Here is a 128,719-nt window from a genome sequence, read left to right as displayed (position 1 = left end):
TTTTGTTTTGTTTTGTTTTGTTTTGTTTTGTTTTGTTTTGTTTTGTTTTGTATTGAGACAGTTTCTCTGTGTAGTCCTGGCTGATTTGGAACTCAAAATGTAGACCAGGCTGGCCTGGGACTCACAGAGATCCACCTGCCTCTGCCTCCCTGGTGCTGGGATCACAGGCATTCGCCACCATGCCCGGCCAGTTTTAAAAAGCGGTTTGCTTGTGTGTTTGCTTTGGCAGCGCTGGAGTTTGAAGACGGGGTTCCGGTATGCCAGGCAAGTGCTGTGCCACTCAAGCTATAACTGAAGAAAAGCAGCCTAAGCTTTGGACTCATCTTCCCGGCACTGAGTGGCACTGGAGAGCGAACAGTACCCAGTCCAGAGCAAGACTGACTCAAGGTACCAAGTGCATCACAGAGTTAGGGCCGAGGGGTGAAACTCAGCCTCAAAGCTCGTCCTTCGACGCCCTTCGCACGCGCAAGGCTCCTGAACCCATCACTGACACGGGAAAAAAATGAAAAGATTAACCAGTTCCATGGTTTAACAGGATACAGGGGCACCGGGAGAGGGAAAGGATCGCACGAGGGAAAATTTTCAGCCCAGATCCAGGTGACGGAAGGCAGCCAGAGCGTCAGCCAGAAAGAGCAGCAAGTACAAAGGCCCGGAAGCAGAAAGTTGTGTCTGAGCTGGCAGAAACTGGGAGGCAGCAAGAGTGATTTGGGGAACAAGTGGGAGGCAGATGGTGAAAGCATTGCCTGCAGCCCCATGTACATGACTCAGATAAAAAGCCATCTTCTAGCCACCACGAAGAAGTTGGGGTAGGGGCCACACCCTGAGATCCTGGATGGGAGGGGGGTTTGGGAGGGTCAGGTGAGGTGAAGTCCAAAGAGGCCAGTATGACAAGAAAAGTAATTATAACAACCAGCTCCTCTGTCCTGCAGAGAAGCTGGGCCAGTCACGGAGAGCCTCATAAAGCTCCCCGTTTGCCTTAACATCCACTGTATCCCCGAGAGTTAAAAGACTGACTCCTTTACACTGTGCAGCGGTAGGCTAAAGCCCGGAGATGGGGCAGAAGGAAAGCGGGAACAGAACAACATCTGGAGGGTGAGGTGGGAAGCCCAGGGGAACAGCACCCCAGAGCTGAATGGGAGAAGCCCATTTGTGCAGAGCTAGAGCAACCTGGGCCCCAGTCACCTTATGGGGACAATCCCTTCCCTGACCCTTAGGTAGACTGGAAGTGGGATCTAGCCTGACTCAAAGGAATAGCACAAGTTATCAGAAGGAGACAGGAGTCATGTCATGCCCAAGGCCTTGTGGCAGAGCTGGGGGCGTCTGGGTTAGCAACAGCAGCCACTCTTCTGGAAGACGGCCCCCTGCCTCCTCATTGGCTGCTTGCTCTTCTCCCATGAACCCCATGCCTAGCCATGCCTCCAGCATGTGTCTGGTTTAAACAACACCAGCTTCCACCAGGAACCTGGAAGGCCTTGGATGCTTTCCCAGGCTACTGCAACAATTTAATCACTCTGTATCCCTTGCTGTAGCTGCTGGGGTCCCAACTGGCCACGTGGTGTTGATACATGAACTGAGGCCCTGCCTGGTGGGGCTGGAACATTCCCAGCCAAAGAAGGGCTCTCAGGTCCCAACTGACTCAAGGTCACCTAAACCTTAGTCTCTGAGCTAGCAAGCTGGCTCAGAGGGTAAAGGCCCTTACCACCAAGACTGGTTAAACCTGAGTTCCGTGCCCATAATCCACATGGTAGAAAAACTCCTTCCCACAAGTTCTCCTCCGCCCTCCACGGGCATGGGTGCACAGTCAATCAACGAGGATTGTTTTGGCATTTCAGCCCTCTGGTCCTTCTGAGGGGTACAGCATGTGTTAGGGTGCTTGGGTTCCCATTCACGGCCTCAAAATCAGCCAGCCAAACACAGCCGAAACTTGTGGTAACATCTGTCTGTGCTTAACTTTTGTATAACTTGTTTTAAAAGCAACCTCCTTTGGGGGCTGGAGAGATGGCTCACAGTTAACCGCCTAGGCTGCTCTTGCAGAGGACCAGCTTTGATTCCTAGCATCCATGACAACTCACAGATGTCTATAACTCCAGTCCAGAGAACCCATGCCCTCTTCTGGCTGTCTTGGAACTCACTATGCAGACCAAGTTGGCCTTGAACTCACAGAGTTCTGCTTGTCTCTGTCTACCAAGAGTTGGGATTAAAGGCCTGTGCCACCATGCCCAGCAATAAAAACAACTGTATTAAAAAAAATGAAGGTTAAGGCTGTCTTATCAATCCAATCAGAGTCCTGTGAGGAGGCACCCTGATTGTGTGACCTTAAGAGGTCACTCAAATTCTCTGTGCCTCAATTTCCACACTTTCAAAATAGAGTTATTAAGGGTACCTACCTCCACCTGGCGTGGTGGTGCACGCCTTTAATCCCAGCACTCAGGAGGCAGGCAGATCGCTGTGAGTTCAAGGCCAGCCTGGGCTACAAAGAGTCCAGGACAGCCAAGACTACACAGAGAGAAGAAAGAAAGGAAAGAAAGGAAAGAAAGAAAGAAAGAAAGAAAGAAAGAAAGAAAGAAAGAAAGAAAGAAAGAAAGAAGGAAAGAAAGAAGGAAAGAAAGAAGGAAAGAAAGAAGGAAAGGAAAGAAGGAAAGAAGGAAAGAAGGAAAGAAAGAAAGAAAGAAAGAAAGAAAGAAAGAAAGAAAGAAAGAAAGAAAGAAACCCACCTCACAGGGTTGTAAGATGAAAATAGTGGGTGGGACCTGTCACAAAGTACCACCAAATAAGTTCACAGAGTAAGAGTGGGAAGACTTGGGGGGAGGGGTGGGATGGGCTCCCCCCCCCCTCCAGCTTCAGGAGCCTCTCCTCTGACCCCGGCCAGTCCCAGCTGACACCTCCCCCCCCACACTCAGCACCCCCACCCACCCCTGCCCTCCTGACCCAAGTCTGATCATCCCCCACGTGCTCCTGGCCTCTATTACCCTCGCCTGTTCCAGTCCGGCCCTTGACTTAATTCCCACACGGAGGTGAGGGAGGTGGGTTCATCGGGCCCCACCCACAGAGGCAAGATCAAAGCTCTGCAGAGGAGGTTGGTGGCAAGACCCTTCTGTCCGCCTTCACACGGGGGGGGGGGGGGCTGAAAGAGGATGGGCTCCCGCCCCTCCCCCTCCCAGCACCTCAAGGCATTATCTCCAGGCAGCAGCAGCAGCAAGAGCCTCCCAGTATCTCTCTGATCCCCCAGATTTCCGGTTCCCCAAAGACAACTCAGGATGTGGGGAAGGAGGGGAGGAGGGGCAGGGAGAGGAGGAAGAGACAAGCGAGAAAGAGAGAGACAGAGACAGAGAGACAGAGACAGAGACAGAGAATGACCACTACCAAGGGAGCAGTGACAGATACACAAGAGAGAAAATGCTTCCAAGACAGAAGCAGACAGACAGAAACAAAAGCAAAACATACAAGAGACAACAGGTGAGGTAAATACACCGCTGTGGGAGGTATCAAACGTTCATGATTGCCAGTTACGGTGGTTGACTTTAACTGCAGCACTAGGGGCAGTGACAGGCAGATCTCTAGGTGTTCAAGGCCAGCCTGGTCAACAGAGAGAGCGTTTCAAGCCAGGCAAGGGTACATAATGAGACCTTGTCTCAAAAAACTAACAACAGAAAGTTCAAAGTCATCCTCAAGGACATAGTGAAGTCGAGGACCAGACTACATTAGACTGTCTTAAAGAGAGTCAGAAAGGTGACACACATTCAAAGGGAAACAGAGGCAGAGGCGGGGACCTCGAGAACGAGACAAAACCGAAAGCAGTCTGTAGGAGAGGGAGAGACGAGGCCTTGGGGTGTGGGGTGTTGCAGGGACCCAGAAACAGAGAGAAAATTAGTAAGCTTGTGAGCCTGGTGGGAGAGGGTGAGAAATACTTAGCACCTACCAAGGCATGCAAGGAGGAGGGGCAGCCCCAGGCTCAGCAGGAGGGCAGAGGGAGGACTCCGCCAGGTTATTTCTCAGGGCACTCGGGGCCCCATGAGCCCCCCAGGGTCCCCACCCGACAGCTCACACGGCTGTGTCCTAAAGAAGCCCGAGACACCCGTGAGAAGTCAGGTCCTGGGACAACGCAGAGGGATTCCGGGAGCCACTCCGAAGCCCCAGCCAACAACAGTGTGGCGGGTGGGAGAGGGGAGAGTCAAAGCAAGACTGGCCCTAAACTATTCCTGCCTAAGCCCGGCTGAGCCTGACCAACTGTCCTCTCCGAGCCTCAGTTTACCCACTGGCCAAACAGCAGCATAGAGCAGCCACCTGAACAGAATATATGTAAAGCGCGGGGCGCTGCACACGGCACGTGCAGGTGCCTGAAGCCGGGCCCCGTGCTGCACCCGCTCCCACAGCATCCTGCCTTTGTGAGTCAGGACGCTTTCATTTACAAACGGCAGACACGCAGCTGAAGCCCATCGACACCAAAGAAGGGTGCTGGAGAGCCATGTCTTGTAGCAGGGACCTCATGGGTGGGCCTGACCCCTTCCCAGGGTGGGGAAGGCCTGGGTGGGGTTCTCAGAAAGCTGCCTCCCTCGCCTCCCCAGGCTGCCCGATCCTTGCTGAAGTTCCAGGCCTGTGGACTGTTGAGAGTCTCAGGGAGAAAGCGTGTCTTTCCACGTGGAGGGAATTAGCTTGCCGTGTTTTCTCCCTTGCCGACATCTGACAGGACACAGCTCCCCTTCCTCTATCTTGAGGAAGTAAACTGCGATTCTGCTAGTAACTGTGGGTGGCCCACGCCTGTGATCCCAGCACTCTGGGAGGCAGAGGCAGGAGGATCTCTGTGAGTTCGAGGGCAGCCTGGTCTACAAAGTGAGCCCAGGACAGCTCAAACAAAACAAAACAAAAAAACAATAAGGTGGAGTTAGCTGTGTCACTTTTAAGAAAATCATCCTGGGCCTGTGCCGTTGTCTAAAGAACATGGGCAAGCCTGGGCTGGTCAGGGCATGGGTTCTATCGGCCAGTGATTGGCTCAGGGGAGTCACGTGTCCCAGGATAGCCCAATCAGAATAATTTCAATGCTTTTGCTGGAGAGGCTGGGGCTCTCTTGCAGGGGATCCTGGAAGGATGTGGTCCTCAGAGCAGCCATCACATGACCACACAGGGAAAAGCTGTGTGAAAAAGGATCAACAGCAAAGAAAGAACTAAGAGCCGGGGAGATGGCTGAGTGGGTGAATTGCTTGCTGTAAACATGAAGGCCTGACTTCAGATTCCACACATATGTAAAAACCCAGGTACTGTGCCGAACTGGTGACTTCTGGAAGAGAAGTTATACACACACACACTCCCAAGGCCCTCACAGGCCCGGGGCCAGCGCCCGCTGCGGTTTCTGGCCCTCATCACGCACTCTCAGTTGACTGCCCTTCCTGTCCAGTGTCATGTGCCCGCCTCCCCTCCGGTGTGTTCTGAGAGCAGCTCTCCCGGGGACCCTTATCCCAGGACCCTCCTCTCAAATTGGCCTCTGAGAAAAGAAGATCCAGAGAGCCATCCCACCTGTAGCTTTTAGAAGCCAAAAGCTTTCTTGCTGTCTCGAGACTGGAGGGAACAAAGCCACACTCCTACTGAAGCCAAAACACATGAGGAGAAACTCTTGTTGACTCAAGGAAGTGCCTTAACGCCCCCAACCTCCCCAATAATCCCCAGCTCTCCCTGTGCCTCCCAACCACAGCCAACCCGTCACTGTGGTACCTGGATTATGTAGCCGTTTCTCTGCTGGCCCCCAGCCCCCCCGTGACCCCCCCCCCCCCCACCTCTAGGCCATCTGCCTCTGCTTCTAGCCTCCACAACAACGAACGCAGAGACACTTGCTAAAGCACAGACTTGGCCATGGCATCCATGGTCTCAGAATGAAGCTTGCTCGTGCCTTCTTCAGTATCATAACATGGCATTTCTTTAGTTCTTCAAGCTTCCCTCAGGCTTTAGTGTAGGCTGCTCCTAAAGCCTGGAGTGTCTCGGGCACAAACCAACCAGTGACACTCGCAGGGCAAAACACACTCCATGCCCCCCCCCCGTCCCTTCCCGAGTCTTGATCTTGTTTTTGTTTTGTGTTTGATCACTTGTTTTGTCTGTTTTTACACAGGGTCTCGCTAGGTAGCCCTGGGCTGACCTGGGACTTGCTGTGTAGACCAGGCTGGCCTTGAACTCACAGGGCTCTGCCTGCCTCGCCTCCCCAGTGCTGGGGTTAAAGGCATGTAACTGCCATGCCGGGGCTGTTGATCTCGATTACTATGAAATCGCCTAGATCTGAAAACACTTCAAGAAGAGCCATCAAACTCTCGTGGGACCCTCCCCCACTACGGTGTTTTGGGGGGCAGTGCTGGGGACTGGCCTCAGGACTCCCCCCCCCGCACAAGCGCTCTGCCTCTGACGACCCTGGGCCAAAACCGCACGGTCCACTGAGGCCTTTGTTGAACTCCAATCTCATTTTCCCCCTCCACCCAAGGTTCCACTGTCCACTACACACCGTGTCCCTGAGCGACACGGTGTGTGACAGAGAACAGCCCTAATCCAAACACCCAAAACCCGAGATACTCCCAAATAAAAGTGGAAAACCCACTTTGCCCTCACGAGGGGTGTTTCAATCAAATTCGGGTGCATTCAAAACAATGTCTAAAGCTGTCCCTGGGCCATGTCGATAGGGTACATATGAAACACAAGAATTCCATGTCTACATTTGGATCCCCTTCCCCAAATAGCCAAACATTCCAAATTAAAAAAAAAAAAAAATCATCCAAGCAGAGGCAGGTGGATCTCTAAGAGTTCAGGGCCAGCCTGATCTACATACTGAGTTCCGGGGGGACAATGGCTAACCGATGAGCCCTTGTCTAAACAGACAAATCCAAGGGAGCATGGAACTCCTGGCAAGGGACCCACAACCCGTTGCACATTTTTAACTGCCTACACACAGATCCCTTCGCCGCCCGGATGCATGAATGTTCTGTCGGCGATGCCCTCCTGCTGATGGGCCTGACTCACCCTGATGCTGGCATCCCACCAGCATCCCACCCCTTCACCAGCAGTGGGTCCCTTGGCTGCATTCTGCCATGGCCACAGCAACACTGCCTCGCACAGCCTGTGCCTGTACATCCACTGAGTTGGCGGAAGTCCTACTCAGCAAACCCCAGTGAGCAAAGGGCCTGCCTGTAAGAGAAGTTCTGGCTTCCTAGCATGTTAGGGAAATATGCTTTTGTTTTTAATCCCAAGTGTGGGATTTTAGTTGGGCTGGCGTTTGTCCACACCTGTTGATTATCACGTGTGGAGCATGCTCTTTGTTTGCCAGCTGGTAACGGCCTTCCACGTGCAGCATGGAGAGGGGCGTGGCCTAGGACTCAGAGAGTAAACATATGAGGGCCAAGAAGGAGACGCATTCTGGGTGGCGTTATGGGTTGGCATGTGGCATGGGGCAGTTCGGAGAGCCCAGAGATGGTGTGGCAGTTTAGAGCAGACGAACAGAGAGACGCTTCGGGGCGCAGCGGTGTGGAGCCTGCTAGCTGCAGCTGCGGTTGATGGAGATTGGCAGAGAGCCCTAAAAGAGCCCTTGACCCTCGCTAGCCGGGAGAAGTGAAGGGGTCTGGGTCCTCTCTGCCCACTAACCTTTTCTCTCTCCTGCCTAAGGCCGGGGGGCTGGGAGGTAGAGGCCAAATCAAAAAGAAGTTCAGAGAAAGACTGCTACGGTTGGCATTCTGCTACCTCTGCCTATCTTCAGCTTCACCGCTAGACTGTCCGACAAGGGGGCTCTGCCGGTCTGCCTTTTGCTAGCAAAGTGCTGTTGGTTCCTCTGCCTATTCCCCGGCCACAACAACCCAAAATAAAAGGAGTTAAGCCCATCAACTTCTGCCAAGCCTTCCCAGACCCTCACCTCTTCAGTCTGCTGCAGCTGAGTATCTGAGGGGCCCCCTGTCCCCCACTGCTGGCATTTTGCAAAATAAACAGAACAAAGAGGCTACCAAGCAGCCTGGTAGTGTGCCGGAGGCCCAGATCTGATCATAGATGCACCTTTCTGGCTGTGCATCTTTGAGCAAGTTAACCTCACTTTTCTGAGCCTCTTCCCTGAACCTCCAAAACGCAGACACTAGCCATAACAGTCGACAGGGAAGCCACAGAGACTAAATGAGATCATGGGATACAGCGGGTACCCTGGAGCTTAGATCACTTCTGCAGCCAGAGAGAACCACCGGTCACACAACAGACACTCCAAGCCAAGCCAGCGGCTGCATGCTGTGATTTACTGGCCCACATGACCCGGAAGTTGCAGAGGTCATCTTACTCACAAGCAGTTAGATTCAGGAAAACATCCATGTCTAAGCCACCCTTCTCCTTCCCTGTGGCTTCATTCATTGGCAGCCCATGCAGACGGGGCCTTCAGAACTACAACTTCCAGCCCAGTTAGAGCCAGGATGAAAAGGGGTCTCCTGGGAAGACCCCAGGCTGACCCCACTGCCCTGTGGGCCACAGCTGCAACACATCTGCCAAATCTGCAACCTCAACCATCATGCAATGCAGGAAGGGACCAGCTCGTGTCCCTGGACAGAGGGCTGGGTTGGTGCTTCTAAACCCGCACAGAACTGGGACAAGAGAGGATCCTGAAGGAGACGAGAGAAAACAGGCAAGGAAGTCAGGTGAGGTAAACAAGCCCTCACTAAGCCGTAACACTTCCACACCTACTAAGCTGACACTTCCGTAAGAGCCACAGGTCTGTCACCACAGCCATGCTGCGGCTTAATGGCTGCACCTGGACGGAAGTTGCCTTAGCCACTTTGGTGGGGGCTAAGATAGCTTCCCACTATGTGTACTGGGCTAGCTTTGAACTCCTGGGCTCTAGGAATCCTTCCACGTCAACCCCCAGAACAGCTGAGATTAACTGGTTTATACCACCTTGCCTGACTTGTTCAGACCAGCTCAGTATTTCACGGAGAACCACGAAAAAGGCAAGAACCAAGAGACCTACTGAGGCCATCAAGACCAGCCTTTTGTTTTTCGAGTACAGAAAAAGAGTCATCAACATGGGGTCTTCTGCTGACACACACTCCCCACCCAGAGGTGTCCCGTACCCTGCTCTGCCATCTGTCGCAATGAGCAGCTGCACTTTGATGAACTACTTTTGGGGAGATACATCCTGAGCCCCAGAAAGGCCAGGCTGGGTCATAGGCCTCACTCAGAACATGGCTGTGTCCAAGTGATTGTCTACTGTCACTTACAATATTTGACAAAGACTGCTGAGAGGGTGGTGGGACCCTGTAGAGGAGGAGACCCACAAACAGAGCTGTCCAGACACTTTGACTGCAGACTGCGCGCGCACACACGCGCACACACACCCACACACACGTCATGTATGTCATGTATGTCCACACTCACAAACATCCCATTGAGAAAAAGGTAGTCCCTCAAACCAACACGGCCTACACCCAGCCTTCGGGGACCTCAAAACCAACAGGGCTGCTGGCAGCTCTGCATTATGATACACACCTGCAATCCCAGCACTCAGGAGGCAGAGGATGATCACCCACAGGTTCAAGGCCAGCCTGATCGACATAGCAAGACCCTGTCCCAATTAAACAAAAACCAAAACCAAACCAAACCAAAAAACAAAAGGAAGACTTTGGGCCATATGACCTTTATTCCATGACAGAGTCAGGCTGGAATTAGATTCATTCTCAGGCTTTACCAGAAGGTGAGGAATACTGGGGACCCAGACTGGACCCCAAAGTGACAATAAGTTATGGGAGATTCTCAGACTGTTGGCAAGGCAGAGGTCAAGTGGGACTCCCTTAGAGACACTCCCAGCTGCTGAGTTCAGCCCTCCCAGCAAGTCCAGTTCCAGGACAGACCAGCTGCAGCTGAAACACAGCAGAGCGGGGGGAGAGAGTCAGGAACTCATGAAACCAACTGGAAATCCAGAGCCACAAAGTATGTGCCTAACCGTTGGGGGTGGCCAGGAAGGGCGTCCTGCAACAGGGTCCAAGGCAGGAGTGGGACCAGAGGCCACTCACCAGGCTCTCGGTTAACCTCCTACAGATTCTCATAATCGGGAGCTTCCTCTCCGCCCACCCCCTCCTCTTCATCAGCCACCTCCTGGGAGTTCACAGTATCTGGGAGGGAAAGGCAGAGGGGACACTGGTGTTCAGCCTGCAGGCTGTCTGCTCAGGGTGGCCCGCCCGCCTCTGTCCCCTCACACCTCAGTACACACCCAGCTCAGCCCTGGTCACCGGCTGCAGCTCCTCGCACACGTTCACATACTCCCGGCTCCCGTCTGTGGGGACAGATCAGGAGGGACAGTCATGTGAAGGGCAGGCCAGGGAGAGGATGGAGAGAGGCTAGGGGCCATTCTCGGGATGCAGTCACCTACCCAGAGACGCCTCTGCACTCTCCTCACTCTCGAGGACGTTCACGTAATCTTCACCCGACTCCACTGTAGGAACGCCATTGCAGTGCATTTACTAGAAGATACTCAGCCAGGCGCTGGTTCCCACAAGCCCCCTGACTCAGACATCCAGGTCTCCAAAACACAGTCCCCCGACACACACACAATACAGAAAGAGTGTTCATGAAAAGCCAGGGGAGCAGCCTGGGCAAGGGCCATGGAGGTGGACGGAGATCCACTGGACCAGTGCCACTGGGAAATGGAACAGCGACAGTACAGGACTCTGGCAGTGCGGCTGGGGAGCAGGGATCAAAGGAGCTCAGAGTACAGAGAGCTTGGTCCAGATGGCATCCTCTCTTCATCAGACCTGTCTGGCATCTCAATATTACCAGCCATTACCTACACCACACCTGCCCAGGCCCATGGACAACATTCACAGTGTTACATGGCCTTTTGCTTTCTGGTTTCTGTACGACTATGTAGACCCGCTGGGCTTTGGAGTCAGATATCCTGGTTCAAATCCCAGCTCCAGCGCTAAACAGCTATGTAACCTCAGATAAGTTACCTACACACGCTATGCCTCAGTTTCCTCATCTGTAGAATGAAGTTCATAACAGGGCCTGCCTCAAAGGACTACCGTGAGGATTAAAACAGTAAATTATAAAATAGAGCCTTCTAGACACTATGTATCTGTTAATAAACCCTGAGCCAGGTTGTGGTTCCAGAAGCCTGCGGCAGGAGGTAATTTAGGTTTAGGGCCAGCCTAGTCTACAGAGTGAGTTCCAAGACAGCCAGGGCTACAAAGAGAGATCCTGTCTTGAAAAAAAAAATTTAGAAAAGAAAAAGCTAAACAAACAAACAAACAAACAAAAAAAACCAAATGGAAGAAAAGAGAAGACATTTGTAATCCCACACTCAGAGGCAGAGGCAACTGGAGCTCTAGGAATTAAAGGCCAGACAAATCTACAAGACCAAGTTCCAGGGCAGCCATGGCTACAAAGTAAGATTCTGTCTCAAACAAAGCAAAATAAAAACCCCACAAAACCCAAACAGCCAGGCACTGGGGCTCACGCCTGTAATCCCAGCACGGAGGCAGAGGCAGGTGGATCTCTGTGAGTTCCACACTGTCTAGAAAGTGAATCCAGGACAACTAAGACAGCACAGAGAAACCCGGTCTCAAAACAAACAAACAACAACAAAAACAGTTCCAGAGTATATAATAGTTTACAGTAAATACAGAAGGTTGGAATTTCCTGAATTAAACTTTAAAATACTCCAAAATCCCAAACCTTTTCAGTATTGACGTGATGCCACAAATGGAAAATTCCACACAATGGAATTTTGGTTTCATGCAAAAGATTAATTAAAATGTGTATAAAACTACCTTCAAGGCTGAGCATGGTGACACACACCTTTAACCCGAGCACCCAGGAGGCAGAGACAGGCAGATCTCGATGAGTTCAAGGCTACCCTGGTCTAGATATCAAGTTCAGGACAGCCTATATAATGAGGCCCTGTCTCAAGAAAACAAAATAAGCTGGGAGCAGTGGCTTACGCCTGTGATCTCAGCACTTGGGGAGGGAGAGGCAGGTGAAGCTCTGTGAGTTCGAGCCCAGCCTGGTCTACAAAGCAAGTCCAGGACAGTCAAGGATACACAGAGAAACCTGTCTCTAAAAAACCAAACCAAACCAAAACCTACTTTCAGACTATACATATATATAACATAAATAAATTAATTCCATGTTTAACCTTCAGTTTCATCCCCAAGAGAATTCGTTATATATTTATAAATATCCCCAAATCTGTATTTAGGAGTTTCAGGTAAGGGATACTCATGCTATATAGAGAGAAGAAGGTAGAAAGCCGAAGATCACCAGACTCTGAGGCAAGATCAAGGAAGGAGACTAGGGAGGAAAGAGATCAAAGCAGAGAAAAGCAGCCCAAGAGAAACAAAGACCACATGGTAAGCAAAAGAAATCTTCAGTGAGAGAGTGTGTGTGAGAGACAGAGACATAAAGAGACACACAGAGAAAAACAACCTCTAATCAAAGTTCATACAGAAAGTCTGACATGGTGGCACACGCCTTTGATCCCAGTGCTCTGGGAGGCAGAGGCAGGCAGATTGCTGTGAGTTCATGGCCAGCCTGGTCTACAAAGGACAGCCAAAGCTAGAGAGAGAAAACTTGTCTGAAACAAAACAAAACAAAAAAGGAAAAGTTCTTACAGATACTGCTTCCAAGAAACAAGAACAGGATACTATACAAAAAGTACACTGAGAAGTCAAAAAAAAAAAAAAAAAAAAAAAGCTTTCAGATCAGAAAAATATTTTTTTTCTTTTCTTTTTGTTGATGGCAGTGCTGTTTTGGTTTTTGAGACAGGTTCTTACCATGTAGCCCAGGCTAGCCTCAAACTCAACCCTCCTGTCACAGCCTCCTGATGCTAGGATTATAGACATATGCCCTCACATCCATCCAAGATATGAAACTTCAATGGAAGGGTTAGAGAAGAGTCAGGAAATTTCTTAATGGGACAGGAAGGAAAGGTGAAAAGAAAAGTAAGCTAATCGGAAGTGAGGAGCAGGAAGTCCAATTTCTGAAGGAGGAAATGGAAGGTTGGCGATCGTTACAGAAAGGAGAGGGAAGAGAGGAGTAGCCGCCGGCACATGGCGGAAGGAGGTGTACAGAAACCCTGACTCACTGGAGAAGGCGCTGTCTCGGAATCCAGGGTTGCTGGGCACAGGGGCAGAGGGCGCTGTGGGAATGGTGGCGGGGGTGCTGTCCGGAAGCACCTCTCTGGAAGGAAAGGGTGAGGAGCTGAGACAGGGTACCCACCTTCCATCCCCACCTCCGACCTCCCACCTCCCCACTCACAGGTAGCCCTCGTTGGGACAGTCCTCCTCCTCCTCATCTTCATTCACATTCTCACAGGCCGGCCCTGGGAGAGATGGGACGTCAACCTGACCTGGGACGGGCACAGCCTCCCCACCCCACCCAGCCCTCCAGACCCTACACCCACCCTGGTTCTCGTAGCTCGCCACACTGTTGGCTTCAAAGAGAGAGGGAAAGGAAGGCCGAGTCAGCTCCGGTTGCACACCCACCCCTCGGCCCTCCAGCCCTCCACACCCTTACCGTCATCCGAATCCTGCCGGGAAGATGGCATCCGATGGCAGCCCCCAAGGGGCTGTGGGGATCTCCTGGAGGTCAGAGGTCAGGGATTATGTCTGGGTAGGACTCTGGGGGCAAGAGGGGTTACAACAGGAATCCCTGTGTGTGTGCTCCCGTGTGTGTGTGTGTGTGTGTGTGTGTGTGTGTGTGTGTGTGTGTGTATGGTGTGCGAGTGTGTCTCATCCTAGAAGGCGAGGAGGCACAGTGGAGCGGAGGAAGAAAGTTGAGGCATACTCACGGAATGGGGAGCAGGTCTGGCTGCCTCAGGGGTGGGAAGGAAGTAACAGGAGGGTAGGAAGCAGCAGGTGTGCGGAGGACGGTTAATTCTGAGGACACAATGCAAAGCTTCAGGGAATGACCGCCAACATCCCCCCACCCTCGTCAAGGCCTCTAAGGACAAACGTACCCCTAAAAACCATGCCGCAGGGGCTCCCACTTCCCTCCAGCCCAGCCCAGGTAATAGCCCTGCGGACAGCTAAGAGTGGACAGGACAAAGGCATGCTTTCAAGAACCCTCAAGGAAGGCCGAGGACACTGCACTCACGAGGTGGCTTCATGAGGATGCTCCTCGGGGACAAACTGGCAGGAAAGAGACACCGTGGGTTCAGGACCAAGAGGGCCCCTGCCCCAAGCCCTTCATCCGAACAAAGGGGAGACACACGGGGACCTGGGACTGCACACTCACCTCTCTGTGGAAGCGCTGTCATAGGAGGCTGGAGGAGAGAGGGCCGGTGAGGATCAGGGCGAGCCAGCAGGAAAGACTCTCAGAGCTTCCCCAGGCCTCCAACCCCCGGCAGGACTGAGACAGGGATAGACAGACAGAAGATCCAGGAGCCGATACAAGAGCCGAGGACAGCTTGAGGCTCCGGTGCAGCACCCAGCAGCCCAAAGCTCCCCACTTACCCGGCAGCTCTCGGCAGCGCACACACAGGGCAGCCAGGAGCGTGACCAAGAAGGGCAGCAGCAGGAGGCCCAGCCCCACGGGGCTCAGAGTGTCTGCTTCCATCTGCAGAGCACCTGCCCCGGGCCCCGCTGGCTGCAGCCCCTCTAGGCAGAGTGGCAGCAGGGCTGTGGGACCGAGAGGGCCCCAGTCTGGGATCAGGAGGCAGGCAGCTGAGTTCTTCTTGAGGCTCAATGGCCACGCTCCCTTGCTGGACTGTTGAGATCTGTGTCGGCTGGGGAAGACGCTGGTCCCCGAGCCTGAGTTGGGGCCTGCGTCCCAGCTACCAGCTGCGCGGTGATCCCTTGTGCCCAGCTGTACCTGCCCCTCTCTCGCTCCCCGCCTGCCTCTCCTTCTCACCACCCTCGTGCGACAGGAAGCTGTGGTGAGGGCAGGAAATCATCAGGCTCCTCAGCGGGCTGCGCCTGCCCCCTGCCCACTCACCCCCACCCAGTGGAGGGAAGGGGGAGGAGGCAGAGGGACTGTGCGAAGGAAGGCTCTGAGGCGGCGGGATGAGGTAACCCCTCCACTGGGACCAGGCCAGCTGTGGCCTCCCCATCCCTGGCTGGGTGAACGCCAGGGCCCTTGCAGAGCAGGGCAGCGCTGCCCCAGCTCCCCAGGCTTGTTGGAGAGTGACTTCCAGGGACCCACAGTGAGTCACGGTCATACCAAGCCAGCTCACTCAAGAGCAGCCCTCCTTCCCGATCGCCCTGCCCAGAAGTCAGGAACGTGCCCACAGGGTGACCCGAGAGCCCCTGGTTATCCTGAGGCCACACACATTCCCTGAAGCCAGCAGCACCCATAGAGAGACAAGCAGTCAGTTGGAGTCTGCTTACAAATTTTATTCCATTACAAATAGCACCAAACCCCTCGGGCTGCCCTAGTGCAGAGGACACCCCCCATTTCTGGACCCCAATCTCTTCCTTGGGCTGCCCATGTAGTGTCTGGGAACTGGGACATACCCCAGGGCCTCTTCCTTGGACCTGGGCCTGGTGAAGGCTTCTGCCCGGGCACCGGCTGGGGTAGGCCCAGGACCAGCCATGACGAATCTGTGGCTAGGCGAGCAACAGCTCTTCAGATGAGCACGCTGGACACAGGGACCCGGGTAGAACGGCCTCGCTGAGGCACGACAATCCGCTCATCTGAGGGCCCTGTCTCATGCAACAGACCTGCAAGGAAGGGACAGGAGCCAAGGTCAGTTAGAGAAGAGCCAGCAGGGAACAGAGGACAGAGAGGTGGAAGGGCACAGACGAAGCAGCAGCAGGAGCCCTCGGGGCTGCGTACAGACAGAAAGCCCAATCCACTCTGAGACAGACTCGGAGCTCAGTGGATGGGCCTGGGAAGCTGGTGCGCTTGACCCTGGCAGGTGGCAGGTGGCTAGTGGCATGCGGGTGGGCTGGTCTGGGTGAGGGAGAAGTATGGACTAAGAGATGTGGGCCAACAGATGGACAGACAGGAGTTCTGTGAAGGGGGTCCCACAGTGGCCCTCACTGACCCTGCACGTGGAGTTGGGCCCTCCGGCGGTCATTCTCAATAAACATGGCGGTGCCCAGGAAGGCCGCACCACCCAGTGCCCCAACAAAAGCACAGAGCATGAGTGAGAACTGCAGGGCCCGGAACTCAGACAAGAAGGAAGGTGGCCAGCTCCGTCGGAGGCGGTCGGAGATCTGCAGAGAGAGGAGTCAAGAGACCCAGGGATGGGGAGCCCTGAACACCAAGAAAAGGAACAATGGAGTCTAGAAAGGGGAGCGTCTGTGCTACAGGGGGAGACCCGCAGCCTAATGGGTAACCTCCAACCAACTTCCTTCCCACCCCCCCAGAGGACCCAAGGGGAGAGGCACCACAAGTGGGTGGCTATTGCCCAGCTGGGCCAGACTATCCCACCCACCCAGGCTCAAGCCACCAGCTACCAGCCAGCAGCCAGGGCAGGAGTACCAGCTCCCCACTACCGCCCATCCCAGCCAGGAAAAGCACTTACCAGCCCGATGAGGTAAGGGCTCCCTGCGTCACCCAGCAAATGAGACAGCACTATCTGGAAGGCCTCAGCAGTGGAACGGCGAGTTGGAATCACCACGTACTGGGGGGAGAGGGGAACTTAGAAGGGTTCTCAGTAGGACTGCCCAGAGAAACCAAGGCCAAAGCCCACTGTAGGCCCAAGATAAATTTGTCACTGAGGCTAAGGGCAAGCAGACATGAGACAGGCCGGGCCCAGAGGCCCCTCTGGGGCTGGAATTCACCTGGGGCTAAGGTTTGAAAGGGAAAGGCCAGAATTCAGATCAAATCAAATACCACCTCCTGACTCCCTGCTCCCGCCAGCCTCTGGACTAACCTGTATCTGCCCAGCTACTCACCAACAGGATGTCTGCCACAATGGCCCAGTTCATGGACAACAGGGTCTCCCCGATAAAGATAAAAATCTGGGCGGCAGAAGTGGGAGAGAATCACATGACTAGGCTCGTCCATTAACTGAGCCCCCACCATGCCCCATGAGGCAGGGGCTAGCCTCAGTCTGGCTTTACACCCGAGGGAACAGCAAGGACACGTGGCTTTGCCAGCATCACCCAGCTGGGGAGGCCCAGAGCTGAGGTCTGAAAGGAGGCGTTCCACCTTCAGCCTGCACTGAGCCACTCTGCTGGCTGACCCCACACACGGAACTGGCTGCTGGCAGTCATCCTCAATGGACATGGAGGTACCCAGGAAGGCCGTACCACCCCTCCTGCCCCCGTGCAAAGATACCCACCAGACCCTTGGCACCCTACTCACATAGGTGGCCACGATGCTACCCCGGGCACAGGCCAGGGACAGGAAGAGGAAAGGTGCGGAGCCCAGGAGGCCGGCTGCACAGACCAACGGGTCGGCGCGAGGGTTGAAGCGGCGGAGGCGGCGGCTGATCTCCACACCCAGGCCCACACCCAGGACTCCAGTCAGGCAGGTGATGAGTCCAAAGATGAGACTAGGAGTGGGGGAGGAGCATGGGAGCTATTCCTTCTGCGAGGCCCTCCGACCTAGAGGGGCTAGTCCATCCCAACTGCCCTCACACCCAAATCCATCCGGCACAGAACCCCAGTGCCCATAGGTTAGCTCATCACGTGGTTCTTAGACCAGAAACCAAGACTCCAAGAGCGGAGGTGGTTGGTAGAGTCGGAATTGGAACTCTCCTGGCCCAAATCTGAATTCCCCTCAGGCCTCCCCGGCCCTACCCCCACCATGCAGTCACCCCGTCCAGCCCCTCACAAGTACCTGTCAGAAGAAGAGCAGGAGTCTCCAGGGAGACAGGGCAGAGTCTCTCCCAGCACAACACGGGAGCGCAGCAGGAACGCCGGTGCCCAGAGAGCCAGGGAGCCCGTGACGAAGGCCACAGCAGTGAAGCCAAGGGAAGACAGGACGAAACTAGGGCTGCAGACATTGGGAGGAAGTCAGACCCCACGGACATGCCCTCTTCCCCCTCCCTGGCTTATTCTGATGTCAGGACTCGGGTGTGATCTGTGCCCGTATCTCTGGCCCTAAATATGGCCTCCTGGCAGGACAGAAAACATGGCCTGTTTAGGACTCCAGCCCCGGCTGAGGCCTCAGATGTGAAAGGGGTGAACTCACTTTCGTGCCAACGCCTTCAGATCTGCCCACCATGAGGTGGGGCTCAGGGGCGGTGAGCCTGAGTGGCGCTCCACAGCTCCTCTTGGGGGCTCTTGGACCACCAGGAACAGCAGCAGGACAGCTAGCACCCCGAGACCTGGTGTGACCTGGAGAAAGAGCGAGCCTTGGAGCATAGGGAATACTGAACCTCTCGGGCAAGCAGGAGTGAGCTAGGGCTAGCTCCCAAGGTCTAAGCACCTCACAGGTGCTGGTTCAGAGACGCTGGGGCTGACGCCTGGGAAGGCTTGCTACTGGGGGCACTCCGTTTTAACAAGCCTGTCATTGCTTCTTTTTTTGGTAACAGCACCTTGATTTTGTTTCAGGGACCCCAAACGTAAATTTCTCTCACTTCAATGTGGTGCAAACTGGAGCTAAGACCTAACCAAAAGGACTGCTGAGTCTCCCGCCTTCCGTAACTGATTACATAACAGGCATGGGACCTAGGATCATCCAATCAGGTATCATCTCATGACTACTGTTCAAGGATCCGAGTTGCTCGGTTGAAAGGTGACCTCTGGGGACTCCCAAAAAGCAGGAGAATAAAGTTACCATGGGAGAAAGGAGAGCTACAACAAAAATGAGCAGACCCAGTGACGGCATGGGGGTCCTGGGTCACCTGCCATTAGGAAAATGAATTCTGTCCCTTTCTGGGACTTGACTTTACAGTGGGTTCCTGTCATCTACAAGCAAAACCTTTGGCTCCTTACTGAGGAGCAGGCTCGCTGCAGCCTCAGTGGAGTGAGCACTGCCATAAAAAGGGAGTATGTTGGGCTAGCGAGCTGGTCTAGTGGGTGAAGGGTCTCGCTGCCCAGCCTGACAACCCGAGTCCAATCTCCAGATCCCTCGGGTGAAGAAGTTGACCTCTGACTCCCAGACTCAGGCAGGCAGGTAGGTAGGTACGTACACTCTGCCCCACTTTTTAAGGCTTATTTATTATTTATATAGTGTTCTACCTGCAGCTACACCTGCACGACAGAAGAGGGCACCAGATCTCACTAGAGATGGTTGTGAGCCGCCATGTTTATGGTCACTGGCAATTGAACTCAGGACTTTTTTTTTTTTTTTTAAAGAGTCTTAAGAAAGAGAGTATCTGAAGGTCAGAGAGGGAGATCAGTAAGGATGTGGCTGACTCCCCACACTATGACCAGACTCACCCGCAAAGCCCAGTGCCAGTCTCCAGCCACATCCTTCACTTTGGAGCCGGCAATGTAACCTAGGCCGCTGTGGGAAGGAAAGGCGAGGGGAGAAGAGGGCACCTGTTGGTCAGCCATCTGCCTTACCAAGCCCTCGCCCCACAGCAGGCCCACAGCCTACTCACCTGCCCACGGGAATGGCGAAGTAGAAGACGCTGAGCATCCGACTCCGCCGGTCTGCCACGAAGAGGTCGGCGATCAGAGTGGGCGCAATGGTGGAGTAACTGGCCTCCCCGACCCCCACCAGGCCCCGGGTCAGGAGGAGCAGCCAGAAACGCTGGGAAAGGAGACACGGGGGAGGTGGCACCCCACCCTGGAGCCAGCCTCCCAGGAGACTCTCCAGCTAGTGCTGGAGAGACGGCGGGGATGGTGAGAGAGGCCTGGGTTTAGAATCACACAGACCTGGCTGGAATCCTGGCTCCACTGACTAGCTGTGACTTTGAGAAAATAACTTAACCTTTCTGAGCCTCACTTTCCTCATCTGCAAAAGGGGAACAACAACAGCTTGGTCACAATGACACTGAGAGGACTTTGCACTCAGGAGGTGTAAAATAAACCTACTTTTCCCTCCCACCTAAGACACCTCCAGTGGTGAAAAATGACCTTAGCTGGGGGATTATCTGCTTACCAAAGACACCTGGAGCGGAGGCCAGGGTACATGGCACTAGGGTCTGGGGCTGAGGGTAACACACAGGGGAAGGTCTCAACAGCCGGGGAAGTGGGGGGGGGGGGACGGTAGCGTGTGTGGCATCATGTGTTTTTTTTTTTTTTCGGAAGGGAGAAGTGGGTCATTGTGTCAGAGGCTCCCTGGAGATCCGCAAGACGAGCCATGTGAAGCAACCAGGAGAACACTTCTGTCCACACAGCCAGCAGGGTGGCAGAGCAGCACTTGAGGGTGAGCTGAGGAAGCACAGCCAAGCGACAGCTGACCCCGGCTGCTCTCTCACCCACACTAGCACCAGGCTTAGGAGGAAGCCCAGCGCCAGGAAGGGAGATGATGGCGGCCATATGCACAGAGATGGGTGGCGAAGAAAGACCAGTGTGTTCAGTGGGAGAGGAGTTAGGGGATGAGAGAAATGGCGAGTGGAGGGAAGCTGGAGAAGAAAGCCAACCAGGATGGAGTAGGCAGGCTAACTCAGGCGATGAGAGTGAAATGGCACAGAGCAAGGAAACTACGGAGGGCCCTCCACACTCAGTCCAAAATGACTTCACAGAGCAACGGCAAATATTGATGGGGAGTGGGGAAGAAAGGGCAGGGCCTCACCTCTTTGGGGATGAAAGATGACCCCAGTGTCACCAGGGACCAGAAGGCAATGCCCCCGCACATGAGGTACTTTCGATTGTACCTGTCACCCAGGTAGCCAAACACTGGAGCCAACACCATGTAACTGGAAATGAACACTGGGGGGAAACAGAGAGTCACAGCCCAGTCCAGGTCCCTCCACATCCCCCCCCCCCCATACCCCCTACCCCTCCTCCAGCTAGGGATCAGGGAAGAGAAATTCCTAAACAGAGATTCCCCACCCTCCTCTTCAGTGATGTCATACCATCCCCATCCCAAACCTATAGCCTATCAGGGCCAGAGCGATGAACCACGGTCATGTTCACAACTTTCTCTCAAAACGTCTTTTATAGAATGGATCATACAGCTGAGCTCCCTCCCTTCTACCCAGCCCGAAACAAAATCTACATCACCCCCCACCCACCCACCATGTCCTATCAAATCCAGCCCCTTACTCTTTTCCTCTCTCCATTCTTCACGCACCCTCATGGCAACGGCCAATACCTCGTTACGGTTCAACACCCAACTGTCCCCTCTACCTGGAACTCAACCCCTTCAAGCTCCAACTCAGACATTTAACCAGATTAACAAACACCCTATGCTTGTTTTCTTTTCTTTCTGGGGAGGAGGAAGGAGAGAAAGCCTCATTATGTGTACGCAGACTGCCCTGAACTCACAGTGCTCCGCCAGCCTTTGCCTCCCGAGTGCCGAGACTGAAGAAGCGTGCCAGCACCTGGCTCTACACTGTCTTTTACATGACACTTTTCCACCTAAAAGTTATCTCATTTGTCAGCTCCTCTGGGGGCCATGTCTCTGAGTGTCTCGTTTAATCCACAACTAGCACAAAACAAGTGCTCAAGTCACATGTACCGAATAAAAAAAGAATAAATGAAACTGTCTGGAAAGATTTGCTTCTCTAATGAAATACCAGCTTGAACTACAACCTGCTTCGGATTTCTCCACACTTAAAATGCCTCCAGTTCCTCATTGGCTTGGAGTAGGGAAACCAAACACTTCAAGACCTGGTATTGCCGTTCACCCATCTGCTTATGTGGCCCTGGGCAAATCTTAACGCTTCTCAAAGTCTGAGGTTCACTTATAAAAACACAAGCAGTTCTGTGCTCTCCCCATCCACAGCTGAGAAAACAACTTTTCTTCAGCTGATGGAAGGATACGGGGGGGGCAAGAATGCCTCGCCAAGGTCCTATTGGGGCTCCTACCATTCCTAGGGTGCACTGCTAGGGCCTGGCACATAGTAGGTTCTCAGAATAAAAAGGAAGGAAATAAAGACTTTCCCCCACAGCGGCCCCAAGTACTCCTGCCATTATTTCCAGGTGCCTACTAATGCCACACTGGACATTCACACCAGTCCATTTTAGAATCCGCCCATTTTATCACCAGCTTCCTTCCAAAGACCAGACAGGTGAGGCTCAGAGAGGTTGTTACCTAACGTCATACAGTAAGCAGCTGGCCCTCTCTGTAAGTGTTCCGTCCCAACTCAACTGGACAGCCCTAGAGCAGTCAGGATCATCACCTCCATGAGCTCTGGCCAACAAGGCCGCAGCGGTTAAACCTGCATGTGTGTAAGCCCAGTGGAGGCCGCAAAGCGCGAGTGGATGTGTGCGCAGGGGCCGCCCCACTCACCAGTCTGGATGAGGCCAGAACTACCGTCCCCAATGTTGAAGAATTGCTCGATGTCGGGAAGAACGCCTGGAAAGGAAAACAACCTCCGGATGAGCGCGGGGAGGCGGCCCCGTCCTGGGGAACTGCTCCCTCGCCCCCGTCCCTCCTTCGGGAGGGCAGCGCCTACCAGCCACGGTGAAGCGGTCCATGTAGTTGAGGAGGTTGATGTAGCATAGCACCGCCACGATGAGGATCGAGCGGCTCTGAGATAGCCCAGTGATGCGCTGCAGCCCCTCAGGATCCGGGACCTCTGGCTCCCCGGACTTAGGATGCCCCAAGGGCCCCGGCAGCCCCGGATGGCCAGGCGCCGGCCCGTCATCTGGGTCGTCCGCTTGGCTGAGGAACGGCGCCGTGTCCGACCCGGCCATGGTCCCGCCCACGCTCCGGTGCCACCTCCGACCGGAGGAGGGTGGAGGAGAGGCGGCGAGGAGGGTTGCCCACGGTCGGCTAGGAGCGTGCTCCGAGGCACAGAGCACGAAGGGTCAAAGCCGCGGACCTCGTCATTCCCTCCGGCTCCGACGGAGGAGAGGACGCGTGCGGCGCAGGCGACGTCGGGGACAGGAGCGGGGAGACGGGGACCCCTTCCTCACGCTGACACACTCCTCACCCCGGGAAGGAGCGCGCCACACTCGCCGTCGCTCAGTCCCGGCGCAGCATCGCGGCCGCCACCATGTTGCCCCACAGCGGGTCATGTGACACCAGAGCCCTATCGCACAAAGTCACCCGGTGCAGGCTTTGAGCACGTGACGCGCCGCCGACTACGGAAGCCTCCGGGGCTTCTCGGGCTCGTGCGCCCAGCTGGGCACCATGGCAACCCGACGCTCGTTCCTACCTCCACCAGCAGCCTCCGGGGGGGCCTCGCAAACTGGTGAAGTCGAGCGCCGGGGGTGGAAGGCCCAGTTATCCGATGTCACGTCCTCACGCGAGGTAGTGGATCTCGGAGGTTGGGAATTAACACATCTCTGCAGATGCTAGTGAGCAGGTTCCTCTATTTTTCTGTGACTGGCGGAGAGCTTCATTGCTCAGTAATTGCTGGATGAATAACCGTGGGAAAAAAAAAAAAAAAAACTTTTTCCCCCCCAACCGTGAGCTGTCACTGTGGACACTTGAGAGTCCTACGGAGTCGGGGGTGTCAGTGAATGCCCACGGCTCAGGAGGCGGAGGCAAGCGGATCTTTGCAACTTCGAGGACAGTCTGGCTTGCATAGCGAGTGCCAGCTCAGCCGGGCTACACGCAGAGTGAGACCCTGGCTCAAACAAAAAGATCCCTGTGGATTAGCTATGGCCACAACGAGTTTTCCTCCAGCCAACCAAGACTGGAATCCTCGCGCCCTCTGCTGTCTCTCCTGTAGAACAGGCAGGGGCTCAGAACCAATGAACCGCAACGTGAAGAACCAAGAATAAGAACCCTATACAAAAACCAGGCGGTGATGGCATAGTGCCCCTAATCTTAACATTAGAGAGGCAGGGGCAGGCAGATTTTTGAGTTCGAGGCCAGCCTGGGTCTGTAAAGTGAGTTCCTTGACAAACCAGGTCTACAAAAAAGGTAACCCTGTCTCAAAAACTAACAAACAAGCTGGGCGTAACCCCAGCACTCAGGAAGCAGAGGCAGGAGGATCACTGTGAGTTCAAGGCCAAACTGGTCTACAGAGCGAGATCCAGGACAGCCATGGCTACACAGAGAAACCCTGTCTCGAAAAACTAAAAACAACAAATAATACAAAACAAACAAAACCCAGTTCCACGGCTGTGGTAAAGTAAGCCTTTTAGCTCAGCACTCAAGGCAGAAGTTCTTTTTTTGTTTGTTTTGGTTTGTTTGTTTTTACTTATTTTTCTTCCTTTTATTTTCTTCCAAATATTCTTTGTGTAACAGCTCTGACTGTTCTGGAACTAACTTTTTGTTGTTATTGTTTTTCAAGACAGATTTTCTCTGCAGAGCTCTGGCTGTCCTGGAACTCTGTAGACCAGGCTGGCCTCGAACTCAGTTTTTAGACCAGGGTAGCCACAAACTCACCGAGATCTGCCTGTCTCCCGTTCACACCTCTGTAGTGCTGGTACTAAAGTTGTGTGGCACCCCCTCTGGCACTTGTTTTTCTGAACACAAATTACTGTAATTCTATGAAAATACTGCTTTGTGATCCCACTTCCAGAACGGAGGATGTAATTAATTGATACCATATTTGCCTAGCATGCCTGAAACTCTGCAATCCCCCAGCACCTCATTTGCCAGGCCAGTGGCAGATGGTAGAGGGAGGAAGATTGGAAGTTCACAGTGGTCCTTGATACATGGCAATAGTTAAGTTTAAGGTGATCTTTGGGTACATAAAACCCAGTCTCAAAAACATTACAAATAATTAAAAATAAAGATTCTCTCTCAGAGGGAGGAGCACCAAGGAGGAAGAGGTAGACAAAAGTTTGAGGGTTTGAGACCGAGCTATATTGAGAGTCCTAAGCCAGCCTGGACTAGATGGTGATGAGAGAGATAAAAGCTCAAAAATACGTAAGGACTGGCAAGAGGCCTCGGAGGATAAAATACTTGCTGCCAACGCTGACAACCTGAGTTCCATCCCTAAGACTCAAACGATAGAAGGGAACTGACTGCCACAACTGTCCTCTGCATCACACATATGCCATGACACGCAGGCAAACTAAAAACCTAACAAAGGGTTAAAATTTAAAACCACCGTTAGATGAAGGAAGCTGGACTGCATGACTCAATTCGTAGAAAAAATCTAGTGGCTGGGTACACACCTATAGTTCCGGGAGCTCAGGAGGTTGAGGTAAGGGGATCACTCGAACCCAGGAGTTGGAAGCTGTCTGGACTATCTAACAAGTCTCATCTCAAAAAATAAAATAAAATAAAATAAAAATCAGTATTAAAATTGAGTTGGAATTCGAGAAGAGCTGACAATCGGTGGCAGAGAGGGGGTGAGAGGGAAGCAGTGTTAGCAGGCAGGACATGGGATGGAGAGGGACCGAAGGCGCTGGCCTGAGAACAAACGGAAGACAGAAGCTGGTTAGAAGCTAGCTGGGCCACATATCAAAACTCCATCGAGGTGTGGGGAGCAGTTGTGGAGTAGACCGAGGAAGGTGAAGTTTACGGGGTGGGGCCCAGCCTGTGCTTACGGTTGGACCATAGCGCAGTGGTAGAACACCTGCCCAGCCTAAATGAGGGCCTGGTTTCCATCCTCAGCACAAAAACAGGGCGGGGGGGTGACACATTCACTGAAAGGGGTGGCAGTGGGGTTCTTTGAGACATGAAATGTATTCCTTTAATAAGCTTTGGGGAGGCAGTGACTGGTGAGATCATGAACATTGGGGCTGGACATTGTTGAAAACAGCAAGATCTTGTTTGCCAAGCACTTACAGACTGATGGGAAAACAGGAAACAGACAATCAAATAGAAGTAGAGGAAGGTAGAGCCTTGTTTAATGCTAAGGTGGGACATGAAAATGATGTCACCAGCTCTGCAAGAGCTTTTAGGGAGAACTAACCTCCGAATTAGGAGGAGGTTGGGGAGACTGGAGATTGCAAAGGTACATAAGAGAAGGCAAAATAGCTGGTGTGTGCCACACATCTACAATCCCAGCACCTGGGAGGCTGAGGCACAAAGATCTTGAGTCAGAAAATAGCTTGAGCTACATAGAAAACCACTACCCAACAGAGTGAAGCATCCCAGGCTCCTCAGAGCCTCAGGAGGTCCAGAGTCTCGCTGTTGCAATCACATGCTCCAGTGCATACACACATTTTGCTTTATGAGTGTGTGTGTGTCTACGCTTGGTGCCCTCAGAGGTCTGGAAAGGGTGTGTGGGATCTGCTGGAACTGAAATTAGCAGGTGGTTGTAAGCTACCATGTGAGTGCTGGGAACCAACCCTGGGTCCTCTCTGCAAGAGTGATGAGTGTTCTTAACCACTGAGTAGTCACTCAGGTGCTCCTACCCACTTCTCCCCCCCCCCCCCCCCCCCCCCCTCTTTTTTTTTTTTTTTTTTTGAGATGGGGCAGTCTCTCACAATGTCACTCTGGCTGGCCTGGAACTTAATATTTAACAGGCTGGCCTTGAACTCACAGAGACTCCCCCTGCGTCTGCCTCCTGAGTGCCAAGATTGAGGGTGTGTGCCACCCTATCGTGTTGCAGGCTATCTGATCGAATGTGAGCCTCAAAAGTGTATACTGTAAAACCCTGCTTCCTGTGTGGTGTGGTTGAGCCCTATCACACACCTTTAATCCAAGAACTTTCTGTTTATTGTAAACAGGTGATAATGCTGTGGTTCACCCAACCCTAACACACATCTTTAATCTTAGAGCTTTCTGTACACAGGTTAATAAAGTGAACCCTAGGTCAAGAGATCAGAGCAAGAAGCCAGCTGACAGGGATTAAAGAGTAGGAGAGACTTTGAGTTGAGGGGTATTTAAGACAGCGTGGAGAAGAAGAAAGGACTTTTTGGCTTTTGCTCTTGAGCTCGTTGGCTTTAGCTCTCTGGCCTTTGAGCTTTTGGAGCTTTGACCTAGCAAGCCTTTGGCCTTGGGTTTTTTGGCCTTTTCCTCCTGGGCTGTCATTTGAGCTAGTGAATTTTGGGCTTTTTCTTCTGAGATGTGAACTGAGAAGGAAGGTCAGCTGGGTGCTTTCTCTGCCTCTCTGAGCTAGCAAGTTTTCACCCCAGCATCTGGCTCCTGAGTCTTCATTGGTAAAATCACACAGTTGGGATTTTCCTTTTTTATAACAGTATCTGGCCCTTCATTTAAAAACAAATGATTTATTCGTGTGTATGTCTGTGCACCCACATGTGCACAAATGCCTGGGGGGCTGGAAGAGGACACTGGATCCCCTGGGTTGAGTTTCAGGCAGTTGTGAGCTGCCTGATGAGTGTGCTGAGAGCTGCACTCTGTTCCTTTACAAGAGCAGCAAGTGCCGTTCGCTGCTGAGCCAGCTCCGAGGCGTTTTACCTGGCTCCCAGGACACTGCGTGCACACTCAAGTGTACCAGTCTCAAGAGTTCCGAGTCTCACTTAGGTCAAGTCCACTTGTATCTAAATCTGGCTCTGCAGTGGGTGAACTGTGGGGATTAGCAGGTTTAATCTCATTAAGCTTTAGTTTTTCTGTAAAAGTTCTGCTTCCTGGGGTTGCCCTGAGAAATGAGATCATGGGAAGTGCCACAACTGGCCTGTGACACGTTCATAAGTGTTTCAAAGGAAGTCTTTGTTAAGTACAAGGAGAAACTGGAGGAAAACTGGACCTTCTAGCACTTGCTAAGGGGTCAGAGGTCCAGCCACATGGCTAAGCAACCCCACAGAACTCAAGAAGCTAGGGATTGACCCTGAAGCCAGGCAAGCACACCACCGCGGAGCTCTGCCTTCAGCCCAGTGTTTTGTTTTGTCTTTGAGACAGAGTTTCAGAATGCCGGCCAGGCTGGTCTTGAACTCACTCTAGCCCAAGCAGGCCTTGAGCCTTCAAATACTGCCTCAGCCTACTGAGTAACAATATATATATATATATGATATCTTGGTAGGTAGCCCTGGCTAGCCTCAAATTCACAAACCTCCTCCCTCCCAACTGTTGGGATTACAGGCAAGGTAATCTCATGCCCAAGTTTCCTTAATAATTTTGATCTATGGTTAGTTGAGTCTGTGGCCGTTTCATAGACTCAAAAAAGCTGGTTCTAGTGTCTTCATTCAGAGTGTCTCTGTACTGTTAAAAGCCATGGGTTTTGCTAGCCAAGGACAAGAAAGAATGGGTGTTTGGGAATATCTAATGGTCTCTGTCACAAGAACTTCATCTTGGATCACATAAGAGCCACAAAGACAGAAATCATCAAGTGCTCCTAAGGAAAAGGCATCTCCCTTTATTTAGTTGAGATTGAATATGTATTAGTATGTTCAGATTCAATATGGCCATACAAGAGCTGAAAAACCTGGAAGCTATACCACATCATAGGTTATTTAAACATTACAAAATTCAAAGGAATGACATTCTCTCACACACACACATAAAAAAAAAATAACTTGACATACTTTCATGAAAATCAGACTACATATTATTAATGGTTTTAGTAGACAATGCTTAGAAAACTGGCTCGTTATAATCAAAAATAAAATAAAACTTGCTCTCCTACACAAAGGTGCATTTCAGATGGTTTATAAGTGACATACGATAGTCGGTAACCAGCACAGCCCAGCAGCAACCAGTGAGAACCACGGTGGAGGGCGCAGAATGGTTTACCCACACCAGGGAAGACCAGTTACAACTCCAGTTTCATTTAGTGATCTCAATATGAGAAAGAAAAAAGCAAAAAACAAAAAAACAAAAGAACAAACAAACAAAAAAAACTATCACGCTAACAAGAAAATTATTTTCTTAATCTAGTTTAGAAATCCAAAGGTATCAATCCTGAGATTCCCCACTGAAGCCCCTCCCATTCTGGAAGTTCTTTCTCATTTTCCCTTAAAAAAAAAAAAAAAACTGTCTAAAAACAGCAAACTGTCTACATTAAAATTAAGAATGTCTGTTTGGTGAAAATCCCCCTGGACACAAAAAGTGCTATTTTTGTAGGTTATTTGCAATTGCCCAGAACACAAGCAACTCCTCAAGGAAAAGAAACACCTACAAAAGGAAGCCCCACAAGACAAGAGGAGCTAACAATGACAAACCAGAGGGTGGATATGCATAAGAAATGGAGATAGGATATTAAGATGTGTGGTGCTTTTACATGTGGACCGCTAAAATCAGAAAATCCAACAGCATCAAATGCTGGTAAAGAGAAGCAAAAAAGAGAAGCCCCAAGAAAGGCCAGTCCACATTCTGAAGAAAACCCTGGAAAAAGCAGAAAGATGAACCTGTATAATCAACAGTGTCACCCTGAACAAGTAGGCCAGAGAAGTACGTCTCCTGGCCCAGAGAGACACATAAAAAGATGTTTGCCATGGCCTCGAATATGGTTCCAAGGAGCTGGAGACTCAGGCATCTCCCACTTAAGGTAATGTGTGAGAAAACCCATCTAATGCCACAGTGTGGCACCCACAGCGGATCAGAGCAGCAACGGATCCAGAAGCTGCTAACCTGGCTAGATCATCACTCACACTGAGCGAAGACAGAATGTGTATTGCACAATACCGTGTCTATACAGTACAATCACACGCATTCAGATAGTTATAAGGACAGTCATATTCAAAGGACAAATATCCCAAGAGGGTGCTAACGGGAGAGAGAGCGCATGAGGGAGGGAGGACCCAACACTAGAGTAGATTCCAAACTCAACAGCTGCATGTGCTCTAACGTGCTACATGTACACTCCAGGAAGTGTGTAGCAGACACTGGCTAGAGCCCTGGAAGAGGGGATGCCAAGGCTGAAGACACAACTGTCGTCAGCCTGTAAAGATCACCCACTTTTCCACCTACTCCTCAGCGTCAGTATATATGTCATCACTTTTATATTTTATATTTTCCTGCAATCAGGGAATGTTCCTCAAGTTGCATTCTCAGGCCCCAGATGAGAATTAATGTCATTGTTGGTCTCCAACTGTGGCATAAATCTGAGGCCTGGGCACCTAAATGCAATGGTCATTTAGTTCAAAACACTCAATATATGCAGTTTCACAGAACAGATATTTGATGAAGTGAAGGGCTAGTGAACGTGAAATGCTAGGGAAGCCAGTATCCCTTCTCTGTGTCCCATGGGCTGCCAAGTACAGCACAAACATACAGCCACGGCCACACAACTACCAGCCAATTGCTTGAGACTATGGTTAACAAAACAGGCCAAAGGTCATGTCTTGGTTTTGCCTCAACTTCATACATCCTTAGCATGTGCACAGTCCAGGGTTCAATCCCCAGCACCAGAAATAAATAAATAAACAAGTTCTAGTTTCATTTCTGTTAGCCCTTATGGGGCAAAAATAATAATAGTAAAAGCGGGAGCTATTATCCCCAAGTCTTGGCTCTGCATCCAAACAGAGGGAGGAAGCTTCAGCCCCACACTTCGATGAGATCTCCGGATTCCATGCCCAGATCAGCTGGCAGCTCCTTGCCGGAAAGCTTTGTCCCATCAAAGAAGAAGGAGAGCTTGTGTCCAGAGAGTCCCATGGCTTCCTCATAGTGTGACATAAGGACCTTAAGAGGAGAGTCCTGCATAGATACAACAACAGGTGTAAAATGTGCAAGGCAGGCTGGGAGAACCTACAGGAACAGAGAATGTGGGACAGTGGCCAAGGGTGCAGTGCCGTGATCACACACTTTCAAGTCTAATGTGCTAAGTTCGTTCCCCAGTACCAAAACAAAAAGGTTAACTTTCAACCAAACATGCTGCACATGCCTGAAATGACAGTACTTGTGGGGTGGAGGCAGAAAGATTACAAGTTTCAGACCAGTTTGGGCTATATAGTGAGACTCAAGCCAACCTGGCTACACAGTGAGCTTCAGGCCAGACTGGGCCATAAAGTGACTGATTCCCGGGCCACTCTAAGCTACGTAAGGAGACCCTTTCTAAAAATTAAGCAAAATAAACAAAACAAAAGGACATGAAACAAGACAAGGGCACATCAGGAGATTGAAAATCCTGGAGGGGAAGGCAGGCTCCTCTCTGGGAACTAGTCGCTGGTTCCCTGGAAATTGTAGCATGGGGGCCACGGAGGATGGGAGCCCAGGGGGCAGGCTACAAGATAAACAGGCTCTCTAAGCCTCAGGAACAGATGCATGGATAAAGTGAACAGAGATTCTTGTTCTTTTTTTTCGAGACAGGGTTTCTCTGTGTAGCCTTGGCTGCCCTGGACTCACTTTGAAGACTCCGTTGGACTCACTCTCAGAGATCCACTTGCTTCTGCCTTCCTGAGCGCTGGGGTTACAGGCGTGCGCCACCACGCCCAGCTCGTGAACACAGACGCTGAAGTAAGTTGTTATGACTTAGAAAGGTGCTCTGGGTTGAACTGTGTGCCCCAAAGACACTTTGTTGTGTACGTGTAAATGTGGTCTTTCTGGATTTAGGGCATATGATCATGGTAAGATGTGCTCACACCACATTCAGATGGCTGTCTTCACAAGGGAAGACAGAGACACCAGGAGTACCAAGGAACTCTCACTGCCACCAAAGCTACAAGGAGAGAAGACTCGATTTCTGTTCTTCTAAGCCTCTCAGTTGTAGTAGAATCCTTCCTTGCTCTTCAGAGAAGATATATTCAGGACATTCAGCTGCTGCCTCAAGTCAAGTCAAGGTGTGCACTATGCACAGTGCACGCCTCCGATGGTTTAAGTTGGGCAGTACAATGGGGCAGTGAGCTAACTCCGAAGGTAAAGGCGCCTGCTGGAGCATGAGGCCCCGACTGCAGTCCTTAGAGCTCGCTTGGCGGAAGCAGAGAACAGATCCCCTCCAGTTGCCCTCTGACCAGCATACATACTCTATGGCATGTGTGCACAAAGACACGCGTGATAACTGTCATTATTACCAATCAAGGGCTCTTCCCAGTTAATGGGAAGAGGGCAGGATACGGGAAACGGAGCTGGCGTGGCCTGCGTGAAAATGGCCCCCACAGGCTCACAGGGAGCTGCTGTTAGCATACAGGCTCTATCACCAGCCTGCTCTCGGGGACTTAGCAGCTGCTTATGGCATGACCCCACCACCCACCCCAGCTGCTGCAGCTGCCATCACCAGGTGTGCCAGGTGTGTGCTGGTTCAAAAGAACCCACCCAATACCCCAGCTCTGTTTCCGTGCCCCGCCCCTCTCCCCCTCTGCCCTCATGGCTCTGTTCCCCTTCTCCAGGTCCTCACTCCTCTTCCCTCCCCCAACAAACCTCTTTTACACCAGATCTGTTGCATGGCCTAATTTTTCAGGGCCACTCCTTGGGTCAGCCAACCAAAGGAACTTCCCCCATGCCACATGCTATTTCATAACAGTGGCACTATTTGAAAGGATTAGGACATGTGGCTTTGTTAGAATAAGTGTGACCTTGTTGGAAGGGAATCACTGGGGTGGCCCAAGCCAGGCTCAGTATCAGTCTCTCTTCCTACTGCTTCACGATCTGGACATAGACCTCTCACCTACCTCTCTAGCACCTTGTAGGCCCCACATGTGGCCATGATGATAACAGAGTAAAAAACGTCTGAACTGTAAGCCAGCCCCAATTAAATGTTTTGCTTCATAAGAGTTAATGTGGTCATGGTGTCTCTTCACAGCAATAGAATACTAACTAACATAGACGCACAGGGTCGCTAGCAGAAATGGGACGGAAGCTATAGCAATATGCATTGAATGAGAATGGCCCCATAGGTTCTGGTATTTGAATACTTGATCCCCAGGTGTTAGCATTTTTGGGGGAAGGTTAGGAAGTATGGTCTTGTTGGGGGAAAGCAAGTCATTGGAAGAGGCTTTTGGAGTTAAAAAAAAAAAAAAAAATCCTGTCCTTTAGGTGTTTCCTGCTTGTGGTTAGCAAGGGGAGCTCTCAGTGGCTGTTCTAGCAGCACTGCAGGCTGCCTCCACTCAGCCATCATGGACTCTGACCTCTGGAACCATAGCCCCAAAAATCTGCATCCTTCTGGTGTTGTATCATAGCAACAAAAGAGTAACTAAAATAGAACCCGAACAATATTCTTTCTCTCCATGACTAGGCTGGGTAGGCACCCAGAAACAGAGGCGCATTTGCAGGGTCAGAGCTAGGAGGAGTCCATGCCCTGACAACTGACCAACTGCCGGAAGACTGGCAAAGGAAGGGGGAGGGGCACAGACAGCACTTTACTTACAGGAGACAGTGAGATCTCCAGCATCTGGTGTTTCTCTTTCCCCTGTACCCGGAGCTGGAGCTGCTGGGATGCCTCTGTAGCCTCTGAAGAATTTGCTAGCACCACACAATCTGCGAAAAGCAGGATTGAGATACTCGGCGGCTGGAGTGCTGGGCGCAGAACCTGCCTCTGAAACTTGCCCTTTATCCCTGCTACCACCACCCATGGCAAAGCTTCCTCGAGGCCCCTCTTCCTTGCCTTTCACTCACCAATGATGTCAGCCACTCCAAGCTTTAAGGTCCTAGGGGTGGCAGTAGGGGACAGTTCTGTCTCACCAAAGAGCAAAAGAATCCTGGTTGGGGACACCCCAAGATGATTGGCCATATGATCCACAACATTCTGAAGGGGCTCCGACTAGAAGACAAACAAAGGAATCTCCCAGCCTTGAAATTCCACACCCTACCCTGAGCCGCCACCTCACACACAAGTTTCTGGCCTGGGCTACTTGCTGAACTCTTCAGTTGTGAAATTCACCATATTTACCTGGCAAGCAGTAGTCCTGGCAAGTAGCACAGAGAAATTAAACAGCTGAGGCTGAAGAGATGGTTCAGTCAGTAAAGAGCTTGGCATGCAAGCAAGAGGACCTGACTTTGGCTCTCCAGCAGCCCATGAAAAGCTAGGAGTGACAGGTAGCACCTGCCATCCTCCTGCTGAGGAGGTGGAGTAAGAGCCGCATCAGTGAGCTCCAGGTTTAAGAAGAGGCCATCTCAGCTGGGCATGGTGGCACACACCTGTGATCCCAGCACTTGGGGAGGCAGAGGCAAGGGATCTCTGTGAGTTCCAGGCCAGCCTGATCTACAAAATGAGTCCAGGACAGCCAAGGCTACACAGAGAAACCCTATCTCGAAACCCTCCCCCACCAAAAAAACAAAGAAGAGGCCGTCTCAAAAAACGAAGGTAGACAGCAGCTGAGGAAGACAGCAGACATGATGCTCTGGCCTCCACAAGCATACGCATGCACACCCTATGCACACTGCACATACCCACGTGCACTCAGGCTGTGTCCCACAGGAACACATCCGCGAAGACAACACGCGACCAAGCCAATAAATAAGCTATAAACAAACAAACAAACAAACAAACACAGTCATGGATTTGCAGATTAGGAGGTGAAAAGGGCAGTAAAAGGGTTGGAGCCCCATATTCACTTCAGACACTGCTACCATTTTTTTTTTCCTTAAAGTCAGAAATCTGGGCCTTTGAGGAAATCTCCCATTACAAAGTTTGGTAAACTCAGTCTTTTCTTTCAGTGCTAGAGATGGGACTCACATATGCCATGCCAAGTTCTCTGGCACTGAGGCACAAGGCCAAACACTCTCCATGTTAGAAGTACTCTATAGAGCAGAGAAGCAGCACTGGCGCGACCACAAGCTGCCAGCGTGCAAGCATGAGCTTGGCTGCCCGTCCCTGCAAGGCCTGTGCTCATGAAGGCACACTCCCATAGCCGCCTCAACTGATCATCCTGCACAAATATCAACCTCTGACAGGAAGCGGGGGAAACTCAGGGTTACTGTATGCTATCTGGTTTGTCCAAGGCAGTAAGAGCATAAAACGGAAGCATGGGGCCCTGGAAGGAGAGAGGCAGAAGGCTCAGCCTAGAGAAGGATTCCTAAAAAGACAAAAAGCTTCAGGTGCTGGAGAGATGACTCAGCGGTTGAGAGCACTCGCTGCTCTTCCAAAGGACCTGATTTTGGTTACCAGCACTCAGTTGTGAGCCAGGCAGCTCACAACTGCTGTAACCCTAGCTCCTAGGAATTCAATGCCTGTTTTCACAGGGATTTACACTCATGTGCACATGCCTAAATGTAGACACACACCTAGACATAATTTGGGGGGGAGGGGTGTTTTTTGAGACAAGGTTTCTTTGTGTAGCTTTGGCTGTCCTGGAACTAATAGTTCTATAAACCAGGCTGGCCTCAAACTCCCTGAAATTCACCTGCCTCTGTGCTGGGATTAAAAACATGCACACCACCACTAAGCAACACCTAGACATAATTAAAAAATAAATCTTAAAAAAAAAAAAAGCCTCATAACGCTACCACGTATTTCTGTGTGTGTGTTTTTTCAAACAGGGTATAGCTATGAAGTCCGTGCTGGTTTCAAATTCTAGATTTTCATGCCTCCCCTCCCAAGTGCTGAGATTACAGTAAGTGCCAACCATCACATCTGACCTGAAGCTAAGTAACCTTGGGTAAAGCTGGCCAAAGAGACAATGAGGAAAACGAGAGACATCGTGAACAAGTGCAGAGGCATGGAGAGACGAAAGAGTGGTGGGTAAACCAGAGAGCAGGACGTGAAAGAAGCTGGGTCCCTCCCACTAGCATCCCACCATTTCAATACCTGTCTCTCCAAGGGAAGACATCGATCCTGCCCCTGCAGGCCACAGCACTCACCATCCTGACAGGCAACCTGACTACGTCAGCCCGGCACCGGATCTTGAGCGTAAAAAGTCGAGAGCTCTGTGGCAAGACAGGCCCCTCCAGCAGGACCACCTCGTCATCTACGTTCTGAAGGGCTGGACTCCGGTGCTGCTTGGGGCTCAGGCAGGAGCGCAGATCCTGGAGACGCTTGTTCACTTCCCTGGGTACAAAAAAGAACATGGGGACAACTGGGGCTGAAGAACCTCTCAAATTGCCCTTCTCCACCGCAGCCAAGGTTCCCAACCCCAACACCTTAACTTCTGGAGTGCCTCGGTATGCTTTCTGCTTTTGTTCCTCGATGAAGGTCGGGGCAAAGGAGAGATGTCCTGGTCCCTACAGAAAAAGAGAAGGGCAGGATGGCAGCAAAGGAGTGATTCTAGTACATGCTTCCCTTTCTGAGCTGGGGACCTCCAGAACCCAAGAGTGAAGGATCAAGAGGAAAACGTTCGGTAGCATCACTTTATTCGAAGACATACGTAGTAAGGGACATTGTTTTTATACTTACATGACCCAAAAATGAGCAATGGAAACAACTCACTTCGGATTAAATCACTTTCTAGGAAAATATCAATTATCCAACAGACACCAGGCACTTACACCAGGTACTGATTCTCAAGTAGTGGGACTAGCCCCATTCTACAGAGAAGCAGAGTGGACAGGGACAGCTGATGGAGTCTGAGCCATAGCCCATATTTCCACTGCCATTCCGAAGGACTGTCTAGAAGGCCCTGTATCAGCCTTTAGGACGAGCCATCTCCTCTACATCTGAGCCTCACTTCCATCCCTTCACCCTAGCCTTTTGGGAGCCACCCAAAAGCTCTGCTTTCTCAGCTTATCTTTGCAATACCCCTTCCTGCTCCCAGGGCCTTAATGCCCCAGCCTCACTCACGGAAACTCTTCCATTTTCTTCTCTTCTTTCTCGTGCTTATTCCTCAGCTTCTTCTTCCAGGGAGAACCTGTAGGTAGGGCATCCTCAGGGGGAGGACTGTCAGAATCTGTCATATCTGCCTCTACGGGCAGAGGAGAGAAAGGAAACGGTTAGCTAAGAGATGGCTGGAGAAGAAACGAGTCAAAGGCTTTAGGAAGGGCTGGACGAGGCCAGGTGTGATGGCACATGCAAATCTCAGTATTGGGGAGGCTGAGGCAGAGGTCAGGGGTTAGAGGCCAGCATGGACCACAGAGACTCTGGGTTTTTATTTTTTTGAGCTTCGTTCTAAAAGTGGGCAGACAAGAGGTGGGGTGTAGTTCAGTGATAGGGCACATGTCTAGCACCCAGAGGCCCTGAATTCAATCTCCACCAACAAAAGGGGGCAGGAGACGCATGCTAAAAAACAAAAAAAACCTTAGGAGGCACACACAGCAGCTTGAACGTATGTATACACATGTATAAGTGCATGTCTGAGTATGTATGTGTATATGCATGGACCAGAAGTCAGCTTCAAGTGTCATTCCTCAGGTGCCATGCATCTTGTTTTTGAGATGGTCCTTCACTGGCCTGTGGCTAGTTGATTAGACCAAGCTGGCCAGCAGGCCCCAGAAATCTGCCTGTTTCCAGCTCCCCAGTGCTCAGCTTTTTCCTACCTGGGTTTTGGGGCTCAAAATTAGGTCTTTAGGCTTGCACAGTAAGCACTTCACTAACTGAGCCAACACCCCAAGCCCCTGTGTAGTACTCTTCAATATTAGACAAGAATTTGAGGGGTGTTTTTTTAAAATTGTTTACTTATTTACTATGCTAAAAAAAAAAAAAAAAAAACACAAGCATCTGTGTGAGAAGAATGAAGCACATGGAGGTCAGAGAACAACTTTTAGGAGTTGGCTCTTAGACCAGACCCAGTGGCTCACTCCTGCAGTCCCAGCCCTCAGGGTGGCAGAGGCAGGCAGATCTCTGTTAGTTTGAGGCCAGCCTAATCTACAAAGAGAGTCCAAGACAGCCAAGGCTACACGGAGAAATTCTGCCTCAGAAAAAAAAAAAAAAAAAAGACTTATTTATTGGAAGGCAGGCACGGTGGCGCATGCCTGTAATTGGAAGCAGAGGCAGCAGATCTCTGTGAGTTCGAAGTCAGCCTGGTCTACATTGACAGTCCAGGACAGCCAAGGCTACACAGAGAAACCATGTCTGGGAAAACCAAAAATTAATTAATTAAAAAATGGAAAAACCAACAACAACAAAAATTTATTTATTGGAAGAGAGCAATGTTCATGCCATAGCACATGTGTTAGGGTGAGAGGACAACTTTTTCCAGCAGCACCCTCCTGTACCCAATGCGAGTGGCGGCGCTGCAGATGTGCGCCACCCAGTCTGCCTGTGTGGGTGTCTGGCCATCAGGCTTATGGGGCAAGTGCTCCTACCCACTGAGCCATTTCCCCAACACCACAATTCTACACTTTTAAAAACACCCTCCAGAGATAATCTGCAATACTGGGTTTGAACATCAAGGATACCGCTGTCTTTCATGTTACACTTCTACATTCCAGGTGCTATCCCTAAACCATGTACATGGCAAATAAAACACAGTCGCTTTAATTCTCACCAAAAGTCCTTCAATAGGTTCACTACTACCCACATTTTCCTGATGAGGAAAACTTGCCAAGGTCACACAGTTACGAAGGATTCAAACACAGCCACGTGACTTCTGAGCCTGTTCTTAGTTGGCCTACCACACTCCCTCACTGAATAGGAAGAAGTCTTGGTTTCAGATCTCTGAAAACTAGTTACTCTCCTGTTACTGGCTTTGACTCTTAGTCCCTGGCCTTTAAAGGGGTTTGCAAATTAGCCTATTAGTAGGAAAAAATAGAGAATGGGCAGATAAAATTCAAAGAGCAGTCTCCGGGCTCCAGTGTTCCCAAGGAATGGAACACTGTCGAATTGCTGACACTGGGCCTCAGCATTCCTTTCACCTCTATTATGATAACATAATCAGGATGGCTAGGGGAAGAACCTCAAAGCCCATACACGAACATATTCTTATGCCTCTTAGGCTCTAAAGTGGGGAGGCGGTGGACATGGCTAAGTGGGTTCCTGGGCCTTCTGATAAATGAGCCAGCTCCTTTCTGGACAGAACTTTTCCCTAGGTCAGATGCCGGAGTTCCTTCCTCCAATCCCAGTTAGAATCAGGGATGTGTGTCAATAGGACAGCACCTGATCACCATTCTCCAGACCCTAGCTTCCACTGAAGCACTGAGAAACGGAGAGAGAAGAGGACCCTGACCGCTGGGATGTAAACGCTATCAAGTCTCAGAGAAGCCAGTGCTGGACACTCCCTTCAGGCCCTCCCTTACCATCTTCAGGCTCTGAGGGGCAAAGTTTCAAGAGGGATGAATTATCTGGGATGAGGTTGAGGCTGCTCTGTACCTACAAAGACAAAAGGGGGAGAGAAGGTGGGTCTCACATCCTGCCAACTCCACTCGAGATGGGAATGGTTCTTCTCTCGATTCTAGTTATTGTCTTTTCTAAGGACTCCAACCTCTGAAAGGCATTTATCATGGCTTCCTCACCATCCAAAATGATGCAGTACCTTCCTCCCACCCCGTTCACCTAAAGCTCTGTGAGGATGCAGGCTGTTAGCCCTTCTTAACCCCTTTGCTAGCCCCAGCCATCTGGTTCACCAGAATACCTAAGGGCCCTGGGTTCCTGGAAACCCCCGAGTCCTTTCTGAATCCCCACGGACCCTCCCATCCCACCCCCTCTAAATATTCAACTCTCTGGCTTCCTCCAACCTAAAAACCCAGCATGCCCCGAAGACCAGTCCCAGGCAGGTCCTTCCTGATCGTCCCTGGTGCCTAGTCCCTCAGCCTCCCTCCGCCTGAAGACTACAGTCCCGGAACTCCGCACTTCCAGCACTCCCTCAACACCCCTCGCTGGGGACCCGGCTGCACCTTCCCGGAGTACACAGGAACCACCGGCGCCTCGCCGGGATCCAGCAGCCGTCGCCGCCGCCGCCGTCGGACCAACACGCGCGGGGCTCTCTCAGGCCCCTCGTCCGCCCCTTCACTGTCACTGTCGCTGTCCCGCCCCGCTGCGGCCGGGACGGAGGGGCAGGCGGCCGGCACCTCTACCGGGTCCCCGACGACTTCCAGGACCTCCTCATCGCTGTCACTGACCAAGTCCACAAGCACTGTGTCTGGAATGGGCCGAGACGGAAAGTGCGGAGCGCAAGGACGCCGGCCACGGGCGACCCGGGCTCTCCGAGAGCCTCGGCCGGCGCCACGACCGCGGGACCTCGCCCCCCGCCTTCTCCCCGGTTCCGCCATCTCTCACACAGCTAACCACACACCGGCCTCTACAGCGTCGCCAAGCCCCCACACCAGAGACTCTACCTTTCATTGGACGAACAGCCTGTCAGTCAGCACCTCTTTCCGCCCACATGCTCTGGATCCGCCTGTCCACCTTTTCATTGGTCGATTCACCCGTTTATCACCCACCGTCCACTAAAACAATGGCGCCAAAGATTCCAATCCCTTTGGTGCAATCAAAGAAGGTTTCGATTCTGTTCAGTTCACCCATTGGCTAAACCTCCCCCTAAGCCAGCCTTACCCGGGACCCGCCCATTGGAAAAATCCGTCTTTCTGGTTGGTGGAAGACTGAGGCACCCTGGGAATTGTAGTCCTCGTACTCGGAAGTGCCGGGTGGGCGGAACATTAGAAGCTGAGGACTTTAGCTTTGTCTCCTCAACCTCTGTGCGGCAGGCGTTCCATCCAACATTTACCACTTTCATACACGTCACCGCGGACATCCTCTACAAACACAGTGTCGACACAGCATGTAGCATAGCACAGCGCGACTTAGAAACCCTTTTTAGCTTATGCCAAAGAACCCCTTTTGATGTAGCATTTCAGCCTGTTAGGTGGGATAATGATGTAGTCTCTTCCGTAATTGTTTCCGGCTGACGTTAGGATGTTGTTATGGGGCCCGGGAAGGCTGAAATACTAGTCAAAGGCTGGACAATGGAGCAATTATCAGAAGCAGGTGATTAGCAGGTGATAAGCTGAAAGACAGGAAGCAATCACATTGACTGGACTGGTTTCTATCCGCATTCAGGAAGTCCAGAGCTCTACAGTTTGCAGCCAGCAGGTGATCCCTGGATGGAGTCTGTCAGACAAGTGAAAAATCTGCTGAGACAAATATAGACTAGGGACAATATAGTCATTGGGGAAGGTGAAGAACCCCAAGACCAGGGTAAATTTTCCATTTTTAGGAATAGGTAGGTGTACTTATCTGGAGTCCATTTGACTTGTAGCAGGTGGATCTAAGACATATTCTGAAGCTTACAAGAATCTTTGTAGGTTTACAAACGGAGACAAACTGGCTTGGGAAACAATTTAAAATCTGATCAATGTTAAAGTTATAAACAGTCTTAAAATAACAGTACCTTAAATCATTTATCATCATTAAAGTTTTTATATTTTTTAACTTTTATAGTTTGTATTGAGACCTCCAAATATTTTCCTCATGACTCCTTTAATCTTATTTTTCAACCTTAAAACACCTTCCTCTAACCTTCATAACTTTCATTTACCAACTTTAAAAATACCTTTTCTTAGAAGCTTTCCTTTACAACTTGCATTTACCAATCTTAAAGCATTTTCTTAGACCTTCAGACATTTAACTCCTTTAATTTTCAGAACTTGCACTTATCAATCTCAAAACGTCTTTCTCTAACCTTCATAACTTTAAAATACCTTTATAAAACATCTTCTTAAATCTTTAGACTTAAAAAAATTAAAAAAAAATCTTTGCTGGAGAGATGGCTCAGAGGTTACGACCACTGGCTGCTCTGTCAGAGGTCCTGAGTTCAATTCCCAGCACCCACATGGTGGCTCACGACTATCTATAATGAGATCTGGTGCCCTCATCTGGAGTGCAGGTGTACATGTAGATAGAGCATTGTATATATAATAAATCTTTAAAAAAAATCTTTAGACTTTATATATAAATTTTATATTTTCTGAGAAGGCTGTTGAAGCTTTGGTTTCTGCTATTACACTGATCCTGAAACCTATCAGAGACTTGAGGAGGGTAAATTAAAGTCTCATCTAATGGCCCCTATAGTGATTAAAATTACAAAGGCATACCCAGTATCTAGACAGCCTTTCCATTAAGGCTCCGGTCATTTGGATGGCTCTATTGGAGATACAGGTTCCAGGGCAGCATCAATCTTCAGCTGCCAGGCCCAGCAAATCTGGAAGACTCTCCTGTGAAGGAGGAATTTGGGAGAGACTGACCTCACCTTGTCTTAGGTAGCGTGGGACAATCAACTCTCCAGGTCCACAGCTCAAGCTGGGCCCCAGCAGCAGGTGAGGCATTAAGGCAGTCTTGTCCAGTGGTTAGCATAACCATAATCCAGGCGGAGTCCTTTGTGCCCTGAGAAGCAGGCCTCATCAGTTGATTTTTCTGCTCCATGCCCAAGAGATTAGGAGGCATTAATTTGAGTTGAATGACCAAATCGTTACAGGGGGTTACAAGTCCCCAGTCCATGCCATTTTACACCAGACCACCATCTGTCAGTGTATCCAGAAGGCTATTATGATGGTATATCACATTTAGAACGCAATTGGCATTAATCACTTGTCTTCAATTCAAAACAATGTCACGTTCCTACGACATATGTGTTTATTTGATGTATCTCCTATGACAATAGGCATTTGTACTCAGTAATGCCAAACTGATAATTGACATGCAATAAGCTTAACAGCATTATTTTTTTATATCACCACTTTATATCCTTTTCTTGGGATATCTTCTCTTAATAATCCATCTTTTTTTTTCTATAGGTGTTTCTCTTGTCCAGTGGTCTCTGGATTCCTTAGTTGGATGCTTTTCTTCTCCTGGAAAGATAAAAGCAAAACCCTGTCCCAACCCTAACTCCAGGTCCTTTCATTGACTGAAAGAATATATATTTCCTAGAGCAAAATGCTTTTTGGCAACAGAAAAAGCATCGTGTTTCAAGTTGAAATTAATTTTTTTGAAGTGTGAAACTAAATAACCTTAGTATGTGGATAAATATGCCTATATTTCCCTTTCTCTTTATATAAATTTAGGATTGATATGTATTTAATCTTTTAGATCATTAAGGACATTACTATTTATTGTTAAGCAAAAACCTATATAATACCTTTAAGGAAAAAAAATGTGTCATTCTGAATTTCAGATTGTCATTTGCAAAAGACCTTTCCTCATCAGCAGGGGTCCTACTCTGTGTAGACCAGGTTGGTCTAGAATTCATAGATATCCAATCCACCTGTCTCTGCCTATATGAGATCATAGGCATTTGTTATCACCACCCTATTCAAATATTTCACCTCAATTCCAAATCATTGTAACTCTTTAATTTAGAAAGCAACAAATCTGAACTGTAGTGACACTCCGAATTTACTTACAACCTTAAAAAAAAAAAAAAAAAAAAAAAACAAAACAAAAAAAAACTCCTATGTTTTAGTAACACCAAACAATAAAAATATCCTTTCTATTTTAAGTAGCTATTCAGTTACTAACATAACCTGCTCTGCACTCTCCAAGGCAGCAAGGATCAGAAAGTGTCCGAGTCTGTCCTTTTTTTTTTTTTTTTTTTTTTTGAGATGTGTAGCCTTGGCTGTTCTGGACTTGCTTCGTAGACCAAGCTGGCCTCGAAGTCACAGAGATCTACCTGCCTCTGCCTCCCTGAGTGCTGGGGTTATAGGCATTCGCCACCATGCCTGGCTCATCTGGGAACCGCGTGTAAGACCTGTTATGTGTTATGCACAATAGATGATTTCTATTTCTAATTGCTTATTGTAGTTGAATGAATAATGAAGTTAATTTTGAATCATCTAGACTGTTTCACAACTTTTATACGTCAAACAAACCTTTCTGCCTATTGAGAATCAACAATTATATTAAAGAGATTCAGGAAAATCTAATATAGCATAAGAATGGCATACAACTGAGTTTTTAATTGAATCATAAGCGCTCTGAGCCACTTTACTTATTTTTCCTGACTTATAAGATGCCTTTCCTGACTTATTTGCATCAGTATAGAATGTAGGAGCTCCAGAAATCGATGTCCCTCTTACTAAATGAAGAGAGTCCAATTCTTTTTATAAGCTGAAGTCTCTTTGGGGTGGGGGGAGGAAATTTGTTGTTGATTTCTCTCAAAGAATTATTACAAGTTCTTTGTCAGTGTTTATTTCCTGCCCATAATGAGGCAATTTCAGCATTGTTGTAAGTTATTGTAAAAGATACAATAATTTCTGCCGGGTCTATTCCTGATAATTGACGAAGTTTCATTTTTCCTTTCAGAATCAGTTCAGAAAACTTTTTTATATAGGTTTTAAATTTCTGTTCTGTTTGTGTGCTGAAAATATCCATTCTAAGATACTATCTTTTCTCTGTATAAGAACTTCTGTGGGAGAATGAGTAGAAGGCAAAATAACTAAAATGTAACCAAGCTTTGGAGCCAAGTGATACACACATGCATTCTGTCATTTCTTTTCTATCACAACCAATTTTTTTTTTTCTGTGTATCCCTGGCTGTCCTGGACTCGCTTTTTAGACCAGGTTGGCCCCAAACTCACAGAGATCCACCTGTCTCTGCCTCCTGAGTGCTGGGATTAAAGGCATGAGCCTCCATGCCTGACTCCATAGCCGATTTGTTTTGTTTGTAAAGATGTATTAATTATTTATACAGCATTCTGCTGCACACCAGATCTCACTATAGGTGGTTGTGAGCCACCATCTGGTTGCTGGGAACTGAACTCAGAACCTTTGGAAGAACAGCCAGTGCTCTCAACCTCTGAGCCATCTCTCCAACCCCAGAGCATTTTTTTTTTTTTAATCAGCCTCAGCTGATAATGGTTTTTGGACTGTTTAAGTTCTTATCATTTTGGGAAGTCTGAAATAAATTACTTAGCTCTTGAGTAATTAATCCAATTGTGGGCCGTAGCCAGTTAATATCTTCTAGAAAATTTAGAAAACCATCAAGAGTTTGTAATGGACATCTCCTGACTTGTACTTTCTATGGTTGAATTTTCTATAAATCTACCTTATATCCCAGATAACGGATAGAAGCTCTATCCACCCCACGGCAGTGACAAGCCCTCCCCAACTCAAAAGCAGCCAATGCTCCAATTGACTCAGCCCTGGCCAGGATCAAAGACACACAGCCACCAGCAGGAGGGGCTATTTTCCTGGGGTCTAACAAAGAAAGGCAAGGTCTTCCAGCTCAACTCAGCAGCCAAGCTAGACTAAATGCCCCCGTACAGACCAAAACGTGCCACCTGGCAGCTGAGTGTACCTCTGTGACATGTTTTGCGGTGACAGTTTAGAAAAATGCAGATGTAGCTCTGAAAAACCATCCCCCATAGAAGAAACTTACCTCTGTAAAAGAAACGCACATTAGGATTGTCAACCGTAAGGCTAATCAGTGGCACACGCTCCCAGCACAAGGGAGGCTGAGGCAGAAGGATCATGAGTTCAAGACCAACCTAGGCTAAACAGCAAGACTATGTCAAAATGGAGGTGGCAGAGGAGGAAGGGAATGAAGGAAATGGGGTAGGAAAGACAGAAAACAAAGTAAACATGAGATGTGAAACAAAAGCATTCCTTCGGGATCTCACATGGCTCGCCTCTACTTACCACAAGTCATTCAGAGGGTTCTTGCAGAGGACCTGGGTTGAGTTCCCAGCAGCCATATGGAGGCTCATCTGTACATCTGCAGCTTCAATTCCAGGGGATCTGAAGCTCTCTTCTGGCCTCCACAGGCACTGATAAACATGCAGGTAAAACACCAATACACTTAAAACAAAAATAAATAAAACTTTTTTTATAAGGGAAAAAATGTTCCTCTATTCTGAGAGTTTGATAAATAAGATCTCTAGAAAGCTGACGAATTCACAAGGAAAAAAATCGTTTTATTTATGTGCATGCACGTGACAGTCATACCAAAAAAGTGGTGGGTCCCAAGTTGGGTAGAGCATGCTTTTCAATTCTGCACACAGGAGACAGAGGCAAGCAGATCTCTATGAGTTCAAGGACAGCCTGGTCTACATAGTGAGTTCCAGGACAGTCAAGGCTACATAGAGGGAGCCGGTTTCAAACAACAACAAAAGAAACCTTAAAAAAAAAAAAGTGGTAGGGACTAATGATTAAAGTTTACATATTATCCTGGGCTACAGAGAAAACAGGAGTCTGCCCCCCACTCTTTGTGACCTGCCCCCACTCCAAAGAAAGCAAAAGGAAAAAAACCACGACTCTACCCTGTGCCACCCCTATCCTCACTGGAGCACGGTCAAACTTCCAGCCCCTTAAAGAAAACGCAGTCTTTCCCACCCCACACCCCCACCAGAAGCCATCAGCGGTGGAGAGCTACACCTCAGCATCCTTAGCATAATTTTAAGCGTTCTCTTCGATGGTTTCCTGTCTGCGCTGTTACTTTTTTTTTTTTTTTTTGGGGGGGGGGGGTTGTGGTAGGGGTTATCAGCAAAGGCGTCTGTGGCCCTGCTTCTCAGCTGCAGTCATCCATGGTACAGCAAAAGTAGCCTCCTCGCCCTTTACAGTCAGCAGGAGCACATATTGTGGACTCACGCGTGGTTTCTGGTGACGGCACGGACCACGGACATCCACATGGTCTCCAGTGTCGGCAGGTGCCACAGACCTCAGCATGGTCCCTGGTGTCGGCATGACCCTCTGCTGCAACACAGGCCGCAGGCACCCGTAGAGCCTTTGGTGGCAGCACAGGCCAAGGACATCAAAATGGCTTCCGGGGTAACATGGGTCGAGGAAACCGATATGGTCCCTGGCAACAGCCCATCCCAGGGACATCAACGTGGCCTCAGGTAGCAGCACAGACGGGGACATGCTTACACCTGCATGACCTTCAGTGGTAACAGGGGCCACGAACATCAGCCTGGACCCGGGGGGCTGCACAGGCCACTCACGCCTATCAACATAGGCCAAGGGACTTCTATTCAAGATGGAAGCCTAAGGGAATTTTGGAGACTTGTACCCTTAAACGTGCATACATTATGCCAATTTAACATTCTCTTCACTGATCTTGAAGTCTGGGAATGGAACCCCAAGTTTCACCCATGCTAAACGTGTACTAGAACACTAAGTCACACCCCCAGCCAATTTTTCCCCCCAAATAACTGATCTCAAAAGTAAGCAGAATCTTCATGATGCCAGAAATAAGAAAATCAAAGCTGCTGGGGGCTGAAGAGATGACTCTGCCCTGACCTCTCTTCCAGATGACCCCGGTTCAATTCCCAGCACCCACATGGCAGCTCACAACTGTCTGCGCCTCCAAGATCTGACACCCTCACACAGACACACGTGCAGACAAAACACCAATGCACATAAAATAAAAAAAAATCTGTTTTTAAGAGGAAATCAAAGCCACCTATTTGGTGAATGAATGTGTGGTCAAGCAGCTCACAAGGACTGCGGAAGTCCCTAGGGCTGAAGTTTGAATGTCTGCCTGGGGACAGAGGTCAAGGCTGAGAAAGAACTGCCTCTTTCCTGGACACAGACAATGGAGAAAAATTCTTCCCAGAGCCCTGGCATTTGACATGAGGGTAAAAGCCACCATGCAGGAAGAGGCTCAGCTCACAGTGTTTGCTAACACAGAGGAGGCCCTGATCCCCCCCGCACCCAGCACCAGGTAACCAGGTGCCGCACACACCTCTAATCCCACAACTCAGGAGGTAACAGCAGGAAGATCAGAGGCTCAAGGTCATCCTAGGCTATAGAGACAGTCTGGCTATAGGAAGCCAGACTAGTATACATGAGAACCTGTTTCAAAAAAAAAAAAAAAAAAAAAAAAGATAAATTACAATTTCTAGTAATTTGGAGAAATTACTAGTAAACTGGAGAAATCACTCAGCAGTTAAAAATACTTATAGCTCTTACCGAGGACCTGGGTTCTGTTCCCAGAACCCACAAAAAGACTCACAACCATCTGAAACCCCAGTTCCAGGGCATCTGATGTCCTCTTCTGACCTCTGTGGGCCTCAGGGACATACACGGTGCACATATATGCAGGCAAACACTCACACACAAAAATGCATATAAAAGAGAACACTGAAAAGAGTTTGTTTTTAATGTAGTCAGCTTCACAGAGAGCTTTGAAATTTCTTTCGTAAGAAAGACTGGTCTCAGAGACTGGAAAGATGACACAGTGGTTAGGAGCTCTGGCTGCTCTTCTAAAGAGCCCAGGTTCAATTCCCAACAGCCATGTGGCAGCTCATAACCACCTGAGACTCCAGTCCCGGGGTTTCCAACATCTTCTTCTGGCCTCCTCAGGCACCAGGCTGGCGTGTGGTGCACAGACCTACATGCAGGCAAAACACTCATACATGTAAGATGATAAAAATCTTTACCCTTTTTTAAAGAAAAAAAAAAAAAGACTAGGTTTCAGATGCCAGTTTGAGTTCCAGAAGGTCACTGGAGCTGGGAACAGTGGTGACAGGGAGAACAAGACCAAAGGAAGACATCAGTGACCAATGCCATCTCACAGATGGCATGGAGCTTGCCCATGACAGTTTCCGGGGCTGAAGACTTTGCTCTGAAAGCCTTTGCGGTTGTGGTTTGTGTAAAGACGAGGCTCCATTTACATCAAGTGGAGAGACGGGACGACCACACGCTCAGATTTGAGCTGCGTTGGTGCGAGCCCTGTGTGTCTGATTGGCTTCTCTGGTGGTTAGTTCCCCTTCTATGGTATTGTGTCAGAAGGGAAAAGCCTGAGCTATAGATAGAGCACAGGCCAAATGTACCCAGAGCCCAACACGTAACCTCCAGCACCACACAGAACACAGATAAAGAACCAGAAAGAAGAACATCAGGGTTAAATGTGAACAGAGAATGAATGGCCCCACCACCTAAGAACTAGACAAGTCTTGGCCTGTTCTCTATCTTCTCTGCCCGCCTCAGTCTCTTCGTCCATGAAGCTGTCATAGTATCAGTATGCTTAGAGAGATTGTTGTGAAGAGAATATGAGTCAATAAACATAATCCGACAAATAACGGGGCAAATATATTCAAATCCTTCTCCTCCTACACTCTCACTAAGCTACAATCAACACAGACCTGTATGATCCCAAAAAGGTATGGGGATTCGCCCCCACCAACAAGTGATTAATTTTTCTGGTACACCTTTGATCTAGCTGAGTACGACAATGTCTGCTCGGAGAAATTAGAAGCCACTAGATGAGGGCAGCAGTCCCAAGGCCGGCCCTGCTGCAGACCCGAGGCTGTTCTACCAGATGGCCTTAACCCCCTGCCCCAGCTCCCTGCCTCAACCTGGTAAATCCTAAGACTATCTCCCCATAGCTCATCACGCCCAGGCTTTTGAGAAACTGATACAAAGCAGGGTTTCCGCAAAGCCTCTTCCCAGGCTCAATTCATTTTTGAAAGCTTCCACACGCTCAGCCATCCAGGAGTTCTGCAAGCCTGTCCTCTCTTTCCTGCTTTTGTCTCCAAAGTCCAAGCTGGCCTGGAATCTATGCTCCTCTCGATTCGTCCCTCCAGATTTATATACAGGCATGATTGACTACTTCAGTGGCCACCTGTTGACCTTTCAGTTGCCCTCCCCTTTCTGGAGGCTGGACAGGCTGAAATTCCCAACCTCTCATCCTACCCGACCTCTCTGGTGACCATCCCCATCCCTAGAGCTGCCTCAGTGCTGCCAACCACCAGGCAACTTACTGGCGTGACATGTGAGCTCTCACATACACATCACTGCAGAGAGGCTACGAGTTCCAGACACCCAGCGCCAGGAAGTACAAATGAAAAGCAAACATATATTTCAGGAAGTTCTCCGTAGCATGTGTGGGGTCCAAGTACCAATTAAAAAAAAAAAAAAAAAAAAAAAAAAAAAAAGGACAAACACCATAGCATTCAATTTGTAGTTCCAACATTCGTGAGTCAGGGGGCATCACTTGATCCTGTCATTTTAAGGCCGAGATGGACACATGGGTTTTTTTTTTGTCAAGTTGACACGGAGAGTCACTTGGGAAGGGGGATTCTCAGTTGAGAAGACGTGTCCATCAGGTTGGTCTGTGGAACGTTTTCTTGATTGATGACTGTGAGAGGCCCAGCCCCACCATCAGCTGTGCCACCCCTGGGCGGGAGATTCTGACGGTAAAGAAAACAAGCTGAGCGAGTCCCGGAGAGGAAGACCGTAAGCAACACTCCTCCACGGCTTGTACATCAGTTCCCGCCTCCAGATCCTGCCCTGACTTCCCTGACGATGGACTCCGTACAGGCTGTGGGGTGAAAGAAACCCTCTCCTCCCAAGTTGCTTTTGGTCATGACGGTTTATCAGAGCCGTAGGAACCCTAACTGAGGTACATATCAAAACTCCGTCTCAAAAACTCACATATACGCACATTTCAGTTCTACACATACATTTACTTTGATAAGTACTGGCATACTCAAGAAGCTGTGACCTTACTGTGCAAATGACATGGCTCATAGACGTTAACACTTAGACTAGAGAAGACAGTAAATCCCTGTCACTGTCTCTCCCTCGTGGGACTCCACAGGATAGTGGATGGACGTATCCCATCATTGGATGTTAGCTGGCTAAATGCCAGGCCATGGGGAAGCTAGGGCCAGGCTGTAATCAGACTGCGGCTCTCCTTCCTCTGGGTGATTCGGGACTGGATCCAACCCCATCTCTCCTTCCCCTTCCACACAAGGGCATGCTTCAGAGAAATGGAGTGGCTCACTGAGTTTATTTGGGAAAAGCAAAAGGGTGGGAAGGGAGCTTCACTTGTGCACATGTGTGTGTGTCCACAAACACACATGTGAACACATGTTTGTGTTCACATATACACATCCTAAACAGGGTCATTTCAGTGACTGACACCATCCGTCTGGGATCTCCAGATTTGAGTCAGATGTGGTTCTTGGGGCCTGAGGAAGCCCAGGCTATGTAGAAAAAAAAAAAAAAACACACAAACCAGGATGGGAAGGAGTCTAAGCCCCATCCAGCAGGCCCTGGAAGCCCTTTCCCTTTGTCTTCCCAGGAGCCATCGCTGCCCTACCATCCTTGTTTATCTCCCTCTCCCTCCCCTCTCCCAGGGGCAGCGCCCAGCTCACCTAGTCACTTGGGAGTCACCTGGTACCCCAAGTCTCCATGTGGCCCTCTCCTCCCCATGCTGGTTCTAGATCATCAGACTTATCCATGTTCTCATAGGAGTCTGCATCTGGATAAGAGAAAAGGAAAAGTCTAAATAGGATGGGAAGGAAGCTTTGGAGGAGGGGGTGTCCGGAGGACAGCTCGGAACAGTGCAAGAGCACCCACCTTCCTCGTGACTGGGACCTGAGCGAATTGATCGGAGCTGAGGAGCTGCATATAGGATCCCTCTCATATCCTCATAGGACTGGGACCCTGTTTAGGCAGAGGATGCAAAATGAGAGACCCAGAAACCCTGCTGGGGCTTGGGGAAGGGAAGCACTGCCTGCCACAGGAGGGGAGCGAGGCAAGAAGAAGCAGACACTGCCTGTGTCAAGCTAGGAATGATTTGCTCAGCGTCAAGATCCTACTCAGTTGTAAGATGGCCAAGGCAAAAGGAAGGGTGAAGAACAGAATTGGGAGGAGTCAAAGTCAAGGTCATAAGGTATTATACAGACAGCTGGAGACAAGGTTAAGTCTGCATTAGACTGGGGTGAGATCGAGGTCAAACTCCAGGTGGAAATACATTGGGTTCAATGTTTTTGTTTGTTGGTTGAGTATTTTTGTTTGTTCGTTTGTTTCATTTTTGTTACAAGGCTTCAGCCTAGGCTGGCCTGGAATTCACTAAGCACCCCAGGCTAACCTCAAGCCCATGGCCTTAGCTTCCTCCCTTAGCCTCACACAAGCTGGCATTCTAGGCATGAACAACTATGTCAGGCCCATATGCGTCAATATTGGTGTTCAAGGTTACAGATGGTAGAAACACTGGGAAAACAGGACTGGGGGGGGGGGCAGAGTTGGAATTAGGAATCAAATCTAAGAACAAGGGTAAGCTTGGATCAGAGATAGAATTATATCAGCCGAAATTGACCAAAGAAGAGTGATGCTAGGCACCCCTCACCAAGTGAGGATGCTTCCCGGCTAGGGTCCCACGCAGACCCCTGGGGGCTCAGGAAGTCTGGAACAAGAAGAGAGATGTCACTTCTTCCCCAGGTCCCCAGCCTCTTCCAAGAATGACCGCCCACAGCCATACACACGCATACACACCCATTGTCCTGCCAGCTGGTTGGACCAGCTCCTCATCTGCATTTTCATAAGACTGGGCTGTGGAAGAGAGAGCTCAGGAGCTGCTCCCTCATGGTAGGAGCTCTGCAGCGCCAAGCAGGCTTTCCTGGCCACCAGCCCCACGAGGACCCCACATTACCACTGGAGAAGGAATCTTCTTCCTCTGGACCTACGGGTTCATCCTCAGGGTCCTCGTAGCCATCTGGTGGAGAAAGAGAGGCATCTCTCACACAGGTCCACAGCCCACAGCTGGGGGAGTGCTGGGACCAGGGGGAGTGGGGCCTCACCCTGGGAAAGCTGGTCCTGCTCAAGGTTGGAATCATTCTCGTAGAGCTCGGAGCCCCCCTCACTGTCCGGCTCTTCATAGGCCTCCCCTTCTTCTTCCAGCCCTGAGTATGGGACCAGGGTGGGGAACTGAGTGACCTCTCTCCTCCTCCTCACCCCCGGCCCTCTAATCCTACCACAAGCTGTTCCAACACTCTCAAAGTGAGGAACAACCCTTCAATTCGACCTGTTTCATGACTCTGGGCTCCAGTGTCCTGGACTTCAATGCGTGGATTTCCATAGGACCCAGGGCCGCTCCCCTGGCCAGCAGCCCAACGCTGAGCCTGAGCTGGTGAAAAGAGCGTTTTAAGAGGGTCATCAGAGACAGGGCGGGAAGGAGACAACGCTTTAGGCTCTGCAGGGAGCCACTGTGTGCCTGGGTAACTGGCCTTGAACCTTGGGGAGGGGGCCCAAATCTGGGCCTTGGCCTCCAGTTCTAGGACAAGGTTGTGCTCTGATCAAGGACCGGGGGCTGGACTTGGCTGATCTGATGGGACTCAGCACTGGGCTCCACTCTCAGGAGACTGAAGAAATGAGGACAATGCATAACTGGCCAGCACTGGAGGGAAGGGTCTGGGTTGAAGGCCCCTTGAGGGGTATGATTCCTCACCCTGTCCAGAGGTGGATGTAGGAAGGGAGAGCACATTCCCATACTGGTTCTGGGTCCCATTTCCTGAGGGAGGCGTCACTTTGAAGAATCTGGAGGAAGAGAAGGTCGTTGCACCCTGAAGCTAAATCCTGTCGGGATTCTCAGTTCCAGTCTGTTCTGGAGGTTAACTGTGGAGGGGTGCCCTCCCGATGAGTTTGGGACCTTGCCAAGGAAGGTCATTTTGAAGGTAGCCTCTGAACTTGGGCAGTATTTCAGCCAACAGAGATGGCACGGAGGCCCTCGGGACAGAAGAGAGTAAAGCTTGTGGCAAAGGGCCCTTGCTACTTCACCTCCTGGCAGGATCAGTCATGCGCTTTCTTTTCCTCTTCAGGTTAAGGGCTGGTGAGATTTAAAAGGATCAATCAGGGGAGGGATTGCCTGGCAGGAGGGGAATTTGGGGGACACAGGGAAGGTCACGTGGGTCAAGAGAGGAGATGGCTTTACAATACCAGGGGTCCTGGCAGGCTTGAGAGGCATTAAAGAAGGAAGGGTGGGGCTGTGGGACATGTCAGATTGGCCAGGGCAGGCTTATTCTGAGAAAGATGGGGTAGAATTTGGGCAAACTCAGGGACATGACTCACCTCTTTGAATATAGAGAAAAGCCACCAGAGGAGCCAGACAGAAGATGAGATATACTAAAGCCACAACTGGGACCATCCATCCACCAGTCTCCAACATCCAGAGCCACACTGCTATGAGGAAGGTGCTATTATGAGGCAAGGACCCCACAATACCTTTCGCTCCCCAACCCAAGGGAGGTATGGCCAAGAGACCAGAGCAAGACACAGACTTAAGGTCTTAATCTCTGCAGAAGGCTCTTGTCTCTTCCACCGAGGAAGAACTGTTGTTCCCAGGAGGACAAAGGACTGTGCCACCGGGCCTGGCACAGAGTACAAGGCACTAACAAAGCACACACAGACCATGAGCTTTATCCAAGCAATGTGAGGATTGGGGGAAGGTTAATGCCGCTGTTAAGGACACCCGTGGTTAAAATGCAGGACACAGGTGAGTCTACCAAGTTAGAGCTGGGATCCAGCGTATCCCACGGGTGACCAAGTCTGGAGTGGACGTTGAGGTGGCGTTAAAAGGTCATGGTCAGGATAGCATGGTAGGATTGTATTAAGGAGACATCCTAGCAGGACACTGTGACCAGTTTGATGGATGGAGTGAGGAAAAAGAAGAAAGTCAGGCTCCTGACTCGGGCAAGTGGATCCACATATGTCCTTCTGGGTGCTCCGTTTGTGCAAAGCCAGAAGAGTGTATATGAGAAACATGTTGAGTTTGACTTTCTGTACTGAGCCTGAGATATCCATGGGCTATCAAATGCCAATTCTAGGAGATGGCTGGATATGGGGAGTAAAGAGCCCAGGGTAGGTACAAAGGTAACCTAGGAGCCATGGGAGTAAAAGATAGCAAATGAGAAGAGGGTATAAATAGGAGTGAGTACAAGGCCCTGGGCTCCAACAGTGAGAGACTGGGGAGGGAAAAGCTACCAAAGCTCACGGGAGGAGACCCAAAAAGACTAGTTTTCAGAAGCAACGAGCAAGGAGTTGGAGTTAGTATTCGGTTTACAAATTGGAGTTTGGATGAGGCATGAAGCTGATCCTGGTGGCAGTTTGAAGGCTGGCTTGGAACTTGTACTCATTGCCTTAGCCTTGCAAGTTCTAGGGTTACAGTTGTGCACCACCAGGCCTAGTCTCTCTGTCTGTCTTTCTACTTGTCTGTCTGTCTGTACATACATACACACACACAGTGCTAAGGGTGGAAACCAGAGCCTCTACATGCTTAGCCTTAGCACACACTCTACCACAGAACCACACCCCTAACCCTTCCAGTTCTCCCAGTAGCACCACACAGATTTCCAGAATTGAGAGAAACCCTACCTGACCTTGCAATGACCTTCACATGCCACTCCTTGGTCAGGCCTCTTTGGCGACAATAATAGGTACCTTCATCTAAAGCTGTGGCCTGGGGAAATGACAGAAGAGGCCCCCAAACCCACATCTCCCTGACTGGGTGCTCTCCCCCAAGGCTCAGGCTCGGTAATGAAATGTTAGACTTCTTGGGATGCACATGGTTCCAGGAGATAGAGCCTCCAGCCACTGGGACGGGCGGTATCCCACAGGACAGCCAAAGTGTGGAGCCAGGGGCCGTACTGAGATCTAAAGCAGGGAAAGAAGAGGTAAGGAAAATACAATCCACGGGGTCTCCCCAACCCTCCAGCTCCCACCTCCACCCCTATCTTTGGGCCCCCTTCCCAGCATCCCATAGCACTGTCCCTTACCTTGGTTGATTAGACTCTGATTCAGACTGACCTTCCGTGCACATTCAGGCACTTTGCCCCTACCCTCAGGATGGTCTTTAGCCCACACATACAGCTGAGAACCAGAAGCAGGTCTATGACTCCCTGAGGACTTGTTCCCCAAGCTACAGTCCAGGTCCTCTAAGTCTGAAGCATTCCACCGGAACAGCTCCCCTGGGAAGAGACCCCACGTGAGACACAGATCATGAGGCGGAGATACAGAGACCTAGAAAAGCAGCAGAGCCAGGAATTCAGGGAGAAAGCAACTAGGACCGACGGAAGTGTGAGACAGACGCACAGGGTAGCTCAGAGCAGTTACCAAGCCATAGGGGCCAGCTATCTAGAGCTAACTCCATCCTCTTCAGCCGCTGTAGCCCCACCAGACCAAAGAACTTCCTCTGTCAATGGAGAGTCCCTCTTTCCAACCAACCCCCACCACCCAGCTCTGCCGGGCACTCACCACTGTCCTTCACGTTCACTGTCCAGGCAGGCTGCCAGGTGCCCTTGAAAGGGGGATTCTTCTGGCACAGGTAGAAGCCCCCCATATGGTCTGAGACATTGGTAATCACTAGCATGATGTCCAAGGGCCCCACATACAACCCCAGGCCTGGAGACCCCACGCTCAGCTCCAAGAAGGGTGTTGACTGGTTCCCTCGATACCAGGTCAGCTTCTCGGAAGAGACAGACGAGGAGTTCGGGAGGCACGGCAGATTAACATTCTCTCCCTCTGTGGGGAGAGGAAGACGGTAGCCCCAGTCCCAATTCCCTCTTCATAACCAAAGGTCCCCAGAAGTCCACCATATGGGAAGCCTTGAGGGCCTTTCTGACCCTTCCGAAACCCTCTCAGAGGTTTACAAATAAGAAAATGGAGGCTCAAAATAAGGCCAGTTACTCAAACCAGAACCCAGGCTTCCAAGCCTAGCTTCTTCCCCTCAGACATTCAGACATACCTACTATCTCCACCTGGATCGGCTCCTCCGGGGGTGTGCCTCCTACGAAGGTAAGGAAGAGGAGGGAGGAGAAGCAGAGAAGAGATGGCATGGTAGCCAGGCTCCCCGGGGCACCCAGCTGCTGTGTGGCCGCGCAGAGGATGCTGGGGCAAGCCGGAGCCTGGTGGTCAATGAACCATGGGTGTCTGCTGGGGTGGTAGCAGTCTCCCTATAGAGGAAAGGGGTGGTCACACCTTAGGCTTCCTTTTGCAGGCACTCTTCCAAATCTACCACAGTCCCCTCCCTGTCACCGTGCACTTAGCCCAAATAAATGACCTTATGTGTGGTTCAGCATGGCAGTCCCACCGGCAAGGTTACCATTTTCACCACTGGACACACGGTGCTTTCCACATAATGGTACCTGGTAAATATTTGTCAAATGAGCGGATACAGATTTAGAGACTCCTTTCCCTTCCCTTCTTCAGAAAGCCAGGCTCTGACTCTACTTCATACTTCTGTTTCCCAAGTGGTGGGATTAAAGGCATATGCCTGACTCCCATATTTTTCTCTATCATGTAGGGATAGAATTAAGATTTTATATAGGATCTAGTGATCCAGGCCTATAATTTCAGCTACTTGAGAGGATAACAAAGGTCAAGGCCAGCTTGGTCTACAGAGTGAGCTCAAAGCAAATCAAAAGTTCTTAGGGAGTCCCTCTCTGAAAATTAAAAAAAAAAACAAAAAACAAAAAACGAAAAAACCCACAAATTTTTAAAAGACTGAGGACAAGCCTGTAGTCCCAGCATTCGGGAGGCAGAGGCAGGCAGATTTCTGTGTGTCTGAGGCCAGCCTGGTCTACAAATTAAGTCCAGGACAGTCAAGGCTACACAGAGAAACCCTGTCTTTAAAAACAAAACAAAACGAAAGTCCAGGACAAGCCAGGCATTGTGGCGCACGCCTTTAATCCCAGCACTCGGGAGGCAGAGGCAGGTGGATCTCTGTGAGTTCAAGACCAGCCTGATCTGCAAAATGAGTTCAGGAGAGCCAGGGGTACACAGGGAAACGCTGTCTCAAAAAAACAAAAACAAACAAACAAAAAGTCAAGGATATATTTCAGTGATGAAGTATATACAAGGCCCTAGATCTCTGTCTCTGTCTCTCTCTCTCTCTCTCTCTCTCTCTCACACACACACACACACACACACACACACACACACACACAAACTGGGTTTCATTCCAGCCTGGGCTACAAAGCAAGACCCTACCTCAAAAAAACAAAAGCCAAAACAGATATAGTGGCGCACACCTTTGATCCCAGCAACAGGGAGGCAGCTGCAGGCAAACGTCTGTGAGTTTCAGGCCAGCCAGGGCTGTATAGTGAGACTCTGCCTCAATCCCCCTCAAAAAAAAAAAGAGAATTGTGAGCTTGGTATGTAATATAGCCCACTGGTGAACACTTACTGGAAGTCCCGGAGTTCCAGCACAAGAAAAAAAAAAAAAGTGTGGTGTGTGTGTGTGTGAAAGAGAGAGAGAGAGAGAGTGCCTTTCGCTGATGACAGCACTCAAAGGAAAGACTAGAGACCCAAGAGACTTGCTTTCTCAGTTGAGTCCCAAGCCTATCTCTACTGGGCTGTGACTTCCTGTTTGCCCCAAGCAAACCTCAGGGGACACCACAGGTGGCGGGCCCTCACTTCCCTTGATTGAGCTGAGGGGCCAGGGAGGGCGAATGAGACTTGGGAAGCAGATGCTTTTAATAGTGGGCAGTGCCCGGCAGTGTTTCCCCCTTCTAAGAACCAGCTAAAACCAACTCCAGCCCATGTTGGGAGAAAATTACACATTTCCCAGCCATTCCTCCACCTCACGAATTGAGCCTGTCTCTCAGGGCCTTTGTACATGCTGCTTTTCCACTTGGCTGGCTCCTTTCATCATTTAGCCCTCCGTTCAAATGTTACTTCCTCAGAAAGGGCCTACCCAGAACTCCCAGGTACTTCACATCCTTGTTTTATTTCCTTTCTAGCATTTGCACCAGTTTTAAATTGCACTTGGTGTTAGTTAATCTCCTTATTTAGATCTTGAGTCAGGATGCGGACAGTTCACTCCTCTTCTAATATCACTGGGAATTGAACCCACAACCTTGAGGGAGTGCTGTGAGGGAGAGAGGATCCACAGCCCTGGGCTGCCCATGCTAAGAGATCTTTGCTGTCCACAGATGCACTCTGGCTTAGCCAGGGCTTAGAAACTACTTATTGACTAGAGGAAGAAAAGAAGTTCGGAAGAATAAAGGAAATCTTTCCTCGAGGTGGACAGACGTCTTGCCTCAAAGCCTGGAGACCTGAATTCAGTCCTCAGGATCTTGTGTAAAAATGCCAGGCATGATCTGAGGAGACGGCTTAGTGGGTAAGGGGCTCACTGCACAAGTGTGAAGGCCAGAGTTTAGTCTCTACAGCCTTTAGAAATGCCAGCTAGCCTGCCTGTAACCCCAGCCTTCTCAGAATAGGCTGACCAACGAGACTAGCCTAACTGGTGAGCTCTGGGTTTGATTGAAAGACCCTGACTCAGTGAGTAAGGTGGACAAGTGTGTGTGTGGGGGGGATGATTCTGACATCTGGGAAAGTCCAGAGTGAACATGACCCTGAGCTGGGCCATGTGAGAAGAGGGAGGGAAGAGCCAGGAGACCAAGAGGCCAAAAGGGTAAAAGATGAAAAGGAGCGAAGAGTAAGGAAGAGCAGCTGGGAGAAGGTCAGTCCAGCCCTGGGGCTGGAGTATTGAGAGGATGGGGCGGAGTATGCCAGCCACAGCCTGTAATTGGCAGGAACTGGGGGATGCTGGGAGAACCTGGCCACCAGGTCCGCTTTGAGATGTTAAATACACACCTCAGCCTTCTGTCTTAGGCTTGAGACCTAACATCCCAGCACGTCTGTTGATAATAAATGATAAAGGGTATAAAATCTCTTCTGTGACTACTTCCTGCTGACTTTGAAGTGTCGTTGGGAACCAAGAAAGCTGAAATGCTGGCCAACGCTGGGAGAGAGCGAGGAGTTCGGTGTGTTTCACTTGCCGTCCGGGTTACGTGACACCGTCTGGGGCAGACCAGGCCTCACTGACAGTCTCTGCTGCTGGACGAGCCGGAGCTCACTGCTTTGGAGCTATCTGGCCTTCGGAATCTGAGGGAGCTCCTGCGGCTGGCGGGTTGCTGAAGCAGTCTGCAGGTGATTTGAAATTGCTGGGACAGATAGATGAAAGACAGAAAGCGAAGTTACAGAGTTTAAGGGAGAATTATCTTAGGTGTGCATTAGAAACTTCCAGGCCCAGGGTCCTGGTCTTTGGGAGAGGGGGGTCCCAATACCAGGGAGAGATCCCACCCTCAAGAACAGGTCGAATAGGCAGGTGAGGAAACAGGCTATTGATTGACAGTGCTTATCTAGAATCCATTTGTACCCAGTAATTTTTTTAAGGGGCTGGAGAGATGGCTCAGAGGTTAAGAGCACCGTCTGCTCTTCCAGAGGTCCTGAGTTCAATTCCCAGCAACCACACGGTCGCTCACAACCATCTATAGTGAGATCTGGTGCCCTCTTCTGGCACGCAGCCATACATGCGGGCAGAACACTGTACATAATAAGTAAATGAGATATTTTTAAAAAATAATAACTTTTTAAGTTTACAAAAAGAGATAACAGTTTTAAATATGTTAGTATTACCACTGTTTGTAATTTTTATATTGAAATCCACATTGTAGAAAGAGCAGGAGACTCATGCCTTTGAGTCATAGCAAAAGTTTTGGGGACGCAAAAAGGATTTCAGAGTGTGGGCAAGATAAACTATCTTTCTCAGCTGCAGACCTAGTAACTCTAGGAAAGTGAGGCCTGACGCCTAATTTTTACCTAGGAAGAGAAGTCAGCTGTAACGGTGGGGAGGGGCTGGTATGCTGTTAAAACTACAGTGGATTGCTCGGCACGGTGGCATATGCCTTTAATCCTGACATAGAGGCAGACAAATCTCTGTAGGTCCTAGGCTAGCCTGGCCTACAAAGTGAGTCAAAGACAGGCAAAGCTACACAGAGAAACGTGAATGGAAAAACAAACAAACAAACCTACAGTGGATATCATCAGAGATCTGAGAAGGATAGATTACAGCGGGAGACACAATTCGAACGGCCCATGCATCATTTAAAATGACGGACTTACGCCTGGGGGCAGTGGCTGGTCTTTGGCTGCCATACAGGACAGCATTTGGTTTTCAGCTGCCACATATAGTACAGTGGGCTGCCAGGCCCAGAAACTCTGATTTTCCTGTAGAGGCGGAACATGTGGGACTGACCTTACTTTGACCAGGCAAAGGAGGGCATTCGACCCGAAAGTGTCCACAATTTGTGTAGAGAGCCCTGGTGGCGGTTTTGCCCAATGGTTAGTGTCACCATGCTTCAGGTGAAGTGGTCATGCTCCATCTGTCTTCTTTAAGGACTTTTAGGTTCCCACCAGGAGCTGGCATTTCTGGTTATCATGGAAAGCCTTTTTATTAAACATATTAAATACCACATTCAGCAGATCTCTGAAGAGTTTGAGGACCATTAAGTACACCTGATCCACACAAACTTTGTTCTTCGTTCCTTGCCTTAAACATACACAGGAGGCTAAACAAAGCCTGTCACTAAACGAATTATAGAACAGTTTACAGGCGGTAGCTATCATAAGATTAGAATTTTACAGCTCTATCCCTATTAAGTTTGAGCCTTAAAATTTTGAGTTGAAATTTTAATTGAGGGGCTGGAGAGATGGCTCAGCAGTTAAGAGCACTGGCTGCTCTTCCAGAGGTCATGAGTTCACCCCAGCAACCACATGGTAGCTTACAATCATCTATCGTGAGATCTGGTGCCCTCTTCTGGGGTGCAGGCACACATGCAGGTAGAACACTGTATACATAATAAATAAATAAATGTTAAAAAAAAGAAGAAAAATTTAATTGAAGATAAACTCTAATGCAGTAAACTTCAAACCATAAATACAGTCCATAGAAAGACTGGTAACATCCTTTTATGGTGTAGCATTACAGACTACCACAGGTTCTTCTATGACTCAGTTTATCTAAATAGCTGAAGCTTAACAAAGTTAGCAAAGACAAAGAGGCTAGACAAATACTACTGTGAACCTGAGTAGACCTTATTTATCAAACAAACACATGTCGTTCCTTATTTAGATTTTCCAGAAGTCTGGCGTTGGACATAGTTGGCAAAGACATAAGTAGTTAGATATATAGCTCTAAGTTAATTTTTGTTAATCTGAGTATATCTTTATAACCTTAGGAATTTATCATCACATAAAAATCCATCCTAACCCAAGATATTTTGGAGATCTATTGTTGCTTTCTTAATCTAAAAAAAAGAGACATGATGACAGGAGGAGAGCTCAGCAGGACTGAGAAATTTTATAGGTGCTGCCTTAGTTGGTTTATATCATGTGGTCCTCTTAATCAAGATGATGGTGAAGTCACATGGCATGCACCCCTTAATCTTAGTAAAAATGGCTGCCTGTAGTTGTAGAATATCTATTATTTTAGTGGACCTATTTTTTTTTTTTCTTTTTTTGGTTCTTCAAGACAGGGTTTCTCTATCGCCTTGGCTGTCCTGGACTCGCTTTGTAGACCAGGCTGGCCTCGAACTCATAGAGATCTGCCTGCCTCTGCCTCACTGAGTGCTGGGATTACAGGCATGCACCACCATACCTGGCTAGTAGATCTATTTTTTAAATCAAAATTATATATACAACATATTGTAACCAAGAGTTGAATCATATATGTAGTAAGTTGTAGCAAATTAAGATTACTTATATATAAGTTTTTAACTATAACTCTTTTGTTAAGTTTTAAGCCAAAATTTGTTACAAATTTTATAGATTTTTTTTTAAACATACAAATCCTGAGACAGAGTTTACAGCAGTCTTTTTTTTTTTTTTTTTTTTTTTTTGGTGGGATTGTTTGAGATAGGATTTCTCTGTGTAGCCTTGCCTGTTCTGGACTGGCTTTGTAGACCAGGTTGGCCTCAAACTCACAGAGATCCATGTTGTGCCTCTGTCTTCCCAAGTGCTGGGATTACAGGCTGTGCCACCACACCCAGTTTACAGCATAGTTTTAAGAGAGTTTTTTGAAAACAGAGCACAGAGAAATTTTAAAATTAAAAATCTTGAAAGATTTTTAAGAGTGGGAAGTAGGGGGCTGGAGAGATGGCTCAGAGGTTAAGAGCACTGGCTGCTCTTCCAGAGGTCCTGAGTTTAATTCCTGGTGACCACATGGTGGCTCAATCTATAATGAGATCTGGTGCCCTCTTCTGGCCTGCAGCTGTACATGCAGGCAGATTACTGTATACATAATAAATCTTAAAAAAAAAAAAAAGTGGGCAGTAGAAAAACCTTAGAGACAAGAGACTTTTGGAAGTGTAGAGCAAACCAAGTTTGGATAAAAAAAATGTTTGGGGATCATTTGTTTTTACCAGAGCAGAAATGGTTACCTCATGAGAGAATTTGAAATTGAGTTGGCCATTGATCTGTTTTGAGGCCAAGCTGTTTGTAATCTGGGAAGAAGAGAGAGAAAGGAAGAGACAGCCCAGAAGCTGTGGGAGGAGAGGCCTAGGAGAGCATAAGGAAAAGACAGACCAGGCAGCCCCAGGGGGTAGAGAAAACTTTAGGAGGGAGCCCCAGAACAGAAGCTGCAGGCAGGAGCTGAGATTGTTTAGTGGGACATCAGGCAGGACCGAAGTTTCAAGGGGGAGATGAAAGAAAGCTAGGTAAGCTGAGGTGCATAAAGTGACAACAGTTTACTTAGGGGAACCCCCAAGCAGAATGGAAACTTGTCAACGAGAAACATTGCAAATCAGAGAGGAAAGATGGTCCGTGTCCTTGTTGTTGGAGCCCAGTGGGGGCAAAGAGAGCTTCCTCACACCCGTTGTGGCTTTTGTAGCAAATAGTAGAAAAAGCAGGCAGCTCGAGGAGACACTTATCCAGTAGAGAGAGAGAGCCACGTGAGCATAGAAGCCCTAGAAGCCAGAGAGATTGAGAGAGAAGGAGAGGTGGGCTCTAGAATTTGGAATGAGGCCAAAAATGGTGGGTGGCAAAAGCCAGCAGAAACAAATGTTCCATACGGACCTTAGAAGAGTCAGACCAGCAGCCTGGTTCAGAGCAGCTGAGCCCCTTGGAAATAAAGTCATTTATATCATTCCCGGGTTTCAGCACCAGATGAATGAAAAAAAAAAAAAGAAATAAAATGGAATGACACGACCTAGGTATGATGGAGAACGTTTATTGCAGATTTGAGGGAGAGCATAGCCAGAGGCAGAGGCACTTGTGAGACTCTAGAGCGGACATGACCCTGATCCAAGCCATGTGAGGAGAGGGGAGGGAGAGGGGGGAAGCATCTGAGAGGGCAAAATAGCCACTATAGCCAAAATGGCTGGATTATACAGGAAGAGATGCTGGTGGATTGTTCAGGTTAGGAAGTGTGCTATGCCAGCCGTACCCTGGAACAGGTAGAGACTAAGGGACGTTGGGAGAACCTGATGGCCAGGTCCACTTTGATGTATTAAATAGGCACCTTAGATCTAGCAGTACCTACACATGAAAAGGGCCATACACAAATACATGCATAACACACACATACACACTAAGCCTTTCTCAGGGTGAGCTTTTAAGCACAAAAACTGTGTTCTGGGTTGACATACCTCAGTTAACAAGAAAAAAAATGGCCCCAAACCAAGGGTTAGAATCTTTAGAGACTTTCCCAGAGCCATGGACCTTGATGGATTAGGCCTTATTTTCATTTTTAGCAGGTGGGGCTGTTAAGCATGCTGAGTTTTACAGCCTGGGGCCCGGTATACTATGATGTCTTTAATGCCTAAAATTCTTTTTTCTGTCTCTTTTTCCTTTTTTTTTTTTTTTTTTTTAAGATTTATTATTTATACAGTATTCTGCCTGCATGTGTGCCTGCACGCCAGAAGAGGGCACCAGATCTTATTACGGATGGTTATAAGCCACCAGCTCCAAATTGAACTTGAACACATCGATCCTCTTACATGTCTACCAAGTGCTTAGATTGTAGGAATAAGCCAACAGATCTTGCACTGGTTTTTGTTTGGTTGGTTTTTCTCTGATTTTGTTTGTTTTGGCTCGGTTGGGCTTTAGGACAGAGTCTTACTAGTCTTACCAGTCTAACTCAGGCTGGCCCTCAAACTTCTAAGGTTCTTGATGAACCTTAGAATCTTGATCCTCCTGCCATCATCTTCCACTGCTGGGATTACAGGCATGAGCTCCTAAGCTTTGGGGTTTGAGAAGGGAGCTATTTTTGAGGCAGGGTCTTGTTTTGGAACCCAGGCTGTACCAGAACTTCCGATTCTCCTGCCTCTGCTTTCCCATACCACCGAATTTGCTGACATATTTGCTTTTTTAAAAAATGAATGGTTTTGTTTGTTTTTTGAGAAAGTGACTCACTATGTAGCTCTGCCTGGTCTGGAACACTCTTAATAGAGACCAGGCTATCCTGGAACTCAAGAGAAATCTTCCTGCCTCTGTCTCCCAGTATTTAGACTAGAGGGACATCTGCCGTATCTGGCTTTTATGTGGGCGCTGAGGCTGTGATCTCAGGTCCTCTTGCTTTCACAGCATGTGCTCTTACTCACTGGCCCACCTCCCCAATCTCCTGTTTGGCTTTCTTAGAAACTGCCATGCCCTTTCCCCTGGAAAGGCTGAACCATTTCACACTCCCACCACCTGGACTCTGCATCTTCAGCAGCATTTGGTGTCCCTCCTTCCTCCTGAGAGGTGTGTGGTGATGTCTCTCTGAGGCTTAATTTGCGTTTCTGTAATAGCTAATGATAAAAAAAATAAGTCCCTTTTCGTGAGAATATTTACCACCAATATTTTCGGTGAACAGTCTGTCCTTTGCACACTTTCAAAGGAGATTGCTCTGAGCCAGGATGAGACTTGATCTGAGGGTTGGGAAGATCACTTACGTAGATGAACAATGGTCTGTCTTTCGCACATTTTCAAATTAGCCCACTTTAAGCCAGGAAGTGATGAGACTTGATTCATGCCTTGGGAAGATCACTTCAACTACATTTAAAGGGGCTAATGTGACAGGGCAAGCCTGAACAGGGGTTCCTCTATCACGTATGCTTGCTAAGGCCATTTCAGGTTTAACTAGAAATTGATCTCCTTGATGGAAGACCTGTGGAAAATTACCCAACACTATTCTAGGAACCTGAGATCGAGATGCCTCAGCTAACTTAGCTTCAGTTGAACTGCCCACTTGTTCAAACCCCTCTAGCTAACTGCTTATCTCAGCTTCTGTTAAACCAATTGTTCGTGCAAAACCTACCCCCTGCCCTGCAGCTGCAAATCAGGACAACAGGATGTGGGTTTTTTTTTCTGTTTGTTTGTTTTTTTCCTATTTAGGATCCAGTTGTATTTGACCATTTAAATTAGTAAAACAGAATTTTCCAAACAGAAAGAATCCAAATGGAAAGAGGGATGAGGAACTCTCTTAGACTTAAATGTAAGTACTGGAAGAAAGGATCTTAAAACCATTTCCTACTAATAAGTAGTAAGGCTTTGTTTGTAACCAGTTATCAAAATTGACCCAATAGTAATAAAATACAAATAAAACTTTCTTTCCAACAGAGTTGAGGCTGTTCATTTGGAAAAAGCTAGACCAAGTCAAACTTATGCGGCAATGACTCTGTCCTGTTTCGCCGGACAAGCACATTTCATCAACTGTTAAAAAGCTTTGACAGGTAATTGTGATTCTAAGTGAGTAATGGATGTTATGCCACTGCAGAAATAGGGTTTTAAAAAGAATGGCATCCCTTTATGACAGGGACACCACATCCCTAACGTCTTCAAAGGTCCAAGATGGCCCCCAGAACAGGTCCCAGAGTCTTGTTTAATCAAGTCCATGCATTATTGCTAAGAGTCACCGAGGGTCAAAGCTCTGTCCACTATCTCCCATGGGGCCATCCAGAAAGGCATCTGCTGTTTAGCTCTTGGCTGTGATGAAGGGTATTGATAGCCCAAACTCCAGCCCTGTGGAAAGCTACTTGCATTTTTATGGCCTCCATGTTCTTCCTCTTCATCAGAGGAGTCTGCAACGTAAGCTACTAAGCCAAATCCCTTCTCTGCTGTTTTCATCTTGGCTGGATAATCATGGCTTCCTGATAAGGACCCAGACCCATTTCTTTCATCAGACTGTTTTTATTCCAGTCACTGGAAAGGCGGGTGGAGGCATCAACTGCCTGTCCCTCTCTCGCTCTTTGCCTTGCCGGCTTCGACAGGATGTGGTTTTTACCTTTAAAAGACCCTTGCTCTAAATGCTGGGAGCTACTTGGGTCCTGATTACCTGGGTGAAGTTCCAACCAGCTGAAATAAAGACTTTCAATTGACTATAGACTGTGTCTGGGTGAAGCCCACCAGTAGACACACAGGGGAAAATGAGGGAGAGTTATCTTGCTACCTCAGGAAGTGATGGGTCCTACGACTGGGTGTAGCGCTAGAGAAATGAGGAACGCATCCTGATATAACTACATTGGCGTTAGCTCACAGGACTTCCAAGGAGGCCACACAGAATCAAGGACTCCCAGGTTAAAGCGCCCTTTATGGAAAACCGGTTTGGAGGCAGGAGAAGCCAGGCTCTGTACTTGAAATGCCGTGACCCTCCAAAGCGAGAGGTCATACATAATGAGAGATTGACCCAGACCCGGGCTGAAAGATTTCCGGCGCTGGGAGCGGAGAAAGGGATTTGCAGGTAGCCCTAAGATGGGGGGTGTGGGGTGTGGAGACACGCAGCTTTCGCACCTCTGCCACTGACTACGCCCGGCTTCAGAACGCCGACCCAGCCCTGGCCCGCGGGGCGGAGGTGCTGGGAGGGCTCGCTTCTCTGTAAGGCGAGCCGGGCTCCGGCGGAAGGGCGGCCGGGCGGAGGGAAGGGAGGAGGCCGCGCGCTGCGTCCTCCAGGGCCGAGGCTCGGCGTTCCAGGAGGTGGAAGACTTGCTGGCACCGGGGAAGACGGCGGCAGAGCCGGAGCCCTCGGCGCTTCCAGGGAGCCCGGGAGCTCGGGAGAGAGAAAGGGCGGGACGCAGAGTCCGCGTCCGCTCCAAAGCCTTCGGCGTCTCTCGATCACAACAACCCCCCAATTCCTGCGGCCCCTGCAGACCCGATCCGGAAACAGCCGAGCGGATCCGGAAACAGCCGAGCGGACCCGGAAGCGAGAGTGCCATCACCAGCGAGTGCGGGAATCCGCCGTTTGGGCTGAGACGATGGCAGCGGCGGCGCCGGCACCCCTAGGTGAGGACTGGCGGCACCGGCGGCCAGTGGTCGGTGCGTGAGGGCGTCGCCGTGCACGTGGGGAGCGGGGGGCTGGGGGGCGGAGCCGAATGCCGGGCAGCGCGCCAGCGCGGAGGCTCGGGAAGGGGGCGGGGCACAGCGCCCGCTGCGGTGGGCGTGGCCCGAGGGTTGGTAAGGTAAGGGGCGGGGCGAAAGAAGGGGCGGGGCCACTGGGAGGGATTGGACAGTCGTGCCAAGGACGCTTGGTGAGACGAGAAGGGGCAGGGCCAGGTGTGGGATGAAGCCAGTGCCGATGGAGTCTGGGGCTGGGTTATAGGAGTGCTGGGTAGCCTGAGGTGTTAGGTGAACCATGGGAAGAAAGGTTGGTCCCTTTCCCTCCGCAGCGCTGGATCCTCAGCCCCAGGAGGAGCAAAATGATGCATCGGAGTCCAGTGAGCTCTGCCGGCTTCGTGCTGAACTGGCCGGGGCACTGGCAGAAATGGAAACCATGAAGGCTGTAGCGGAGGTGAGCGAGAGCACCAAGGCGGAGGCTGTGGCTGCAGTGCAGAGACAGTGCCAAGAGGAGGTGGCCTCCCTGCAGGCCATCCTGAAAGGTGAGGAACCCGCCCCTACACACCCACCTTCCACATCGTCAGCCTCCATCCCTCCAGCAGGGAATGCAGGAGGAGAAAGGCTTCAAGTGAGCTTCGACAGAGAGAAGTCTGTGTCCCGGAACTAGAGTCCCTCTTTCTGTTTTGCAGAGAAACACAAGTGTTGTCAGCAACTTTTGTCAGTCACAGCCAAGTGTAGCACTCGTCTTTACCCATTCCCTCACAGTTGTCATTTCTCGTCTTTGCTGGTGTCAGATCAGCCCTGAATATGAGCCAGAAACTTCTCATTTCCCTGAACCAGACTTATTTTCGTCTGGACTTGATTTAGGACTCTAAACTCAGCCTGTTCTCTCAGACCTTGGTTCTGTGGTTTCCTTCCTTCTCCTGCTCTGTCTCATGGCCCCTGTGGATTGGTAGACACCAGCCTTCTTGGGCCTAGGTCCTCCGCCTTTTCCTTTTTCCTGCCCTTCTCCTCTGGGCAGAGGTCAGAGTGTCTAAGGATAGCAGACCTGCCCTTACTGTGTCCTGGCATTAGTTATTACTATGACCAGCTCTATTGGACTACTGCCCCTCCCCTCTCAGATCTCCTTCTATGGTTTGCTCTTGACCTTGGCTTCCATAAACTGCCTAAAATGCTCTTCTCGCCCTACCAGGCATGGAGCTTATTCTGTAATCCCAGCTCTAGAGGTTGGAGATTGACATGTCACCAGCAGCTTGCTGGCCAGCCAGTCTAGCCAAAATAGAGAGCTCCAAAGTCAATGAGATACCCCACCTCAAAAATAAGGTAGAGTGCAAATAAGGAAACCTGATATTGACCTCTGGCACATGGAAGCGTGCACGCGCAAAAGAAAACCGTCTATTGTAAGTTAGAACAATGGCTGCTCTTTAACACTTAGGGTATGCCAGACAGGGAGCTATGTTTTCTAAAAAGTAAGCTTTTTTTCTTTCTTTTGAAACAAGGCCTGGCCTGGCCCCATACTCTGTGTGTAAACAACTTCAACTACTACTGCTACTTCTTTTTAGTTAGGGGTGTGTGTGTGTGTGAGAGAGAGAGAGAGAGAGAGAGAGAGAGAGAGACAGACGGGGATCATGTCTTACATGCCATGGTACACATGTTGGGCCAGAGGATAGCTTTATGGATTCAGTTCTTTCTTTCCACCTGTATATGGGTTCCGGAGATTGAACCGGGGTCATCAGGCTTTCACGACAAGCCCCTTTAACCACCTAACCATCTTGATGGCCTTAAACTAGTGATCTTCCACCTCAAGCATTAAGGCATGCACGAGCACTCATGGCTCTATGCTACCCTGGGAGTCTAACCCAGCGCTTTGTGTATGCCAGGGAAGCACTCTACCAGCTGAGCTGCGTCCCCAGCCCTGCTCTGGTTTTTGTTTTTGCTGGAAGGCTCTTGCACTATAACTGAAGCTAACCTGGAATTCATTTTATAGTCCAGATGGTCTCGAACTCAAGGTAACTCCCCTGCGTCAGCCTCCCAGGTAGTAGGGTTATGGGTAGGAGCTACCATCCTTTTAATCTTCTTATCAAACTCTTTCGGGTAGGAGTTGTTATCTGCCTGTGTACAGAAAAAGCACAGAAACACAGACAGGTTGGCCCGCGTAGCAGCAGATTTGAACCCAGGCAGTCTGGCAACTTCTGTATCTAATACTAGTACATGTTAAGGTAACACACTGAGCACAGGTGGCTCACGCCTATAACCCCAGCACTCAGGGAGGCTGAGGCAGGCAGATCACCGTGAGTTCAGGACAGCCAAAGCTAGAGAAACTCCGTCTCAAAAAACCAAAACAAACAAACAAAAAGATAAAGCTAATGCGCTGGGGCCAGTGAGATACACTGATGGCCACAGCAGAAACCAGAGAACCAAGCCCTGAAAGTTACCCTCTAGCCTCCACATGCATGACTTGGCATGAGATCACATACACGAAGAAATAAGATTCAAAATAAATAAATGAAGTGGGCATGGCAGTGCATTCCTTTAGTCCCAGTACTTGGGAGGTAGAGGCAGGGAGATATCTCTTGAGTTCCGGGCCAGCCTCATCTATATAGTGAACTTCAGGCCAGCCAGGGCTACACAGTCAGACTTTTGTCTCAAAAAGATAAACATCTATTGGCCAGGCATGGTAGTGTACAACCTATGACCCCAGCATTCAGGGGGCAGAGGCTCTCAAGTTCCAGACCTGTTTAAAAAAAAATGAGTAAGTAAAGGAGAAAATACAAACAAAATGTGAATGTCCACTTAGCATCACTTCCACCTGTCACCAGTCTGCTGTTGCTTAGCTTCCAGACCTCTCGGCGTGGCCTTCAGAGCCTTAGGAGCCACGCATTGTCGCCTTTCCCAGCCTTCCCTGCATCCTTTGTGCATCTTTATAATTGGGCTTTTCTGATGTGCCCACGTGCCCAGACACAGCAGCCCCTGCTAACCGTGTCGTCCCCTCTTTATCTCCCAGCGCCCCGTCCTGGCCAGGCCCACGGAGCACCACCATTCCTCCTCTGGGATCCATAGTTGAGGAGTAGGCCTTCGCAGCCCACATTCTTACTGTTGTCTCGGCTAGATGTTCCCCGAGCTGTGCATGCCGGTGGTGGGCCTGTCTGATCAACTGCTGTATCTGCAGGGCCCAGAGTTAATATTTAGCACCGTCATCAAGTAGTGAGCAGGCCAGACACATTAATAGGAGCAGCATTGGTTTTGCTAGTAACTGGGCAGTTCTGCAGATCAGATTTTTTCCAGGGTTTTTTTTTTTTGTATGTGTTTGTACTAGCGTGCGTGTGTGTGTGTGTGTGTGTGTGTGTGTGTCTGTGTGTCTGTGTGTCGCACGCGCGCGCGACATATCCTCACTCATGCCTATATATGTGTGCTTTCCTGTGCACTTCCACATGAAAGCTGGAGGCCAGTGTCATGTGCCTTCCTCAGTTGCTCTCTACTTAGTTTTTTTTGTTTACTTACTTATTTTTGAGGCAGGCTCTCTTTCTCAATCAGTAGCTCACCGTTCAACTAGGCTGACTGTCCAGCAAGCCTGTCTCTGCCTCCTCACTCCTGGGATCACAGGCACATGCTGTTGTGCATGTTTTTTAACTCATATTTGTACTTTACGTGTATGGCTGTCTTACCTGAATGTGTGTCTGTGCATGTATGCCTGGACCACTTGTGTGTAGTGCCTGCAGAGGCCACAAAAGGGTATTGGATCTTTTGGAACTGAGTTACAGATGTTTGTGAGTAGCAATGTATGTGCCGGGAATTGAACCCAAATTCTCCAGAAAAGCAGCCACTGAGCTTTTTTTTTTTTTTTTTTTTTTTTAACGTGGATACCTGGGATTTGAACTCAGGACCTCATGCTTACAAGGTAAGCACTTTGCCATCTGAGCCATCTCCCAACCCTACATTTGTGACATTTTTAGCTGAGTTTGGTTTGGTTTATTTGACACCAGGTCGCACCGTGTAGCTTCGGCTAGCCTCAGTCTTGTAATCCTCCCACCTCAGCCTCTCAAGCACTGAAATTACAGCCTCCCATAATTTGTTTTGTTTTGTTCTGAGGCAGGGTCTTTCTACATAGCCCTGGATATGCTGAAGCTGACTCACAGAGATCCTTCTGCCTCTGCCTCCTGAGTGCTGGAATTAAAGGTGTATGCCACCATGCCCGGCTCGCTGCTACCATAATTGATTCTTCAGTTGTACAGTTTCCCCCTGAAGTCACATAGAAAGTGACTAGAGAGATGGCTCAGTGGTCAAGAGCACTGGCTGCTCTTACAGAGGACCTGGGTTCAGTTTCCAGCACCCACATAGCAGCTCACAACTGTCTGTAACTCCAAGATCAAGCACTCTCTGACAGACATACATGTAGACAAAACATCAGTGCACATAAAATAAAAATAAATAATTTTTTTAAAGTGACTACTGCCATTAGAATTCCATCCTGTGGGGGGTGGGGAAGGACGACAGGACAGGACAGTGGCACACACCTTTAATCACAGCGTTAGCAAGACACCTGTAATGGCAGCGTTAGGGGAGCAGAGGCAGCCTGGTCTACAGAGCAAGTATCAGGACAGCAAGGCCTATACATCGAAACCCTGTCTCACTTAAAAACAAACAAAATCCAGCTCATACTGTAATCAGTGCCTGCGGTCTCTGTCACAGGCTGTGGAAGCAGGGCCTTGAACTGTTATCTGACACGGCTTAGGATCCAGGTCCTGTTTTAGCCACAAAATCAAATAGAATATCACACTGTGTTTGAGGAAGGGAGGTGGGCATTTGGGGATCCTAGATACCACCCATCAACCAGCTGTTGGCCATTTGGAAATTGTCAGTGACCGGTCTGCTCAACTTGGCTATCTTACAAAGCATTGTTTAGTCAGCTCTCCCGTTCCCTTTGGCCTCAGGCTGTGTCTCAGGATATTCAGTCTGTCCTTAGCTTCTGGCATGCTGAGGCTAATCACCATAATGATCAATTTCTTTGTCCAGTTACCTCCTAGCAACGCAGAGGACTCACATTGGAGCGAATGTACATGTTATGAATGATCTAAAAGGAATGCTCTCAATTTTCTTTTCTGCACATACCAGAACAATCTCCTATTAAGTGGCTTTTCAGCTCGGGTTTTAGGGGATCTTAGTCTCTTTTGTGTTCGCTATGCTGGGATGGCGATGGATTCTGGTTTTACTCTTGGCCCCTGTGCTATATTGCTTCCTCTGTTTTTAACTGATAACAAGGACAGTGGTGGCTCACACCTTTAATCCCAGCATTCAGGATGCAGAGGCTTCGGTTCTCTCAGTTCTGGGCCAGCCTGGTCTACAGAGCAAGTTTCAGGACAGCCAAGGCCACACAGAGGAAAACACATAAACAAATTAAAAAACAAAACAAGGATTTATACGTTCATGGTTTTAGTAAAAATTACCTGGGAGCCAGTTCCTCGGTTGGAATATATCTGACCAACACATTGTCCAGTTGGTCCTTGCTGTGTGCCAGATGTTTGACCCCTCCCGTCTGTCATCTTCATCCTGAGACACCCATAGTCACATACTCCCTTCTGCCGCCGAGAACACTAACGCACAGAGGTGCTGAGGTCCTGCCAGGCGCCATTTCTGCCCGGCTCACCACGGTAACTGCTGCAGTTTATCACCTTGGAGAGGGCAGGCACCAAGCACCCACCCTTCCTGCCCACAGACTCCATCAGCAGCTACGAGACCCAGATCGCGGCCCTGAAACAGGAGCGGCAGCAGCAGCAGCAGGACTCTGAGGAGAAGGCACGAGAACTGGGCCACCTCAAGCAGCTGCTGGCCCGGGCCCACCCCTTGGACTCATTGGAGAAGCAAATGGAAAAGGTTGGGGTGGCCTTCCCTCCCCCTGGGGTTTGGAATCATAGTGGTTATTGCTGTCCCATCACCTGCCATTGAACATCCTTGCTCGAGGTGACTAAGCTTACTTACTTCTAGAAACAAGGTCAGTTGTGCAGAGGAAGGGAATTAATAACCCTTTTTGTGCTAGGCATAGTGCTGAATGCTCAGCAGTGTGAACTGCTCTTGTTCTCAGTCCCTATGGTATAATGCCTCCTTTACCATCATCAGTAACAATAAGAAACTGGGTATGGGGGTGAGTTGGTAGTCCCAGCTATTTGGGAGGCTGAGGCAGGAGGATAGCTTGAGCCCAGGGCTTCAAGACAGTCTGGATAACATAGTAAGACCCTGAGTGTTTGTGTCTGTCTCTCTGCCCCTTTCCTCCCCATCCCCATTGAGACAAGATCTTGCTATGTAACCCAGGCTGGCCTTGAACTTGCTGAAGGCTGCCTGCTTCAGCTTCTGAGTGCTGGGATTTATAGGAGGGCACATCCGTAGTCAGCTAGAAACCTGGAAGAGTGTGTGTTTGTGTGTGTGTACACGCATGAAAGTATTTTTTTTTCATGTGTGCTAGGCAAGCACTCTAACTATATTTTTAAAATTATTTTTTAATACCCGCACATGATGACACATACCTATAATCCTGCACTGGAGAAGCTGGGAAAAGAGCTGAGTTTGAGGCTAGCCTAAGGGGACATAGTAACACCTCCATCTCAAAGAAAATAAAAATAATTAAATTCTTGGGCGTGTATATTTCCACATGCTCTGTCTTTTTTTTTTTTTTTAAAAAAAAAAAAAGATTTATTTATTATTTATACAATATCCTGCCTGCACACCAGATCTCACAGTAGATGGTTGGGAGCCACCATGTGGTTGCTGGGAATTGAAGTCAGGACCTTTAGAAAGAACAGCCAGTGTTCTTAACCTCTGAGCCATCTCTCCAGCCTGTATGCTCTGTCTTATGATCAGTATATGTTCTTGCCTTATCTGATCTTCACAGAAGCTCTGTGAGGTAGCTATTCAGTTAGAACCCGAGGAAACAAGAGCGAGAGTAAAACTGCTGCTTATGAAAACAAATATCAAACAGGAGCCCAGGTCGAGCGCTTTAGTTCAGTTGCCAGAATGCTTGCTTAGCATGTATGAAGCCCTGGGTTTATTCCCAGCACTACATAAAACTGGGCATGGGTACTGCTAGCATTGTGGAGGGAGGAGGATCAGAAACCCAAGTTCAAGGCAAGCTTGGGATGTGAGACCCTACTTCAAAAATCCAGACAGCAAAACCAGGGCCCAGGAAAGAAAGGCTTTGACTGGCAGCTTCCACTAAAAGTTGCCATCTGCATCCACGCCTCCTCGGGGCAGAGGACGGGGTGTATGTAGCTCAGTGGCAGCATCCGGGACAGCAGAGGAGCTTCAGGTTTAGCTGTGCTGTGTATTTTGCATGTGGGTAGAGTGTGAGTTGAGTTGACACCGTTTGTCTGAGGAGACTTTGGGGGATGTAAGAGGTTGTAATGGAGTGAGTTGAGAAAGGTGGTAACAGATGGAGCATGACTAGCACTTGTTGCCTGGAGCACGTGGCAACAGGACAGGACTTTTTTACTGACCCCACGAGGATCCCAGGCTTGAAAGGAGACAGTCAAGAAATGGTCGGCTTTACGCTTGGGACGGGAGAACAGGAAGGCATGTCAGTTAAGATGAGGTTTAGCAGATGGGCACAATATTGCACGCCTGTAACCCCAGTACTCAGGGAGACATAGGCAGGTGGATCTCTGTGAGTTTGAGGCCAGCCTGGTCTACAAAGTGAGTCCAGGACAGACAGGGCTACACAGAGAAACCCTGTCTTGAAAAACAAAGGAAAAAGGAAGAAAAAAAAAAAAAGAACCCCATCCCACCAGGCTCACGAGGACTCAGAGAAGCTGCGTGAGATTGTGTTACCCATGGAGCAGGAGATTGCAGAGCTTAAGGTGAAGCTCCTGAGGGCGGAAGAGCTGATCCAAGAGATCCAGGTAAGGGGTGGCCAGGGGTGCTGAGGGAGGGAAGAAGGGAGAGAGGGAGAGAGGGGTTCCCAGGACACTGCCCCCCCCCCCCCCCCCGGCCTCTTACCTGCAACTTTCCCTAGAGACGACCAAGGCAGCCTGCCTCCCTGCATGGCTCCTCGGAGCTGCTTCCACTGTCAAGGAACCCCTCACCCCCGCTGGAACCCTTGGAGGAGCCAAGCGGAGACGCAGGCCCAGCCGCCGAGGCCTTTGCCCACAACTGTGATGACAGTGCCTCCATCTCTTCCTTCTCCCTCGGTGGGGGGGCCAGCAGCGCGTCCCTACGAGGCCCCCAGGGCCTCAGCCCTGAGCAGGAAGAGACAGCTTCTCTGGTGTCTACTGGCACTCTGGTCCCTGAGGGCATCTACCTACCCCCTCCTGGGTACCAGCTTGTTCCCGATAGCCAATGGGAGCAGCTGCAGGTAGAGGTGAGTGGACTGGGCCGGGGCCTGTGCACATTCCTGCCTCCTTGGATATGAATGGGACTGCGCTACAGCTATGGTGGGAGGCCAGTGGGAGAGAAAGTTGCCCTCCCCGCAAAGGAAGTTGGGCATAGCATGCACAGAGATGCTGCATAAGATAATGTTATGGTGGAAAAGGTCCAGAACAAAACTGAAAAGGGAGTGGCTCTGCTAGGGCTCAGGCCTATCTAAGACCCTGAATTCAGTCCCCGGCACTGGGGGCAGGGAGGAGGTGGGAGAGAAAAAAAAATTGCAACTAGCCCAGAAGATGGCAGCAGAGATGCCCTCTCTGCTTTGGAGGAGCCCCAGGACCTACCGAGGGGTGGCCGGGGAAGGGAAGAGTAGGCATGTCCCCTGCCAGCAGGGCTGAAAGGTAATCCTGAGGCCTGGGTCCGGCAGGGGCGGCAGCTGCAGAAGGACCTGGAGAGTGTCAGCCGGGAGCGGGACGAGCTGCAGGAGGGGCTTCGACGGAGCAACGAGGACTGCGCCAAGCAGGTGAGTTCAGCCTCATCGCTTCCTCCTCCCCACCCCCCAGTCCGCTGGCCACCCGCTGCCCGGCAGCGGCTTCACCCTCTGTCCTCCTCAGATGCAGGTGCTCCTGGCCCAGGTCCAGAACTCAGAGCAGCTGCTTCGAACGCTGCAAGGAACCGTGAGCCAGGCCCAAGAGCGTGTGCAGCTGCAGATGGTGAGTGCTGGGCCTGGGGTAAGAGGAAGGGGCAGGACTGGTTGGGGTCCCGGAGAGCCCCCACCATCCAGCTGCCCTCAGTAGCTGAGTAAAGATTTTCAGGGTGGCCTGACTGTGGTTAGAGCTCTGTAATCTTGAACTAACCCCACAACCTTGGAGTGGACTCCTTACCAACTTGGGAGCTGACGTGGGGGGACAAGGGTAGGCCTAGGCTGTAGAATCAGAAGAACTGAAAGCAAATCAACACTGATCAGCTCCACCCAGAGGTGTGTGAGGTCCCCGGGGGTCAGATAGTCTGATTTTAAAGAGAAGCCAGAGATTTGGAAGTGTGTATATTGCCTGCCAGTTTTAAAATTGGCAGTTACTTTAGCACTTAAAAAGCGTGTTTCAGGGGCTAGCAGGCTGGCTCAAGTGGGTAAAAGCACTTGCCACAAAGCCTGCTGGCCCGATTTCGATCTCCAGGACCTGTGGAATGAGAGAACTGACTTATCAAGTTGAACTCTGACCTCCACACATGCTTATGTGTGCACATTCTAAGTCAGGCGTGAGCCCAGCACACGGGAGCTTGAGATGAGAGAATCATGAGTTTGGGGTTAACCTGGACTATAGCCAGATGTACAGACATAGTACAGACATACTACACAAAACACACACACACACACACCCAATATTGCATGGGCCCCCCCACATATATACACACATAACGTAATAAAAATAAATTTTAAAAACACATTGCAGAGCTGTGCTTGCCTGGCATGCATAGAGCCCTGGGCTTAATCGCCAGCACCATGTCAATTGGCCAGGAACAGTGGCACGTGCATGTAATCCCGGCAGTCAGGAGGGAGAGGCAGAAGGGCCTGGAGAAAGCGCTCAGTGGTTAAGAACATTTTCAGTCTTCCAGAAGACCCAGGTCTAGTTCCCAGTGCCTTCGTGATGGCTCACATCTATCTGTAAAGGACATCCAGTGCGCTCTTGTGGCCTCCTCAGGCACCAGGGCACACGTGGTATACATACCACAAGCAGGCAGACGTCCATATTCATACTCACAAATTTTATTTATGTAAGTATTTATTTATTTTTGGTTTCTCGAGACGGTTTCTCTGTATGATAGCGCCCTGGCTGTCCTGGACTCACTTTATAGACCAGGCTGGCCTCAAACTCACAGAGATTTTCCTGCCTCTGCCTGGTCCCATGCTCATAAACTTAAAAAGGAAGAGGAGGAAGAAGAGGAAGAGAAGAAGAGGAAGAAGAAAAAGAGGAGGAGGAGGAGGAGGAGAAGTAGTAGTTGCTGCTGTTGTTTAAAGTCATCCTTGACTACCAGGAAGTTTAAGGCCAGCCTGGGCTTAAAGAAACAAAACAAAACAAAAGATGGGTCGCAGCCAGATGTAGCACACACCTGTCCCAGCACTCGGAGGGGAGAAAAGGCTCACCAGTTCAGGTCAACCTTGGCCACTTTGACTCAAAGCGGGGGTGGGGGTACAGCTGGAGAGACGGCTCAGTGGCTAAAAGCACTGGCTGCTCTTTTCACAGGACCCGGGTTCAGTTCTCAGTGACCCTGTGGCAGCTCAGAACCATCTGTAACTGCAGTTCCAAGAGTTCTGGCTTCCACGGGAACCAGGCACACATGTGGTACATGGATGTACATACATAGATGTAGGCAAACACTCATGAACATGAAATAAATCTTTTTAAAAAATATTCCAGCTGGGTGCAGTGGCGCACGCCTGTAAACCCAGCACTCAGGAGGCAGAGGCAGGTGGGGCTCTGTGATTCCGAGGCCAAACTGGTCCACAGAGTGAGTTCCAGAACAGCCAGGGCTACACAGAGAAACCCGTCTGGAGTTGGGGGGTTGGGGAGAAGGTCCTCTTCTCAGCAGGTCAGGAGGACATCCAGGGCTTTCTAGTGTCCGTCTAGCCGTGGGACTCTGGGCTTAGCCTCAGGAACTAGAGACATTCGTCCTTCTAACTGCCTTGTGCTTTGGTTTGTCCCCAGGCAGAACTAGCCACTTCTCACAAGTGCCTGCACCATGAGGTCAAAAGACTAAATGAAGAAAATCAAGGGCTCCGGGCTGAGCAGCTGCCATCCTCTGCTCTCCACGGCCCAGAGCAGCGGGAGGACGAGGACGAGGCACTGCCAAACTCCACACAGGTAAATGGCACCAGAAGCCTAGTGTCAACAAGGCTTGTCTGTAGCTGTCTCCTCTCCAAGGAGACCTGAGGGCAGACCCTGGCTCTCGTGTATCAGCTGTGGCTAAGACTTATTTCCTTCATCTGATAAATGGAACCATACACTTCCAAGGGTTGGCACAAAGAGGAAGAATTGAAAAGCGCTGGCCACACGTGAAGGGAACGGTGACTATGCTTGACATTTTTGCCGCAGCCCTTGCCTCCCTCGCTGGGTTTAACTGCCATCCATACTAAACAAGCACTGGGCCACTGAACAATACTTTGAGCCCTTGATTTTTTTTGAGACAGGCTGGCCTCCTGAGTGTGGGGACCAAAGGTAGGTCCCGCTCACCACACCAGCGTGCTGTTTGCTGTTTTTAAGCGATATTGGGTCCTTAAGACTGCATGCCTGAGAGTCTTTTTGAACCTGCCCTCCTTGATGGTCTTAATCTATAAATAATTTGTTCTAGCAGGTCACCTAGCTCCTCTCTCTGCCCTGAAGGTTACCGCTGACATCCACTTCCGTACGGTGTGACCCTGTCATCTTCCATTTCTCACTTTCCTAAATTCTTATTTGTTTGTTTGGTTGGTTTGGTTTCTTTGAGATGGTCTCCTATAGTCCAAGCTTGCTTGGGATTCCTTGGATAGTCAAAGATGTCTTCTGATTGACCTGCTTCCATCTCGCCTCAGTTTGCTCGTTGCTTTGGTGTGGATTGTTTTGTTTTTTGTTTTTTCAAGACAGAGTTTCTCTGTGTAGCCCTGCCTGTCTTGATGTGTACTCTGTAGACCAGAATGGCCTTGATATCAGAGAACCGCCTGCCGCTGCGTCCCAAGAGCTAGGATTAGAAGTGTCCACCAGCACCGCCTGGCCCTGTCCTCAGTTTTCACAGTGCTAGAGATCAAACTTGGGCCCTTATTCATGCTAGGCAAGCACTCTGTCAACTGAGCCACATCCCTAGCCTTCCCTGCTCCTTTTTAATTGTAGTTCTCATTATGTACATAATGGAGAGTTTAACTTGAGTTGTTTGGAAACTTACAAGGGTTCTGGAACTTTCTGCACTTATTCTTGAAAGTAAGTCCTCCATATAGTCATAGTCTCCCATTCCTTCATCCCCATATCACTCTGCCGCTTGCTTAGCTCTCTGTGGCATTTGGCTTTTCTGTTTTAACTCTATCCTCCCTCCCTTTCCACTTTTCTCACTGTCCACCTGGCCAGTGGCCCCTGCCCTCCTCTTCTGCCCTGTGCCTGGCAGGCCCCCCCGTGTCTCTTACAGGAGCTGCATCAGCTGATACGGCACACCCGGCAACAGGCGAGGGCCAGGCAACAGGCCCAGGAGCATGAGGCTGAGCGCCTGCGCATTGAAATTGTGAAACTGCGGGAGGCACTAGAGGAGGAGACAGCCGCCAAGGCCAGCCTGGAGGGACAGCTGAGGGTACAGCGAGAAGAGACAGGTAAGGGAAGAAGAGCGAGGCCCCACAGGGCCCCCTGTGTTGGGTGTGGGCACCAGGAGGAGGCACAGGGGAGACCCAGCTGTGACCTCTCTGTCTTACTCCCGCAGATATTCTAGAGGGTGAGTAGGGGTCAGCACCTTGTGGAGGGCTACAGCAGCGGGGCTGGGACCGTGTGGACCTGACTTCCAGTCCCCTTGCACCTTGACTTCCCAGCATCCCTGTGCAGCCTGAGAATAGAGACAGAGCGGGTCCAGCAAGAGCAACGCAAGGTGAGTGGCACCCAGTGGCTTGGCTTGGGTAATACAGCCGTGCGGTGACGGCCCCCCTCACTCCCTGCCTGTCTCCCTCAGGACCAGGTGGCAGGGAGCCCTACAGCGGCCACCTGGCTCCAGCCAGAGGAGGCCAGAGTCCGGTGGTATTGAAGGGCCACCAGTGTGGGTCATCCCATGGCTGTGGCCACCCACCCTCTCATCTAGCCTAAGTGAGTCAGGCCCCAGCTCCACATCTTATCCCCACAGGCCCAGCTCACAGACCTCCTCTCTGAACAGAGGGCCAAGGCACTTCGGCTGCAGGCTGAGCTGGAGACCAGTGAGCAGGTGCAGAGGGATTTCGTACGACTGTCCCAGGCCCTGCAGGTATGACCCGGCCTTTCGTACCAAGCTCGAACGGCTCTGGGTGACTTGTCCCGGGCCTCACAGGGACAGTCCCTAATTAGGAGAGCTCCTTTGTCTGTGCCTGGCATGTCTCCCCCCCACCCCCACCCATGAGCTATTCCTCAAAAACATGGAAGATCTCTTGCACACCTCTCCTGCATGACAGCTTCATGCTGTCAGCCCCACCAATGGCCAGCCACACCCAGACTTTCCCAGGCCCAACTCCTCCTGGGACCCATTCCTTCCCTTGACCCCATCCGAACACAGACTGCCTCTGTGGAGCTGACCCCCACGGGGCTGGTTGGTCAGGCAGGGGCTGTTTCCTCGCCAGGGTTTTCCATATCTCCTACCCAACCACACAGGTACGCCTGGAGCGGATTCGCCAAGCAGAGACCCTGGAGCAAGTGCATAGCATCCTGGACGAGGCACCCCTCAGGGACATCAGGGACATTAAGGACTCTTGAGAGGCTAGGCAAGCTTTCCCAGTGGGAAAGCTGCCCCTTTCTGTACCAGAACTGTGAGGCATGGACTGCAGGTCTCAGAATGGTGCCCACCCACTCCAAACCTGGATGGTGGTGTCCTTAGGGCCAAACTTCCACCTAGGGTGGCTGGGCCTGCTCCAGGGATGATCCCTGGACGAGGGTCCCAGCCTTCTTCCGGAACCAAAGTGCAGGCTGAGCCCTGTAGCTTTCAGGCTGCCACGCTGCCTCATGGATGCAGCCCTCCCACCCTGCCACCTCAGGCTAATGACCAGTCCTGCTCTGTGGCATATCCAGCTTATGGCTAGAAGCTGTTGGATTCAGCGGGCTCCTCACACATAGGCCCTGGGACACAGAGCTGCTTTCTGGACTGTATGACACTAAAATATTTGTCCATAGGTGCCCGAAATAGGTCCCAAAGATAGATGGAGGCAAGGCCAGACTTTTCTGTCATTTATTTTCAATAAATAAGCAGCTCAGCTCAGTCAGTCGCCTTGTCCCTGCAAGCCCCGTGAGGTTGGGAGGGAGATTTACAAGGTTCAGAGGGAGAGCAGAGGATGGAGGGGCGGGGAACTTTGTTTATAAACAGAATTGGGGGAGAAGGGTCTGTGCTTCAGCTCTGGCTGAAGATGCGTTGCTATTAGGGTGGGGAAGACAGGGCGAAAGGGCTGGTTACTTCCTTCTTTCGTCTTCTGGATCTGGAAGGAGAAAGGCAGGGGATGAAGCAGGCGGGCACAGGAGGGGAAGCCGCATCTGCTGTGCATCTCCAGCACACTCACCTGAGGGGCCTCGGGCCTCCTTCCCTACTCACCTGTGGTGTGCCTGACCCCAGCCCGCCCCCAGCCACCGCTCCCAGCCACCAGCAGCAGAGGCAGCTAGCGCGACGCAGCGCAGCCCAGCGGACCAGAAGGCCAGGATGCAGCCTCACAGCTGCCAGTGCCCACAGTAGTGGCACGGCCCTCATGTGGAAAGCGGGCAGTGGCAACAGCAGCAGCGGCTCCAGGAAGAGCTGCGAGCGCAAGTGACCGCAGGAGTGCGCGTGGGCTGGTGGGCGAGCGGCAGGGCACAGCAGCTAGGGCAAGGTGGGTAGGGAAATACCTGTGACACGGTTCAAAGACATGGAGGAGGGGGGGCGGTTATCCTATGGCCAGAGAGGACAGAGAGAGGCCGTTATCAAAGGGAAGTAGGCCCTCAGGGCCATAGGGCTGAGCGGATTGGGGCAGAGTCCCACCAGTCATAGCTGGAGTGGGGACAGGGCTTGGGCTGCCCTCCCTGGGGACACTGGTCCTGCCAGGGCCAAAAAGAACTCACCCACCTACAAAGGAAGAGGGGAGCGAGTTGTGACGCGCGCGTTCGCGGCGCAGAGGGCAGGGGCTCCACTCAGCACTGGGTACAAGGGGAAAGGGGCGTCGCTTACCCTCCAGATAGTTCCGAGCAATGAACTTGAGAAGCTCGTCTAGCCCGATGACTGGAAGTGAGATCTTGAGGACCATGAGCCACTGGGTGAAGTCCAGGGCCCGGAGCTTAAAGATCATCTGGGGGGTGGGGACAGCAGCCATCAGGAAAGACAAGTGTTTTCTCAGGAGGAAGAGTGTTCCCCAGGGTGCCATGAACTACCCTCCTCCCTGAGCACCCTGTGGCCTCAGGCTCTGCATGGGCTCCCCGGGGTGGGGGGGGGGAGGGAGTGGCTCACCGGCAGGGGGTCAACATAGAGGATGAGGAAGTGGAGGGACATGGACAGGCAGATGGAACCCAGCAGCCAGATGTTCACCCAGGGCGGCATCCGCAACAGGGACTGGTTCTCAGACAGGCTGTGGCAAAGGCCCGGCAGGTGGAGGGACAGGGATACAGAGAAAGATGTGGTGAGGCCGAGTGGGCAGAGAAGAGATGTGGGGGCTGAGGGGGGGGCCAAGAAAACAGACTCAAGAAGAAGGCACATCAGGGCCTACCCACGTGGACAGGACCTACCTGTTGAGAGCATTGCACATCTCAATGGTCACCAACACAGACAAGGCCATGGTCATGGGCTCAGGGGCCTCAAAGACCTCACAGTCCAGGCCACCAAAGTCAGGGTTGTGCTCGGTGCACTGCATGAAATGAGTCTACAAAGGAAGAGATGGGACGCCTGAGAATCACAGAAGCCTTCAAGACACCCTCCCAGTGCCCACCCCTCCATCCTCCTCCTCCCTACCAGCTGGTGGTAGCTGACATGAGGCCCATCCTCTGCATACAAGAACCACCAGGCAGCTGCTCCCACAGTGGCTGCACCCACATAGCCTGTGGTGGGAAGAGAGGTGCTGGGGTCAGGGCTGAGGAGACAAGGGGTATCAGGAGGGCTTACACAGCTGGAGACAGCTGCCTAAGGAAGAGGAATTGGGAGAAACTGGTATCATATCAGGGACAAGGTCAGCCCCAAGGGCTGGGAAGGGTTGTTGAGTCCGTTGCTCACCCCCAATTGCCATGTAGCGGAAAAAGAGCCAGCCGCTGATCAGGGGCTCCTTGGGACTCCTTGGGGGACGGTCCATGATATCCAGGTCCGGTGGGTTGAAGCCCAGGGCAGTAGCAGGGAGTCCATCGGTCACCAAGTTCACCCATAGCAGCTGCACAGGGATCAGGGCCTCAGGCAGCCCCAAGGCTGCTGTCAGGAAGATACTGCCAGAGGAAGGAGGCCACACATGAATCTTGTTCCAATCACGCCCCCTCAGGCTTGTTTCTTTCTGGATGCCCACCCTGGCTGCTCACCAGACCACCTCGCCCACATTGGAGGAAATGAGGTAGCGGATAAACTGCTTCATGTTGTTGTAGATGGCACGGCCCTCCTCCACGGCAGCCACAATAGTGGAGAAGTTATCATCAGCCAATACCATCTCGGAGGCTGTCTTAGCCACAGCAGTACCAGATCCCATGGCAATGCCAATCTCAGCCTTCTTCAGGGCAGGGGCATCATTGACACCATCCCCTGTCTGAGGGTGGAAGGAGAAAGTGAGAAACTCCAAAATCAAGCCTCCTATACTTCCCCTCCCCAGACTCCATGCGGAAACTGCCCTGCCCCTATGCAGGTCAGCGGGGCCTTCGGGCTTGCGTGGGGACACTCAGAGCCCAGGCGCAGGCAGCCCTCTGGGAAGTCTCACCATGGCTGTGATCTCATCATAGGACTGCAGGTACTCCACAATCTTGGACTTGTGGGAGGGCTCCACACGGGCGAAGCAGCAAGCGCGTCTGCAGGCCTCCCGCTGCTCGGCCAGGGGCAGGTCATCGAACTCACGGCCGGTGTAGGCCCGGTCTGCCACCTCCTCATTCTCCGAGAAGATGCCGATCCGTCGGCAGATGGCAATGGCTGTGCCCTTGTTGTCCCCAGTGATCATGATGACTCGGATGCCAGCGTCGCGGCACAGCTGGATGGAGCCGGTGACCTCCTTGCGGGGCGGATCCAGCATGCCGACCACACCGACAAACGTCAGGTCCATCTGGGGAGACAGTAGAGGGCCGACAGCTCAGGGAAGGGCCGGGGGCAACAAGGAGGACGTTCGGAGGGGCGTGGGCAGTAATGTCAGGGAAGCTGGGGCCCGCTGCCTTGGGGCCTGTGTTAGACATTAGAGGGACCTTGGAAGCACGGGGCCAGGAGACATTTCTCACTCCTTATAAGCCCGCATATCCTGGCAGTGCCGAGGCCTGACGCAAAAAGGAGAGCTGAGTTAGAAGGTGGAAGGAGGCAGAGGCAGGCGGAGCTCTGTGAGTTCAAGGCCAGCCTGGTATACAAGTCGAGTTCCAGGACAGCCAGAGCTGTTACACAGAGAAACCCTGTCTCAAAAAAACAAACAAACAAACAACAACAACAAAAAAACCCCAAAATACATACATACATATATTGATAGATAGATACATAAATAGATACTTGAATATAGAAATACATAGGCAGATAGAGAGATGATAGATAAAAAGGAGAGCTGAAACAGTGTGGTGGGTGCACCTGTGTTGCAGCACTCGGAGGTAGAGAAGATCATGAGTTGGAGTTCAGGGCCAGCCCTGGCTACATTACAAGACCCTGTCTCAACAACAACTACTATAACAACAACAAAAAGAAAAAGAGGAAGGAAAGAAGGAAGGAAGGGAGGGAGGGAGGGAGGGAGGGAGGGAGGGAAGAGAAAACCATGTGTTAGCATGGTTGTGTCTCCTTTTTGCAGAGCGTCACTAGCCCATCGCTCTGAGCCCATCCTGCTACCTGGCAGGCCATAATCTCCTCTATAAATGCAGGCAGTCGGCTGTTCAGAGTCCACAAGTGGGAAGCCAATGTCAGGAAGTACATCAGTTGCCTCAAAACAAGCTCAGACACTTCATTGGGTGACAGTGATTCCCTTCTGGTGCACAGCGTCCTCTGTGCACAGAGCACAGTTAGTGTAGACGGTGGCAGCAGGAGCCGCTGGGGCTGCGGGAGCCGCTGGCTGGGGCAGCGCACCAGCGCATCCCGTTAAGACAGTCCCTGACCTGGGTTCCAGCCCCAGCACCACACACAAGGGCAGCACTGGACTAAACCATCCTGTCTTCTTTCCTCGGCTTTTGTTTCTCTGCTTGTTTTTGAAACAGGGTCTTTCTTGTGTAGTTGAGGCTGGCCTAGCTCGGTCTCCCGAGGGCAGAGATACCGTATCTAGCTGGGATGGATGTTTCATGTCACAGCTTACAGCCTTTTGATCTGGGGACCCATAGGACATGGCCATTGAGCTGACACAGTAGAGAATGACAAGCATGGGAGCAGACAAGGGGGAGCCTCTGGGAAAGCTGCCTCAACACCATTCCTAGGCCAAGCAGGGGCCTTCGCTGGCTCACCTCATACTCCATGAACTTGGCTGAGTCATCCAGAACCATCTCCTCCCGTTTGGGGGGGGTGTCCCGGGTGGCCAGAGCCAGGCAGCGCAGGGTGTCCCGGCCAGTGCCCCACTCCTTAATCACTGACATGATCTTTTCCTTCACGGGACCCGTCAACGGCACCCGGGTCGTGCCAACACGCACATAGTTACAGCGGTCAATGACCCCCTCGGGGGCACCCTGGAAAACCAGAACAGCATTCAGAGACCCTTGCCTGCCTTCGGGGGCTCAGAGGATAGGCATAGGAAAGGCCCCCGGTGTTAGGGAGAGAAGGCTTCTGACCTTGACAAACATCTTGTTGCCTACAGCAGCCCGTGAGGACTTAGCTGGAGAACAGTAGACAGACATGGACTTTCTGTCTCGGGAAAATTCCAGGGTGAATTCCTTCTTCATTAGTTGGCGGATCACCTGGGAGGTAGAGACCAGATCCCTTTAAGACAGTCCCAAAGGATATAGACGTCAGAGTAGCCCCTGTGCTGGGGTTCAGCCTACCGCAAAGCCTGTTACCCACAGGACAAGGGCAGAAATCCAGGCTGGGGCTCACCAACCTGACAGTGGGCTCTCTGACGTTCATTTTTATAGTTCTGAGGGTAGAGCTCACGGCTCACACATGCTAGGCAAGTGCTCTACCACTAAGCCATACCCAAAGTTCAACTGTCCAGTTGAAAGTACAACACAAACAGTGGCCTGCTGCCCAACAGAACATCCAGTGACCAAAGAAATACACTGTCTGCACTGTCCAATACAGTGCCAGTGGGGAATGTAGGCAGTTTGACCAAGCCTATATATATAGGCTTTTTTGAGACAGGGTCTCTCTTTAGAGTCGTGGAGGGCCTGGAACTCCCAGAGCTCTACCTGTGTCTGCTTCTGGAGTGCCGGGATTACAGGAGTGCACTACCATGCCCAGCGACCAAGACTCAGCTTTGAAATAGTAGAGGTTGGTGTTGAGCTTACGGCAATTCTCCTGCCTCTGCTTGCCAGGCACCTCTATTTAATTTGAATTGATTTGCGTAAAAATAACACGAGCGTTCTTAGACAGTGCAGGCCTAGTACCTAGCACACAGTGAAAAACACAAATGAGAGCCAAGGCCAAACATGGTCAAGCATGATTTACACCTATAATCCCAGCATTTGCAGACTAAAGCTGGAGTAGTGCGGTGCGTTCAAGACCAGTCCAGGCTGTGCAGCAAGGCTTTATCTCAAAACAGAACAAAATGAAAAATATAATGGGAGCCTTTATTTACCAACTACATCACAGATGGGACTAAGGCAGCAACTCAGTGGTAAAGCACCAACCGAGCATGTGAGAGGCTTGGGGCTCAGTCCCAGTGTTATAACAAACGGATAGATAAGCAAATCTTCCATAACATCAAATAAAAATAACAAATGCCATGGAAGCATTTGCCTAGCAGGCATGAAGCCTCAATCTCAATCCTTAACACTAAAAAAAGTTTCACTTTTTTCTAATATTAAATAAAGCAAAGATGGTGCAGTGGGAAAAGCATTTACCATCCAAGCTGATGACCGTACAAGCCTGAGTTTGATACCACGGTGAAACAGAAGAACAGATCCCAAAAGTTCTCACACCACAGAGCTACACACCATACACCCTCACTGCACACAAACAAACAACAGAGCAGCACTGTGTATCTTGCACATACAAGAAAGGAACAATTTAAAGAATTGATAAAAAAAAATTTTTTTGAAGGAAATAAGCCGAACAGTGGTGGTGCACACCTTTAATTCCAGCGCTCAGGAGGCAGAGGCAGGCGGATCTCGGAGTTCAAGGCCAACCTGGTCTACAGAGCAAGTTCCAAGGCAGCCAGGGCTACATAGAGAAACCCTGTCTTGAAAAACCAGAAAAAGGAAAAGGAAAAAAAAAATTTGCTTAGCGCATGTAGGTTTCTGGGTTCCATTTCCTAGTGCCAATGATGAAGTATAGAGAGAGATGGAGAAAAGCCAACCAGAGTGGCGTGCACTGTTGATGCCAACTCTCAGGCTTGTCAAGAAAGACAGATGTAGCTTGCATGACACTCAGAGACTAGCAAGTGTTCACAGCGAGAGCCCAGCGAGTGGCCGCATGGGCCTTGTCCCCTGGACCTTCCCTTGTGGGATCAATGACTGCACAGCCCACACCCCGCACCAAGACCTGAGAGCTGATGGAGACCAAAGCGCTGTGGCTAAGGTCAGGGCCAACCCAGCAGGCAGCACCGTGGCTTCTGTCCAGTTCAGCCCAACCTTGGGTCACAAGAAGAGGAAGTGACCTCCCAGCGTATTGTGGTCAGACAGCAGAAGTCACATTAGCATGGAGAAAAGGGGTTTCACCAGAGCCCAGCCCAGCCTGGCTTGGAAAAGCTGTGGGTGGAGCCAATGCCAACCCAGTTGGGGTCCCAGTACAGACACAAGGCTTTGTCTGTCTGGGTCGGCCCTGGTCTTGGGGATAGGCCTGTGGAGGGTGTCCCAACTCACCGAGTTGCAGGCATTAGCCCGTTCCACTTTAGAGAGGTTCCTGACTTCTGTGTTGAACACATTCATCTTCTCCACCAAGGTGGTGAGGGCGGTCTCTGTGGCCTCGCCCACCTTCTCATAGACACCTTTGGTCTGAAAGGGACAGAGGAGGAAGAGGAAGTGTGTGCCTAGAATCCCTGGCACACACCCAACATGCACATCTTCATCTAGATGGGACAAGAAAGAGCCAACCACTTCCTTCTTCCATTTCTGTTTGCTTCCTAAGATCAGAAGCACAGACTCTGAGCCACAGGAATGGAAGGGATGGATGGGGAGTGGGGGTTACCTCATTAAAGTCCAAGGAGGAGTCATTGCAGAGGGCACAGATGGTGGCCAGCTCCACCAGCCCATCATATTGCCCTGCTCGGATTGGCTTATCATTCTTCAAGCTGGCGGCCAGGTGGAGAGGAAGGCAGGAGAGAAACGGTGGAGAACAGAGCATGAGAGGCAGAGAGCCCAGAGAAGCAGACAGGCATCGGGAAGGAGAGGAGATGGCAGTGAACTTGGAGATGGAGGGTTGGGTGAGAGAGAACAAGGTTGGGAGAGAAGGAAGCTAACAGGAGACCCCGGGGGAGGGAGGTGGGCTGTGCACACAGTATGAAGACTTACACCTCTCCCTCGGGGGCGTAGGTGGAGCCAGTGATGGAGAACTCGTTCAGCAAGCAGACATCGCCATCCACCTTGTCAATGATGAACATCTGCGGAGAGGAAGGGCCACACACTGAGACCCACATCCCCAGCCCGAACTTCAGGCACTTCCCCCCATTCCTGTCTCCTTGACCCTCTCTGTACTGCTCCCCGTCATTCCCCGTTTTGTAGTAATTCTTCATGTTCTTTGTCAGTGGCCTTAAAAGCCGGTTGCTGAGTCAGGCAGTGGTGGCGGGTGCCTTTAATCCCAGCACTTGGGAGGCAAAAGCAGGTAGATTTCTGAGTTCTCGGCCAGCCTGGTCTACCCAGTGAGTTTCCGGACGGCCAGGGATACACAGAGAAACTTACCTCAACAAAACACAACAAAACCAAAAACCACGACAAAAACCCAAAATATAGTTCCTGGGGTCTAAGCTAGGCCTTATTCAGGGCAGTCCACAGATGTGTACAATAGGGTGTTGTGAGGACTGGGGCCAAGTGCTCCTGTGAGCAGCGCCTCCATTTACGGCTCCGGCCATGGTGCCGGAGCTTCCTGCAGGAAGAGCTAAAAGTGTGGCTTGTTTTGCTATAACATTGGTCCTTACTTCACTGTTGTTTGTTTTGTTTTGTGGGTTTTTCCCCCCCTTTGGTGTTTTTTTTTTGGTGGGACTTTTTTTTTTTTTTTTTTTTGAGACAGGGTTTGTTTCTGTGTAGCTCTGGCTGACCTGAAATTTACACAGTAGCCAGACTGGCCTCCAACTCAGAGATATCCACCTGCCTCTGCCTCAGGAGTGCTGGGATTAAAGACATGTACCACCACCACTGAGCAACCTTAAATCTTTTTTCATTTTGTTTTTTTGTTTTTGTTTTTGTTTTTGTTTTTACAAGACAGGTTCTTAATTCATTTTTGTAGAAATGAATGTCTATAGAAAAGCCATTTTTACATCAAAGGCACAATATTCCACCAAACTCAATTTAGGGCATGGGAGAGGGCATCAGCAGATAACAGCTAAAAGCGCCCTTGAAGGCAAGCAGATCAGTATAGGCCTGCAATCCCAGCTCTTGGGAGATGGAGGCAGGAGAATCAGGAGTTCAATGCCGGCCTGGGCTACATGAGACCCTGTCTTGGGAAAGTGGGAGGGGATATTCTTCAAAAAGTCAAATCTTTTTTTTTTTTTTTTCTAATGCGTAACATTTCCTCCATTTACGAATAAAATCAATGGGTCGCATCAGTATCAGCATCACCCGAGATTCTGGGTTCAGTGGGGTAGCATAGACCCAGGCCCAGCTATCGGGGGTCAGAAATGGATCACTTGAGGCCAACGGTTCAAGACAAGCCTGGAAAAGTCCTGACCAAAACCAACCCACCAAACAAACAAACAAACAAACGAATGAATGAATGAAATAAAAAAACCTCTAAACCAAGGCTGTGGCTTTGCAGGACAGGACCGTGGCTGCCTGTCGACCACGCCACCCCTGCTCCCCAGGGCACCTCACACGCGTCGGCTCTCGCACCAGCAACCACTGCCAGAGCTTAGTTAGAATAAAGAAGCAAATGTTGCTGAATTGCGTTTGCTTCAAAAAATATTCTGGTAGCTGCATTTCAGTCACTAGCATACTTTGTAATCTTATCTATTTTTCTGTTTTTAAAAGAAAATACTGGCGTGGTGTGGTGGGACATGCATTTAGTCCCAGCACTCAGGAGGCAGGGAAGCTATGAGTTCGAGGCCAGCCCGGTCTATATAGCACGTTTCAGGCCAGTCAGGGCTACATAAAGAGGCCTGGGTGGGGGCAAGGGGAGACTGACTGGCTGACTAGAGGCTCAGCAGGTAAAGACACACCAAGCCTGATGATCTGAATTCAATTCCCAAAACTTACATGGTGAAAGGAGAGAATGAGCACATACACACTCGCTCTAAAATAAATAAGTAAAAATCAAAATAAAATAAGCAAATAAAAATAAGGACTGGGCAGTGGACACCTTCAATCTCATCCCTTGGAAGGCAGAGGCAGGCAGATCTCTGAGTTGAGGCCAGCTTGGTCTACAGAGTAAGTTCTAGGACAGCCAGGGCTACACAGAAAACCTCTGTCCTGAAACCCCCTCCCAAATAACAATCATCACTTTTAAGTTTTTTTTTAAAGAAATGCTGTTCAGGACTTGGACGGCCAGGCTTGCTGGCCTGGCTTGCTGGCCCTATCGTGAAGTGCCCTGAGGGCACTGGTTCCATAGACAGAAGCTACAGAGCCATACATACTTGGGTTTGAACTCAATTCAATTCTACTGCCTTTTTTTTTTTTTTTTTTTTTTTTTTGAGATAAAAATGTCACTGCTGCCAGGCGGGCCTTGAACCCCTCAGCGGAAGTGATCCTTGCACCCCAACCTCCCAAGTAGTTGACTCCAGAGATGTGAGGCGAGGTCTAGCCGGCCTCACATTCACAATGCTTCCGCGTTCGCCTCCTGAGTGCAGGATTTCAGGCATGCACTACTCTGCCTGGCCCTGCTACTTCTTCTCCCTGGGTTGCTTTGGTCATGGCATTTACCACAGCCACAGAAAGCCGGCCAGTAGACAGCTTTCCCCCATGGTCCCTGCCTCTGTGCTGGAGAGTTCCTTCCATCCCTCCCTCTCCTCAACGACAGTCTGTGATTGGAACATGTAAGCCAAATAAACCCTTTCCTCCCCAAGTTGGTTTTAGAGTTTTATGAAAGAAACAGAAAGCAAACAAATACGGCTCTTCCCTTGAGCTAAGGGCCCTTAATCTACCCTTGAGCGCTTCCCAGGCCTCCATGAAGCCACTAGTACACAGAAGCCCATCTGGAGACGCCTCATGTCACCCCCAAGGTGGGCTCCGATCTGGCATTGCTCCCTGTGCTTTTCCTGACCTTGCAAACCGACATCTGGTTGGTGGTGAGGGTCCCTGTTTTGTCAGAACAGATGACAGAAGTACAGCCCAGGGTCTCCACAGAGGGCAAGCTCCTCACGATGGCATTCTTCTTTGCCATCCGGCGGGTACCCAAGGCCAAGCAGGTGGTGATGACAGCGGGAAGCCCTATGGGGATGGAGGTGGTGTGAGCGAACAAACCAGGAGAGGGAGACCTAGTGTGGTTGCTACATAACAGCCACAAAAGCCATCAGGTCCTTCGTGGGACCCGTCATTGTTACTGGATCTGGAAATAGTCTGATAAAATAGCAGATAAAACAAGCAATGGCTGTCTTACCCTCTGGAATGGCTGCCACAGCCAAGGCCACAGCAATCTTGAAGTAGTAAATGGCTCCCCGGAACCAGGAGCCCCCATGGACAGGGTCGTTGAAGTGACCGATGTTGATAAGCCAGACAGCCACACAGATGAGAGAGATGACCTTGGACAGCTGCTCCCCAAACTCATCAAGCTTCTGCTGCAGCGGGGTCTTGTCCTGCTCGGTGGCAGCCATTTGGTCTCGAATCTTGCCAATCTCAGTACTCACACCGGTGGTGGCTACGATGCCCACGGCCTTGCCGGCTGCAATGTTGGTGCCCTGGGAAGGTGAGGAAGGGGTAGGGTCAGGCAAGAGGTTCCTCCTCATGCCACAAGCTTCCTTGGCCATGCTTCCCTCCTACACCCAGGTCCTCTGGCTGGGTGTGTGACTGCTTACTGAGAAGAGCATGTTCTTCTTGTCCTGGTTGACGGCTCGGGGGTCAGGGACAGGTTCCGTGTGCTTGATGACAGACACAGACTCTCCTGTGGAGAAAGGCCATAAGAGTTTTCCGGTGATGTCCTGTCCCTCCCCCTAACATTCTGACCCCTCCTAATCATCAAGCAAGCCCCCGGCAGAGGTCTTGCCTCCGGAGGAAGGTGCCTGGGGCAAGTAGAAAGTGCATTGCCTTTAGAATTACAAGACACCAAGCAAGCCTGATGTGTGACTCTGATAGCTTGACGCCCATTTGCTCCCCATGCCCTGGTGGAAACCAAATAAGCCAGTGGGTGCGGAGCATCCGTGTAGCGCACAGCACGTTCCTAAGAGACAGAAGTCCCCACTATCAGTGTGGCCTCCCCACCAAGGCAGGGGCTCAGGTCCTCCTGCTGTGCGCCCAGTGTGCACTGGTTCCCTCCCAGAGTTTAAAGTGTATCCAGAGTCCACACTCTATCCCCAGATGACAGCTTTATGGGATGTTGGAGAAGACAGGACAGTTTGTGGCCAGTCCTATAGGCGTCAGGCAAAGGCTGTATGGGAAACAGTCACAAACATCCTCTGCCATGACCCTTGTGAAAGGATGAAGGCCAAGCCACTCCGACAATGCTACCTCAGAACCAGAGGTCCTGCTGTGGGATGCCCTCCTTCCTCCACCCAAGACCTGTTCTCTGTGTGTCTACCTAGCTCCTCCCTCAGCACGACTTCCCATCTGAGCCAGCCTACCTGTCAAGATGGACTGGTCGACCCGGAGGGTGGTGGATTTGATGGAAAGGATGCGGATGTCTGCAGGGACTTTGTCCCCAACTGCGGAGAGAGGAGCAAGTTCAGCTGGGAATGGACTTTACTTTCTTCCCGCTCTCTGCCTACCTCATCATCAGCCTTCAGATCCTATAGCACCCAGCCCTGCCTTTCAGAGGTGCACCAATTTCCCACCACACTCTATCCCCACCGCACTGAATGCTGCCCCCTGAATGCTTCTCTGCCCTCCTGCTTTGAGACTGTCATGGGGAGCTCACAGAATTTCTGCCGTGTAGTGTGTGCCCATTAAATGTATTCTCAACAACTGAAAGGAGAATTAGGGACAGGCCAGCTAACACTGAGAAAGAGAAACAAGGGGAAGGCAAAGAAGGAAATGTGATGATGTAACTCAGAGAAAAGAGGATGACTTGGAGGATTAGAGAGTGAGGCTGGTGCTCAGAAAATCCAGGCCAGGCAGGAGTGAAAGTGGAGCGTGAGGCTGCAAAGAGTACACAGAGTGAAGTGTGAGGGAGGATTCACCACTGCTGCTCGGGGCCTCACAGAGGGCAAGTGGGAAGCCAGACTGTGAAAGCACCTTGGGAGGAACAGAGGGGACGCTCTGCCAGGCCAGAGACCTTTTGAGGGACACACACACACACACACACACACACACACACACACACACACACCTCCTCAGGTCTCTGTCTAATGCCACCTTGGTCCCATGAGTGGAACTGGGGCAAAGTTCATTTTGCTTTCCTTTCTCTTGGTTTCTGAGGTCCCCCCTCCAGTGCCAGAGGAAGCAGGAGGAGGGAGGAGGTCAGCAATGGAGTCAGAGAGACACCCTTGTCACTGAAGCCCAGGTGGTATTTATAGACATTCATGGCACCGACCCCAAACTGTCACCACAGCAGGACTGCCCTGTAATGGAGCTAAGGGGTCTTTAGCCCACCAGCTTTCCATCCTATGCTTCTCCTGGTGGTGGCACCGTGTAGAGGGAGACATGGTGTGAGGGACGGAAACTTGGAAATACACTAATTCACCAAGCTAGGGACCTAGAGAGGTAGAAAGTCCTGCTCAGGGCAAATATAAAAAGCGCTGAAGGGGGCAGAATCCTAGTAATCTTAGCTACCCAGTCACACCCCTCCCTGAGCCGGCATTAAGTGTCCCTGAGGGGGCAGGGCCCTCCTTGAGCGCCCTCCTCATAGGTCCTGTGCTCCTCGCTGGGAGAAGCCTAGGAGTTACCCTTACATGGTGGTGCTGGTTGTCATACTCCCCCTCCCCTGCTCCCACCCCGCTCCCTTCTGCTCTCATTCCTTCCCCCTCTGAGAGGCCTCAAGGACACCGAGGGGTCAAGACTGAAAGCTGACCACTGGTGGGTGGAAGGAGAGGGGAGCCAGGCCCGGGAAGGGGTGGAGATGGGGCCATTGGCAGGGACTGGCTTCCACCTGTTGCTTGCAAGTGTTGGCTGAGAGGAGGGGGGCGGGGGTCTGTCTGCTGCCTCGGGGACAGGACTAGCTGTTCCTATTGAGACTCTAGTGGGGAGGGGTGCAGTGGCCTGAATGTCCCGGAGTGACCCCTGAGGAGTCCGGGAAGGAGACGCAAAGACGCCGCCATCCTCACAGAGAGCAGGATCAGGGCTGACGGGCCCCCTGCTCTCTTCTTGGCCTCAGACCCAAGGTCTGCCCTCCTGGACCATCAAGACCAGCACTTACCAGCCACCTCCACAATGTCCCCAGGAACGATGTCCCGAGCCTTGATCCTTTGCACTGACTTTCGGTCAGCCCGATAGACCTTCCCCATCTCAGGTTCATATTCTTTCAGGGCCTCGATGGCGTTCTCTGCATTCCGTTCCTGAGGAAGGGATAAAACAAGAGCAGAGTCTGAGAGAGGGTCCTGGAACAGCAGAAGGCAGTCTGGGTACATGCAGGAAGGGTGAGAGACGTAGAGATGGACAAAGAGGGGCCGGAATCCTAGTAGAAATAGAGACACTGCAGAAAAGACTGGCTTATGTAGTTCCAGCGGCCACAAGAGCTGGACAGAACCCCACATCACAGCAGGGCTGTGACTGTTGTAGAAAATGTCACCAGCGGCTAAAGACAAGTGAAAGGAGTTTGGGCCAAGAAGAAAAATAAAATTTAAAGAAAAACAAAAACCAGAAAGCAAGGGACAAGAAAAGTAAAGTGCTGATTTCAGCGGAAGAAGGAAATCAACTAGTTTACTGAGTGCCTACTATGTGCTATGAACTTTCATGTTCTTTTTTCAGTTGCATCAAGCCCGAGGAACACAGTTACACGTCCTGTTCTTTGCTTTTTCTTTCTTTTAAAACAACAAACAAACAAACAAATCCGAGAGCTCACTATGTAGCCCTGTCTGGCCTGGAACTCTATAGACTAGGTGGGCCTCAGACTCCCAGAGATCTGCCAGCCTCTGCCTCTGAAACTGTGGGACTAAAGGTGTGTCTCCTCATCTGACTTGGTCCCCTTTCCTTTCCTTTGTCTTTAAAGTGGGATTATAAGTGTGTGCCAATCTGCCTAGCTTTTTTTTTTTAAGACAGAATTTTGTATTGGAGTCCAGGCTAGCCCGGAACTGCAGCGTCTCCTGGCTCTGCCTCCGGAGAATTATAGGTCTGTGCCGCTATACTGAGCTCACTATTCCTATTTCAGAGGTGAGGAAACAGGCTTAGGGACATGAAAAACTTCCTCAGGGTCACACAGTAAGCAAATGAGTTTTTTCAGTGCTTTCTATTACTCCAGATCATTCCCAACCTGGAGAAGAGGACCAGAGGAGTGGGCAAGGCTAGAGGAAATGATGCGGAAGGAGGATATGGAAGGAAGTGTTGAGACATGAGCGGGAGGAGGGGGTCAAAACTAACCTGCCAAACCCCCACGATGGCGTTGGCAATGAGGATCAAGAGAATGACAAAAGGTTCCACAAAGGCAGTGACGGTTTCTTCGCCTTCCTCAAACCAGGCCAGCACCTGAGAGCGGAAGAGGGAGTAACAGGTGGTAACAGAGCCCCCAGGTGACAAAAGAAAGGAATCAGAAGGCTTTTGAAGACCACTGCAGGGGTCAGACGGGAGCTAAGGGGCCGTGGAGCCCTGCAACCCCACATTTAGGTGAGGTTCCTCGTACCACCGAGGGGCTTCAAGCACGCATACCCAGCTATCCTTGTGATGCCGTGTAAACAGGCAGCGCAGGCACACACACTTGGGGATTAACTGGGAATGCTTTCAGGTTTCCCTGACCAAATCGTTTGGCTTGTAAGCCAACCTCTGGGACACCCAGGGTCAACAACCCTTACAGCCACATCCATCTCCCAGGGACCTCAGCCCAATAGGAAAATCCCTATGGTCCTCGAAGGGCTCAGCCCACCCACAGCCCGCCCTTACCACCAAGCCACGGAAGCTCCAATTTCATGAGAGAACAGGAGGGAGGTAGGGTTACAGGCCTCCTGCACCCACCCCACCCCAGCTGTTGCCACTGCCAGGCAGCAGCCACAGGCAAATGTCAAGGAGCAAATCTGAGGAGAGAGAAGGGAGGCTCTGCCAGCTTAGGCCCAGGAGTGCACGGGGCCGCCATCGATTTTGTTTTGTTTTTTTTTTTTTTTTTATCTTCTTAGGTCTTATTTTCCAGCTAAGATGCTAAAGAAATTCAGACATGCAAGATGGATTGCTGGGAAGGAGGGTGACAAGGAGCCAGCAGCAAGGGGCTGTGAACATTGGAGATATACCAAGGGGATGGGGTAGTCTAAGGCTCTGAGGGAACTGGAGACGCCATCAAGAGGTAAGGATGAACCAGGCTGGAACAGCAAAGTAGGCACCGAGCACCAGCCCTGGCAGAAGTAGGATGTGGTACCGCAGAGGGATGGGGTGTGGACGATTGTGAGGGCTGGAGGGCCCACTGGCAGTTACCCTTGTACCAACGCTTCCCTACTTCTCTAAGGGAGTCAGTCTTTTGGTCAGTCAGCATCACAAGCTGGAGAGGGCAGGGCAGGACTGGGGAGGCTGGGAGAAGTAGTGGCCCCGAGTGGACACTGCAGCCCACACTGAAGCCTGGAGCCTTGCACCTCGAGGGTAACCCGAGCCCTTGAAGCTGGGAGGGTGGCTTCGCTTCAGTGTTTTGGCTGAGAACATTTTCGGGGCTTAAAATAAACCCTCTCTGCAGGGGAGGAAGCAAATCAGCAGCCCACCCCCGGCTCCAGCATGGAAAATAGGGTGCTCAGGGCTTGGGCGAGGGCAGTCAGGTTGGTAGGAGCCACAGGCAGATCACAAGCCCCACATGATAACTTCGGATAGCACTTACGAAGGAAATGCAGGCGGCCAGGAGAAGGATCCGCACCAGCAGGTCTTCAAACTGCTCTATCACCAACTCCCACAGGGACTTGCCTGGGGGAGAGGCAGGAAGAGGAGGCCCAGGGGTTAAAATCCGGAAGATGACATTCTACGGCTCTGGAGGGGCTGGGGTCCAAAGTCTAGAGTACCCTGGACATCTAGGTTGATGGGTAGCCCAGCTTGGCATGACAGAAAGAGATGAAACAGCCAAAAAGGCTCTTCAAATCTATGGCAATTGCTCCAGGGTAGGGGACCTCAAGGAGAAAGTATCTGGAGACTTCTGACACTATGCTGGGGGGGGGGGAGAGAGAGGAAGGACTCTGGGTCTTAAGGAAGGCAGGGAGCTGGGAGCTTGAGCTGGGAATGAGGCACACAGTGGGCCCAGGTAACTCACCTTCCTCAGCAGGGAGCTCTACCCAGGGAAAAAGAAGAAAAAGACAAATTTAGTGAGGGCCCAGCCTCATAACCTCCACACCCCAAACTCTGTGGCTATCAGAATCAGGCTATCAGAAGGATAGCCGAAGTTCAAGGTCACCCCATGAAACTTCCCCAAACTCCAGATCTTAAAACCATTTCCTTTAGTATCCTCCTCCCCCTGCATGAAACAGACCACACTGCCCTGCTCCTCCTTACAGACCCCTAGGAAGCCATCCCTACTGGTAGGGTTGGAAGAGTGGCCATACCAGCTTCTCCTCTGAAGGAAACTTACCATTGGGGCCGTATTTTTCCAGATGCCGCTTAACTTGGTCTGGGGTAAGGCCTGTGGTCTCGCTCACCCCAAAATAGGACAAACATTCCTCTGTGGACTTGGAGTGTGCGGCCTCCATCGTGCTCCCTTCTTGGGGGCCAGGGGGCGATGTATTCTTTCTTAAGGGCCTCTCACTTGTGGGGGGACTTCTTCAGCGTGTCCACCTGCTTGATGATCTGGGTTTCTTCCTTTTTCTTGACTGCCCCCCCCCAGATTCTTCCTCCTTCCACGAAGTTCTGACCCCAGTCCCACTTGCAGCAGCCGGCCACCCCCCCAGCCCCCTGCTGGTCCTTATGAGGGAGTGGGGGGAGCAGGCTCCCCCTCCCCCCAGATCACGGATTGGCTGGCTGAGACCCCAGCAGGAGGGGTCAGAAGAGAGAGGTTTCTGCTGACAGAGAGAAACAGTGGGGCTGCAGCCTGAGATGTCACTCATAAGGGAAGCAAAGGTGGCCCCAGCCGCCCCCCCCAGGGGGGGTAGGGGGTAAATTCACTTTCTGTTATCTGCTACTGACCCCGCCCCCAGTTGCCTCAACTTCCCAAGTTATACTAAATGTCCAATTCCAAACTCATCCCAACCAAGTCTTTCCTTAAGCCTTCTGGGCCCTTAGAGCTCATCACTCCTTAGACTTTTCCTGTCTTGACCATCCTGAATCCCTTCCTATTGTCACATTCTCCTACCCTGCCTAGTGTGTTCAGAGGACAAAGGAGGAACTCCAAGACTTTGGGGGATCAAAAGAGAGGGGAGAGCATCTTTGGGGGAACAGAGGAAGTAGCTCTAGAGAGATAAGGGGAAGTAGGGAAGGGAGACGGTCAAGGGGACAGGGCAGATGGTAACCTTACCCTAGGGAGGGGTTGCTGCAGCCATCAACAAGGGATTTAGTGTCCAGGCCCTGGTAAGCAAAGCCAGGACTGTCTGTCTCTCTTAAACTCCCCCCCGCCACTGCCGCTTTAGCTCAGCCTCTGGGAACACAGCCTTTAGCTCCCCCTTGAAACTGGCAGGGAATCCCCCATGAAGAAAATGGGACACCCAAGCAGCCAGGTAACCCAAGAGGCTACAGAATGTGCTGATGGCAGAGGGGGAGGGATGAGTGTTTTAGGGTGGGGCAGGGGAATAAAGATCTCCTTATCCCATACAGGCCTTCAACCCCAGGGGCCTCATGGTTAGTCCCCAGAGGTGTGGGGGTCTCAGAAGCTCTGGCCCTGATGCAACAGCCCAATCCCACAGAGGGAGTGAGGATCAGGCCTGGTAGGAGTGCCTGGGAGCTGAGCCTGCCCCTTGCCAGAGTGCCCCTGAAGCTGAGTAAAGCAGAGGCTCCAGAGAGGGAGGGAGAGATGGGTGTGAAGAAATGAGAACAGAATACAGCGAGGAGCAGACACAGCAAAGACTTCCCTGAGTCTGAGGAGAAGAGGGAAAAGAAACAGCAGGGTGCTGGCAGTGGCAGTCAGGTGGGCGGGGCCCCGGAGGCTGGGTGCAAAGCCACAAGTTGTTGCTGAAGGGCTGGCCTGGGTGTCAGCTTCCTGCAAAAAGCAGCTGCTCTGAGCCACCCTTCCCCACCCTGCTTTACCATTGGGGCATCTTCTGATTTCCACCAAGGCAGCTGCTGGAGGAACAGACAGTGTACCTGGGCCAGATGCAAGCAGGGAGGAAACTGAGGCAGAGGAGTTTCCATGGAAGCAGATACTTAAAGGTCAGTGAGGGCTGGCAGCAGTGTAGCCCCTGGAGCACAGGTCCCACCTGTACACAGGCCTCAGTTTCCCTGACAAGAACCAAGGAGCGCTTCCCACAGCAGGATTCCAGCACACAGACAGAATGATACAAACAGCAGAGCCCCGCAGAACAAAGAGAAGACCCCCTCGTTTGGGGTAAGGGCTGTCGAACATGGACAGACAGAAATGAAGGACTGAACCTCAGATTCATCCTGCCTTCTGCCCAGACTTGGGGGAGGGGTGAAGTGAGGACAAGGTGTTCCTTCCTGCCCTCTTTTCACAGTTCCCACAAACCCCTCCCTTGAAGTAGAGTCCTGCTGTGACCCGAGGTGCAGGGGCTCAGACAATGGATGAGAATGTAGGTAGGGTTCACATAAACACGCATCTCTACCTGGCCCAGGACCCTCCATCTCGGGCCAGGGGCAGGCTCAGCAGCCACCGGGGCTTGGGCCCTAGCTGGCTTCTCCCCAGCAGTACCTGGAGGAGTGACAGGGTACTGCCTTCCAGCAGCAGGAATGCCCAAACATGGAGAGGGGGAGTAGGGACATGAGAGCTTCAAAAAAGTTGAGTGAGGAAAGGAGGCAGGCTTTACAGGACACTCCTGCCAAAGAGGCCCTTTGAGGTTATTCATTTCTCCCTCTTCCAGCTTCCCAGAGAGATAAATGAAGGCCAGAGAGAGAAAGCCACCAGCCCAGAGCTGCAGGGAGACACCTTTCTGCACTGTGATCTGTGGCAGGACAGGGCAGATGAGGCGATTCTACAGACCACTTCCCTCCCACTACACCAAAATGGAAGTCGTTCTTGTTCCTGAGTTCTGAGGAGAGGTCTGACTGTGGAGGGCATGGGGGCAGAGCCTGGCCCATCCCTGAATTCCACAAATAAAGACTTACAGGGAGTCTCACTGTCTCCTGGGCTCTTCCAGCCAGGACACAGTAGTCTGGGGGTGTCTTTCGGCCCACCTGAGGATGGCAAGTCCCTGAAGGTGGCAAGGCACTGGGGGAGGGGAGCCTTTGAGCATCAGTTGCCATGAGATTAGGGGAGGATCAGGCCTTCCCACTCTGAGGTGCCATAGCCTTCACTGGCCATTGGCTATCTCTAACAATCTCACTTGGAGAACACAGCACCCAGGTCTCCAGCTGCCTTCCACCCAACCTCCATAACGGGGCCAATTCAATCCCTAGTCAAAGCCAAGATTTGGGGAGCCCCAGGGATAAGGTAAAGCAAGAGCCAGCAGGCTTTCCCCAGCCAACCCCCATCCTAGGTAGCCTGTCAGCTCAGCTGTCTCCTGTCCATCTCCCCATAGAACTGACACAAGGCCCAGAATAGCAAGGTCATGAGCGTGGGTAGGGCCTCCTGGAGGTGGGGCAGAGGCTGAGGGACAGAAGATCGGCTGCTCTACTTTCCCAGGGGAGGGGAGCGGGACAGTGGAGGGTGGAAGGGAGGGTACACAGTAGGTGGGAGTCTTCAGATCTTGCGCTTCTTCTGGAACCCTCCCTTCCCCACAAGCTAGGATGCTCAGGCACCCCTGTTGGAGAAAGCAGTGCCAAGAGATGTATTCAGGACAGGGTCTATATTTACTATGGGAGTTTGGTGGTGACTGCAACTCCATGCCAACCAACAGACTCGGGGAAGTGAAGTAGTAGGGTGGGAAATGTGCAGAAGCTGGACCTTGCAGCTGGAACTTGTGGTTTTCAAGGAAGCCTTGGGACATGAGTGTGAAGGACATGTGTAAAGGGACATTTAGGCCAAACCATGTCAGCAGCACCAACTAAGAGGAAACTTCCCATTTCACAGAGGATGGCAAGGCCTAGAGTTGCCTGCCTGCCTGCCCCTAGGTCCAAACAGCAAAAGAGAGACAGCACCAGGATCGGAGCCAGTACTGTCCATCCAGTCTCCAGCTTGCCTCTGACAAAGGGGAGAATTAGCCTGGCCTTGGGCCCCTCTGCAGCCTGGACTGCTACAGTAAATCTCCCCCAACTCCCTGACTCCAGCACTTCCTCCTGCCTACTTTCTTCCTAGGATTAGAGTTTTGCTCAGAGAACGCTCAGTGAAGCAAAGGCCCTTGCTGACCATAAATCCATCTTTGACTGTCCTGTCCCATTCAAAGAACAAGCTAGTAAGGCGTGGCGCAGTGACCCCTTCAGCGCACAGGTGGCCGAAGCAGGAGGACATGACAAGACAGTCTTAAAAGATACCCTCACCCTGGTAAAACACAACATGCTGGAACCCCAAAAGAGTACTGTTGCGCTCTGCATTGTAACGCTCAGCAAACAAAGGTGACTACAGAGGAAAGGTGGCTCTGAGGGCCTTGGACTAGAGTGTGAAAAGGACTGGACCGGGCCAGCTCTTTGGCTTGGGCTCAGGAGACAGCTTTATCTGCCTGTCCCAGGTCCTACTCCAAACACCAGTCACAGCCATCGTGATGGAACTAAGATAAACCCTTTATTTATTTATGCTTTTCCATTTTGTTTAAAACAACAACAACAACCTTAAAATAACTGACAGCCCTTCCCCCTCACCCTTGCTTGGGTTGGGGGTTATTAGTGGGGAAATAGCCCCCAGGGATGGGGCTGACCATAAGAGCCCCTCAGGGAGGTAATGGAGCCCAAGTCCTTGGCCTCGGGGCAAGGGCACCTGTAGTGTAGTAAATGGGGACTTAACGGGGCTCTTGAGCCTCTACTGTACCAACATACACACCCTTGGCTGACAAGGGTCAGGAAGCATGTGGGGAGGGGACTCCCACTTTCCTCTGTTATCCCTACCCAGCCCAGTCTAACAATTTACAGCTGGGAGCAGGAAAATGGAGGGTGGGCAAGTATCTCTCACACAAAGGAGTACTGGTTATTAATGGCTCGGGGATGGCCCCCTTCTTCTCCGTTGCCCCCTAGTGGTAGCTGCTGGAGCTGCACCATCAGGGACACCCCCAAGTCCCCACCAGAGCCAGCACCACCCTGAGCCTCAGTGCCTGGTGCTATGGCCTCTTCCAATTCAACCATGGGGACCAGCTCAGCCACGGGGACCAGCTCTTCCTGGCCCCCTCCACCGCCCGCTTTCTCTTTCTCTTGCCTCTCTTTGGCTGCTGCGGCTGTGGCTGCCGCCACTTCTGGCGCCCCCGACGCCTCTTCTGCCCCAGGATGTGGGGGATCTGTCCATGGAGGGGGTTCAGGGGGCTGGGTTGGGTCACGGGAGGTGCTCCGTTCTGGATAGGAACGTTAAGAAGACACACTGATTGTGGACGGAACCGAGTTCTTGTGGCCGCCTCCCCTTTGCTTGTCCTCCCCAAGCAGCCATGTGCTATCTCCCCCATATCCCATCTCCTGAGCAACCCCCCTCCATGGAAGATGAATCATGGGCGGTGGTGAGAGGACCACACTTACACACAGTCACTCGCTCCGAAGGGCAGGAGGGTGGAGGAGGCATCGGGGTAGCATCGCTCGCCCTCGCACACCCCTGCATGGCTCCCAGCCTGCTCCCGGCCTGGGGGGAGGGGCAATGTGGGGACAGATGGGATGGTGGGGTGGGGAAAGTGAGAGATCAGACAGGGACATCAGACATCAAGGGAGGAAGGAGGGGAATCAGACCATGAATCCCTCAAAAGGTCAACGACAAGGCCAAGGAGGGTGGGTCCAGGAGACAGACAGCGATGGAGCGGAGGATCGGATGGAATGGGAATGCACCACCCAACTCTCCACTGCCCCCGGCTCCGGGAGGAGCCTCTGCCTGCCTGCCTTCTGTCAGCCTTCTCTGTCCCTTTCAGGCCCCTGCCCAGGCACCCTGACTGCCCTGCTCCCCACTAACAGGGCCTTTCCTCCAACCCCCCACCCCGTCTTCCTGGCACACACACCTCACTTCCTGGGTGCACGGGCACCTCCTCCCCTGCAGACCTGCTCTGCTCACCCTGCTGCCGCTGGGAGGGCACATAGCTGACAAGGACAACATCGCTGGAGCCTCCAGACTCCAGAGGGATGGGGTGCACCCGGAAGTGCTCAAGCATATCGAAAATGGACTGGAACCACAGATGTTGGACCCGGCATTGACCCTCCTCATTCAGTGACAAGCGAAGGTGCTGAGGGCAGGAAGAGCAAGTGAGGTAGGAGTTGAGGCTCCTGTCAGTTATAAATCCATCCTCCCCTGAACAATGGTATTCCCAGATCCACCCGAACACTACCGAACAGAGTTCCTTCAGGACCACTCACCTTGGCCTTGCCCTGGAAGTTGAAAGTGAGGACATATTCACCACGTCTTGTCTCACTCTGACGTACCAAGAAGACACCATGTGAGCCAGGGCCTCCCTCCAGCACTAACTGGGCAGCTTTGAGCCGAGAGAGCATGCCGTGGAACCAAGGATAGCCTGAGAGGGGTTGCTCCCCCTCACCTCCCTCTGACTCCCCCTGGAACAGGAATGACCCTTCAGGAAGAAGAGAGGGAAAAGCACGGTATCAGAGGTTTCTCTCTAGCCTGTTTTCCTCTTGCGACACTTCCTCCCCAGACAGGTCACTAGCTCTTCTCAGGTTCGATCCCTCCAGCTCCAATATAGGACCACAAACCAAGACTCATACACCCAATACCTGTGGCTGCTTCCGGAGTATCCAGGGGAGGGTAGGGGGTTGAGAGGGGATGAACTGTCCCTGCTGGGGGACCCTCTTCGATAGGAATGCGAGGGGGCAATTCTGGAGGAAGCAGTTCCATTGAGTCAAAATGGGAGGCAGCAATAGAGGCAGAACTAGGGGAGAAGGATGCTGACGGCCGGTCTGACAGGCCCCCATAAGCTCCTGAAAGAAAACAGAGGAGGCCAGACCTGAGAACACCACAGGCTCCTCTCCTGCAGGCCTGGGTTCCTGCCATCTCCCAGCTGGCTATTCACTTGTGTCACCAGACCCTGCACACCTGGGGTGACCCTAATGGGTTTTTACAATGATTCTGATTTACGCTGCTTGCACTGCTGAGGGACCACGGTTATTTCAAAGAGATCCTAGAATTCAAATGTGCCTATGTCTTTTCTCAATCAACAGCTGAAAGATTATTGCAGTGGTTGGTGGGGTGAGTGATAGAAGCCCTGAAAAATGTCCTCACTAGAGAGGAGCCCTCAGCCAGGCGCAGTGGCACACGCCTGTAATCCCAGCACTCAGGTAGGCAGAAGCAGGCAGATCTCTGTGAGTTTGAAACCAGCCTGGTCTACAAAGTGAGTCCAGGACAGCCAAGGCTACACAGAGAAACACTGTTTTTCCAAAACAGCAACAACAAACAAACAAATAACAACAACAAAAAAAGAGCCCTCTGTTTAGACTAGGAAAAACTACCAACTTGAAGCACAGCAAAAATTCTTGTCAGGAGGAACATTCCTGTACCAAGCGCTCAGAAGGCTGAGGCTGGAGGCTTGTAGGTCAGCCTAAAGCACACACAAGAACTTCAGCAATAGTGCTTGCCTAGAGAAGAAGGCCCTGGGTTCAATCATCAGTGAGCACAGGAAAAAACACATCTTCCTCTTTCCTATTAACCTTAAAGAGTTAAGTCAAATCAACTTGATTTTTATTTTTACTACCCTGGGAGTTCTTCCCTTTAGTTAATTTAGCCTGTCTACTTTCCAAGCATCCTGCTACTCCCTACGTCAGCTTTCAGTAAGGGCCCTGACTTCCTTGAAGTTACTCTCTTTTCTCACCTCAGCAGAGCATTCTGTCTATTCCATCTCCTTTTTCTCTTTCTCCTGAGTTCCTAGGATGCTCCCTACTTGGACTGCTCAGAGGACACTAAGCAGACTCCCCATTTGGAGACCTGCTTTTTATGTCTTACCAATTCAGCTACAGCAAACCCATGGAGACCAAAGAGCCCATTTGAAACACCTGAGCTCCCCATCCACCCCAGAGCCTAGCCTATAGCCAGTGTTATACTAGGGCATGACTGAACATCTGTCGAACCTCAAGGCCAGGCCAGCAGACATCACCATACTGCTTAGAAGACAGGCATGTCAGAAACTAGGTTAGCATAGCCTATCTTTGTCAGCAAACTCAGGAAATCCATTTCCTCCCTGTGGTCTTGCTAGCTCTAACAAGGTCTATGATAACTCTATGTTGACAGAATGCAGTCTGTGTGCCAGACACCACGAAGCTAAAGCTCAGAACAACAGGTCAGAAGAAAAGGGCAGAGCACAAGCAGTCTAGAGTGAGTTGGGCCAGGCAGATGGAAATCTTTCTGCATGAATGAGTGTTTGATTGGACCAAAAGAAAAGGTGCAAAGGCCACTGACATATGCTGAGATGCATGACATGACTAAAGCAAAGATGTCCACAAAGTATCCTAGAAACTTGCAGAAGAGAAGCATTACTTCCAGACAAGAGTGATGGCCTACAGGAAGGAGGCTGTATGTGAAAGGTTAGGTAGGAGTTTTGTGGGGCCATGCAGGGTGGTGAGAGTAATGATTTTAAATGGCAAACTGTGACCTAAAAGTACATGTATGTCCAGAGACAAAATAGAGGCAATCAGTAGGTTGTAGGTAGAGAGCTAGGGAGCAGGCCCTGGCCCCGCAGCTTGTGAAGACTCGACCTTACCCTGCGACAGGCGGTCGTTACTCTCGCTGGGTCCCAGCAGCAGATCCTGGCTGGGCAGACTCTCTGAATGATTCAGGCAGGGCAACTCCAGGCTGTCTGTGTTATCCTTTGTGAGGAAGGAGGTCCCAGGGGCCAGGGGAAGGGTCATGGGACGGGGGCTGATAGCAGGGCAGGGTCTACAAAAACAGGGAAAATGGTGCTGGGGAAAGTCAGCAGGAGAGAGGCACGGGCTGCCCCCTACCCACGTCCAGATCCCCTTGGGAACAGAGGCAAGCTTCCTACCCTGGGCTCAGGCACTCTTGGATGTCAGACACCCAGGCCTTCACATGAAGTGCATCAGTTGTCTCCAGGATGTACTCTGAAGGGCCTTCTACCTGTGGGACCAAGAGGTGGGGCTTCAGCCAGGGCAGAGGGTAGGAGGCCTACAGGCCACATCCAACCCTGAGGAAAAGAACCTTTCCTGGCATATGTTCCTGCTGCTGCCAGAGACACTTGCCTAAGTCTATCAAGAGCATTTTCTCAAGCACAAGTACTCTCTGGGGGCAGAGTTTGGGGCTCCTACCTTAACCACAAACGTGTTCTCCCTGTCAGGCATCTCCAGGGCCGTGGCTGTGCGGACATCAGTAATAGTAGAACAGGGAATGCTGAGTCGGGGCCGGGATGCCTAGGTGGGAAAGGGATTAAGAATTGGTCTTTTGGTGTGTCAAGGCCAACTGTCCCTCCCTCCATTCACCCACCTTTCCTTCCTAGGTAAAGTAAAAAAGCAATAGCTCTTTGGCCTCACATCTCCCCGTGGCAACTGAGAGCCCACAATTAGCACCGAACCCAGGACAGCAACACTGTGTACATGGGCTAGTCAGTACCATGCTACCTGCCGAGCTGGGCTACCCATGAGCCACTGCTACTTCCTGCTACCCACCCTCCTGTGGGCTCACCTTAGGTGGTACAAAGAACTCCAAGCGGCTCCCTCCTCCTCCTTCTCCTTCACTCCGGAGCAATAAGCGACACCTCTGCCACTGAGGCTGCCCTCCTGCCCCTGAGGTAAGCCCAGCAGCCCCTCCTCCACGACCCACTCCTGCGGGGTCGGGGGCAGCCTCTTCAGCCCCCATGAAACTCAGGAGCTCTTCTCGCTGCACCATTCCTGCTCCATCTTTCAAGGTTCCCCCTCCACGGCTTAGTCTCAGCCTCTCAAAGCGGTGAGTCCATCTCTCCCCAGGGGATGTGCCATCACCAGCCAACGCCCTACCAACTGTCCCAGCACCACCAGAGGAGTTGGAGTTGCTGTTCCCACCTAGAACTGGAGGGCCTGATGTGGTCTCCAGAGGCCCAGTAGGGGAGGGAGAGTCAACGGTCCCCCGCCACTGCAGGATGCCTCGGACAGAACCTCTGACGGAGCGACCCACCGAACGGAGGGAGAAGCGTTTCTTGAGCTTCGGCTTTGAGGATGTTGTAGAGGAAGAAGAGACTGAAGAAGGGAGGGGCCCAGCCAGGTCCTCAGAAGATCGGGAAGGGCCCAACACTGCCAGGGGTCCACCCACCCTGCAGCTCTCAAGGGACAAGTCATGGGCTGGTGCAATATCCACACCAGGGCTCAGTGGGGCCAAGACAGGTGGGGAGAGTGAGCCTGAGGCCCGGGCCACCTCAGCTTCGAAGTGCTGCAGGAAGAGCTCAGCAAACCGGCCGGAAAAGGCAGCCTCTGCTCCGGGCTCTGCATACTGCGGGTGGGAGGCCAGGTAGAGGCGAAAACGGCGGGCAAGATCCAGGGCAGCAGCCCTTGCATGGGACTCACAGAATTCTTGCCAACTTGGGGGAGGGGGTGGTGGCAGCGCTGGCGGAGAAGGGAAGGCCCCATCCTCCGGGGAAGGGGCACCATTCATGATGGGCCCCAGGAGGAGGACAAGAGGAGCCTGTGTGGAGGGGCAGCAAAGAGGGAAGCAGCCAGAAGACACGGGGTGAGCGGCAGCAGCTGTAGAAGGAAGAGAGAGGCATACATATTGAGTCACTGGAGAGGCGACAACAGGTTATGTACATACAGACCCCGCCGAGGGCAATGGGGCAAGAGAACTAAACTGCTTTGCCCTCTTCAAGATCCACACTCCACATCTACCTCAGGGATGAAGGATGCTAAGTCCAGTGTCCAACCCGCATCTTTCCTCCTGCCTTTGCCACCGCTCTCCCTGTTGTGGGATCCGGGAATGAAAGCATCTCACCTCACAGACGGCTCTTACAGATCACCACTGTCCCTTCTCTAACGTAAAGCCTTCCCTAACTTTCACACACTTTCCATATGCCATTCCAGAGGGTTCCACAAGGTCATGATACCTTTCCTTAGAGAACTTAGTAACCTCTTACAGATGAGGAAATGGAGACTCAAGCAGGTCCCAGAATTAGAGTTTGCGGTATGTACCATTACATAGTTGTACTCTCCAGGGACTTGCTGGACCAGACTTCCACTGTTCTCAGGGGGCCAAATGGGTGCAGGGATTACAGAGTCTACAGACTCGGCCTCACAGCTCCAGTACGTGGAAGATGAATTGAAGGAGCAGCTGTCTTCAAAGCTTATCCTACAACCTAGCACTTAAGCCCTGTGTGGAGCCTCGGATTGGCTGAAGACCAATCTCTGGGTTGCCCCCTTCAGTCCAGGCCTGACTGGTAGCAGCGCTAGAGAAAAAGACGGTAAAGACGGTGTGTTGAGTTAGGGCAAGTCTTAACTGGCCACATAAGTAAGACATCACAAGGAGCTGGGGCTCAAAGATTTTCCTCTCCCTGAGGAGTATGCCTGTGAGACTTGGACTGAAGCCACAGCTCAGCCCACCTGTTAGCTGTGTGAGCCCAGCTTTTGAATCTGAGAAATACAGTTAATAATCTCTAACCGCTACAGTTGTCAGGAGAAATGAAACGACAAGGAACATGTCTGTGCTTGACACAAAGGAAGCACACAAGACATGACTGCCATCTTCACTATTTTTAATAGGGAGGATAGTATCGTGGGTCCCCCGTTTGCTCTAAGAGAAACTCGAGGAACGAAGAGCTTCTGAAGATGTCCCAACTCTTAAGTCACAAGTAAAAAGTGACAGAGTTCGGTATGTAATTTACAACCAGTGGCTCTTCGGTGAGTGGTCCCGCCCTATGATAGACCGAAAAGTGACATCCCCGGACAGTTCAGGAAGGTCTACCCTAACTATCAGTGATGTCAGCCTCCTCATCAAACCTACAACCAGGCTGTAAGTCAGGGACTCCGACCCTTCTTCTTCTGCCTAAGCCCTACACACTCCGCTGGCTCCGACCACACGGACAATTCCAATCCGTGGAGAAGTAGCCAAGAGATGCGGGAGTCACAGAGCACAGGGGAACCGGGCCAAGAGGTGCAGGCACAGCACAGACAGTCCCCAGCCAGAGGCCACCTCGGCTCACACAGGCCCACCCAGCCCTCAGCACTACTGGCCGACCCAGCCCCGTTCAGCCCGCTGACCCTGCGGTTCCTGGACTGGTGACTCAGTTTCTCTTCTGCCAAGAAGGCTCAGTCACAATTTCCCGGTGCACCTGCCTCTTGGCTTAGTTCTGACATTCCAGAAGGGCGGGTGGTGGAGGGTGCAGGCTGCGCTCCAGGTTTGGACCCTCCGGGCCCCGTGGTCAATCACTCAGACCCGATCCTATTTGCTGGACACCCTCTCCATGGCCCGGGGCCGGAGCCTCCGTGGTCGCTAACCCTATCGGCTGCCCTCTCGGGTGCCAAGCACCCCTCCAGCGCCGAGCCCCCACGCCCACCCCCGCCCGGGCTCCTGAAGCGCCAGGGTCGAGTGCCGGAGAGGGAAGAGGCACTTGAAGAGGGGGGTTCCGGTTCCGGTCCCACCTGCATCTCGGTCCCCGCGCTTAGCTCCGGCGGCAGCGGCGACGGCCGCAGCTCCCGCTCCCTGTGCCCCCCGCCTCCGCGACGAGCTCCCAGAACGCGCTTCTGCGCAGGCGCCGGGACGGGTTTTCCCGACGCGGAAGGAAGCGACCATAGAGAAGAGGGGTAAGAGGAAGGGCACCTTCGTGCTCACTTCCGCCATCGTTCTCGGCGCCGCGCTTTCGGGAGCGAGGACGGTGTGGCTGTCACCGAACTCCCGTGGCTCCCGCAGTGGTGCCTAAAAGGGACCACTGAGGCAGCCTTGGGGAGGCGTTGGGTCCCAGCCGAGACAAAGGCGGGACGTCAACCATAGAGAAGCCGTTTGAGCGGAGAGAGTAGCCGCCCAGCACGGGAAATCAGCGAGATGATAAGGTTCTTCCAAGAGCTGGCTGCAGCCTAGAGCGCCTGGCCCTGCAACTGAGGGGTACACGGACACCGCCCCCCAGGGAGTTGGGCGAGCAAAGTAGCGGTGACCTTGGGAGGCCAGAGTGAGCCGATGGAACCTGAACTTACGACCTTGGCTTTTCAGAGAGAGGGGTTCCACCTTAGATTGGGAACTAAAGATGGGGCAGCAGTAGGGAGCTCAGTTTTGGATGTGCTTAGGATGCTTAGGAGGTACGTAGGCGTAGAGCTTGAAATTCCAGAGAGGCTTCAAGGAAAGTTACAGGGATGAAGGAACTGAAGGTACAGAGTGCTGTTGAAACCTTGCATACAGATACCGTCTAGCAAGCCAGGCTCGCAAATGATGCAGCTTCACTGCGGCTTAAGTGATTGAAAAGACCAGAGTAGATTGGGGTCGTTGACAGGGGGAAAAAATACCACCCATGTGTAGTTCGCCATCTGTGATTGTAGTAGCCTCGTGCATCTGCTTTCACCCACAAACAGGCTCTCGTCTCTTGTCGGCAAGTTGGTTTTCCACATATTCAATTTTAAGTCCTAATAGTTTAACAACTCAGTTTAAGGAGAGCATACCTCATTTCTGAGATCTCCAATAAAACTTCCTGAACTAAGCTAGTGAGATGACTCTTGAGTAAAAAGTCCTCGTGTATGCTATGAAAGCCAGAGTTCACTCCCTGGGACCCACTGTGGAGAGAGAAAGGATGTTAGAAGGTTTCTTCTGAGTTCCACCATGCCGCACACGCTTATGACCCTGCCATCATATATACATACTCGAAATAGTAATAGAATTTAAATAAGTTGGGCTGCTGAAAAGAAAGCTAAGTGAGTAAGAGCACAGGCTGCTCTTGCAGAGAACCAGGTTCAGTTCCCAGCACCCACATGGTAGTTCAGAACTGACTGTAACTCCAGTAAAATAATATTAAATAAAAAAAATTTTGAGATGGGCAGTAGTGACCCATGCCTTTAATCCCAGCACTAGGGAGGCAGAGGCAGGTGGATATCTTGAGTTCAAGGCCAAGCTGCTCCATAGAGCAAGTTCTAGGACAGCCAGGACTACACAGAAACCACGTCTCAAAATGTAAATAAACAAGCAAACAAATTTAATTAAAAATTTCCAGTGCCGGGCTGGAGAGGTGGCTCAGTGGTTAAGAGCACTGTCTGCTCATCCAAAGGTCCTGAGTTCAGTTCCCAACAACCACATGGTGGCTCACAACCATCTATAATGAGATCTGGTGCCCTCTTCTGGCCTGTAGGCACACATGCAGGCAGAACACTGTAAACATAATAAATAAATCTTTAAAAAAAAATTTTTTTTCCAGCTCCAATCAGCTGACTGGATCAGGTGCCATCCTGAATCTTAGAGGCAAGTGACCTAGAAGATGGATATTGATAAATGACTTGTCTCACATAAAGGAGGTTTATGAAAGGGTGCTATCCTGCCCCCATGGCATGAGAAAATTTTAGAAAAAAACAAGTTCTGATGTAGTCACTCTTTTGTTTTTTAAAATATTTTCTTTAATGTTACGTAATAAAGGTGCGGTTTGCCTGCATGTAAATGCACTATGTATGTGTGCTCGGAAACCAGAAGAGGACATCAAATCCCCTGGGTTTTTAAATGAAGTTACTCATGGATTCGAACCACCCACCATGTGGATGCCAGGAATTAAATCCAGGTCCTCTGCCAGCAGCAAGTGCTCTTAACTGCTCTTAACCACTGAGCTCTCTCTCTCTCCAGACCCTTGGCTTAGCCAATCTTAAATCACACAGGGTGTAACCCATTGCATCAGCTCAGGGATGCCTTTGTTGAAGTTTTATCACCAGCATTATTCAACTCTTCTACCACTTCAAACGAAGAGACAAATGAAGGGGATCCCTTTTCTGTGGTCACCTCCCATGTCCTTCCACATCATCTTCCCTGGAGCTTATCTATCCATCATCTAGGACAGACCTGGTTCAAAAATACAGAAGTGCAAGGGGCTGTTAATAAGTTTGGATATGTTCTGCTAAACTGTCCACCACTCCCCTTTTGAGGTGGGGCAGGTGCTGAGGACCAAACCCAGGTCCTGGAACATACTAGATATTTTACCACTGATCTACTTCCCAACACTCAATCAAAATTTCTGAAACGATTGAAGCAATCTGCTACTGTATTCACTTGATCCCAGGCATGGTTGAGGTGTTCAGTGAACTAAAGTTTTTCATTAAAATAGCCATCTAAGCCTTCCATAGTGACAAATACCTTTAATCCCAGCAGGCAGTTCAGTCTCTGTGGTCAACCTGGTCTACATAGTGAGTTCCAAGACAACCAGAGCTATGTGGTGTGAGACGTTGTCTCCGAAACAGAACAAAACAAAACAAAATATAGTTACCTGTAGTTAATGGCTACTGTATAAGCACAGGAAGTGTCCTTGTGCAAGTAGACGAAGCTGTCTGGTAGAACTGAGAGTCATAGTTTGAGTTACACAAAGCAGTTTGGTGGTCAGGCATTGGACATGAAAGAGACGGGGCCTAGGACATCAGTAGAACAGTAAACATTTAACAGGTAGTCAACAAAGGATTGGAAAGTGCTAGGTTGTATTGCCCAGGAACATTAGAATGAGATTTGTATTCTTGTGATTTGTTGAAAGAGAGGAGGAGGGTGTAACTGGTCTTTGTGGGTTCTTATTTTTTCCATCCTTTATCCCCTTGGTTTCAACTTCCTAACATAAGGTAGGAGAAAAACTAGGATAGAGGGGAGAGAGGAATTAGGAAAATTCCTTGTTGACACTTTTTTAATTTTTTTTTGTGTGTTCCTTAATGCTTCTCTTACATTCCTACCTCTCTTCCAACCCTTATCCACCCTAATACCTTCCAAACCCCAGCACCAAGTAGGAGAGAAAGAATGTTAGTGAGGAGAGAGGGCATAGTTCTTTTTTCCTATTTCCTGCCGGTGAGGGTTGTTAGGTTCCTTAGACAAGTCCAATCTTTATTTCAGGATATCTCCAACTTCTTCTTGTCAAACTGCATCAACAGTAACCAGGAGCAGCAGTGAAGGAGGTATCAGCATCCCTCTTCTTTCCCGGAGGGCTCCAACACTCTCTGGGCTCTGGCATTTATTCTTTAGAGTCCTCAGATTTAAACTATCTACAGCTGGGAAAGAGCCCCTCTCAGAGCCTGCACCAGGCAAATAGTTGGCTGCTGTGGACAGTCTGAATTAGCCTCATTTCCCACACCTGAGATTAAAACCAAAACATGTTTACATAATATAGCTGAGTTTTAAAGACACCAGACCTTCAGTTGGTATGGTATGGGTTTGTCTTTGATGACCTATATCAATACCTTTCTCAGAAACATTTGCAATTTCACTCCTTATTTCATGTCACTGGGATTGCAGGAACATTAATCTGAGTACCCTAGTGTTGTAAAAGATCCCCATAAATTTATGGAGAGGTCTGCCACATAAGGCCTTAACTTTCCGATTTGACCTTCTGGTCACACACATTTAACCCAGTGCGCACTTTGTTTTATCAGAGATAACATTCCAGTTCCTAGAAACTCGGTATAAACCTATTGAAGTGGCCATTCCGAATTTCAGGATTTTTGTGAAATGATAATTACATCAGCTCCTGTATCCATCAAACTTTTTATTTCACTACCATTTATTGTAAATTTAATTTTGGCCTCTGATCATTAACGACTATTTGCCAGAACACACATTTTCCAGTACTTTCCAAACCCTCCTGTTTTTTCCACAGGAGCAGCTTTGTCTTTAGTGTAGGGGCATGGGAGCAGCTGCACCTGCATTAAATTACATCACTCTTTTTACATAATTTTAATTCTTCCTCTGAAATCTTCATTTAGAAATGAAATATATATATATATATATATATATATATATATTTTTTTTTTTTTTTTTTTTTCTGGCTTCTTGAAAATATCCATTTCTTTTCCTCCTGCCGTTTTCTCTACAGCATTTGAAATCAAGTCTCCCATTTTTTTTTTCTTTTATGGGGCCCCATGCTAAGCACCACTAGTAGCTGGTCTTTGCTATTTTGTGGGCTCTTCTTTTTCCCACCTTAATTCCCCCTGGTTTCATTCTCTAATACCAGATAGGAGAGAAACAAGGATAGAGGGGAGAGAGGAATTAGGAAAATCTCTGAATCTACATTCTTTCCTTTTGTGTCTTCTTTGACCCCAGCTACTAACAAACTGCAACCACTCTCCCTAAATGACCAACAACCCCAGACTCTGCTTCTCAGAGCCCTCACATTTACCTACCATCTGAGACATTCCCAGAATTCCAAATGTCACACAGTTGCAGAAATTATCTGCAACTGGCAAAACCATACTTCTGTAAGAACGAGGCAAACCATAGTCAGCTGCTGCAGACAGTCCAAAGCAGCCCCACACCCTAACACCTTGGATTAAAACAAAAACACAGTCTTATAATAATTCTGTTTTTTTTTAAAGAAACCGAAATTCCAGAATGCTTGCTAGATGTGGATGTGGGATAAAGGGAAGAGAAAGTGGGGTTACCATTTGTTCTAATGTATTAGAGTGTGAGAAGAAGAAGAGTCCTGTTTTGCATGTGTTAATTCTGTAAGACCAAGGTGCTGGTTCATTCTGTGGAGCAGACTCATTAACAACTCCAGTGTGAATGCTCAGAGGTCTTATGAAGCCAGGTTCTGAGGTAAGTAGATAAAGCCTAGCAAGTCAGCCTCAGTTGAAGCCTACTCAAGTTAGCCAGCATGGTGGCACATGCCTGGTCTACAAAGAAACAGAAATTAGAAATAAGCTTCAGTATCCACTGCCAGAAGAAGAGTGTATGCTATGATGCCTGCCAACAGAGTCGTGAGCACAGTTCTTGAGTGGGGAGTGAAGATGGAAAGAAAATAAAAAACCAACACACTGCACATGAGAGTCGTTCGAGACTGCTGCCAGCAGAAACCGGTTTATTCCACAATTTCTTGTTATAGTCAGAGCAAAGCACCTCCGTACAATGAAGGGGTTTATTGACAAGTCAAACTTGTTTACTTCAGCCACTTGTCTGTGTGATCTTCACACAAGCAAAAGGAAGTGAACTTGGCAAAACATCCTGCCTATCCCTGTCTCCAGGTGAAGGCCAGAGTGAAAACAAGCAGCTCTCCACACTATGATGTACTTGGTTGTGAAGAAATTACAGTCCTCTTTCAAACCACCTGAAGAATCATCCTCTTCCACTGTAAGAAGATCACTCTGTGATGATGTTTATCATTTTACACTCATCCATGACTTATTTTCTGGAGACAAGGTCTCATCCTACAGCCCAGGCTGACTCAAACCAGCAATTCTCTTGCCTGGCCTCTGTAATGCTGGGATTACAGATACGTACCACCAAATCTGGTTGAAACAAAAGAATTGAACCAGTCTTGTTAGGATTTCTTCCTGGAGTTCAAGAAAGGACCATCTTGAGCAAAATTGAAACCCATGGTTGTGAAATAAGAGCTCAAAGTGCCTACCACAAACCTGAATAAATAGATTGTATAGGGTAGAGGTGGTGGGGAAGGCCATTCCGTTTCAAGAGCATCTTCCAAACATGTTAATGATTCTGCACAATAAAAACCTTTTTTTCCCTCTGTTTTTTTTTTTTTTTTTTCAAGACATGATTTCTCTGAGTAGCCCTGGCTGTCCTAGAACTCACTCTGTAGACCAGGCTGGCCTTGAACTCAAGAGCTTCACCTGCCTCTGCCTCCCAAGTGCTGAGCTTTAAGGCTTTTGCCTCACTGCCCAGCTCAGAAAAAACTTAAAAAAAAAAAGTTAGCCAAGCATGTTACTGCACACCTCAAGCATTATATGTATTTATATATGTACATATGTGTTTATGTATATGTGCACAATATGGTGCACAAGTGAAAATCAGAGGACAATTGTGGGCGTTTGTTTTTCCCATTCAACCATGTGGGCCTCAGGAATTGAACTCAGGTCATCAGGATTGGTGGCATCACTTCTACTCACTGAGCCATCTCACCAGCCCCTCCCCTTTTTACTGGCTTTTTTGAGACAGGATCTTTTGCGTCCCAGGCTGGTCTCAAACTCCCTATGTAACAGAGGGGGACCTTAAAGTTTCATCCCTTCTGTTCCTGCCCATCAAGTGTGTTCCCTGCCCATCAGTGCTGTGCCAAGTGCTGGGATTTGCAGTCATCAGCACCACATTTCTCTATGTCCATAGCAGAAATCAATGCAAAACCAGGTGTACAGCTCTATCTAATATCAAAGCTGTAGAGGTGAGACTCGGGTAATAGGAGGCACTGACAAACCAGACTTTGTGTTTTGTGTATTCCATCCTTGCACCCTTTTTGTTTGTTTTGTTCCTGTGTAGTTTCTGTGGCTGTCTAGGAACTCACTCTGTAAACCCCACTGGCCTCAAACCGAAAGATCTACCTGCCTCTGCCTCCCAAGTCCTGGGACTAAAGGCATGTGCCAACACTGCCCAGCTTCCTTGGACCTTTCTTGAGGCATTGTCTCATGTATTCTAAAATGGCTTGAATATACAAGGTGGAGGATGACCCCGAAATACTGATCCACTTTCTGAGTGTATCCTACCATACTGGGTTTATGTCTTGCTGGGGAACAAGTTCAAGGCTTCATTCATTCTAGGTTCTGAAACCCAGGCTAACTCAGCCTAGTGATCTTCCAGCCTTAGCCTCCTGAATGCTGGGATTTTAGCCATGCATCACCATGCCTGGCTTTTGTTCTTCTTGTCAGAATCTCTCCTTTTTTTTGGCAAACACTGTCCAACCACAGGGGATGTGCAGTGTGGCCCACAAAAGAGCTAAGTCTTGCTGCAAGATGGAGGACCTCTCAGTAAGATGTGGAGGACTAGGTCCACATAATCCATCAAAGGATTAGCCTACTTTTCTGATCAAGAAACTCTGGAAACACTCTGGCAGAACCCCAAAGTTTTACTAATTGGACATTGTCCACTTTCACCTCTTGAACATGCTCCACTTACTGTGTTTAAAAATATAAAAAAAAACTCCATGTGTGTTCCATATGTGTCTCTTCTGAAAAAAAAATTAAGATTTATTTAATATGTATGACTGTTTTGCCTGCATGTATGTAAATGAACTGTGTGAATGTCTGGAATCCAGAGAGGCCAGAAAAGGGTGCCAGATCCCCTGGAAATGGAATTTTACAGATGGTTGTGAGCTGCCATGTAGGTGCTGGGAACTGAACCCAGGTCTTCTGCAAGGGCAGCTATAGAACTCATTAAAAAAACAAACAACAAAACAACTCTACTTGGGCAGGAGAGATGGCTCAGAGGTTAAGAGCACTGGCCGCTTTTCCAGAGGTCCTGAGTTCAGTTCCCAGCAACCACATGGTGGCTCCCAACCTTCTATAATGAGATCTGGTGCCCTCTTCTGGCATGCAGGTGTACATGCAGACAGAACATTATGTACATAATAAATAAATCTTAAAAAAATATTTAAAAAACCCACTATTTGTGGTATTTACACCTCCACCTCCTTTCCACCTCCCCAACCCTATGTAGGAGAGAGGTTGGTTAGGAAGAGGGGGCTTAGAGCCCTTTACTTCTCCCTGCTGAAGTGTTTCTCTCCAGATGTCTGCTCCAAACTGCTACACCATCTATCTATTGTCTCTTCAGATTGCTGTAAGCCACACTTTCTCTTTCTGGGCTCTCAAATTTATATCCTCAGGGCCCTAGGCCATGCCCTTCTCTGTGCTGCAAGTGGAAGGCTATTATCAGCTAGCAAAAGCCATGCCCCTCACGAGACAATTGAAGTTGTGGACAAACAACACCCCTACTAAAATACCCCACTTGGGATTTAAAAAAAAACAACAACTTATTTATATCATAATTGAGTTTTTAAAGAAATCTAAACTTCTGTTCCAGGCAGCCAGCGCTTTTAACTGCTGAGCCATCTCTCCAGCCCCTCTTCTGGATTCTTTAGATTAAAAAAAAAAAAAAAAAAAATCACAAACACTTGGAGTCTAGCAGAAGATCCTAGTAACACTTTAATGTACTGTCCTTTATTTTTTGCCTTTTCAGAGCTGCAGTCTGTGCTCAGGTCTTAGAACTGGATTTCCTGCCGTAGTGTCTTAAGTGCTGGGATCATAAGTGTGGACCCGTATCTAGCTCCGTTTGGTTTTTAGAAGACGTGTGATATAGGGTCCTTGTTTGTGCCAAGACATCTGAATCATCTCTTTAGGGATGGAACTGGGGAATCTGCAGCATTTGGAACAAATACCGTCAATTGAGGGTGAGGTGAGGAAGCTCTAAGAATAGGTGGATGTGAAAGTGAAAGGTCATTACCACCCTTAACATTATTCATTTAGCCAACAGGCATTTGCTGGTATCCTACACGTGTTCCACTATGGAGACAAAAGACTCAGGTTTTTAGAAGCCCCCAAAGCTAGTCTTCCTCCTCAATGTCACACGAACAAAACCTGTCACCAAGACAAGTTGTCTGCACTGAGACAGGGAGATCTCTCTATAGAGTTGGGAGGCGAGCTTGGTCCACACAGGGAGTTCAGGCCAGACAAGACTATATAGTGGAACCCTTTCTCGGAAGGAAGGAGGAAAGAAGGAAGAAAAAAAGAAAGAAAAGAAAAAAAAAAAAAAAAACGGCTTCTCAAGCGGCCAAAGCACCACACTGGGGGAGGAGGTCCTTTGGCCACCTGCTAACACGACTTCGGAATGTTAGTGAGCACAGGATCCCTACAAGAGACATGGGGGTGGGATTTAATGGCAAGAGCTGGACCTGTCCGGACCTCATCCCTGACTCCAGTTAACTTCGCCGCTCACGGGCTGGGAGGTCTTCCCTCTGGACCGAACCCAGCTCCAGGTAACGCCTATCCCAAACTGACCCCCAGCCCGCTGCCCTGGAAACTACAAGACCCATAAGCCTTTGGGGACGCATTGCATTGTGGGATGCTGCGCCTTTTCCTCCTAAGAAACGGTCCCTCAGGCTGAATTGTGGAGGTTCTCCATCCTGCCCCCGAGACACCAGAATCCTCCTCTTCCGCCCCATCCCCGGATATCAGTGGCCATGGCCACAGAGACTGACTGCTAGAGGCTCCCAGACTCGCTTTTCCGACCATTTCCGCCGGAAGTGGCCTGGAGTCGCAAGGGCCCGTCCTTCCTGCACGCTGGGCTCTCGCTGCTTAGTTCTCGGTCCTGGTCGCCGAGTACTATCACAATGGCGGCCGCCACCCTATTACGAACGACGACCCGCTTCAGCGGTGAGGGGGCGGGTCGGCCGCGGCCATCCTGGGAGACCTGAGGGTCGTCGAGGGGAGCTGGGTTCGGATCCACTCCCTGACTCCAGGCACCTTTCCCCGCAGGTCTCGGCGCCAGACCGACCCCGCTTTTGCAAGGTCGGCTGCGGCCGCTGAAGGCCTCGGCATCTCCCTTCCTGTGTCGCGGCCTAGCTGTGGAGGCCAAGAAGACCTACGTACGCGACAAGCCCCATGTGAATGTGGGTACCATCGGCCATGTGGACCATGGCAAGACTACCCTGACCGCGGCCATCACGAAGAGTGAGTGGGTTTGGGTTGGGGGCGTCTGGCAATGCCCCTTCAGCTGGAAGGACAGAGCCGGAGAGTGTCTGGTGTGTCGGTGTCTGTAGTCCGCTGAAGTTTAGCTTGGCGCCAAAAGACAGTTCAGGGAGGGGTGGTTGGGAAGGTGCAGGAGACAGGTTTCCCTGTACAAGAAGAGCTCTGTGAGACACGAACCGTGTCTGTCCGTGTGGAGTGGTCTGTAAGGAGACGCTGTTACATCTGAGGGCTCCAGGCTCCTCTGCAGCTCTGAACCCGAGTTGAGAGGTGTGTTCTCTTCCTCCGGTAGTTCTAGCCGAGGGAGGTGGAGCTAAGTTCAAGAAGTACGAGGAGATAGACAATGCCCCAGAGGAGCGAGCTCGGGGCATCACCATCAATGCAGCTCATGTGGAGTATAGCACTGCTGCCCGACACTATGCCCACACAGACTGCCCTGGTCATGCAGATTATGTTAAGGTGAGGGTTACTGGGGACAGCCAGAAGCTGCGTCAGGTCAGCGAACTTTGGAGGGGAGGTTATAAGAGGGTGGCGGTGTTTGGATGCAAGAACAAGGATTGTGGCCGGAGCTGTGGGTGGTGAGGACATGGCAGAGGTGGGGGTCTTCAGAGCTACCTGTAGTTAGATGGCGAACAGTTGAAGAGGTTCTTGAACTAAGCAGACCTTCTTCTTCCACTCAGAATATGATCACAGGCACTGCCCCTCTGGATGCCTGCATCCTGGTGGTGGCAGCTAATGATGGCCCCATGCCCCAGACCCGAGAACACTTACTGCTGGCTAAACAGGTACTGGGGTCTGAATGGGATGGAAGGTCAATGAGACGTTGGGCGACTCAGGATAGGGTCTCAGCTTCTTTCTCGCCTGCAGATTGGGGTGGAGCACATTGTTGTGTACGTCAACAAGGCAGATGCCGTCCAGGACTCGGAGATGGTGGAGTTGGTGGAGCTGGAGATCCGGGAGTTGCTCACAGAGTTTGGCTACAAAGGAGAGGAGACCCCAGTCATTGTAGGCTCCGCACTCTGTGCGCTTGAGGTGAGAGCAGGGGCTGCTGCTGTTAGAGGACAGAATAGAGCCTCTGTTCTGTGCCCGGAGACTAGCCTTCCATGAGAGGAGCAGAAATCTCAGAGTCCTGTCATCTGTCACCAACAGCAACGTGATCCCGAGCTGGGTGTGAAGTCAGTGCAGAAGCTGCTGGATGCCGTGGACACTTACGTCCCAGTGCCCACCCGGGACCTGGAGAAGCCCTTTCTGCTCCCTATAGAGACGGTTTACTCTATTCCTGGTGAGGCCTGGGCTCACCTACACCCCTTCCCATAGAGGGGCCACCTAACTTGGGGTCCCCAATGACCTGTCCTGTTCCTTTGTAGGCCGGGGCACAGTAGTGACAGGTACACTGGAGCGAGGCATTTTGAAGAAGGGAGATGAGTGTGAATTTCTGGGACATAACAAGAACATTCGCACCGTCGTGACAGGTATAAGAAAGAAGACTCCAGACCCCAGGGCAAGCTCAGAATGATCCTTCCCCATGTGGGTATTGTACCTTTCTTCTGCCTCAGACCACCTTCCCTGCTGTCTTCTTCCTCCTAGGCATCGAGATGTTCCACAAGAGCCTGGATAGGGCTGAGGCAGGGGATAACCTGGGTGCTCTGGTCCGGGGTTTAAAGCGAGAAGATTTGAGGCGTGGCTTGGTCATGGTCAAGCCAGGCTCTATCCAACCCCAGCAGAAGGTGGAGGCCCAGGTAAGGACTTCAAGTGATAGTTCGTCAGGGCTGAGCTAAGTTGTCCCTTGCATAGAAGCAGGACTTCCGGCCAAGCCATTTCATTCGTGTTGCCCTTCTCTAGGTTTACATCCTCAGCAAGGAGGAAGGTGGCCGACACAAGCCGTTCGTATCTAATTTCATGCCTGTCATGTTCTCCCTGACCTGGGATATGGTCTGTCGCATCGTCTTGCCCCCAGGGAAGGTATGTTGGGGCTGGGAAATACAAGAGGAATAGAACTGGGCTTTGGTGGCACACGCCTTTAATCCTTGATGCATACTTAAATCTCTGCAGAGATAGGCAGAACTCAAGGCCAGCCTGGTCTATAGAGTGAGTTCCAGGACAGTCAGGGCTAACAGAGAAACCCTGTCTTCAAAACAAAACAAAAAGTAAAAGAGTTCTACCTAAAGATATAGCATGACACACTGGTTAGTTCTTTCTCTGGGTAGAAAAGACTAGATGACAGCTGAGTCCTCACCTGTGTTCTCTAGACCACATTAAGCTAAAAGCTCAGCCAGGCCAGTGCTTACTCAGAAACATGCCATAGAAAAGGGGTGCATCACTGGGCAGTGGTGATGCATACCTTCAATCCTAGGGCTTGAAGCAGGGATATGTTGATCTGAGTTCAAGGCCAGCCTGGATTACAGAGCTAGTTCTATTAGGACAGCCAGGGCTATACAAAGAAACCGTATCTTAAAAAGCTCCAAAGAAGAAAGTATATGTGTTTGTTTTTAGTTTTATGAAACAGAGGGCTCAGAAAAATCCTGTTGACTAAAACTACGTAATACCAACTGATCATGATCCCTTTTACTTTTTCATGCTGTTTGCATGTACCTAGCAACTGGATGAAGCTGTTCCCAGACAGACTCTTCAGCCTGTTGAATTTTTCCCATGAGAAGGTACCCTGATGACTGCCTTGTCCTTTTCCCGTTAGGAACTTGCCATGCCTGGAGAGGACTTGAAGCTCACCCTAATCTTACGGCAGCCCATGATCATAGAGAAGGGCCAGCGTTTCACCTTGAGGGATGGCAACAAGACCATTGGCACTGGCCTTGTCATTGACATACCAGCTATGACAGAGGAGGACAAGAACATCAAATGGAGCTGAGCCTGGACTCCTGCTCAGGTTGTTGAGCTTAAAGCTGCCCTGATCATTGTTTCCTCCTGTGGACATTAGCTGCATCCAAGCAGAGTGCAACTATGGACATTTCTCCTGCTTGCAAGGAGTGGCCTCAGGAGAGGTAGGCAATAAACTGTTCCATGGCTAATTGGACCTGTGTCTTGTGCCTTCTGTATAAGTAGGGGACATGGGAGAGCACTGGATTTGAAGTATCCCAGAGCCATTTGAGTTTAGCATCAAGTCCATTTCTGGCATACAGGCCAGACTCAAAAGATACGAGTGCTGTGACAGCTTGAGAAAAAGAAGCCAATTCAGTGAGCTTTCCAACAAAATATTTTTTCTAGATAGGGAAAAGGTTTGGTTATCACTTGGAGCCACCAAGGGCTCAGCTCACGTGCTAATTGTTTATTATTTATACAGCACATCAGGAGAGGGCACCGGATCTTGGTATAGATGGTTGTAAGCCACCATGTGGTTGCTAGGAATTGAACTCAGGATCTTTGGAAGAAACAGCCAGTGTTCTTAACTTCTGAGCCATCTCCCTCTGGCCCCTGCTAATTTTTGCTCTTCTGTGTCTACTAGGTTAATGCCTGGCTTTTATGTTATATTTGAACTCTAGATTTAGTACGTAAGTACAGACTTAACCTTAGCAAACTTGTATTCTTCCAAGCAAAGATAAGTTTGACTCTTTAGGGCTACAGTTTGTCTCAGTGGTAGAACATTTGCCTAACTTGTATGGCCCTGTGGGTTCAATTCTTGGCACCAACTATACATAAAATGTTAAGGTTTTGAAACAACCGACAAGGAGTAAAGGCAGGCCAATCTGGTTTGCCTAAGGTCCTGTTCTCAACACAAAAACTCAGGAACACTCAGTGAATATAAACAAGATTATAAATTGGGGTACTTAGGAGTAAACATTTTTAGCTATACTGAGAAACCAAAAAAACTGGTCTTTGGCCTCAATATCGAGGTAAAAAGCATGTAAGGTTTCCTAGTTTTGGCTGTGCTAGGATTGTACCTAGAGCCTCATGCATACCATACAAGCTTTCTGTAGCTCCAGCCTAAGTAGATAAACCATATGTGGAGACCACAAAAATACCACCCAGGACAATTCCTGATGACACAAAAGCTAAATTACCTTCAGGTTTTGAGATACCTTCCCAAAGATGACAAACTTAACTTTAATGAAGTGTTAAAAAGCAGCACTCTCCAGTTCTATGCACTTTAAACCTGCCACTGCTGCTTCCCTGTGCCACCCGTCTTGAGGGCACTGGTTTAGAAGGTCGCCTTCCTTAGCCCCTCTCACCCAGCACGGTATACCCAGATCTGGGGACTTTTCCCCAGCCCAAAGACCCTGTAGGCTGCTAAACACTATCCCCACCTTCAGTCCTCTGTGCCTCCTTAAAAACATGGCTGGGCAGGAGATAAGAGCTCTTGTTGCTTTTACAGAGGGCCTGGGTTTGGTTTCCAGCACCCACATCACCTATAAACTACAATTTGAGGAATCCAATATACCAGGTACATCAAACACAAGATTTACATGGAGAGAAAAACTGACAAAAAAAACCCTCAGTACTAGCAGAGGTAAACCTGTGAATGTCTAAAAATGTTTTTAAAAATCAAAACTACAGGCAGGTTAAGTTAGTTTAAAATTTTATTTTTTTTTATTTATTTTTTAAAATTTTTTATGTAATAAAAAGTAAAAGTCCTTGAGGCATCTGTCTGTCGGTCTCTCACACAGGACACTCAAGTTAATGGGGGAAAAACAGGGGGCCCAAGTCTGAGGTTATAAATAATAGAAAATAAAAGATCTTCCGTCTCCAGCGGGGGAATAATGAGAGGATGGGAGGACAAGACTGGGTGGGACCCGGCAGGGGCAGAACAGGAACCTCCCCCACCCCTGCTGGACCCCAGCCCTGCCCACTTCAAGGACCCCTCCCATTCAAGGTGCTTGGCAGGAATTCCCCAGCTCCCCAAGGGAAAGGGGTTGGGGGTGGGGCTAGGACTGGTCCGAGCTGCTGGGGGAAGAGACATAGATCACTCTTCCCTCCACTCATGGAGGTCTCAGGTCGCGGCCAGGACAATCTTCAGTTCCCCGGGGGGTGGAAGGGGAGCTGCTGGGAGGGATGAGATTGAACTGGTTGGAGGGGAAAGAGAGAGAGCAGGAGCATTAGAACCCGAGCAGCTGTCCCTCTGTCAATGCGTCCAGGGGTTTGGGGGTGTGGGGAGGAGCGGCCTCCTCCAGGAGTCTCAGGGGGCTGTCAGAAGCACAGGTCAATCGCTGTTTCCCAGTAGGCCAGAGCCCTTACTCAGTTGCCCAGCTCAGCCCCCCACGCCCCAGTCTGGCCCTGTCTGCTGCGCTGACCTTACCTCGGCTAAGTCAGGAGACAGTCGGGGTCACTGAGAGCTGGGGAGGCAGTGGGGAGGGGGGCTGCTGGATCACAACTGAGCGAGGACGGAGGGAAGCAAAGGACAGAGCCAGGAGCAAGCCCCTGGCGGCGGCGACTGTGGCTTCTGCCCACCCTACATACTTCACAGACAGGCGTGGGTCGGCGGGCGCCCTCTAGGACAGCCCTGCCTCCAAGACCCCTCAATCCCCACCCAGAACCCGTGCATCCTGCCCCACCTGCAGCCCCTCAGCTCTTCCATGCCAAATTCCCCCAGCTAACGAGAACTCACGAATCCTGTCATCGGCTCCTCCTGGAAATCCAGGCGCCTGGCCAGGCTGCTCACCTTGGGGGTGTCCGATGTAGGGGTAGGGTGAGGGTGTGGAAGCTGAGAGTGCAGGCACCCCACTCGGGGGCACCGCGCCTTGGGGGGGGCCCCCATGGCCCTGGGGAGGGTGCAGCAGCATCACCTGGGGCGGGTGGGGAGCCCCAGGGTGTGGGGGCGGGGCTGCTGTGACTCCAGTTTGGACATGGGCCTGTAAAGAGAATTACTTTCAGTCCCCAGGCTGAGGAGGTTCTGAGACCCCTTAACAAAGCAGCACTGCAAAGTGGTACACGCACTCTGAAGAGGGACTACCTACAGTTCACCCTCTGACTGACTCTGGCAAAGACAGTAAAGCCCCGGGTTCCTACCTGGGTAACATGGGCCATGTTGGTGAAGCCGTGGGGCAGCTGCTGGTGGGGATGGATGGCGTACACAGCAGCTGGCTGGGGGAAGCTGCTCTGAGGGGACTGGGCAGAAGGTCCCGGGGGTAGAGAAGGCGGCGTGCCTGTTAGGGCCCCTGGATGGTACAGATTCTGCTGTGGCTGTCCACTGCCCAGGTGTGGGGCCTGCCCCGCCTGGTGCTGCCAGAGTAGAAGTGAAGTATGAGTGCTACCCATTCTGCCATGCAAAGTACCCCCTCACGCCATTTCTCTGCTGAGGAATGATCCAGCCCTCTTCCAGCCACCCATTCCTGGTTCAACCATTCAGACTTCCCAACCTACTCCCACATTCTCGGCACCTGAACGGGACTGGGGGCCGCATGCTGGGATTGTGGCTGGCTCCCAGTAGGCGTGGTGGCCGGCTGCGGTTGGTGGCCGTGGAGCTGTGTGGCATGGTGTGGATAGGACTGGTGAACAGTGGCTGCAGCAAGAAGGAAAGGAGACCAAGTGGTGAGCAATTTGGACAGAAGCACACAACACAGCCCAGTGGAGGAGTGGGCACCAGAACTCACCATAGAGGGCTTGGGGGGTAGGCTGCTCTGCAGAGGGGTACTGAGGAGTGGAGGATGACACAATGGCCTGGGGATGGCTTCCCGACGTCAACATTCGTGGATTACTTTGAAGCATAGGGGCAAACACCGGCTGGTGAAGAAACAGCAGAACAGTAAGCAGAGCAGCCTGGAGAGCTATGTCCTGTCAGCTTCCATGTGCACAGCAGCCTGAGCCTCAATAGTTATCTTATTTGCAAACATTAAGAGCCTTGACTCGGGGGAAAAACAGAGCAAGGGTCCAGTGTCTTGTTACAAGAATTCTATCCCAATCCTACAGCTGGCTAGCTCCCTCAGGCTGTCTCAGGGGTGGCTCTGTACCTGTGAAGGGTAGTGTGCCATGGGCTGCATCATGGCAGGCTGGCCTGGGAACTGCTGGGGGTTGTAGGGGATGTAGGAGGAGTAGGGGGTGGCAGCCACCAGGGGTGGGCCAGCAGCAGCAGCAGCAGCCTGCATCATCGGAGGGGCTGAGGCTGGCTGGTGTTGGTCGGAGCGCTGGGGGGGGAGTGAACCTGCGGGCGGAGGGGGAACAATGTACAGCTCAAGCTTCACCTACCAGGAAGCACTGGGCAGCCCCAAGTGTCCTTCCCAACCCTGCTCACCTTTTGCACCCCGGTACTTGCCCTGCTGCCCAGGCACCGAATTGGATACAGGATATGGATACATCTGAGGCGCCTAAAAATAAGAACTGAGGCTCAACAGATGCTCATCAACAAGCCTGAGCAGGACTGTCAGCATTGTCTCTAGGCTCACCTAGTTCCTCCTACCTGCACAGCTGGTCCCATGTGGATCTGAGGTATATATGAGATGTACTGGGGACTGTAGAGCCCACTCTGGCCTGCTGTCAGCACCGGTATGGAAGGTGTTGAGTGAGTACGGGGCCCTGGTGAAGTTGGAGTACTGGTAGATTTGTTCTGAGAGACAAGAGAGGCATTTTATTTCTGTAATCCCACTCCAGCCTTTTGAAATCCACAGAATGCTATGTGCCAAATATATCCTACATTTCTCCTTGGGGCTTTAGGGCAAACCACAAGATGGGCATTCTCAAATTCAGAGAGCACAATACGCAGCGAGAAGCGGTTGCCTGTTATCTGGAAGCCCCATGAGTACACCAGTTAAAGACAGGTCAGTTGATTCTGTGAGGCTCATAGTCCTAACCCTCAGAAACACTTGACGTGGCAAATATAAGAACCAAAGAAACCGGACAGAGTCAATCAGCAGCCCCCTACCATTCAACCCTTGCGATGTCACTGTTTTTCACAAAGCAGCCTAACTTCTACGGTCCAGACTGCAACAGTGATGGGACCATCTGCTACCCTGACAGTGAGGCACTCTCCTGCCCCCCCCCCCCCCCCAGGAAGCCCAAGTCTACACACAACAGTCCCAGCTCACCACAGACAGCAGAGGCTTTGTTGGATTGAACTCCTTGGCATTGGGGTTCAAAGTAGACTTCTTTACTTGTCTGTAAGAGAAAACAAAGCCAGCTCTTGAGCCATGCCCTTCACCAGCGGATGACAAGCACCAAATAT

At 50.6% G+C, this 128,719-nt stretch overlaps 9 protein-coding genes across 24 annotated transcripts in view; 2 read left to right on the top strand and 7 right to left on the bottom strand.

Moving 5' to 3' along the window:
* Window positions 1–9,630: 9,630 nt before the first annotated feature.
* Window positions 9,631–14,875, bottom strand: Lat (linker for activation of T cells). The gene is made up of 12 exons (XM_055627528.1): window positions 14,445–14,875; window positions 14,227–14,254; window positions 14,086–14,120; window positions 13,781–13,868; window positions 13,507–13,571; window positions 13,394–13,423; window positions 13,249–13,312; window positions 13,076–13,170; window positions 10,364–10,426; window positions 10,205–10,267; window positions 10,008–10,106; window positions 9,631–9,854 (listed from the first exon to the last, which is right to left on the bottom strand). Exons 1-11 carry the CDS (start codon window positions 14,545–14,547, stop codon window positions 10,027–10,029), a joined length of 714 nt encoding a protein of 237 aa, XP_055483503.1. The 5' UTR covers window positions 14,548–14,875; the 3' UTR covers window positions 9,631–9,854; window positions 10,008–10,026.
* A 433-nt stretch (window positions 14,876–15,308) lies between these two features.
* Spns1 (SPNS lysolipid transporter 1, lysophospholipid) lies at window positions 15,309–22,972 on the bottom strand. Its single transcript, XM_055627578.1, has 12 exons — window positions 22,400–22,972; window positions 22,234–22,299; window positions 20,572–20,708; window positions 19,433–19,584; window positions 19,269–19,335; window positions 18,076–18,221; window positions 17,722–17,877; window positions 17,245–17,434; window positions 16,833–16,898; window positions 16,460–16,558; window positions 15,977–16,148; window positions 15,309–15,650 (listed from the first exon to the last, which is right to left on the bottom strand). Exons 1-12 carry the CDS (start codon window positions 22,638–22,640, stop codon window positions 15,556–15,558), a joined length of 1,587 nt encoding a protein of 528 aa, XP_055483553.1. The 5' UTR covers window positions 22,641–22,972; the 3' UTR covers window positions 15,309–15,555.
* Window positions 22,973–28,080: 5,108 nt separating this feature from the next.
* On the bottom strand, window positions 28,081–39,716 carry Nfatc2ip (nuclear factor of activated T cells 2 interacting protein). The gene is made up of 8 exons (XM_055627579.1): window positions 39,331–39,716; window positions 38,734–38,806; window positions 36,344–36,464; window positions 35,707–35,787; window positions 35,428–35,614; window positions 33,244–33,388; window positions 32,996–33,105; window positions 28,081–30,390 (listed from the first exon to the last, which is right to left on the bottom strand). Exons 1-8 carry the CDS (start codon window positions 39,703–39,705, stop codon window positions 30,232–30,234), a joined length of 1,251 nt encoding a protein of 416 aa, XP_055483554.1. The 5' UTR covers window positions 39,706–39,716; the 3' UTR covers window positions 28,081–30,231.
* Window positions 39,717–49,354: 9,638 nt separating this feature from the next.
* Window positions 49,355–56,254, bottom strand: Cd19 (CD19 molecule). Its single transcript, XM_055627535.1, has 16 exons — window positions 56,208–56,254; window positions 55,893–56,100; window positions 55,403–55,669; window positions 54,925–55,116; window positions 54,524–54,802; window positions 53,222–53,332; window positions 52,931–52,979; window positions 52,602–52,690; window positions 52,179–52,280; window positions 51,955–52,056; window positions 51,807–51,869; window positions 51,650–51,706; window positions 51,504–51,560; window positions 50,732–50,818; window positions 50,527–50,633; window positions 49,355–49,557 (listed from the first exon to the last, which is right to left on the bottom strand). Exons 2-15 carry the CDS (start codon window positions 55,981–55,983, stop codon window positions 50,542–50,544), a joined length of 1,638 nt encoding a protein of 545 aa, XP_055483510.1. The 5' UTR covers window positions 55,984–56,100; window positions 56,208–56,254; the 3' UTR covers window positions 49,355–49,557; window positions 50,527–50,541.
* A 10,848-nt stretch (window positions 56,255–67,102) lies between these two features.
* On the top strand, window positions 67,103–81,535 carry Rabep2 (rabaptin, RAB GTPase binding effector protein 2). Of its 4 annotated transcripts, none has more exons than XM_055627479.1 (13): window positions 67,103–67,189; window positions 67,573–67,782; window positions 72,954–73,111; window positions 75,016–75,126; window positions 75,240–75,584; window positions 76,017–76,112; window positions 76,204–76,302; window positions 78,295–78,450; window positions 79,742–79,919; window positions 80,027–80,038; window positions 80,133–80,188; window positions 80,438–80,554; window positions 80,935–81,535. In XM_055627479.1, exons 1-13 carry the CDS (start codon window positions 67,162–67,164, stop codon window positions 81,034–81,036), a joined length of 1,668 nt encoding a protein of 555 aa, XP_055483454.1. In that variant the 5' UTR covers window positions 67,103–67,161; the 3' UTR covers window positions 81,037–81,535. The 4 variants fall into 4 exon arrangements, with proteins under 4 accessions (XP_055483454.1, XP_055483457.1, XP_055483453.1 ...); XM_055627482.1 differs by lacking the exon at window positions 67,103–67,189 and adding an exon at window positions 67,197–67,222; XM_055627478.1 differs by lacking the exon at window positions 67,103–67,189 and having other exon boundaries at window positions 67,440–67,782.
* A 63-nt stretch (window positions 81,536–81,598) lies between these two features.
* On the bottom strand, window positions 81,599–98,618 carry Atp2a1 (ATPase sarcoplasmic/endoplasmic reticulum Ca2+ transporting 1). Its single transcript, XM_055627477.1, has 22 exons — window positions 98,501–98,618; window positions 98,186–98,203; window positions 97,763–97,845; window positions 96,334–96,438; window positions 95,174–95,312; window positions 93,444–93,524; window positions 92,682–92,767; window positions 92,267–92,564; window positions 91,931–92,097; window positions 89,032–89,120; window positions 88,709–88,811; window positions 88,384–88,515; window positions 86,197–86,322; window positions 85,876–86,094; window positions 84,183–84,518; window positions 83,794–84,014; window positions 83,501–83,703; window positions 83,243–83,328; window positions 83,020–83,153; window positions 82,745–82,862; window positions 82,469–82,586; window positions 81,599–81,749 (listed from the first exon to the last, which is right to left on the bottom strand). The coding sequence occupies exons 1-22, from the start codon at window positions 98,616–98,618 to the stop codon at window positions 81,724–81,726; spliced, it is 3,006 nt and encodes a 1,001-aa protein (XP_055483452.1). The 3' UTR covers window positions 81,599–81,723.
* Window positions 98,619–102,663: 4,045 nt separating this feature from the next.
* Sh2b1 (SH2B adaptor protein 1) lies at window positions 102,664–110,730 on the bottom strand. 5 transcript variants are annotated; one of them, XM_055627517.1, is made up of 10 exons: window positions 110,644–110,730; window positions 107,726–108,756; window positions 107,353–107,454; window positions 107,073–107,164; window positions 106,791–106,966; window positions 104,815–105,018; window positions 104,443–104,654; window positions 104,144–104,312; window positions 103,624–103,723; window positions 102,664–103,445 (listed from the first exon to the last, which is right to left on the bottom strand). In XM_055627517.1, the coding sequence occupies exons 2-10, from the start codon at window positions 108,665–108,667 to the stop codon at window positions 103,427–103,429; spliced, it is 2,016 nt and encodes a 671-aa protein (XP_055483492.1). In that variant the 5' UTR covers window positions 108,668–108,756; window positions 110,644–110,730; the 3' UTR covers window positions 102,664–103,426. The 5 variants fall into 5 exon arrangements, with proteins under 5 accessions (XP_055483492.1, XP_055483488.1, XP_055483489.1 ...); XM_055627516.1 differs by having other exon boundaries at window positions 103,368–103,445; window positions 104,091–104,312; XM_055627513.1 differs by lacking the exon at window positions 103,624–103,723.
* Window positions 110,731–120,152: 9,422 nt separating this feature from the next.
* Window positions 120,153–123,643, top strand: Tufm (Tu translation elongation factor, mitochondrial). Its single transcript, XM_055627677.1, has 10 exons — window positions 120,153–120,300; window positions 120,403–120,597; window positions 120,905–121,071; window positions 121,293–121,397; window positions 121,480–121,644; window positions 121,762–121,894; window positions 121,980–122,084; window positions 122,200–122,351; window positions 122,455–122,574; window positions 123,305–123,643. Exons 1-10 carry the CDS (start codon window positions 120,258–120,260, stop codon window positions 123,476–123,478), a joined length of 1,359 nt encoding a protein of 452 aa, XP_055483652.1. The 5' UTR covers window positions 120,153–120,257; the 3' UTR covers window positions 123,479–123,643.
* Window positions 123,644–125,131: 1,488 nt separating this feature from the next.
* Atxn2l (ataxin 2 like) overlaps window positions 125,132–128,719 on the bottom strand; it is an 11,316-nt gene continuing 7,728 nt past the window's right edge. For 2 of the 9 annotated variants that reach the window (XM_055627379.1, XM_055627386.1), the window contains exons 15-23: window positions 128,583–128,652; window positions 127,958–128,104; window positions 127,793–127,865; window positions 127,512–127,702; window positions 127,155–127,284; window positions 126,942–127,063; window positions 126,571–126,783; window positions 126,170–126,413; window positions 125,547–126,020 (exon numbers count right to left, since the gene is read on the bottom strand). In XM_055627379.1, coding sequence (XP_055483354.1) covers window positions 125,866–126,020; window positions 126,170–126,413; window positions 126,571–126,783; window positions 126,942–127,063; window positions 127,155–127,284; window positions 127,512–127,702; window positions 127,793–127,865; window positions 127,958–128,104; window positions 128,583–128,652 — 1,345 coding nt within the window. In that variant the 3' untranslated portion in view covers window positions 125,547–125,865. Of the gene's footprint in view, window positions 126,414–126,570; window positions 126,784–126,941; window positions 127,064–127,154; window positions 127,285–127,511; window positions 127,703–127,792; window positions 127,866–127,957; window positions 128,105–128,582; window positions 128,653–128,719 lie in introns of all 9 variants that reach the window. The other 7 variants (XM_055627382.1, XM_055627387.1, XM_055627380.1 and 4 more) reach the window with 6 other exon arrangements.

Source organism: Psammomys obesus, unplaced genomic scaffold, assembly GCF_907164565.1.
Source record: "Psammomys obesus unplaced genomic scaffold, mPsaObe1.curated_primary_1811, whole genome shotgun sequence".
In the NCBI taxonomy this organism is placed as follows: Eukaryota; Metazoa; Chordata; class Mammalia; order Rodentia; family Muridae; genus Psammomys; species Psammomys obesus.
This window is presented reverse-complemented; position numbering and strand designations above follow the sequence as displayed.

Coding starts and splice junctions, on each gene's coding strand:
- Lat (XM_055627528.1), bottom strand. CDS start 14,547: ATGGAAGCAGACACTCTGAGCCCCGTGGGGCTGGGCCTCCTGCTGCTG. Junction 13,424..13,506: donor CCGGCAGGATTCGGATGACG/GTAAGGGTGTGG, acceptor CTCTCTTTGAAG/CCAACAGTGTGGCGAGCTAC. Junction 10,427..13,075: donor CCGAGACAGCGCCTTCTCCA/GTGAGTCAGGGT, acceptor GCGTTCCTACAG/TGGAGTCGGGTGAAGATTAC.
- Spns1 (XM_055627578.1), bottom strand. CDS start 22,640: ATGGCCGGGTCGGACACGGCGCCGTTCCTCAGCCAAGCGGACGACCCA. Junction 22,300..22,399: donor GGACCGCTTCACCGTGGCTG/GTAGGCGCTGCC, acceptor TTTCCTTTCCAG/GCGTTCTTCCCGACATCGAG. Junction 20,709..22,233: donor TTCTGGCCTCATCCAGACTG/GTGAGTGGGGCG, acceptor GTTTCCCCCCAG/TGTTCATTTCCAGTTACATG.
- Nfatc2ip (XM_055627579.1), bottom strand. CDS start 39,705: ATGGCGGAACCGGGGAGAAGGCGGGGGGCGAGGTCCCGCGGTCGTGGC. Junction 36,465..38,733: donor CCCCTCAGAGCCTGAAGATG/GTAAGGGAGGGC, acceptor CTCTGCCCGTAG/AGGCAGATATGACAGATTCT. Junction 35,615..35,706: donor GAGGCACTCCAGAAGTTAAG/GTGTTGGGGTTG, acceptor TTTTGTACCCAG/GGAAGTGAACAAGCGTCTCC.
- Cd19 (XM_055627535.1), bottom strand. CDS start 55,983: ATGCCATCTCTTCTCTGCTTCTCCTCCCTCCTCTTCCTTACCTTCGTA. Junction 53,333..54,523: donor GAAGGTCATTGCAAGGTCAG/GTAGGGTTTCTC, acceptor CCTTCCTCATAG/CAGTGTGGCTCTGGATGTTG. Junction 50,819..51,503: donor CCGGGAAGCATCCTCACTTG/GTGAGGGGTGCC, acceptor CTGCCTAAACAG/GGTCCCAGTCCTATGAGGAT.
- Rabep2 (XM_055627478.1), top strand. CDS start 67,539: ATGGGAAGAAAGGTTGGTCCCTTTCCCTCCGCAGCGCTGGATCCTCAG. Junction 76,113..76,203: donor ACGAGGACTGCGCCAAGCAG/GTGAGTTCAGCC, acceptor TGTCCTCCTCAG/ATGCAGGTGCTCCTGGCCCA. Junction 80,555..80,934: donor GACTGTCCCAGGCCCTGCAG/GTATGACCCGGC, acceptor CCAACCACACAG/GTACGCCTGGAGCGGATTCG.
- Atp2a1 (XM_055627477.1), bottom strand. CDS start 98,618: ATGGAGGCCGCACACTCCAAGTCCACAGAGGAATGTTTGTCCTATTTT. Junction 95,313..96,333: donor CCATCGTGGGGGTTTGGCAG/GTTAGTTTTGAC, acceptor TCCCTTCCTCAG/GAACGGAATGCAGAGAACGC. Junction 92,768..93,443: donor CGACCAGTCCATCTTGACAG/GTAGGCTGGCTC, acceptor CTTTCTCCACAG/GAGAGTCTGTGTCTGTCATC.
- Sh2b1 (XM_055627513.1), bottom strand. CDS start 108,667: ATGAATGGTGCCCCTTCCCCGGAGGATGGGGCCTTCCCTTCTCCGCCA. Junction 107,455..107,725: donor AGTTCTTTGTACCACCTAAG/GTGAGCCCACAG, acceptor TTTCCCACCTAG/GCATCCCGGCCCCGACTCAG. Junction 105,019..106,790: donor TAACGACCGCCTGTCGCAGG/GTAAGGTCGAGT, acceptor GTTTTCTTTCAG/GAGCTTATGGGGGCCTGTCA.
- Tufm (XM_055627677.1), top strand. CDS start 120,258: ATGGCGGCCGCCACCCTATTACGAACGACGACCCGCTTCAGCG. Junction 121,072..121,292: donor GTCATGCAGATTATGTTAAG/GTGAGGGTTACT, acceptor TCTTCCACTCAG/AATATGATCACAGGCACTGC. Junction 121,645..121,761: donor CCGCACTCTGTGCGCTTGAG/GTGAGAGCAGGG, acceptor TGTCACCAACAG/CAACGTGATCCCGAGCTGGG.